Here is a 144,179-nt window from a genome sequence, read left to right as displayed (position 1 = left end):
ATTATTTGTGGTGGGCTAGTTTTGAAAGTGTCTGACAACAAGTCAGGGCTGGGATGGAAAACTTTGAAAAATCGTAGGGGTGAGATTTTCGACTTGCAAATTTCGGGAGTGGACTTGCAAATTCTTGCTAATTATATCTTATAATATTTATCTTAAACAACCTATAATAAATTCTTAAATGATTTACATTGTAATTTAAATTATTTCATTTTAAATTATTTTTTACATTTAATTATTTTAGCATAAGTAAGCTATAGTAAATGCCATAATTATGTAGTATAATATGTTAAAGTATAATTTTGACTTGCAAATTTCGGGAGTGGACTTGCAAATTCTTGCTAATTATAACGAGTGTTTTGACACCAGTTTTGAAAGTTTCTGACAACAAGTCAGGGCTGGGGTGGAAAACTTTGAAAAATCGTAGGGGTAGGAATTTTGACTTGCAAATTTCGGGAGTGGACTTGCAAATTCTTGCTAATTATAACGAGTGTTTTGACACCAGTTTTGAAAGTTTCTGACAACAAGTCAGGGCTGGGGTGGAAAACTTTGAAAAATCGTAGGGGTGAGATTTTCGACTTGCAAATTTCGGGAGTGGACTTGCAAATTCTTGCTAATTATAACGAGTGTTTTGACACCAGTTTTGAAAGTTTCTGACAACAAGTCAGGGCTGGGGTGGAAAACTTTGAAAAATCGTAGGGGTAGGAATTTTGACTTGCAAATTTCGGGAGTGGACTTGCAAATTCTTGCTAATTATAACGAGTGTTTTGACACCAGCTTTGAAAGTTTCTGACAACAAGTCAGGGCTGGGGTGGAAAACTTTGAAAAATCGTAGGGGTGAGATTTTCGACTTGCAAATTTCGGGAGTGGACTTGCAAATTCTTGCTAATTATAACGAGTGTTTTGACACCAGTTTTGAAAGTTTCTGACAACAAGTCAGGGCTGGGGTGGAAAACTTTGAAAAATCGTAGGGGTGAGATTTTCGACTTGCAAATTTCGGGAGTGGACTTGCAAATTCTTGCTAATTATATCTTATAATATTTATCTTAAACAACCTATAATAAATTCTTAAATGATTTACATTGTAATTTAAATTATTTCATTTTAAATTATTTTTTACATTTAATTATTTTAGATTATGGGGTGCCGCTAAACCCTCAAACACCCGTACAATCCAAGCCTTTCAGTCAATATGCCTTCGCCTAGTTGCATTAGCACCCTGGTACTTAACCAACAATAATCTCCACAAAGATCTCAAAATCCAAAATCTTAACCAAATCTCCAAACTATATTACACCAGACTCCACAACAAATTTCAACAACACACAAATCCACTAATCTCTAAACTATCAACCAACTCACTCCCTGGTAACCCGCGCCGTAGACTAAAAAGGCAATGGTGTAGAGATCTTCTTTGAAAAGTGAGCTTAATAAGTGCTGGAGGTCGCTACCAGGTAACACCTCCAAACCTCAAATTAATTACTTATTTACTGTCTTATATTATATAACTATATATATTTTTTTTTTTCTCTCTTCTCTCTCTCTTGTCATTGTTATTCATGTCACAGGGTGTTACCACTGGGTATCTTCCCTAATCTAACTACTCATACCATATTTTACCTTTCATATATCAAACCTACTTATTATACAAAAAGCATGTATAGATTGTAGATTTCTTCAAATAAATAAAAAAAAAAAAAAAAAAAAATTATTTTAGCATAAGTAAGCTATAGTAAATGCCATAATTATGTAGTATAATATGTTAAAGTATAATTTTGACTTGCAAATTTCGGTAGTGGACTTGCAAATTCTTGCTAATTATAACGAGTGTTTTGACACCAGTTTTGAAAGTTTCTGACAACATGTCAGGGCTGGGAAAAATACTTTGAAAAATCGTAGGGGTAGGAATTTTGACTTGCAAATTTCGGGAGTGGACTTGCAAATTCTTGCTAATTATAACGAGTGTTTTGACACCAGTTTTGAAAGTTTCTGACAACATGTCAGGGCTGCGTGAAGTTAGCCCTTCCTCGGTTCCACCCCTTATAACTCCTTTATTTTTGACTTGCAAATTCTGGGATTGGACTTGCAAATTCTTGCTAATTACTTGCAAAATATTGGCACTGTGCAAAACTTTTTTTGAAAAAGTGTAAGGGCCAACTTCACGGACGTGATAAACGTTAATATAATAGCATATTTGATACGTCATCGTACATAGCTTTTGAGGGTCATATTATGTTTTTCGTAGACATTTGAAAAAATATATTATAGAATTAAAACTAAGGTCCTTAAAATAATTCTCCAATTTCGTTTTGACATGCTATTAATTGTGATTAGTACACCAAAGAGTAGTTATAAACCGATTAAATTGATTTAAGGGCAGTGAGATAGGTTTTTTTTTATTTTTTTAGTGATAACTGATTATAGTGTACGAGCATATTTTGTCTACGTTAAATCATTGTTGGTTTATACAATCTTCCAAAAAATTTGAATATATAACCACAGCAAATTAATGTGAAGTGATGTCTCAAGAGGGCTTTTTTGATGTTTCCATTGATTTGATACGAAATTACGACGAGTTATTTTCGACCTAACCATGAGGATCAAATGAGTAGATTTAATTAAAAATGAGTAGGTGTAATAATTACTGTTCCTGATTATTATCTAGGTATCTTTAAATATAAAAATTAATTGCTGTCCGTTGGTCTCACTAAAACTCAAAAACGGATCGACCGATCTGAATATTTTTTTTTTTGTTCTGTTCGTAATATTGTCAAGGCAAGGTTTGTACGAAATAACATTTTTGAAAAGTCTACGGAATAAGTCAAAAAATTTCAAACAAACTGTAATCATATCAGACATTTATTGTACGGTTGCTATTGATTACAATTGAATATAATATTATAGGATACCTGTACCTAGAGAGCCTATAGATAATATTATATAAATATTACTAGCTGATCCCGTGCACTTCGTTTTCCGTTAAATGTACCAACTCTATATGACTCAAACTTTGTTCAATTCGTTATTTAATATTAGGTGTATGGTGTTCAACATTTATGTTAACTTTCCTGTTGCCTGGAATAAAAATTCTGATTCGCAGCAGTTAATTATGAGGTAGGCAGTTTACCTGTGGTAGATCGGGGACCCCGTGTTGTCTGTGCGTAACTTTATAATTTACCTCTAAAGTATCAAAGTTATACCAAGTATGCCACTGAACTTCTCTTAAACGTCTGGACTAATTGTGAATGCCGAGTCTGTCTACCAATATTTCCTGCTCGTCCACGAAGACGTGGCATTGTTTTATGTACGTAACTTATATTTGAGTATAATACGCTTAATAATTACGTAATTGCGATACATATAATATCAAAACACAGCGTACGAAAAAATTAAAACCAATTTATTATTGTAATAGTTTTAAAACCTATGGCCAACCATTTATAAACCATTTATAAATTGCCACCGTAAATCTCTAAATCCCCGTTTGAGCACATTGCCTGGTTGGACCTAGGGGGATGATTTTTGAATCTAAACAATCCGGGGCGTCACCCAAACGCATCCATAAAAATTCGTTCAAATCGGTCCGACCATTTAGGAAGAGTTCAATCACAACACATCTATAGTAGAATTATATATATAAAGATATACAAAGGCTCTCTACCTGTACCTATATTCAGGGCTTGAAACTGATTGAAATAATTTCAGTTTCAGTTTCGATTTTGTATACCGGTTTTTAATTTTTTTGATTTCGGTTTCAATTTTTCAATAAGGTCAGGTGGGGTAAGAGCCTAACGGGGCTAGTGCCTAATTCGGTTATAAAAAATATAATAATTCAATTTTAAAGTTTATTTCATGAAAACTACAGAGTTTAGAAATAATCGAATGTTGTGTTATGTTGGCTACACTGTAAAATATCAAACACAGCAGTAATCACTATCCGAAGAGGTAATCAGTTATTTACTCGTATTTTTTTTAATCGACGATAATTCAGCGGACCTGTTAGTCCATCAAAACTGCTCAGAATTATTTAAAATTAGGTAAGTAAATGTTATTTTATGTTTGTAACATTATTTCATATACAAATTATCCTAATCATTTGATACAAATGAGTATTAGCCGATTATGCACTTCCCACGTACAAAACTTCACATGGGGAATGTGCGACATGATTTATGGGGAAAATGCGACATGCATTGTCGCACTTGACCCATTCATATTTATTTTGAATTCAATGTGGTTTTTTTAATTATTTAGGTTTTAAATGAATAAATGGTTCGAAACTACGTACGAAAAAGTGACAGAGGAGCTACTTATTCAAAAGAAAATTTATTGTATGCGGTCGAGCAGATAAAGAGTGGATTAATCACAGTAAATGCTGCATCTGAAAAATATTTTTATTTGTTTTATATTATTTAATAAACTAACTCAAAAGTCTGAGTATTGTTAAGAGATCTATGTTTTATTTTTTATTTTTTGTTAAATACTTAAAAAGATTTTATAAAAATTGTTTGTGACTAAAATATGTATGTTTTAAAATACCTATACAGGTTTTAAGTATGTTATTAGTTAACAATTACACTTTTAATACATGTTATTATAACAATCAACACTAAAAAAAAACTAATGGTCTGTCAAATTTTGATAAATTAAAATAATTAAATTCTTTGAACGGAATTTTTTTACAGATTTTCATTAGTTTATGGCACTTGCCCCGGCTAAGGAATAGCTAGTATACAACTGTATAAAAATTACTGATTTTGCTCTTACCCCGGTAGCAGGGAAAGTGCAACATTTTTTTTTTTCATTCAATAATTATTTTTCAACCAAAAAAATTATCAAAACACTTTTTTGAATACAAATTTGAATTCCTGATACGTTTATTAATATATAAAAAAAAAACAATGTTCCTAAAAAGAATACGGTAAGATATATGTTCCATTAAACTGAGATTTTGCAAAATGGCGTTGCTGTTACCCCACCTGACCTTACCGGTATTAGGAAATTTCGGTTTTGGTTTTGATTTTGTGTACCAGTTTTGAAATTTTACGATTTTAGTTTCAACTTAGCAATACTGGTATTAAGAAATTTTGGTTTCAGTTTTGGTTTTGAATACCTGTTTCTAAATTTTTCGGTTTGAACTTAGCAATACCGATATTAAGAAATGTCGGTTTCAATTTCGGTTTTGTATACCAGTTTCCAATTTTCTTTTATGAATATTGAAATGGTTATCAACATTTTAATCATAATCTTATTTTTATTTTGAAAATTAATTATGTGTATTAATGGAATTTTCGTATTTAAAAACACGTCAATAAAATAAAAAATACCGGTTTCCAATTTTTTACGGTTTCAATTTTGAATTTAATACCGGTATCCAATTTTTTTCGTTTTTGGTTTTAAATTATAATACCGGTATCCAATTTTTTCCGGTTTTGGTTTTGACTTTAGTACCGGTATCCAATTTTTTTCGGTTTCGTTTTTGATTACGGTTTCGATTTTAAAACGGTTTATACCGGTTTCTGAAAATGGTTTTGAAAACGGTTTTAAGCCCTGCCTATATTATATTCGGTCAAATCTATATACCTTAGTAAAAAATGGTATTCCTAAGACTAATTTTTCAACCGTTATTCCGGGAACCTACACATGTACAATTTCATAAGCAACGTGTTAGTAAAACATTCGTGATTGCGTACGCACTTCGCGAAGTCAAGTATATGAAAATATACTGCTCCCATAACCACAAGCGCGTCTCACGGGCAACGCCGGAGGACGGGATGGCTATAATATAATATAATCGAACGTGTCCTGACTGACTCACTGATGTGGAGATCCTAAATAATGATTAGCTTGAGGCTTGCAATTTTCACGGTACCTTCGTACCACCACGTAAGTGTGCACTATTATTGATAGCATCTTCTAAAATTCGCAATTTAAAGTGGCGCTTGCACAAGTATTTTGAGATTCAAGATGATCGATGAACATTTTAAAGTTTTAAACATCATACACCGAATATTAAATAAACAAATTGAACAAAGTTTGAATTATTTTATCATTTGCAACGAAGTTAGTGGCGTAATTTGATCATGTTTGTGGGGCCCCCAAATCCCCCCCCCAAATTCAAAATTTACCCCTTGCCGCCCACAAAAAAAATTTTGGTTTTTATCATAAAAACCTCTCAGTTCAACCATTATGATCTGTAATCTGTATAATGTAAGTAGGTATCTGGTACATGTATAAATGAATGCTTACATTAAAATAAATAATTACATACTATATTTTAATAAAGTTTTAAAATGTACTTTATCGAGTAGATTCATGAAATAATCTGCGTGGACGTAAGATACTTAAAATTGCAAACTTCAAAATGTTGATACCTTGGAACTAAGTCTGGCTGACAAATTCTGATTGCACCATTGTGCTTAAAACGTTGAAATATACCTTAAGTTCCCGAAAAAAATTCCCGAAAATCGAGTTAAACTGCATAATTATCAATATATTTGTGCAATATTATTTTAGTTGCAGCTACCATTGGGATTTGAATTTTTATTTGTTTTTTCTATAAAATATACTACATCAGTAGTACAATAGTACGTATAAATAATAATACTTATATAATTAAAAAGAAGGTATTTAAATATAATTCACCAGTTCAAAAAAAAAGTCATGGGGGGAGATACGACACCCAAATCCCCTTCCCGTAATTACGCCACTGAATGAAGACTATGGGTTCAGCTAGTCTATATATTATATAAAAGACAAAACATTTTTGTACTTACCTACCTTGTCCTTTATGCATTCCTAAACCGTTTATTTGATTGCGATGGAATTTTGTACAGAGATAGATTAGACCTTGAAGAAGAAGATAAACTACATTTTGTTGCGAATAAGGTAAATAAGAGGTCCAAACCGGGGAGGTTTTCAAACAAAGATTTTGAGATTATCATAATTATTTTTATTTTATTTTTATTTATAAAGTTGAAATTGATTTTAATAATAATTAACATTATTATTATTAATGCGAAAATCCTGTGTATTTGTATTTTAGTACAGTGTACATTCCTATATGATAATATTATACAGCTCGCATAATCACAAACGATTCTCACGGACAGTGCCGGTCAGGATGGCTATACATTAAAATATAATATCATTTACACTTAAAAAGATATTGCACAGCGAGTTACACCCAAAAGAAGTTGAACAATCACAAAATCCTAGCAAAGCATTTCCGTGTCAACTAGTGTAATTAATTAAATCATTTTTATAACATTTTCTACTTCTTTCTTATTTTTCCAAAATTAAATCGTATGTAAGTACTACAAAATAATATTACAGTCTAGACTCGATAGCTCGAATCTCAAGGAGAATAAAAATAAATTAGATTTATTTATTTTTAAAGTTATTGCCAAACACAATTTAATATCACTTCCACGTGAAAGAAAAAAATTCAATTTATCGAGGTTTAGCGAGTTATTGAGTTTCGATTTATCAAGACTCAGTTGTATAATAATTATAATGCGTTTTTATCATACAATTTTGATTGCACGGCGATATAGATAGGCAAAATAGGTGCACCCGAGTCATGGATATGTTTTTCCAGTATCTCATCTCAATGAATAGTGTTAATATTATTATGTTCGTTACTGTTTAATGAATTTCACATATCAAAGTATTAAAATATAAATAACACTAAATCAGTCTTACCTCATAATAAAGCGTTTATAACAATATATGTTTTTGGATGTAACAACTTTTAACGGATTAATTCAATTAATTATAGAAAATCGTAATTATGTGTTAAAAATGAATAATAATTATTAATTATAAATAAGACCTGCATCACTTTAAGGTTAGTATTATTGTACCAACTCGATAATGTAATCGTGTTTTCATTAACTTGTCAAATTCTACATGATTCCCGATAATAACACAGTTGTACACGAAAAGTCAGACACAGTTCTTTAAATATGACTTCTCGTTAACAATTTCTAAATTGATTAAAAAAAAATAAGCTTGTGATAATTATAGATTTTTACTGAAATGTTAAGTGCTTGTGGGATGAGTAGTCTATTTGTTTCTTAGTGTAATATTAGGAAACGGTGATGTACGCATGACGAGTGTGTGAAACACTTTAATATAATAATGAAAATGACCAGTGATCGATAGTTAATGAGCATAAAATCTCATATATAAACATCAGCATCAAACTATCATGCTTTAAAAACTTCTTATTATGCGGTCAAAACTAATTGAAAAACTCCTTGGAAAAAAAAATTTTAAAATACTTGAAAATAATTCAAAAAATTGAGAATCTAAGATTCAAAAGATAAAATTAACTGATAAAAATTATTTTGAGTACAAAATTATTTTTGGGTGGCTACTGGGAAGTAAAAATAGAGTACAAAATTCTGACAGTTATTTTTTTTTTTGCTTCTTTTGTTAGGTTAGGTTTTGTTCCGGGTTCCATGTTAACATTGGTCTTTACTTAAGTATAAAGAAGATGATTTTGTTCCCTTACATGCTTACTATGAATTTACTTGATACGTGTAGGTACAAAGCAGCTGATTATCACAAACAATATATTCTTGGATTTACTCTAAGATGACATACGTAAGACGTTGTTCAATTTGTAACCATTACGCGAACGATAATAATGGGGCATAATATTGGCATATTTCAACGTGTTAATCACATACGCTATTATTCCTTTTTGATTAATTATTCACCTACTGACGACATGTAAACACACTTTACGTCAGTTGTGACTGGTATGCAACCTTATTTGACTCACGAAATCCCCCATAATGTATATATTTTATTTTTATGAAGGGTCTCCTATCAACACAATATAATTATATGCTGAGTGATTCACATACCATGTGACTTCATATTTTCATTTAATAATGGATATAGTTTTTGGAATTTATAACTAATATACTTAAAGACCAAATTCTTTTGGTCTTTTCAATTTTTTTTGTACTACTTAGGAAGTGTGCTGCGCTGGTAGCAACATCTTTTTTTCAAATGAAAACCCCATTATTCAACTGTAAACTATTTAGTGGATATTTTCTTTTAAATGTTGATGTACCTAATTTTAAGTGTGAACGAGTGAACAAACACGGCTAATCTCACTATGCCATATGCTATACTTTTTCATTTTGTGTTAAAAATATAATGGCAACCCCCTATTACAACTTCGAGACCCACAGGTTGGGCAGCACTGACTTACTCTATGGGGTAAACGGGCGGCGTACCTATCTATATTATATACATTTATGCTATCGTCATTGTAATAATACACTCACATTCTCAATCGATATGGTATGTGGTCATATATACGGTACGCACCTACGTGTGCACCCGCCGGACTTACCGGATTAGATCTCCGGAACGATACCTTACCGCCACCGTATACCGGATCCCATATTTCCCTCCTGATCGGTGTTGGTATGTTCGTGATAATAATAATATGTCGATGGCTCACAAGTCACACGATATTATTCACAAATATAATATAATATGAGCCTTTTTATAGGAACGTTAACGAGTAAAGTGACATTGTTTTTGGAACATAAATAGCCGATTTTCCTATACTACATATTATTATTAGTTTACAACGATTTGCATATAATATATTAATGTGAATTGCATTGATAAGAATAAATGGAAACGTATAGGCAGGTACTTCGTTTGATGGACTTGGAAATCATATTCATTTATTTTTTGTAAAATTTACTCATAATTATATTATAATATAAATTGTATATAATACTCGTATATGTGCCACTAATCATCGATGTAATATAGGTCATACATGTGCATTGTTCCGATGGTTTACCATACGGTTTTATCGTACACTGATATCGAATATAAATAATAAACTATTACACTCATAAAATAATATAATTGTCGAAGTAGACATAATAATATGATAATTTGCATAACACGGTTAGAAAGTAATGAGTACAAAAACACGGGACTATATTTTCAAAAGTGAGTAATTCAATGGAAATATTAATTAACTCGAGAAGTTCAATCAACGTTCAAAACTCGTCAGACATAATTAAATAATTTGTTTTATTTTTCCAACCTAGTCAAACATAGTGGTTCAAATGTTATAAATACCTAATAATTAGTAAACTTGTTAATCGTTTATTTCACTTAATGCACACTCCAGTTTATGGGCAATTGCATATTAATATACAAATATGCAATATATAAATATAATATTATGTTTGTATCCAATTGATTATTAAAACAATAAAATTAGTTTTTAATTTTTTTATTATATTTAATATATTATGGTGTCCAGACACGTAGTCACAGAAATTGAACGAACAATATTGATTGTTTGGAAAATTAAGCACACCGACTTTTTTTTGTGATTACCTTATAATAAAGCAATTTATTAAAAATGTTATTGATATTTACTATTTATTATCGCGATAACCTCTCTGTATCTTTAACTATCTATCATTTTTACACATTTGACGTAAGATGCTCATTAGTTCAGAACACACTAACATTTTTGAAAATATTCTTTTACATACATTAATGTCTTTACAAAACAACATTTACTGAATACAATGATAATTTTAACTTCTTTTCATCATCTCTATAGTTTTTATATTACATTACTCTTTTAAATGTCAACATATATTTTAATTATAATTCAATTGTATTCTTAAGCAGAATATTATTTGGAGTATCTACAAAAATCAAATTTCAGACTAGTAATTTATTAGATATACCTTAGTATTAAACTTCAAAAGTTTAAATGAACGGAGTATTGGACCAACATTTTCCGGAGTCCCTCTGTAGCACTCCACTCATATAAACTTTAAATACCTACTTATAAATCATAAATTACTCGTCCTAAATTATTCGATTTTTGTACATAAAAATAGTTTAAAAAATAATGTTTCTGTACAATAAGGAATTAAAAATATATGTTCTCTTCAAACAACTTCTTATTAACACAGAAAAAATTATTTCAAAAATTAATTCGAAAAAATATAAAAATATTTTAGGAGAAATTTGTTTTTTGTGACTTGAAATTTCATAAAAAGTATATTTACAAAAACGTTTATAATTTTTGAAATAACAAGCGTATTATGTTAAATGGATCATCCGGTATACATTTTATATGTCTGCACACAGTGAATAATAATAACATTATAGACCAAACGAAAAAGTTTGATAATTTATAATATATGCCCTGCCTGGACGTAAAAATCATGTTTACCATTTCTGTATCCGTCTGTGTTTTTCTTCTGATGTTGTGCTACCGCTGATGAGTAAATTAATTATTTTATTTTTATTAAGATGTCCGATTTTTTTATTACGAAAAAAGAACGTAATATTATGTTCTTAATTGGAGATTATTTTTTATGTAAATGGGATATAATATAATAGTAGGTACCTTCATTTAACTGTATTAATAAATACATTATTTTCAATTATTTAAGAATGTTTGAATCTATTATTTAAAATTATATTATACGTCGTGAATTGTGACGAGTATTTCAATAAGTAACATGTTGGTAAATTAAGACTTTGTTTATGTAATTTCTTTCTAATCTAATTTTAATTGTTTTAAGTTAAATCGTCCTAGTGCCCAATTGTACAAGTAATTTATTTTCCCGACGTCTGTGCATTTAATTGTCCATGAATTCCATTTTCCGCGAGAAATGGTCGGTGATTTTTTGTATATTGGTAAAGATCTTACGTAGTGGAGCCACATTTTGTGGAGTACCCCTGTACCACTAAGTTCATCTAAACTTTAAATACTTATACCTCATAAGACATAAACTATACTCGTCCAAAGTTCGATTTTTAAATATATCAAAGTACCTAGCTTTATCATAATCGTAAGGTGTCCAGTAATATCTATTAGTCTACTGTAAACTACCATCCTTAAGTGGTGTGAATTGGTAATAATATATTTCTTACAGTTTATTTACTGTAAATATATTGTTGTAATTATTAATAATTATAATATATACAAGATGGGAATCATTATCACCCCCGTTGTTTCGTAATTAATTCATGTTTATTTAAAATCTGATTTTCAAAATTTTCAAAAATATTCTCACGAAGACAATATTTTCAAATTCTTGAGATTGTTTTTTACTTGGTACTTTGGAAATAGCTATTCAGGTCGGTATTGAAGATTATTCAAAACTCCGAATAGTTCATTGTTAGGCTACCTACTATAAGGATAGACATTCTCTGTTTTGAATTTTGATTAATTTTTTGGCCACTTTTGGTGATGGCAAAAATGTATAAACTAAAAAAAACATTTCGGAAATCCCGGATTCTATTAAAAGTCCATCTTGTAGAATTTAATAATGTCTTTTTTTATTAAACATCATAGGTAATAATTACGTCAATATACTATATTTTTTGGAGGGTGGGGGTGAGTAATAAACTATCTTTTTTTATTTATCTATACTCCCTAAAATCCAGCCAGCTGATTCAACTAAAAATACTAAATAAGATTAATTTTATGAACTGCTAAACCTCTTCAGAATAAAGGTGATTATAATTATTTTTCAAATTAACTGGAAACGTTAGATGTTATTACAATGTCATTAGTCAAGTAATTTATATTAGAAAATAACAAACTTTGACTATCTTACTAAAATCATACATACATAATAATTAACAATTGATCGACTTATTTCAAGTGTTCAGAATATTATTAATTATAATTCAGTTAGCTGAAGCATATCAAATTAATAATCGTTTCCAGACGGGTTGCAATATTCTACTTGTTTTTTACTATTTTCATAGTCTTACTGAAAATTTACCGGTAATTGCTCAATAAAAGTACATAGGCGAACTTTGACCGACTTATGCTCTGTGTGTGTGTGTGCTACTTTTATGCAACAAAAAAAATAATGCGGTTACGTTACAAAGTACCATAAAACCAATATATAATAAATGTAAATTGCTTCTACCAATAGCAAGAATATTAAATAAAACATTTTGTTAAAATCACATTAAAATTGAATATTGATATAACTGAAAAAAAAAACTTTTGAGAGATCTTTTTTTTTAAATGGTTACAATATACATATATTATGCAAGAGGCACTAGATAAACAATTTGTGTCATTGGGTAAAACTAATGTACTTACCAATCTAATTTTTACTCATGATTGGCCAACTTAATTTTTTATGTATAAATTAAATAATAATATGTGCCTACGTGTATTTGTTTTATTTACATTGTATTTATGTAATTCATCATTACGACTACCTGTCATTAATAAATATTTACGATTTAATGGAGTTTTTACTTTTTCATCCACCCAAAATAAACAAATGTATTCATAGGTAATTCTTACTAGGAATAAATATAGTAGACACCACTGAATAAATTCGTGTGAGGGCTATGCAATCAGCATAGTATTGATTCAGTATGTAATCGGTTGAATATTAAGATATTAAAATAATATAATTTAGTTTCGTATGTATAAGGGAAAATAATTTAATTAGAGTGTTGCAAGTCAATATTTAATTACATTAAAATTATATTAAAAGCTTGAAATAAAGACTTGTTAGGATTAAAATACGTATACAACATCAGACGCGCATATCATTAGCAAATTAGATAGAAGTTTGTTTTAAAAGATTATTTGGTGTAAGCAGTTCTTTTTGTAGCTTATAAAATATAATACGCAAGTTTTTTTTAAAAAAATATGAAACGAGATTGAGTGGTAGTTTAAGGAATAAAGTAGTCATTAAATTTACATCTAGTACGTACTATGTTTTGACCAACTGTTATTTACTTTTTAACATTTTTATTTATTTTTCATATTTATAAAAAAATTATAGTGCTTTGTTATAGAAGGGTTTACTTAAGTGGTATGACCTTTGTAAAGAATACGTCTTCATTATGATGATAACATCTTGTGTCAGGTTTTTTCAAATTCTTTACAGATGTTCGTTGAATGTATCATTAATTAGGATTAAAATTTAAAATTATTGTGCATAGTTATTATGATACCGTATAAGTACTATTTTAGTTTTGTAGTATGGTTATAAGTACGTCATACAACTCGCAAATCGTTATACAATAATAATTTAGAGGTTAAGATTGAGAATTATATACTGTAGATCAGCAATTTTCAACATATGGTACGCATACCACTATTTCCTAATAAAATACAATTCCATGAGTGTAAAATAACGTATACATTTTTGAAAAGTAAAGAAAAATGTTATTTGATCAAGTAGTACATGAAAATGTTCAAACTGTGTAGGTGTTACGCAAATATAAAAAGCTTGAGAACCGTTGCTGTAGAGTGTTGATAAACTATTGTATATTATATATTATAATCCTATAGATTGTAAGAAATTAAAAACAAATATCTTACGTTTTTAGTATATCTTTTTTTTATTAATTAGTTAAAATGAATCATATTTTATGTCCCTTAGAATACCTTGTAAAACCTAAAATACACCCATGGTGTAGTAAAGAATATTCTAGTAATATTAAATCACAGCCGATAATAATGGTAACTGGGAAATGTGAATACTATAAAATATCAAAAGTTTGCTTTTAGCATAGTCAATAGTCGAATGTATCTAACGCAATAATTGTAAAATAATAGTTTTTTTCTTTTTTTAATTTTTTTTTTTACATTCACTGTAGCGTACTTCCGTAAGTTCATCATATAAAACTGCTCATTGGCTCAGAGCAGGCTTAATAATATTATAGGTATAGTTTATCAGTTAAATGATTGATTTACGGAATTTTGTGCCTTTTTATTTTTTTAGAGTTCTTTAGGAATACACACTTTACACTTTATATTTTATATTACACGTATTTCAATTTTTTTTTAAATTTAAATCAATGTTGCAATTATTATAATTATACAAAATACACATGCACAACTTATTTTTTGTATACTTCAAACAACTTCAAACTTTTGAGTTAATATCTTTCTTGCAGTTCTATACTGGTAGCTGTATTGATTATTATTTTCAAAATAGTATACGACATTAATATAATATTGTAAAGTTTATACGATTCATATTTACTATCATATTCTAAAAAATATGTGCTTCATACTAAACTAAAATACCAAAACAAATTGTTTTAAAGATCATCAGAAACATGATATAATTATAAAACTGTCACTTATATTATGTTTATAATATTCGGTGAGTTCCATTTCTATACCTCATATTATTATCTTGCTCAGTTATACTATAACTTTATAGTTTTACTTATGGATAATCAGTGTTTGGAATAATTCGACTATTTCGTGTTATGGGCGTAAATGTACAAATTTTATTCTATATTTGGCGACCAAGTAACACATTACTGTTGGTACTTTTTGATGATATTGTAAAACGTTTCGGTAATCCATTGAGTTACTACGACGGTAGTCACAAAGTATTAATAAATTCCTAATTTCAATTGAAAGATGTGCCGAATTCGTCCAAAATTTCCACTTGGTCCACTTGCTTATATCATCGTGTTTGTCAACATAAACACCCATGACCTGTCAACTATTACTACAGCAGTAGTCATAATATAATTTTCTGTTCATCTTAAAACACACATGCGACTATGTAAATATTTAAACACTAAATCAAAATTAATGATTAAAATATCGCAAAACATAAATGGTATCGTTTACGTTTAGTCTACGAACTATATGGGGTGGCTATAATATGCTAATTGCTGCAATTATTAAAAGTGCAACAATAATATTTTATTGATTTTTGTTTTGAGTTTATGTTGACCAAAATAAATGCCCCATACATTTCAAGGACTGTGTGTTTACAATTATATGATAATAATTATCCATAATCATATTTAAAAAACATTAAAAAAGTTATAGGTGCGGACGAACACGGCGAAACCTCGGCTACTCGATAGGTATGATATATTATATGATAATATATCCCTAGTAGCATTTTGTAATGATAATATTATAATATTTTTACAACAATGTTATACTAATATTATAATCACGAATCATATTAGTATAATGTTATAATAATATTTTTAAACAAAAAATTGCAGTCAAAGCTTGATTATTTTACTACCAGTTAGTGTTAGAATTTATTCTAACCCCACTCAGAATATATTTATTTGTTCAGTTTTTTAACAAAACATTTAGTACATCTCAGTAATAAGTACCTATCCTTTAATCATTATTGTTTTAATAAAAGCTCAATCGATCGATAACGTACAATTATGAAATAATATTAAGAAGAAACATATTATTACCAATAAACTGTGCTATCACTCAGATATTTTGTAGTATTATAAATTGTCCACAGGGATTTCGCAATGCTTTAGTGACAGTATTATGAACAAGACGATAAGTACCTACTACTCACAGTATAAGTATAATTAATCATAATTATATTTGATTTAATTTATTATGATTGATATTGGTTTTTATATATTATTTAATATTGGTATTTTTTATAACAATAAATTATGTTTCACTATGCTTAACCAGGATTGATTACATGAATGGAATAATGAAGCGTTCATAATTTACAGCAATTAAAATATATCCAAGAAAAGTTAAGATTTTTGTAATTTTTTATTTTTTAAACGTATAATATTAATGTCATAAATCAAGTACGTACCAACCTAGTAGGTATACTTACCTATATGGCTGAATACATAGAATGTAAAAACAGAAATATATTTAAATCCAACAGATAATGAATAGTAAACCTCAATCCCAAGTATAATTTATTACAATTACAGCAAAACCTCCTTATAACGGAATCGCTCGGTACCAACAGATTTTTCCGTTCTAAGGAGACTAAAATACACGGAATATTATAGATTATACAGAACTGTTGTTATTTTCTGTTGTAAGGCGATTTCCGCCTTATAGGGGGTCCGTTATAAGGAGGTTTTTCTGTAAACTGGCTGGTTTTAAATAGTGATTGCAGGCTTTGATAACATATTATTTTAGTGTCGTAAACGTTCCCGATCTGGACCTCTCCAGGGTATTGAGTATTTATATAAGTGATGCTTTTTTATTTGGTATTAATGTAAATTTAAAAAATAATATCTAATTAAAAATCACCATATAACGGTACAAGAAAAGAAGTGTATACTATGAGGGGGTGATGGGTTTCAGGAATATTTAGTTTGAAAAACTGGTAAACATATTATATACTTATTATCATTAAATTATTAAATTAGGAAAATACCTAAATTATATTATAAAACACTCAATTTCTGCAGAAGACGCATTACAATTTTGATACAAATACATTTCACGCGTTTCAAGTGCAGCACGGCTCGGAGACGTCCTACTCGATATAATTGTATGCATAATATTATCCCTCTCAATCCCACTCTCTCCAAGATAGCTCCATAATATATAACATGCATACATATGTATGCATGTTTATACGTGCGTCATACATCGTATACACAGTAATAATCATAATAATAATAATATTATATTGTAATTTATAGAATTAATATATTTCACACAACCTGATTACGATCGCAGCAGACTTACGCGTAAACATCCGAAACCCGTGGCGTCTTGGAAAGAGGTTTAGAGCGGTCGGAAGTCGTGTTGCCGCCGAAAGATAACACACAATAATAATAATATATTATGCAATATAATAACAACATTCGTGGATTCGTGGAAGAGCAGGATAATATGTGCAGGAGGAAAGTGAAAACGGGTAAAGTGGTTGGCGCCAATAATATCTAAGGTAGGTTAGACCTAAATTTCATAAAATTGATATAGCTGACACTGAGTCTGACGCACGGCCGAGACCGGAAAACGACTGTCTGCGAAATCCTATACGCTTTTATGCGAGCCACGTGTCAGCGCCGTCCGTCCGTCACTCACTGCTACCGCGGTAACAACCATGACTACCACGCCCGCCAATTCTGTCGGCAGATAAACCAATTGCGCGTCACGTCGACACGTCCGTCGTACACCGAATCAATAATGATAATAATTAATATTATTACATTTTTCAATTATTTTTTATCGCATAATTTTGCATGTCTTTAGAGTGTTAGTGCCATTTTAGATTCTGAGCGGAGCGATGAATGTATTGATTTTACAGTGATGTGTCTTTTTTATTTTTTTTTATTTTGTGTCTGTCATCACGGTTGGGGGCAGACAAACTGCTTCGATTTTCTTCAACAGTATCTTGTTCGATGAGTAAGTGAATCTAGTTGGAACATTCGGGAGGTCAAATAAAATTTTCAAAATATTTTGATTTGTTTTGAACTGTTTAGGAACATTTTAAGTTTCCAATTTTATTAGTTTATTTTTCCATGGATGTCAATTAAACTTTATTTGTTGGGTAACAAAGCTTGAACATTCAATACAAGGCTCCTACTATATCGTTACAATGATATTTGAAAATTTTTTAAAATTCTGAGTCACAGTTTTTTCTAATAATAAGCATTTAAATAATTATTTATTTCCTTAGTCCTTAGTTTTTATTTATAAACATTTAAAGTTCAAATATTGACAAAATACGGAAAAATCATGAAAATTAGCAAATTATTTTGAGTTGAGAATTCATAAAAATTTTTCTTTTTAAATCTAAAGTTTGAAAATATAATACAAGATTATTCATAAGTTTCTCTACTTTAATCAAAAAAAAAAAATGCCTACAAGCAAATCAAACCAAATTTTTATGAGCGTTTGAAGTTCATTTTTTTACAATATTGTATTCTCACTTGATTTCTCATACAGCGATTTTGTTATTTTGTTGTAATTTAAAAACAAATAACTGTAGATACACGAAAATTTCACTGAATGTTTACATTTTCATTATATACACCATACAATTTTGAATATATTTTGACTCTTTTTGAGCTGTTTACGGGCATTGTCAGTTTTCAATTTTTTTAGTTTTTTTTTCCTATAAATAACAATACAATTTTATTTGTTGGGTAAAAAGCATGAAAATGTAATGCAAGGGTCCTGGTATATTGTTACAATAGCAGTTGAAAAATATTAAAATACATAGGCCCAATTTTTTTTTATAATTATTTGAAGTTCAAATTTTGGCATAAATTATCAAATTTAAAATTTAATAATTATTTTGTAGCTAAAAATGTATGAAATGTTCAACTTAAGGATTGAAAATTTAAAACAAGGTTCCGAGTAAATAGGTTAGTATATAAATTACTTTATTCACAATAATATCAAAAATATACTTAGTAATATCATAGGCTGACTGACTGTTTTCGCTCTGAATCGTTTTTCTTATACAATGAAATATCATTGAATTAAAATTTAACACCATCCATTACAGTGACCCACTTGTAACCTACTGTACAGCAGAGCGACATCCACTTACCCACTTATTTTTATGGTTTAGTGATATTTTATTATCATATAAATTATAATTTATTTTTTAAAACTTCTTTCCGACATCACACACACAAACATAAGCAAACAGAGTGAATTTCTGATCACGCTTATCCATCCCATTTTTAAAAATTTTAACTTAAACTTATATGGGAAATGCAGTTATTTGTGTTTTAAGATGATTTATATTTATAAGAAACTAATATTCTCTACTAAAATCAATATCTTGTGTTTACAACTTTTCAGTGTGTGACAAGTAAATTATAACATTAGTGTGAGTGTTTGTATATAATTTGTAAGTCTTATTAATCCGTAAGCGAGGGCATATACTTATATTATGTGTGTTCACTATTAAGTATTTTCAAACCATTTGATCTTATATAAAACTATGTTTCGACCGAAAAAACTGAAAGAACTTAGTCAGTTGGGCTTGTCAGATTTTAATTTTGTAAATCGTTTAGTTCACTAATAAGCTTGTTCCATTTTTATCAAAGGAAAATTAAATTATAAAAGCACTTTGGATACAACATATTGTTTGCTATATGTAGTTATATTTTATAATCAATCCAATTTTCAAAATGATTATCCTTCCAAACTAATTCCAGTAGTTTTGTCAGGCATTTACAATACCACTTTTTGTTGAATGACTTCTAAACACAGTGATACAAACTTTCATATTTTGTACGAGAATCTTCCTATTTTACTGCGAATATAAAAAAGCAAATTATTTCATTTTGCTTGAGTTTAATATTTGTATAATATTTAAAAAAAAAACTGTAATTTCGAAAATACGTTCGTTCCATACCATTAAAAATTCTGAATAACATGGTTTGAATAATTGCATAATTTTAGCATAAAAACAGGGGGAGCACGGCTAGAAAACGTACCCTGAATATAGCGACCGGTACAACACGCACATATAATAATATAATATTATATGGTATAATAAAATGTGTACCTAGTATTACTATACAACAACTGTGCAGGTATGTACCACCACCGGATACCAACCCCACTAGCGATGTCTATGTATAGTATACTCGCGAAGTTTATCAATTATTATTGTATTATTACTCGAGCCGGCCCCTCTCTGACGCATAACTTAAAATCCGGCCCAACATGAATATCGGAATAATATCATAACGATGATAATAATAATAATAATAATAATAATAATAGTATATTATAATGGCACACTGCAGTGCATATTTTAATATGCATTATAATATTATGGCACACACGTATACGACACTGCGTGCAGTAATAGGCTGCACAAATGCATCTGCTGTCACGTGTATTCGCGTGTATGATAATAATAATATATAACTGCACAACATAATAATAATAATATTCACGTGGGCATATGTGGGGCGATGAGACAGGTCCGTCCGTCTGTCTGTCTGTCTGCATTTTAACGTCTGATGCCTGCAGCACGTCCCGTTCGTACGTCATTAATGTCGTTCGAGTCGTATTTTATGCGAATAAAATATAAAACGGTAATGCGCGGCGTGCAAATGAACACGAGTCCTGTGGCGCGTGTCTGGAGGACAACAACAACAGCTGCTGGGGGGGGGGGGGGGGGGGAAACCATACGTGCTCGTGTGTCTTCCTCCGAGTTTTCTCGATTTTCCCGAGCCACGGCTGCAGCCGTATTATACACAATATGGGTGATTTTACGATCCTTCCTAAGCAATATCCCGCCGGAGATCACACCGAAAATGTCCATGCGTGGGCTACACGAAATCAGTAACGATCGATCGTGTGTGCGAAATCGATTAAATATCAATATGATAAAATATTATAATATTATAAGGGAAAATAATTCAAACGTTTTGTTCCGATTGCGGCTGTAAGACATACGCAGTATTTGATTTTAGAGCAAGCCCTGAAATCTGGAAATGAAGATCGGTTGGGATACAAATATGTATACAACACCAGAAACGCATATTATTAGCAAATTAGATAAATTTGTTAAAAAAACTTTTTTATACTTTTATTATGTAAGCTTAATAACATCCACGTGTACCTTTTTTTATATAGGGTGAAACAGGTCGGTCTGTCTGTCTATCTGTATTATAACGTCGGCGTCAATAATCATAATAATAATAATTTATTCGATATCAAAACATTTATTAATACAAATATATATATATTTTTTTATTGAACCTAACCCGGATACTAAGGCCATTGCGGCTGTTGTAGAGGGTTATGAATTATGGTAGGTAAGGTATTGTTACGGTAGATAAGCAAACACGTGCCTGTGTGGCAAGGTTTTTACTACTACGATCCCGGGTGGTCACCCATCTGAGAACTAGTAGTGGCGGGCGTTACTTACTCTCAGTCATATTGCGCTGCACGCCAATCCACTAAATAAATTAATAAATTCTTGTAAATATAATTTATTATATACATATATACACGTTAATTATTCTATAGTGTCGTTCGTGTCGTATTTTATGCTAATAAATAAAACAATATGCGTAATACGATATGCGTAAAATGAACACGAATCCTCCTGTGGCACGTGTCTGGAAGATAACTACAACAGCTTGAAAAAAAACCATACGTGCGCATAATATTGTATTTTCCTGAGTTTTCCGAATTTCCGCAGCTATGACTGCAGGCTGTAGCCCATTACATAATAATATAACCATTACTAAAAATATAACAGAAATCCACTGAATATGATCATTCGGAGGCTATGGAATCAATAATATTACGTCCGTGTATAATGCCTATTATAATTGATTGAATGTAATATAATATACATTTTGATTTTGACATTTGAGGTGAACATTTTGGTTTATAAAATTTGTTTGCTATTGGTTATAATATGAGAAATAATAAGAAGAAATTGATAATTATTATTCGGATAATAATAATGATATTAAAAATCAATATCATAATAATATGTTTATGACTTATCAGTAATAAATCGGTGGCCAGAAAATTATAAAACTAATGTAAATGAAGGTTTTAGTGTACAATTGGTAAGTTTTATCTCTAACAGGAAGAATGAACTGTTTGTTTTTGTCAATACTTTCAAGCTATTTGAACCGATATAAAAGTATGTTTCCAGTCGAAAATAGATGGTGCGACAAGTGATAGTGTACGACAATATTATTGATAGGATAGGATAGGATACGCTTTTGTTTTATGTTAATTTGTTTTAATATTATAAAAAAAAGTTTTGATTTACAAATAAACTTAACCATTAGGTAAGTCAATTAATGAATATAAAAAAAATTACAACTCTTTTAGTACTTCAAAATATAGTATTTAGATTTTCACAAATAAACTAAAACACAATTAAGTAATCGATAGTTCAAATAATAATAAAAAAATCTAATTTAATAAGTGCATAATAATATCACAATTAAATTTCCAGATGAATATTATGTGCACTCTCTCGTATTTAATTTCCATTAAGATTCGATTTTTATTTATATTGTATAATGTCATATTTATGTAAAGGCAGTCAATTAAAATTATAAACAATAAATTAATTAAAATTTATAATTTAATAAATATAAAATAAAATAATTTTGAATATATTACCATCGGTTCCTATTAATTTTTATTGTCGTACACAATTAATAATTATCGACCAATTCATTTACCACTTCCTATTATACAGCTATCAATTTACAACATTGTTTGATGGTTTACTACAGTGCATAGATCCAACCTAGACCAGGAATGACCAATAAATATTTTTGGAGATCCATATAAGGAATTCATGGAGTTTTTGGAGGGCCGTCAAAATAATTTGCATTAATTGTTTATCCGAAAGGAAAATCAGTTTTGACGAAGGCCTTGTTTAGTTCATCACAAAAAAAGTTTGAAAACAAATTTCTTGTCTATTTTTCTTGCTGGTCGCATGATGCCCGAGTCGAGCCGCTATTTGGTTAACGTGGTAGTAGTAAGGTGACAGTTTTTAAAATTTGATTTTTAATGTAATTTTCTTAACATAATTAATTTTTGAGAATGTACGGTTAGTATGTTAGTTAAATGTACGTTATTTATTAAGGAATAAAACTACTGTGAATATGAACAAAAATTTAAATATACAGGTACCTACGTGATAATAAAACATTTTTATCAATTATAAATAGTTCTGACGTATTGTCTTGTGTTAACACTAGGTACAATGTAATTTGTAATGACTATTAACTAGGTACTCATAAATAAAGTTAGCGTACAATTGTGTAAATAACACAAACAATAAATAACAAAAAATGGAAAAATACATACATTTAGGAAAACGTATTCAAACGTAACTCAAAACGTACTCAAAATGTATATTGACGTAAAATTACAAACTGTTTAATAATTGATAAAAATGCACATTTAATTGCCGAGATAAATTGATTTCTGTTTTGGATTTCCTATATTTTGTTTAAAATAATAATATTAAAATGGGTAAATGGTATTACAAGTACAGTTTTAAATATAATTATGTTGGTCAAAAACACTAGGTATATAATATTAAGGGGGATATTTGATAAGAAATCAAAATGAGAAATTATAAAATTTTCATAATTTCAATTTTTTGAAAATTTAATGAAAATTTACATCACTAGGTAACCTATAATACTAGTATACTATACTTATGAGGTAACCATACTTGAAAGATAAAATGTGACATTTATTTGTACCCCCTGTAGAGAAAGCTTGTGGTTACGTAACAACTCCTAATAAAATTTGTGCAACCTCTGCCACCCTAGGCTATACCTATAGTTTCAAATGGTTTTTCGTCAATATCCTTTTTACCAATTTTTATCAATGTTGTATTTATTTAAATTTAAAAACAGCATACACCACCCTAACTATAAAAATCCATAGGTAATACTTATTAATTGTTATTATATTTTCCAACGTTTCGCTAAGCGTTATTCGGGCCAATGTGTAACAAACATTTAATTTTATGAAGAGGAAGTAATTCGAAGTTTTATTAGCTCTATATAATTCGCTAAATGTTCTTGTAAATAGTAAATCATTAGTAAAATATATGATGGTCGTTATTTTTGTTGTTATTGGGTGTGTAGATAATCTTCACGTTTTTAGTTAACATTTTTACCATTAATAATTAATAAATTCTCGATTAATTTAAATTTTTAAATATTAAGAAATTACAAAATGTCTTCATATAACATAAGTATTATATTATATTTTAGTAATTTAAAAAAACTACTTAAATGATACCGACATTTGTAAAGCTGTTGTTAAAATAATGCAATATAGTTGGTAAAATATAAATTCTTATAAAACGTTTTATTATGATAATGTATTTAAATCAGGGCTTGCATTTGAAAAAAAAATTCCGTTTTACGTTATTTACAATTAAAACGTTACACAATTTTTTCGTTTATCGTTATTCAGAATTAAAACGTTACACAATTTTTTCGTTTATCGTTATTCAGAATTAAAACGTTACACAATTTTTGCGTTTATTGTTATTCAGAATTAAAACGTTATCCAAGTTTTGAATTTATCATTATTAAGAATAAAAACGTTATTTTACCCAACATTTTCCAACAATCCAGTAAATAATTTACTACTTAATTTTTTCCAACATCGTTACCAGAAAATTATAATTTATTATTTTATTAATATTCAATATTGGTATAAATGGTATTCTATATACCAAACACCTAGGTATTTTATATAATTACGTTGGTACCTATACTATACCAATTATTATTTAATATTTTAATTTAATAAATTACCTAGGAATTATATAAAATCACTACACATTATATTACCTATAATAGCAAAAATAAAACCATTAATTATTATTGTTTTAAATGTATTATACATTTATACCTAATTGATCATCAATCATTATTATTTATTTATAGTTTTATAAGTGTTAGAATTATATAGTCATTTTTACAACATTTCATATTATGTAAATATCATTTAAAATTAGACAGTAATTTATGTTTTACACATTTGCACTGATTAGTTTGACATATACCTGAAATGTACATGAAATACATTACTTGAAATGTATTTATACCTTGCTACAATTGCCTAATAAATTATAGAAATATTGAGTATAGACTATAATATTATAGTATTCCTATTACTATATACACAAATAATGGAATAAATACTAACACCAATATGTAAGTAAATAGTAATGTATTCAAGTATATATATGATACTACCCATGATAGCGTTTTTGTTTTAATATTTAGCTAGGTAATATAAATAAAACTATAAGACTACAGAGTAGACAAAGTACAGAGTGAATAGTGAATACAAAATAAGCCTATACTCTATACTTCTACAGCGCAATTATCGGGGCATTATTAATCATTATTAATAATAATAATAATTATTATTATTATTATTATACTAGGTATTAGCTATTGACAATTCAGTTTAAAAGTTATCAATAACTCCAAAAAAATGCGGGTAGGTAATGTCCCAGATACGGAATATAATATAATCAATTCTTAGATTTTTTTCTAAGACAAAAATAAATAGCATGAAATAAAATATATTTCTACGAAACCAATATACCTTAAATACCTTTAAATAAATGGATTTTAAATTTTCAAATAATTTTGTTTTGCGTTATTTTTCGTAATGATATTCTATAAATTACGTTTTGCGATATTTTTTGTTTAATGATATATTATATATATTGTTAATCGTTATGTTTCGTTTTGCGGTATTTAATTATTTTTGATTATCGTTTTCCGTTATAATTACGTTTACAAATTTCAATCGTTATTTGTCAAATATAACGTTATAATCATAACGTTATTATAACGTTTGCAAGCCCTGATTTAAATATTACCAAACACATCGTATGTCCCAAGTAAAAAACAAAAATGTTTAATTTTTTTTTTGTTTATAAAAATTAATATTTCAATTCATAATTCGGTACACTTTGGAACGGAAAAAAATCTAAACTAGAATTGGAAATATTATATCCGGTATTAAGAATATCGATACCTTAATCATTTTTGGCAAATAGAATTACGCAATATAGTAAACACGGCTCGATTTGATCCGCTAAACTTGTAAGAAAACAAGCAAATTCTGCAAAAATAGTGAAATATCAAGATAAACATAATATTATAAGTAAGTAATATAAACACAGCTTATTATATTATATACGAATACATAATTGTATCTTTACATAACTTATTTTCAAATAAATATAGTGATGTGTGAGGTGTTGGATATTTACATAATAATTAACAGACTAAATAGCTATTTATTAAATTGTTACTCTGTGCAAAAGGTGTATAATATCAATTCAGCCGTTTACTGTTTACCTATCGACTACTACTAAATACATAATATCAATTCTGCCAAGCTTTTAATACCAATATTATAATATATTCAGGATAAATATTCAATATTTAAAATAATAAACTTTAAAATGTTGGTGGTTGGTTCGTCACAAAGTTTAAAAAATTTAAACCGCTAAATTATAATGGACTTGATTTTGTTTTATCGATACTTTTTATTTTTATATTCTTTATACATCCAAAGTTATGTTTAGTTTTTTTTTTTATATGAATAAAAGTTATTAATTTTAGCTTTGAGAAACTGTATTTTGGTATTATATTATCAAAGTATAGGTACTTAAAAAATTCATAAATATATACAATTAATCATCTGTTTTACATTAAATAATTTTCATAATACAGTGAAACATCCATATTATTATTACGAACTACGCAGTCTCATGGCGACACAAATTAATTTGTATTACCTATGAACAATTTCGTTAAATAGAATTTAATAATTGTGTTTCTAATTTGGTTTGGTTGTCAAAAATATTTCTTATAAACTTTAAACAGAACATTTTGTTGAGTGGAAGGTTCACTGTATTTAGGTAATTATACATTTTATATTGTGACATTGATAAGTAATATAAAAATAATAATTGAACAATAATTGTTTCAAAAATTGTGTTGTACAGTAATTAATTAATAAAAATATCCTAAAAACATAAATATTATTTATTGTGACAATCAATAGAAATATTGATATAAAATATCAAGGGGAGGGGGGCAGTTAATGATATTTTTATGTCGTTTAAGTAATGTTTAATCAATAGAAAAAATACAAAACTTTTAAATTAATGGTTAATTTTTTAAAAGTGATTTTTTTTGCTTGTTAATGTCGAGAGTTAAATAGAAAGTAAGTAAGAAACCAAGTAATGATATAGAATCATTTAAGGATAGTATGCGAGGAGATAACTCAGGATGATGAGGTTTTGTTGGACAGAGCATGACTATTTGTAAGACTGTAACAGCCACAACAGGTGGACGATTTTTATCTTCTTGTTCTTGTAAATCCAAAACGTCAACCACTTGATCACATCATTGTGAACATATTTTTTTTTAAATCATAGCCATATCTCTTAACTTTGTACAAATAAATAATAATTTATATTATAATATTATATATCAGGTTATTAATGTTAACAAATTTTTATTTTTATTTCTTATAGCAATATGAACGTAACTTAAATATTTAATAAATGTAATCTAGGAAAAATGTAACCAATACATTTTTTTTTATAATTATTTTATTATAAAATCATCATAGACTTTAGAATTCAAAATAATATTTAAACAAAAAAATAAGAGCTAACACAATGTGAATACAATGAATGTTAACCACTCCGTCAAAAGGTAATAACAACAATCTATATTTTATAGTAAAACTTTATTTTCACGAAATGAGTGATTAACTAAGTGGATGTGATACAATAATATATACATCGTGTTAGCAATGTAGCAGTTAGTTTATTCAATTAAAAATAAATTGTTCTATGATTCAATGTATCATATACTCATATATCACCATAGAACAATATAACACAGTAAAATTACAAATACCTTAGCATTTGAAATCGGACGATCCATTTCGACTAACCTTATAATTGTAGATTATCAGCCAGTAATCACGTTATCTGTATAATACTATAATATATTATCTAAAAAAGGATCTTGGCCTGACTGTATGTCTGGAATTATTAGAGTCAAAAAGTACTGGATATCAATAAATTCCTTAAGACTTGGAGGGAGTGTATAACTCATTTGTCAACCCTTATTATAGGTAGCTATACCTGCAGCATTTATGAATGTATGTTTTTTTTAGCTCACGAAATAAGGATAATTTTTTTTTGTTTATTTATAGAGCTACCATTGGTTATAGTCTACAGATAATAATAATAATAATAATTTTGGCACGGACAACACCGGTAGTGACAGCCATAAAATACAGCTATAGAAGTAAATACGAGTAGTTGGTATGCATAATACAATATATTTTATTACGAAGTCTGACCGTGTTTGACATTATTATGTAAATACTTTGATATTTTTTTCAGCAAGATCCGATAAGATGAGTGTGACGATGGCTGTGACTGTATAGTGTACCTATACGGACATAAAAAACTTAGCTCTCTTCTCGGAAACTGGGTGAAAAGTACGTGTAACGTGTCTTCGCTCAAAGTGAAAATTTGAAAATTATCGAGGGACGCACACAGGAGAAAATGCAAGTGCCAGCGGAATAGCAAAAACAAATGTCTTCGATGGGTGGTTTATTCACAACATCCGTCGTTGTATTAATGTGTAACCGAACTGCAATCTATCATACTACAATTTATTATAATAAACAAACAACTAAAAACCACGGTAACCTCATAACTATATAACACCCGTAAATAGTATTTTGACATGATGAAGACAGATAGAGGCCACCATCAAAATTTGGTCGATATGACAACCCCGTCAGTGACGATACCATCAGTCGTATTTTTTTTATAGACAATAGAATTTATTTTAAATCTATCATCACTATAATATAGTTAATTAACATAATAGTTATAGATTATCATATAGAGCTCAATGGCAGTACTTATCACACTATAAACAGTACCACGGTTTATACCAATGGTAATTATAATTGTATAGTTGTTTATTGCCACTACAGGTACCAAACATGGTGGTATATAGTTTTTGGTTGCGAAGCGAATACTTTTTTAATGTGTAGTAGCAATATAAATGTATTAGTTACTCGAAAATAAGCTTTAGCTCATCAACTGTATACTATTTTCAATTCTGAATAAAAAAAAAATTAATTTTACCCTCACGCCTCCCCCCCCCGCTTTCCCACTCATGAAAAATTTAGATATTAACGAATTATTTCAAATTTATATTTATAGATAACAACTAAATTACCATATTTATAACTAATGATAATATAGGGGGAATATTGGTCAACCGTATAAGGAAATTGCAGTGAGCCCTTGAATCATTTTAATATGTATTCATAATACCTATTTATTAGTTGCGATGATCACAAATTGCGGTCGTTTTTATTTATATAATATAATAATATTATAATTTTAAAGACGTATATTATACATTTATACACTGTTTTTTTCAATCCTAGCTCATACACAGCTGCAGAATTATTTATTATTTATTTTTAACACTTACCACTTGGCACTTACTTATCAGTTGTCACTATCAGTAAGTCAATTGGTTAACAGTAAACTTTTATTTTGTTGACATTGTTTTATACCTACTAATTTATCTTAATTGATACTCCGTACTTACTTATTTGTCATAAACACGGAAATAGTTATCCAAGTTTGCCACACATTTTTTGTTTTAAATTAACTTAACTTATTAATTCAATTTAAGTTGATAGTATTTGTTAACGTGATTGATATGTTCAAAATGTCTATTGATTTAAATTTTAACTTGGCTGATTGAATAAAAAATAGTTAACTTGATTCAAATGAGTTAAAAAGTCACATTAACATACCCAGCTTTGATAATTGTGTGTAAGCAAAATGTCTGTATTTATTTATTTATTATTATTATTATTATTATTAAATTCTTAGCGTTTATTATTATTTTAAATGTTAACAGTACAGGTGGTCAGAATGTCAGATTAAACACTTGTATCACGTGTACCAGGAGCCATTTTTTTCCAGACGTTTCAAAAAACGTCACTAGCCTGTCAAGCGCATGATTACGACTGACATGATAGGTTGATAATCGACAGTCTAGCCAGATTAATAGTAATATAATAGACTTAAATTAGGGACGATGTGTGAACTTTACTATACCAATTGAAATATTTTACTATACCTATGCTACCTGTTTTCGATGAATATAATATAAACAAATAAGTGAACAACATTTTTTTTTCAACGTTCACGACGAATAAACATATATTGTTCTTTAAGACATTATCTAATAATGCCATTGATTATTTATGGTTCTGACTTGTATAGTGCATTATGCACTTTAAAATTATTAGCTTAAAATAACCTTTGCTTATTAAGTTGTAAAATATGTTTGGAGGCCCACCGCACACTTCACCCATTGTGACATATAAGTTGCCGTAGAACCCTCGTTAAATAATTTTTATTACATAAAACATTTTTAGGTATTTGACAATATTATGGCCTTTAATTTGTCGTATGATCACCCGTATCGTGTGTACACGCATTAAACCTATGACCGCGTCTTACCCTCGTACGCTCAAAGATGATGACTCACCAAAGACAATTGGGTCGGCGTTGTTAGCTATTATATGAGGTACGATGGTATACGCTATTATTTAACGTCCGTCCCTTCTAAATAAAGAATGACTGTCGTCAAAGACAATTGAAACAACGCTGTTCCTCATATAGAACGTAAGAACGTCAAATGATTACAAATAAAGCTCGAACCGATGTTTTCGGTCAGAATCACTTTTACTGGTATAGGTATACGTATAAAAATACAATCATAGAACAAAACACTTACAGTCGTCGCTTCGCTCACCTACAACCATCGCACCTACGCTCTTTCCGAGTTTCACGACAACAGCGCATGGACCCCCCCCCCCCCCCATTAGATTTCTGGGCTCGCAACTAGTATATTCTAAAATTACTATAACAGTACAATAAAAACAATAATTTTGAAAAATATTGAAATATATAAAATATTAAATTCCTATGACATTCAAATTTGTAAAATGAACATTTGATTAAATGCATTGTTTAAATTGTTTGTCCGTATTCTAAGTGTATAGACGTAGTCTCATTGTCTCCTATGACGCCACGCCAATGCAGTATGTTATAATTTAAAAATTGCCGAATATCTACTACAGCTGTATACGACAAATTATAGATACCTACTTAAAATTTCAAATTAAAAAAAAATGTGTAAACAGTTATACAAAGCATGCGCGTAGCCAGGATTTTTTTAGAGTGAGGGGTGTTTTAATTTTATATTACTTATAATACCGATTATGAAACAGAACTATATATTATGTATGACTAAATATTATTTTAGACATCTGAAGCATATCAATAATTTTATAATATAATATTATTTGCATCAAAAGGTCTGACCTCGTGGGTAAGGGTGTTACAACACCCAAAACACCCCTAGGCTATGCCACTGATATACAAATACATCATCAAATACGGATAATTTGGGGAGCGCATCCTTGCAGGTGAATTGTGTGTATAGTATAGTTTTAGCACGTCAGTGGTTTCTCGACGATTCAGAATTTTGGTATATAGCGCGTGAAGGGAATATTCGATTACCATTTACCGCAGTGCTAATTTGTCTATATTATATTTTGAAATCGAATTACCTCTTCAAAGTGCGTAACACAGTTGTGGCGTATATGATATTCGGTGTCGTCGTCTCGTATAATACGCCACATAATGATAATAATTATGCCGTCAACGTATCCGCAATTAAACTCTATTGGTTGCTGTCACGGCCTATATATAATAATTATGACGTGATAGTTCCTCACCGGTGTCATACCGGCAATTAAATTTGCACGCGTGTCTGCCTCGTCACGTAAGTCATCTTGTTTTCTTTGAAATTCCATTACTATATCATAATAATATTATTATACTACTGCCAGTATGCTAATAATATGGTCATCGCTGGGCGGTTCCAGTGGCGCCGAAAACGTACTTCAAGTAGTTCAATTGAACTACCTTAATAATGGGTGGGTGGGTGGGTGGGTATAGGGTAAAATAATAAAGCATACTTCTTAGTATTTCTGCTGCAACACAGATATGTCATTAAATTATTTATACATAATTAGTTGAGCCAGTTTCACAGTCGTTTGAAGAATGGGTGGGTGGTTCAATCGAACTATTTGAACTGCCAGTCATTCGGCTTTGCTGCCGAAATAACGCGTCGTATATATACGCCATGGTTTCGAGTTTCGATGCGTTGAAATCGCCAGTAAACTATACTTCAGTAATACAATAACAATGTGTTATTGGAGTATCCTTATCTTATTATTAAAGGTACTATGGCCCGAATCCTATATATCAATAGGATGGCTTTCATAAGAATTTTTATTGCAAGTAGGTGCGTTATATAAAAGTTAAAAAATGTATAATATAGGAAAAAACTGTTGCCTATGAAGATAAAAGACAATGATTTTTTATTTACAACAATTCTTCAAAATATAATTACTATGTCCCTATATTAGCGTGTACCTACGTAATAATAATATATTCATAACGTCTCGAATGTTACCAAAAATCCTCGGTGGCTCGTGTTGTTGCACCTCTATATGATATTATGATACACTCGTATCACGACAATAATGACGTATACGGCCACCTAGTACAGTGGTACCTATTATTATTAAAATCATAATTATTATAATATTATGCGTATACCTCTGTCGCAATCGGAATAGAATATCATCATTGTTATTAGATTTGTAATCAGGTTGCGTTTGTCTTGAAGACGACACGTGACCAGACCGAAACGTGGTAAGGTGCGTGCGCAGTGCAGAGGGACAACGCACTTGCCTGTCTTGAAGCGCGGGTCTTACACGCGCCGACGTCATTGCGCCGTGTGCGCGCACATCACTATAGTAACTGTGCCGGGCGGGTGTGTGTTTACACGGACCAAGAAGACACACACGAACCCACCTACACACACACACACACACACCCACATACCCACACACACACACACACACACACACCCGCACACGTGTATATATATATATTACGGTTCCGAGTCATTTGACCGTTGCGTAGGGTGCGCGGATGGATGAAAGTACGACCGTGGTATATATCGGTCGGTGTAATCGAGTTATTCGGGGAGAAGGGACTTTTCCGGGTTTCCGCCGAAGAGGGACCCCCGGAGAAGACGATATATTAATAAACGTGTGTTGTGTACAGGTGTGTGCGTGCGTGCGCGTGTGTGTGCGTGTGTGGGTGTGTGGGTGTGTGTATATATATATTATAAACTATACACTCGCCCGTGGGGAGCGCGCGAAGACGATTTTCGATCCCCGCCCGATCGCGAGAAAATGTATGGGGGTGTATACGCGTGTGCAATACTGAAACGTCTGAAACCCACCCCTGTCGCCTAATATACTATATTATTGTAGTGTACGTAGGAATACGAGTTATGTATTATACACGTGGTAAGTTATATGATAGGCGGCAGTGCTTGAAAATGTTAAAATAACTACGTTTTTACACGTCATGACAATAGTATACAATAACGACCGAAGAATTCAAACGTAGTTAAAAAGGAAACCAATAACCCGAAAAAATGGTACAACCACCAAAAATAAAACACGTTAAAAAGGGGAAAGTGCGTAACATTTGGCTCTGCTGTGTAAATTCTTCAAAGGAGATAAACACAACTTGACGGATAAATTATTATTTAAAAATCTCCATATATCATAGATGGCCTTATAAGTACTTCTAATTGTTTTACCATAGAAGTTAAATAAAAACAGTTCTTCGTACGGAGTGTGCATTTCTAAAAATAAGGGAAAGTAGGTAACTGCAGCTCTGCTGTATCCGTCGAGTGTACACCAACGATAAATCATTGCACGCGAAAAAAGATTTTGAGCAAAGACTTATAATATTTTATTTTGCTAAGTATATTATCTTATATTGCTATTAAAGTAACACGGTAAGTTGAATTAAGTTGAATTTTTTACCAAAAACATCGCACTTAAAAATGTAATTGTGTGTAGGTACTCGTATATAATAATAAAATATACGTTAAAAGTTTCAAGTTTCTACCCATAAAATAATATTTTTATATTACAACAAAACAACTAAAATCGTTATTCATCGTTTAAATATCTATAATTTTGTTGAAACTTGAACTTAAAATGTGTATAAAAAAAAGAGAGTATATATATGTGAACCATGTATAAAATAATTAATGCGTCTAGAAAAAATTTTTGTTAAAAAAAATATATAAAAAATGTTCAATGTTTATAAAAAGTTCAAAAAGTGGTGGAATAGTTACGTATTAACTCTAGATTATAACATCAACAATTATTTGTTTTTGAATCACAACGGAAAAATAAAATTGTTTGTTGAGAAATCGTTATTTTATAAGTGAGTATCCAATTTCGTCAAATTTTGAACTTTTGCAATCTTCTATGAAAAATTATTGTAGTATTATGATCAACTTAATTTTAAAATTCCAGTAACAACAACTAATAAGATATCAAGTTTTGAATTTTTAAATGGCATATTATATGAATATTTAGAATATTAAATAAAAAGTTTTCCTAATATTATATTTTAACTACAAAACAATTTATACATTTTCATTATTTAACTTATTTTATCAAAATTCCAACTTAAAACAATTATAAATAATTTCGTGAAATATATTATTTTTTGATATTTTTTAATTGGTTTATGAACATCTTACGAGGAACTTTGTATTACTTTTTGAAGGTTTTTGACCAAGCATAAATATCAAATATCTGTAATTCAAAATATTTTGAAAATGTTATCATGTAGGCATATAAAATGTTTTGAAAACTTCTGTGATTATTAATTTTTGAGTACGGCCAAAAAAACTAAATCAATTTGGTCAAAAACCGGTTTTGCGTAAAAATTCGAGTTTTTCCTTAATTTTTTTATTTTTCCAGTTATTTTGATAAGTATACCAACCTAGTAAAAATTTTTGATTTTTGACAACCCAAACTACCAATTAAATCAAATTTGGTACCACAAACCACCATCGTCAACATAGAAATTTAAGTATTTTTACTAAATTTTACTACCCCAACCAGTGATGACAAAGAAAAAAAAATAACACATCATTGTAAAATCAATACATTCATAGCTCTGCTCAGAATCTAAAAGAAAGAAATATAAAATGTGTCCCTGGAGGAAGTGACCGGCCGGTGTCATATAATAGTTAGGCTAAAGTTATGAAAAAAACCCCTGTGGTCTAAGTCATTTGTTTTTTTATTGCTTGCCTAATTACTTTTATTACTTTCAAAAATACTAATTTTTGAAAATGGTTTTTTTTACTTTTTAATTAAATAAAAATAATTTCTGATTTAATTGTGTATTTTAGTTGATAGAAAACTAAATAGTTTTGAAGTTCATAAAAAATACGCTTAAAAGTTGAAAAGTTTTGAAGATTTATCATCAATTAATGTGCGATACGTTCAGTTTTGTTTGAAAAACGTAAAATTGACCGTAACTAAAAAAATAAAATGTTTAGACCCACCTCCCTCTTTCAAAGAACTTTTTTTCATAACTTAAGGTATATTATTATATGACTCCAGGTGGTCACTGTACCCTCCCTGGACATATTGTTTATACACATAAAGATAATCATTCAACAGAAAATGTTATCGCCAATCAGGAATCTTATATTAAAATGCATCGTAAAAATTAAATGCTTTTTTCCATAATATTTTATATTGGTTTCGTGTAAATATTTTTTAACGCGATTGGTTTTTATCTACTCAAACAACCTAATCAGTAAACCCGTATCCAATCCATTACTATATTGGGTATTATATTTTTAAAATTTTGAATATTTTCAGAAATGTTATTCATAATCGCTTTTATCAAATCCTGACGTCCGTATCTTCACATCGACACTTAACTATTGCGATATATAATTTTGTTTTTAGGTTTTGGTGATTGTATTGGCCATTACTCACTAACAGAGCATACTATGTTAAGTTAAAAAATGGTTTAATTCCAATCAATAATGATCAATGCAAATGTAAGTTGTGCAACGTTTTAGTTTTATAAACGTAGTAAAAAACCAAAATGGATTCAAAATTACAAAACCAGCTGATTTTATATGCTTTACAAAAAAAATAGGTACTTGGATGTAGTTTTCTAATTACTGTGTCAAAGTAATTCGCATTTGAAATCATTAATCTAATAATACTTATTTTCAAAATATTTTTGTTTTATATAGTATTTACTTTTTTTTTAAATTCGATCACATAACAAAAAAATTATAGAAATAAATTATTACCATTGTTACATATAATTTTAAATTTATAGGAGAGGCCATTTTCAGAAGTTTAAACAAGGATAGTGGTAGGTGCAGCGCGGACCTGTAGGTACAAATAGTTAAAAGTAGCTAGTAGGTACCTATATACTAATGCTATAGGAATTCCAGGGATAATCACTATTTGAAGAGATATTATACACTACATATGTTTTTTTCCCACGATTAAGGATATTTTTTTTTTTTAGGAAAAAATATAGCTACAAGTAATTATTGTTATACCAAATGATGTGGCTTACCAACAATTATCCACACAATACGTGTATGAAAAAAACTCACTCAAAATACTGTAAAGTATTTGTAAGTAGGTGCCTGCCTATTTAGTATCTACGATTACTTTTTACTACTAATATCTTAGTGCCTGTACTCTACTCGAATTCTTTTTTTTTACTTATTATTTAAATGCATATTATTATAGTTATACTTTCCATAGTAAGGTTACGTCTGATTGTGCCTGTATTTATCAACACTTTCCTCATACACAGTAAATATATTAAACAGTGAAGTGCATTTCATTTTTAGAGATTTACCACGTTAGATAGTCAAGAATGTTATCTTGGATATTGTACCAACATAAAGACAATTCATATTTAATACAAAAATAATCGATATATTATAATCATCAATTTATTATTTTTGCAATCTCGTTTACGTATATTTCAGTATCTGTAGAACGCATGCGCAGTATAATAAAATGGCAAGACAGGAGGCGCCCAAAAATAAAATTTAGCTCACTCCGGTTAAAATATCGACCATAATCCATAATATTTTCGATGCGAGCTTAATATTTACAGTGCTGTAATAAACTGAAAACTAAACGCGTGGTTTTCTCTAAAAATGGTACATTTTCCGATTTCTCCGCATTATACCATTTTCTCCCATATCAAAATCATATTAAGTGTATTGTGTCCTACTGAAATCTCCAATTTACATACCAAATATTATATTATAATATAATTATATTATGTGTGTACCTACCTACCTACCTACCTGCAGAGTTTACGGAATGCTCGTCCAGGTGCCGTAGAATTGAATATTTCCAACATTGTGGGTGTTGTTGAATGTAAACGACTGCAGTGATAGCATGCAAATTCGTGGCCCTTGATTTGAAATCAGACGAGTGGGGAAATACGATAACTATAATTATACCACAGAAAGAAAATCGTTACGGGTATACGGACATAATTTTATAAACAATGTGTTTTTCGACGAAATCTTGTCCAATTGAGTAGATAGGTTAGTAGGTGGTAGGTAAGTTTCTCGAATGAAAACATTATTTACCGTTGGTCTCCATCAGGAGCAGTATGATAAATGTATAAATTCTATTACCTGTTACTAAAATGACTTTCGAGAGCCAAACTGAAGGGAATCACCACAAAGCCCGACCACCTTCAGTCACCGTTTTCCTGTCTGTATTGTATCTATTATAGTGGAATAATATTTTTACGTATTTGTTTTATGTTAACATTTAAAAAAAAAATAAGGTTAAACAAAATACCAATAATCAATACTTTTAAGTGGCGTGCTTTGATTTTTCCAAAGGCGTAGTGGATATTCAATTTTTCAGTTTATTTTATGGCAATAATTAAAAAATAATAATATTATGTACTGAATGGTATGCGTGTTTGATTATTTTAGAAAGGAAGTCTAACTTATAAAATTACAACATTATAATTATAGGTACATTAATAATAATAAAAACGTGTATCCAGATCAATATTTTATATAATGTATATAATATAGGTAGTAAAAATTAATTCTCATTAATCACCCGATTTCAAATAAATATGTTGATGAATGTTAACAAACAAAATTAATTGATATTTAGGAACTTTTAATATTTGATTTAAAACAATAAACAGTCAAATAACTAAAATGTTAAGAATTCAATTCACTTTTAATTGTATTTAAAATAATATGGTAGGTACAGTAAATGACAAAAGTTCCAAAGCAACAATAACATGGTGTATAGTGTATACGAATACAATTGATAATGTCAATAGACAATAACGTCGGTCACTTTTTAATTTCAAAACAATATTTTGCTTTGTGGTTGCTTTGTTTATCCATTTGTGGTTAAACGAGACACGGATTAAAAGATTACAACAACCATGGACTATCATATGTAATCCATAAGTATTAACTGCAACAATAAATAAATCATTCATGACGAAGATGTTGGAATTTTTGTTTAATATGTGTTAGTTAACACGATTTTAAATTAACAATTATTCATGCTAACGACTAAAACAAATTGTAATAAAAAACACCTCATATCGTAGTACCTCCGCTTGGAGGCCTCTGCAGACTGTTTAATCTGTCTTTTTATTTTTATTTTATTTAGCTTATATTTACCATAATTTGTTCTTATTGTTTTTTTTTTGTAACAGATTGAATAAAAAGAAACTTTTAAACCAAAAAAAAAACTCATGTTGTTATGACACCGCTCCCCCACAACTATCATGAACACACCACTTATATTTTTATGTTCAAACGTCTTAATAATATTATTACCGAATATTGTATTATGTACAATATCACGTTTGTGTTTGGTCTTCTGTAGCTAATCATTGGATAAGAACTGTCAGATGTGTAGTACCTTACAATTTATACTACCAATAATGTGGTATAACATGAGAGGAACGATACGATATAATTTTAATGTCCGAAGTATATGATTACAAACAAGTCGTATCAAAAAACCTAAAAAAAAGGGGGGGAAATGTTTGGTAGTGTAATCACGTCCCATATTGTCATCTCCCGTATCATCATACATATATTACGGTATAGAATATTTTCCATTATTACCTGTTTTTATTATTATTATTATTTATTACTAGACTTGTCAACTGTCTTCTTGTTCTTTTTTTTATAAACATACACACGCTCTTGTATTATGAGCCCCGAGGCAATTATCTGGACCTGAACTGAACCATATCTATAATGACGAAACATCGCTAGAAGTAATCTTAAAAATAAAAGTAACACCACGATCGGGGATGACTTTCGGCCATTCCCTCGAGCGTAGATGCTCTGCGATCGTGTAGTAAATGTGCTTTGCTCCACAGGGTGTCCAAAGTTTAATCCAATATTTGAAGTCTAAAACTAATGTCATGACATGTTTTCTTATTATACTTACGTCAGTAAATAATATATATGTATATTATTTACTAGCCAATATATTTAGTTTGATGCAGATTCATTTCGATTTGCTTCTAAAGTTCTAAACTAAAAAGGTGAAGGCATAGGGTATAGCTTTACCTAAAAAATAACAATTATTGTAGTACAATAATATGCTCCTTGAAATTCAAATAGAAAAAAAAAAAAAACAATTATTCATTTGATATATTGCATAGTTAAGGTGCATCAAAATGTATTCAAATGTATACAATATTTTAATTATTTTTGTCATCAAATATGAAATAAAGGGTTGTTTTAAAAAAAAATTAAATGGATGGAATAAATTGATATTTTTGAAAACACATAATTTAATACGTAAGTGATGCGATGATACATACACGTGGCCCTTAAGGATGACAGAGGCAAGAAAACTTATAGATTTCGAAAGAAAAATTGAAGGAAGATATTTTGGACCAGTAAAGGATGAAGAGACGGTGGTGAGGGGAGCGTGAAAAGTAACGAATTGGAAAAACTATTCACATGCAATACACAATAAAGAGCCAAAGATTACAGTGAGCTGGACATGCAGTATGGACATGCTGAACCAACTTCCAAACATGATTATGGAAGAGGACCCAGTAGGAAAAAGGACGATATTGGGATTTGGGAGACTATACGTTTAAGATGGGAAGGTATACATTTGAAAAGACCTAATAGAGAACCAGACTGGAAAATACGAGCAGCTGATGGGGAAAATTTGAGGATTGAACGGGATACGGAACACGAGACGGGTTGTGTGTTAAAAGAAATGTACTTATAGTATTATGTAACAAAAATAACCACAGTATGGGACGCAAACAATTTAACCCGTTACAAGGAGTTGCCCTGTTTTAACATAATATTATTATGTAATATAATTATCAGGATGTTTGATTACGGCTGCAGGACAGTCGACGGTAAACGTGGTGAGCACACAATAAAATATAATATAATATGTTTCATGCCCAATTTAAAGCACATACAAACATTATGTGACATCACATTAATAATAACGTCATACACGTGCGGGTGTGTGTATAGTTCGCTTTACACCGTCCACCGTCGCCGTTCGTTTTCGGGGCGGGCACCTGCCGCAAACAGTACGCACAAGGTACCTAATAATAATTATAATGTGAGCTACACTCGACCGTAGGGGTGGTTTTTTCTTCGGTTCGTTCCCGAAGTCCCATCGCCGTCGAAACGTTTACGTGTTCAATATTGCCAGCACAATAATATTCGTATAGAATATATACCCATGTCGACGGTATACCGTATATACCGGGTATATACCCGTGTAAATATTTCCTAATATGTATTTAAATTCCCGTCGATTGTTTTCTCGGGCAATACCTATTTTCCTGTGTGATATTATATTTTCCTATGTAATTAGTTTCTTGATTACGAATTCTAGTGTATCATTTTCCCAAATATTATTTTCCTGATTTATATTTTCACTGATTTGGAATTCCTAAGAATAATTTTCCTCAAAAATATACTTTTCCGAAATGTAAGTTTACCTTAATTTTACCCTGAGAAACAAAATATCTTTCGACACCCCCTATATTTTTTTCAAAAATGTATTGGGCCCCCACACGAACATGTTCAGTGGGGCCATTATCTTCTTGCAGAATAAATAAAATATTATGAAATAGACGCGGTGGAGAAGCTGAATTGAAAAATAAAAATAATTTAAAAGACCATTGAAAAACGAATAATACAACATAATATGATAATATTATATTTGAATATCAAATAATGTTGTTTATTCAGAAATCGCATAATAGGGACAAAAAATAATTTAATATGAAATTATATTATGGTGCAAATACTGGTTCAACGCCGGTTTGAGTTTCTTAGTGAAATTAGTTAGCGAATTTCTAGAAAATCTCGCCCCGTAAACACACCACTATATATTGTTATATTATTTTTTTTTAATACCGTTTTTTGGAACGACCATCGATGATTGCAATACCTATATAATGAATAATTATGCATATCATATAAAATATGTGAAATTAATGGGCAATAAACCACATAAAATTTGGTCTGTCGTCGGTGAGGCGTTATAGGTACGCACGTTTTATTATTGCGTGCACACACACACAAAACACGATAATAATATAATATAATTATAAATTATAATAGCAATAATAGCAATAATATAACACTGCATCGGTGTCTCGGCGATTTTCTTCTCCATTTCAATGTTTTATTGTTGTACGCTCGTCTCGTGAAACACAATACAAAATAAACAACACTGCGGTAATACGTAACATATTATTATAATAATAATATTATAGAACATACAACAACGAAAGCCTACGAATGCTCAGCCAGCATAGTACAATATTGTAGTGTGTGTATGTGTGTGTATGTGTGTGTGTGTGTGTGTGTGGATATTATTTGTAATCGGCATTAGCTACATTACAATATTATTAATTATAAATATAATAAAATTACATAATATTTTATAATATTGTGTGTATGACGTGATGAAGATTACAAAAGAACAATAGTGTCTGTTTTGCGTTTCATTATTATGCTGATAAAATAATGATAATGATATTGATAAAAATAATAATAATAATAATAATAGTAATAACAATAACGATGATGATAGTGATAATATTGGCTATATTATTATATTTTTGGTCATTGTATAATATTGATGCGGGAAACGAACAAAAAAAAAACAACAACAACAACATCTAGAGAACGAAAAAAAAAAAAAATTAAATCAAATGCACTATATTTACTAACAAAATAAAATAATATTATATTATACCGAAATAAAAGCCAATCGCTTTCGACTCGAGCCTTATACAATAATATTATAAGACGCCGTCGTCGAGTTGTTCGACCTCACATCGTGTCACTACGTGTATATAATAATATAATAATAATAAATCGATTTATTGGGAAATAACGCCGTACAACAAACGTGGTGTTATATGTGTATATATATATGTATATAATATATATGTATATAAATATTAAGTATATACGTGTATAATATATATATATATATATATATATATGTATTGTAATTTATAGTTTATAACATTGCCAAAAGTGATTGAAACGAATAAATAAACGCATCGAAACGTTTTCCGGACGAGACGTCCGGTGCCGCTTCGAAGCCGTCTCGTCCCGAAACGGTCGTTATAAAAATAATAATTAATGTTGACGCGCAATAACAATAATTATTGATTTGTCACCGCCGCGAATTAACACAACATAATATTATTATCATGATTGAAAAAATATAATAAATGTATATTTTGTATTTCTATTTTCGTATAATATGGCTGCGGGAAGTGTCCAAGCCGTCCACCGCCGGCGCCGCGTCTAGGATGTCAAAAGTTTGAAAAACATCAGCGCCAACGATATGTTGACGATCAATATCACCAACACCAACTGTTGCCTCGTGAACCAATCCTGTAACGAAACGAAACGCAAGTTTAATGTAAAATATTATTGTATCGTCGTCGTAATAATAATAATAATAATTATTATTATTATGCCGCCGCCGCCGCAAAGGTACGCACACGCACACACCCGAGCACGCACGCACAATAAAGCTCGAAAAGGACCTTTGAGGTGGGCGAGACGTTCCCCTGGGGCAAACGCTGACATTTTCATATTTTTTTGTATTTTTTTTTTTTTTTGTATTTTGAACCCCGTAATATTACGATGGTGCAGAGTTCGCCCCAGCCGCGATGCAATATACGCAATTTGTTTTGAATAATAATATCACGATGACGAATACTTTATCATAAATCATAATGATATTATAATATGATAGGCCGACGTCCGAAAGCTAGTTAACTTATTAGCCTTTATATGTTAACACAGCGCAACTCGTTCGAGACTCATTCGACATTTTTTCACTAGAAAATCGATGACTCAATAATTATTGTGCACCGTCGTCGTCAACCCGAAGATGGACTACGACAAAGCCGTGTAGGTACCTACTTGCACCGTGTGTCCACGAAAACAGGGTTCACTGTGTAATTCAACTACCCATATTACTCAGTACCTAAACATATTTTTGAATTCGGTTTGCGGGACGAGAATAGTCATTTAGAGTCTAAATTTTAGACTATTGGATCACTGGATCATCAATCTCTCGCGGAGAGAATTCTAAAATAAGTATAGAGCAGTTTGTAATGTCGGTAATGAGTGTACCCAGGTTTTACTGACACGCTATATATAATATTATATATATTTTAAAATTTTCACCTATGGTAAATTAATCATCGGCTTGCATTTGAAAAACAAATTCCCTATTATATTATTTCGAATTAACACGTTATTCAGAAATAAAACGTTATCCAAGTCTTGCGTTTATCGTTATTTAAAATAATGCAAACACTTTTTTTTATTATTATTATTAGTTAACCCGCGGCAACTTAGGCCTTTGGGTGGTTTTTTAAAATGTGTGGGAGGGAACAGTAGGTGTAAACACGTGTGTGTAGTTTTGGCAGATTTTCAAGTGGGCACCCGTAGGTATCTGCCATGCCCGGGTGGGCACTTGTTCTCCGGACACCGTGACTTGCCCGAAGAAATATGCCGCCCGTGGACCGAGGTTGGAACCAGCGCCGGTGTGCGTCACAACCGCCGTCTTAGTGCGCTCGGCCACTCCGTCTCCCTGTTAATACTTATTAAATTTAAAAATAATAACTAATGCGGGTAGGTAATAGCACGGTTACGGAATGTAATATAATCAATTTTTAGATTGTTTGCATGAAATAAATGTTTCTACGAAACCAAAGGACCTTTTAAATAAAAAGATTTTAAAATATTTTGTTTTGCTTTATTTTTTTGTTTAATGATATTCTACAAATTACGTTCTGCGTTATGTTTTGTTTAATGATATTTTATAATATATTTTGTTAAACGTTATGTTTTGTTTTGCGGTTTAATTATTTTTGATTATCGCTTTCTGTTACAATCATTACGTTTACAAATCTCAATCGTTTTTTGACAAATATAACTCCGACTATAACGTTTGCAAGTACTGCCAGTCGCATATGGCTGTACAATTTGTCGAATATTCGATAACAATATAGGTATCAAGTATAACTTAAAACTAACATAATCGTTCGAGTAAATTACAAATCATTTTGGACTTTTAAATAAGTACTATTTAAAAAAAAAAAATATAGGTACAGTTTCACAACAAGTCGGTGACCGCGTAGTCTGTCGAATCGTTAGTCATAGGCCGTTAAATAGTGAGGAAACTCAGGTAACGTATAACATCTCTGTGAGCAAACGAATTTACTTTTTAAGGGTTTTCGTCACAGCAGGTACCTAGCTAAATTAATGTTTTATGCACAATCGAGTTGTGACATTCTGCGCAAACGAGTTGCAGCCGCATTTGTGCGGAGGGGTTGTGTTACGGGTGGGGTGAGGGGGGGGGGGAGATCAGCTGGGTATTTGCTTCTTTTTTTTTAATGTAATATTTCTGATTAACGCAGGCGGAACTTATCACTGTGAATACAATTAGCATCTGCTAAGTTTCATCATTGCTTGTATTGCCTATTCGTTGCACGTTTCTGTGTATTATTGGATTGAAAAGTTTCCTAATATAATATTATATATTGGACGAGTGAACAAAGGATGACCAGACCCGGTATTACTACATACGTAAAGTAACTACATTGTAATACAAAAATAAATATTTATTTACACGGGCAATCATAGATATATTTGTCAAAACAAGATCCGTGTGTTGTTAATTTGAATATTACATTTGACATTATTATGTTTTACAGTTTCGGATAAATATAATATATTATATCTATATAATATATAGATATATCATTTAATTTGGCCAAGCCGTGCCTTAAAGATATCTTTGAGACCAATATATTACTAGAGCTTACACAGGTAAGAAGTTGATTATATTTATAATCCAGAAACAATATTTTAATCAATATATACCTAACAGTAACAATTCATTAAATACACTAAATACACTTCAGTATTATGACATTTTTATATCATTCGATATTAATTAATAATTATATAATATTATAGTACCTAGGTGTTAGTTATTCTACAAAAGCTTTTACTAACTATATTATACATTTTAAACGATTAAACTACATTTATATATATATATATAATATATATTATTTTTAGATACCTGGAGATAGTTGAGAGATAATGTTATCATATTTCATTCAATTTGAAACATTCAAAAGATATTTTTATAATGTTTGTATATACAAATAAATTTAATGTAATTATGTACATAATTATTATAATTGAACTAATTGTATTCTTTAGAGGCCATATGAAACGATTCTGTATACTGTTTCTCGTGTTCAAAACAGATCAATTGAGGGTGTTCACAGAAGTACCTCGCACAGAAACCATTTATTGTTTTGAAAAGAAACCAACAAGGAACAAATTATGATTGTGGGGAAGAAACCAATTACAACCATGTAATAATAATAATAATATGTGCTATATATATATATTATATTTTTATGTATATAGTATACATGCAATACATACAATAATTATTTTTTAATTTCACATTCATGATAATATATCATTCCCATATTTTATAAAATTTGAATAGGCGCATGTATTAACAATAGTAAAATGTTCCATATTAATTATAAAGTTTAAATTATGTATAAAAGACAAAGCTATATGAGTCTTATTATAATAATATTCATGATTTATAAATGTATAACAGCTGTAAAATGTATCGATGAGTATAACGTCATGTTAGTGTGATTTTAATTATTGTACTCAATGGTGCTGATGTAGTATAGTATTATGAAGATAATATTGTATACGTCATGTTAAAAACTTTTAATCATAAGAATGGAGTTGGCTGATTATACTGCATAGTTGAATATATGACGCTGAAGAAACATTATTATTTATTAGGTATATTATGAATATTATTAATAATAATAAATTAATAACATAGGTGTGTATAAGGAATATTTTATACAGCTTAGAGTTTTTGGTGGTCGAATAATTTGGCCATGTGTTGGGGTTGTGGCCGATTTTTTCAACATGCACTATTTGGTCACAGTCGCAAAATTTATTGTGACACGTTTAAGCAGTGTTATATTTTGTTGTATTTTACCAGGAGCGCATCCAATTTAAATATCATTTATATTTTGAAAAAAAAAAATAAGAAAAATAGTTATTTAAAAAATTTGGACAAATCAAAACATTTCCACGATGCACCACCATTTCACAGCACATTTAATTCAATAGACCTGATGTCGGCTACATCCAACAGATGCACTGTTAAGATGTCTCCGCGTCGTCTATTTCCGACAGACCTACCGTGAAAATATCGGTTTTTTGGCTCTGGCTGACAGTCACAGCGAAAATGTTAAAAATATAATTTATAATTTATATTCTTATAAATATTGAAAAAAAGGTCATAGCCACCTCCCCAATAGATCCCCCCCTCTCATCCACATCACTCATATTATCTACACCGTTTGACCGCCACTGACAGCTTAACAAATCAATGTAGCGTATCCAATACGTCCGATACGCTATATTCAGTGGAGCCCTGACACCGTGAAAACATTGAGAAGTCGGAATATATCTCGTTTCCTTTTGAAAGGGTTATAAGGAAAATACCTCTCTAAAATATTCTGTGATTCAAGTATAGAAGAACAATGATGGTTTCTTATTGTGGCCTCTATAAACTACCTAATGCGGTACAACGGATTGTTGACGGAAAACAGTAGTAGATACATACTAAATATTATCGACGAAGAGAGATTCACTTAAAGAAAAATTACAAATTATTTCAAATTGTCATCAACATATTATATTTTAGTTTATTTAATTTGTATATTTTATATTGATTTTTATATTATTTATATATTTACCTTTTTTACATCGTATTAGTTTATTAATAATAATTATACACACTAATAATAAATACCGATCATCACATATTTAAGTCGATTTTTTTTCGAAATCCTCAAAAACCTTAGTAAGGTTAATTCCATTTAATTTGAACTTTGATACATCGACGTTCCACTGCGTAGTACTTTTTAAATTTAACATTAAATAATATACAAATGAACAGATCCAAATAAAATTCTGATGGCGTTACACGGACATTGGAAAATCGGCATACTGTCTACTTCATTCAATATATCGGTTCAATGGCACTCGTCACGGTTGTATACACTAATACAGTCGAGTCGCGATAACTATCGAAGTTGAAGGGAGATAAAAAACCGCTTTGAGATATTATGTTTTATTCGAGATACCAAAACCGAATTTAACCTAACTTAACCTCAAGGGGAATAAATAAAAAATCAAGTTGTCAAGTTTTTCGAGTTACCGTTGTTTGAGTTTTCACGACTCGACCGTATTTAGGTAGGTGCTATTTATATTGTGGCAGTAATTTTTTGATCTCTGGGAGCTGTTTTAATATTATTGAGTTAAGTACCTCGAAATCGGTACGATCTTGTGTTAACAATATTATTATTGTTGGCGACGTCGATGGGAAGCCGCCTGTATATAATAGCGATGAGGTGTATGCAATCACGCCCCCCTCCCCCTGCCCTTTGGTCATTGCGGGTTATATCGAGTCGATAGGGCGTCGGCGGTTTTTTAAGATATAACACGCTTAAAGTACCTACCTACATCTATTATAATAATATTGCTACCTATGCTGTTCCGGCATTTTGTGATACGTTTTGTGGGGCGTTTTGTGAGGCATTTTTTTTGTTTTTGTTGTTCTGTCGGCGGACGCGTTTCACGACAACCGAAAAACAGGTACCTATAATACCATGGCAATACATATACGTAGTGGCAGCACCTACGTAGTATACCGATATACCGTAGAATAAACTCTCCTCAGAAATGTAATGATATAGAAGTCGAGATTACATTTATGTGTAGACACGAAACGTGGAAAATTACGTTATCGTAAACATTTGACGATATCAAAATACGAACCAGTGTTGGAAATTCAATACAATAAACAAAACGTATTCGTCAATACATCGAGACGTGATATTTACTGTAAAGATTTGTAGTTTTCCCCTTCGGTCTCACGTCGGTCCCGTGTTTGGGCTGGTACAATACCTTATATATATATATATATTATACACAGTATATATAGCGCACCTACTTTCCACCGCATACGAAAAATGTATAAGCTATTGGCGCTGTAGTGGGGGTGGGGAGGGGGTCCAAAGTCGTCCAATTATCTTCTTCGTTTTATTTTTTCTATACATTTTGATGATGGATGGGGCTATTGGTTTTGCAATACGTGTCTTTCTGTTTGTTTTATTATTTACCAAAAGTCACTTTACGTCGGGCAGTAAAAAAAAAAAAAAAAAGTAGGTACCCACTCGTGCAGGCATTTCACGTGCCGCGTGGTATATCAATCGAACGGCAAACAAACTTCGGAAATGTAGCTTTCAAGGTTACCGAGTGAGTAGTTATCGAAAAACAGATATGTATAATAACGATGTATGCATAAGTCTTGAAGTTTGTTTAACAATAATGTCGCGGTAGTACGAGCACATATTATTATATTACGTCGAGTAAGAATTGCTCATGACGTCGGCAGCGCCGTTTACCTTATAATATTACTATCAAATTTATACCGACAATGAATAATTTTTAATACGGCAAAATTTAAAAAAAAAATAATAATAATAAACAGCCAAACGCCTATGAAGATATCGCGCAAAAAATTTGATGTGCGAACCGTATAAAATAAAGACAAAATTATCAAAGAAAACAAAATATCTAAGCCGTTTGCAGCTATCTACACTGTGATGAGTTTACCGAAGCGTCATCAAATATTTATTCATCACTGATTAGCGCTTTATCCGATCCGCATTAAACAAACAAAAACGGCAAATTGTAAATTTGCAATGCATATATAATAATATATATACAATAAATGCACTCTGCGTTTACTGTTGCAACGTAGGTATTACAAGCATACTGCAGCACAAGGACGAGACTGCACAAGAACAATAAAACACTTATATTTTATTTTTTAATTATTGTACATTTGCATCTGTCAAGTACGTCTATGAGGTTGTTCAATTTAATTGGTCGGGCTCGTACTGTTCTAACACCAACAGTTCAATATTGTTCTTTTATTTTAGAAGTATGTGCTATTAACAGGTTGAGCACCATGAATCCCAGTTTTAGTTCTAGATTTACATGTTATTATAACTGCCGACAATAATTTCAAAATTTTGTTTTCTATGACATTAATAAATAACAAAAACAATAGCATTAGTTCTAGGTTTTCGATACTAATATTAAAATGAATTGCACAACCTTAAGATAACGAATTAAACGACTAAAAACCAGTAGTATTGTAATAATGAGAGCCAAAAATAAATGTAAGACCCAAGTATGGTACTCATGGAAAAATGCCCACATGTAACGCAATCTGTTTTAATGTATAATAATAATTGTCAAATATGGATTCTTTTTGTATTATATTACAACGAAATATGAAAAATATGCAAAGTCCAACTCTGTACTTAAATTTTAATTTAACCATTTCACATAAAAAATGTATAATATTCCACCTAGAATATAAATTTACAGTTCCGAAACCTAATGGTAACCAATCTATTTTGACTGCTCCTTACGAGAGTGTTTTTCTAATAACTACCTATCTAATAATTTTATACATTTATGTTTGAATGTAGAGTTAGTTGTTTGGAGAAAGAAATGAAAATGAAAAAAAAAATCAACCCAGAAACTGCAGCTGCTGAAGGCGCATTTCAACGTTGTACAGAACTTTTGACGAATATAAAAAATAATACCCTATAAATATGTGCCTACCTTTAATGTCTGCCGTGCCCGAGTGTACATTTTCTACCCTAAATCTGGTTACACACGAAGCGATTCGAACGCGCGCGTACGTGATTTTCAAATCGCGGCAAATATAAAAACGCGTACGCGTACGCTTACACACGAGCGTTTAAATCGCGTCCCCACTAATTTCTCATACCCAATTTATTGAAGCCAAACTTAACAAAAATCAAAATATTAGGTTATACAAATTGGAGCGAATCATTTGTTCCGAAAACGTGGTTGAGGAACACTTACAAAATGTTACCATACATTTAAAGTGAATTTAAAGTTATTTAAAAGTGAATAGTGTACTTAATTTTTTCATTTAATCATGGAGTTAAACGCGTTGAAGCCGTGGCCGTAACTTACGCTTTATATAAACGCCATCAAAAAGCAAAAAAGCGGAAAAGCTACAATAGGCGCTATTGGGTGCATCCGATTAACCTGAAAAGGCCTTAAGAAGGACAATTTCAAGTAAATTTTATGTTATTGAGAGCTCATCCAGAAGAATTTACTAAATACTACAGGATGTCTATTACAACATTCGACAAATTAGTAAGAGAAAAAATAAACATTCAATTATAAAGTTATACACAATACACATACAAGTTGAATGTTAAAAATATTATATTTTATCTTTGTACTTCACTTTTTATATAATTCATAACTATGTAGATTTCACTTGTTAGGCCTTATCTCACAAGACAAGTTACTAATATGCGTAGTCCAATATCAGAAGAAGAACGATTAACCATAACTTTAAGGTAAGTAAATAGTACAATGACACGGTGCAATAATAACATTAATATTTACTACGATTGACAGTTAAAAATATTTTATAAAATGTATAATATACAATGTAATCAACTATTTTACTAAAATTTAAAATTCGAGATATAGTGTTTAAAGTCTTAATTGGATTTATGTCATTACTTTTTTTTATGTATTTACGTATTTAGATATTTAGCAACTGGAACGCATTTCTCATCTCTGCATTTTGAATTTCTGGCGGGAGTGTCTACTTTAGCTATGATTGTGCGGGAAACTAGTGAAGTTTTATGGGAAGTATTACAACCTAAGGAAATGGCAGAACCGACAACAGACGACTGGAAAGATGACTAAAACCACAATGAAAAGCTACTAATTAGTAATTACAATGAACGAGAAAAGGTTGAATGTTTGGCTAAGATAATTAAAGTTGATTTGGAGTTTGACAATGTAGAAAATATAATATTTATAGCTCTTATAAACAAATCTCAAAGAACAGTGAAAGTTTTAGTTATCACAGTGCTCACAACAGTTTACAAATCTATACCTACAAATAAATAAAACAAGTGTCTAGCTATTTCTATATGTCCGGATTAATCTTAGAACAGCCGAACCGATTTTAACGGGATTATCATCACGGACAGGTAGAGGACTTTTAAAGGAATGATAATAAAAAGTTATTAATAGTTTATTGTTTTTTCTCAGTAAGAAGTGGTTTTATATCAAGTACAAAAGTCAATATTTTCAATCTAAAGTATACAAGTTACCAGTAGTATGTTAAGACTACGTTTATCACACATTTAATTTTAATGATATTTTGTATTACCTCCACTCCAGGCATCCATTTTCACAAAACCTTTATTTTCTATACCTACAGTTAATATTAATTAATATGATTCGTGGTGATATTATTATTATTTACTCCACGTTGGAACGTTTTCCCAACAATTTCTGATACATTTTTGAGTATCAGTTAGTGAATAGCTTCCCGGTGTTGTAGTATACAAATCGCCCTGTCCACGGTGTTTTCATTTTTATTTTATGCGTTCAGGTACATCCAGGACTGCGTTGCATGGAGATTTTGCGTACACATAAAATAATAATAGTGATGATAAAAATAATAATAATGTGATAGTGGTATGGCGACCGTGGCTTGATTACACGTCTTGAACTCGGTTATACTCGGCGGCACTACAGCCCATTATTTTAACGACTTAATTTTTTCGCTTTCCGCCCAAAATCTCGTTTCGCGCCCTCGTCCAGCCCTCTCTTTCACCACACCCCATTCCCATAACAACCCCCCCCCCCCCCCCAAACGTCCACCATTGTCCACCAGCTGTGTGCTTGACGTCACTCGTATTAAACGAGTATGTGTGAGAGTGAGAGATATATATATATAAATATAGATAGATAAATGGAGAGAGAGAGAGAGAGAGAGAGATAGAGAGATATAAATATAGATAGATAGGTGGAGAGAGAGAGAGGTAGAGAGAGAGAGAGGGAGAGGGAGGGAGAGAGAAAGAGAGAGAGAAGGGAGAGAGGCTGCTTCTGGGTAGACATTAAATTATTAAGCACGTATATAGTGTGAATTAATGCAGAAAAAAGAAATTTTTACGGAATGCTGCGCACCGAGTCACCGTCGGTCGTGGGGTGGCCTTTATCCGACCGATATTATATTATAATATTAAATATAAAAATAGTAATAATAATATCACGCACCACCGCAGACGCAAGAGGCCATTAGTCATGTGGGTGGAGTGAGGGAGACCACTTAGGCACTCACCAAATTTTTGTCTCGATAAAAAATGACGTGACTCTAGCATTGTGTAAGGTGTAAGACAGGCGTCGTTATTATAATAATCGTACATTCGGCTTAAGGTGCCCGCGAATGAATAATAATGCAGCCGAAATCATTGTGGCCACAGTTATAATAATAATATTATGATTTATGATTGACTATCGACATTGCGTACGGGTAAACCGATTTATTATGATCTGACGACGAATTATTATAAGAATATCATCAGTACGGCAAAGGCAAAGCTCTAACAAGTAACGAAATATGCGTACACATAATATTATGCTTCAAATTCCTTTATAACAATTTTTGTAAAATACTATTAAAATACGTGCGTCCGTAAAATTGAGTCATGAGTTAAGATATAACACATATGTCCACTGTGGAGGTTAAAATTAATTTGAATCCAAGAAGAATAACTATTATGACCACTGCATTGACTATATAATAATATCATTATTAGGTGTTATCAAATAAATTGTAATAACCGAAAGCGACAGTAATAGTCACTATTAAGAAAACGTACATAGCATTTTTAATTGTCTTGTAAATCTTTTGAAATTCGTGACAAATACGCCTAGGTACATGCAATAAAAAAAATTTAAGCAATGACAAAATATATGATTTACATGGGAAAAAACCAAAATTACACATCTACCTTTGTCTCAAAATAAAACTTTTGTTTTCTTCAAGTTATGCGGCTGTGTAAAAGACAAATATACGAATTTTACTAGTTCTCTGCTATAATCTCCAGCCATGGTCAGAAAACAATATTTGGGCCGTGTCTAATATTTGTACATTTATTATAATATTGAGATACCTAGTTGTTATGGTTTTTCGGAAGATCGTTAGTTGGTATTATCGGCGGGGATCGGTCTTTATAAGCGTTTTCAGCGGTTTGCCCAATGGTTCGATAATGATATGATAGGTAGGTTCACTCGTGCAATATTATTATAATAATATTCGTGTCCAGACGATTTTGTCAGGTCGTTATCGGAGCCCTGTACACGACCTTTGTTCGGCAAACGGTGCGATTAAATATTTAAGTGTTACAATAGTGCTGCAGTAGCATACGCACAGACGAGCTCCGAATCGTGTCAAACGTCAATGTCCCGGAATATTCAATATCTCGAAATTACAATACAAATTCCCTCACCCAATCACGACTATCCCCGACGTAAAACCAATGTCACGATACCCATTATAATGGTTTATAGACGTCAAAAACCTATTATTATAACGTAAAAATATTAATTATTATTTAAAAATGTGTATTTATGTGAAATGCAATAAAAATATAATTGATAGGATAATGAAACACGCAAGTGAGGCTCTGATGATCAGATAAGATGTTTGCAAACAGTTGCAGTGATGAAGTTATCAATGGCATTACTACCGGTTACCAATGACCATGCTAACATTATAGTACTGTGATAACTCGTCTAAGCTTCTTAAAATCCAATCATAATAAAATGTAGCTGGTACCCAGTCCATTATTATTTCATTATACATGGATGCAACCCCTCGGGAATTTTACAAACCAACAACCAGCTGTGTCTCTTACGCTGCACTCTATAGGTAGGTATCATTTTTATGAATTTACAACAACTATACGTAGGTATATAGTGGAAAACACGATGAATCGTGCAGTGCAATCCACATTGCATTTGGAAAACATTTTGAACAATTTATTAAAACGCCTCGAAAACCCTAATGTTTTCAGATAAAAGTTTACCTTTTTATTACTAATTTGAAATCAAATATTTAAAATAAAATAATAATTTTTCTCTGTCAAAAAAAAAAAATGCTTAATGTTTTTATTACCGAAAAATTTTATTCAGTTATGTACTACATCGCAGCGCCGCGCGCCGGACCGTTTGTAATATAATATTATAATGTGCCTGCGTTGAACAATGATTATTTTAAAACCATTTAAGATTTTAATTGCATGATAAAATTAGAAAAAAGAAAACATAACAATAAGTCTTTAAAAGTTGTTCGTATTTTTAAGCAAACACGGATGAATTATTTTTACGTATAATCACGTTTCGTTGTAAGCAAAGTTTATGGAAATAATTATTTATGTGTTTCACAGTCTCCATCACGATTTTATCAAAATCAGATCGAGGATTACTTGACTGGTAGAAGTTCTTGCTACCCTGAGTGCTCGCTTAGCTCCGAATTGTATGAAAGTTAATTTCAGAATTATAGCAGCTTAAGCCTTAAAGTTGTGTATTGAAAAGCATTTTGTATATTATTAATTCTATGATCGATGGCTATAAAATAAATGAAATTAATTATCTAAAAACCCAGTTTCGTATATTTAGCTAAAAAAAGTGACAAGAAAAATATCCGAAATCCCTATTTAGGCAAAGGATGGTAGTGCATCGCAGGTGGAAAATAAAAATAAAAATTCTTAGGAATTTGGGTTTGGCTGCAAAAAAAAAATAATCAAACATTTATTTGAAACACGCTAACGTTTTACAAGATTTTTTTCGAAAACCGTTGCAAGGAAATTCGTAAAAAACTATATTTTTAAATTACAAACTGTAACGTCCGATTTTCAACACAATAAACGTCGTAGAAAATAGATATATACGACATATTATACGTCGGAGCGCTCTGCCTATCGACCCTCTCAACCGGACCCTAAGATATGAGAGCGTTTCCAAAAAAAAAAAATAAATACTTAAGTACGCACCAAAACGAAACCTGTCGAATTGTGGAGGCTTCGGCGTAATATAATACCACATAATATTAACGGTTTCAAGAGCGGATTTGGAAATTTGAAATGGAGGGGCTCGACTTTTTTCACAATTAATACAATATTATAATATTTCAGTTAATTGTAACTGATTATAGATAAGATATTATGATACGAATTAAAGTTACAATTTTATTTATAATACCTAATTTAATTTAGGGAATTCAAGACGTATGAACTACTATTTTATGTATACTGTACCTACATATAAATAAATATATAATATATAATTTTACCAAAGGGAAGAAGCTATAGCCCCCCTCTTTGATCAACTTTAGTGCACGGACCTTTCAACATGTTATTGTATTGTTAAAATTATTATGACGTGTGTTATATAATAATTATTATCGATGCCTAGATACGACGCTGTTACACGTATTCGAAGGTATGGCGGTGTGTACACTGTACGCAACAAATATTAATAATAACGATAATACGCGATAGCCGATAGTGTGTCTAGAAGTGGGTGGGTTGGTAGTGAGGGGTAATATTGGCGATGGGTGATGGATGAGTGGGTATCGCGCGTGCGATTAAACGATTAAAGATAAATTTAATTAAATATTTTAATGATTCGGCGGCCACGTCTGTTCTTCCGAGTGTTGGCCACAATAAACATTACAACAACGGATATAGCGTGTAATGGTCGCATTAAAATAAAACGTTATCATCGTAGTATTGCAACGCTGCAGCGGCGATCGTCACTGTAATATTATATAATACGCGTATGCCCGGCAGGAGTCGGAGGTTAAGGTCTGTGGGTGGGCGAGTGGGTCGTGTGGGCGAGGGTGTATATGTATAGTCACCGAACTTTATAGACAATCCGTGTGTGCAATGCCCGTCGGGTCCGGCAGTCTTTGTCGATTAACAGCTGCAGTTTGGTGCGGTTTATCGAAATCCCCACGAACCGGAGGCACTGCGCTTCATTATTTTCATATTATTACAGCGCATGCGTTGTCTCGGTATAATATTATTATAACGATAAAATACTGCACCGTAGAGAGTAGAGTGTAGACCAAAGTCCAGTTTCCGGTCGAGGCAGATTATACATTTAATATAATATTATATGTTTAAAACAGTTATATATAGGTATAACAGAGTTGTAAACGGTGAAGTCCGTTTGTTCAGACGAGTTTTGAAGAATTCGTGATCTTCATCAACTACAGATGCAACTATGATATAAACTATATTATGCACATTATACCATAATGGTATTTTGGATCCTCTTGTTTTATTTTATTTAATAGGAAATCCTCGGTTGAGTGTTATTTCTGAAAATATTCACCAGCTTCAAAGAGATCCAAACAAACGACTATCGACTGGTGCCTCGACATAGCCATTGCGACTCTCCAGTCCCACCAGTTTATGTAAAAATCGTATTCCCAAAGAATTATGTAAATTACCACAGAAATACTGATAAGTAGGTAATTACCAAACATAAATCAATCAAAAATCAAACATAAATACTTGTACACATTATTACTTATATAAGAAAAAACGTGGGCAAGTTAATGAAAATAATAAACTGGAGATCAGTTAAGTGAAGTGAACACTGGAGGTTAATAATTAGCTTAAAGTAGAATGTGGTCATGTGGATACAATATTAATATATTATTGACTTAACTCGGTTTAAAAAAGTTAATCTACTTATTTAATTGTAAGGTGGATCTAAATAGGCAATGTATACAATTTCTACATTTCCCAAATTTTAGGGAAATTACGAAATTTCCCACATAAACGTCTTTAGCCGTGAAATATGCATTTAAGTTAAGATAATATAACTATATTATCTGGCTAGGATCTCAGTCCGCCTTTGACTATTATAGGTAATATAGAATGCAGGCACGAAGATGCGTTTAAACATCTCTGAGGTAATGTCCGGTTTATCGTTTTCGAAATAGCTGATGACACGTACCGACGAGAATTTTCGTAAACTTTAAGAAAAACAATGCAAGACCACTTAAGTGATTTAAACTATTTGCCGGTAACACGTCACATGCGTGTGCATTCACCACGCAAGTATACCACCACCACATAATAATATGTATAATAATATATAATATAATATAATTATATATGAACAGCAGAATCAGAGTGCACGTACAATATCGGTTACTGGTGGATTTAAGGTGGGAGGGGGGTGTTTCCCCCATGGTCCAGTTAATTTAACTAGCCTATAGTTGTGACGTAAAACTTACGAGTAACAACATTCAAAAATAAATAAATGTATTTTATAAACGAATCTATGGGTTTTTTTATTTAGGTTTCTGAACCATATTCGTTTTGATACCAACGTAATAAATAACTATACTTTATACTTTGTACTTATACAAGTCAACCGAAAGCGTGTAACATATTATTTTATACAGCCAATTAGACCGACGTGACATGGCAATCATTAATATTATAAAATTCTTTTATACTAATCAGCAGTAGTCACCAATAATAAAAGTGTATTTTTTTTTATAAATAAGTATTGAATATTTTTTTTTTTTACTTTTTGCCTCTCCTCCTCACAACCACATACACAATCTTGGACCCACCACTGGCGACGGTCCTCAGTTCATTATTGTACATGTATAATAACACTTCTTTGTAATAATATACTCACTCACTCACTCATATTATATTATATTGGTGTGTATGTGTCCCCGTTTTGTCGGCTCAACGTGTAATATGGAACAGTAAATATTCCATTAAACTTGGTGGCAATCAGTGTCAAAATCCCCCACGAGGATTTATCGCGTTTTCTTTCCCCTATCCTCGTGCCCCTCCCCTCGAACATCCACGGCGAGTTTGACAAATGGCGGACGGGCGGCGGGATCGCACAACAAACTTTCCACTCGGATTTGTGTACAAACTTTACTCCGGTCGACCACTATACAATATACGCTGCGAGATGACGGCCGTCTCACGTATTACATATTATATATTATTACAATATTAAATGCGCAGTATATATTGCTATAATATAATATAAAATGTGTGTTGTGCTACATTATTATTATTATTATTACTGTTCGGTAAGTATTATAGTGTTATGTTGTTGTATAATACTCGTAAGTAAATTACTTTTGATAACGCGCGCTACGTGTCAGACTCGTGGCGCACGATGATGTGCAGAGGTGGTTGAGTAAGTGAAAAAAGAAAAATAATGATAACTCGAGTCGGTGATGTAAATTCGGTGTTGACTCAATTTTGGGGGGTTAGTACTCAATAAATAATATTATGCATTTAACTCTAGATGTTTAAAAGTCAATGTGGAGTTTTCAAATTAAGTCAACTTAGAACTAAAGGAGCAGCGATCAGTAAAAGTTCTCACAGTTGACTTACAAGTTAATATTAGCTAGACAGTAAATATTGCATGTAATACTCAAATATTTGATATATGAGATTTGTTTTTGGCAAACATTAACTCAATCTACCGTTTCACTATGATCGAAAAATGAATTACTAATAGCAATTAGCAATATTAGTATTTTTATTTATTATTATAAAAGCATGCTTAAAGGTGATAGGTAGGTCATAGGTATCTAATATTGTAAGGTCAAAATTCTAATAAATTCTATTAAAATTAAAAAATAAATAAAATATAAGCAGGTATACCATAAAATAATAAATATAATTGGTTTAAAGACTTTTCCCATTCGGGATTGTTTTTAGTTTTTCGTATACAATGATTAGTTATTAAATTCAAATTTATTGCACCAATTGCAGTGACCTACTCATCGATGACGTGCATTCAACTGCACCTACTAATATAGCAAAGCGGCTTCTTCGGTTTCTTACCCTTAATTTTCACCTGGGTTACACATTTGTCTTCTTTAATTTGATCGAAATAATTATTAACCCTTTTGCCAAACTAAACATTCATACTAATACTGAATTCAAACTGTTGTGGTTAGCTGGCAATTACGTGTTTGAATAAAACATTCATTGATTTATTTTTGATTAAAACCATTGTACAGAGGATAAATTATATTATAAATTAAATTATAACAATATAATGGTATTATGGTACGGTCGCGGCATGGTTTAGCAAAAAAAAAAAAAAACAAAATATTTTTATTATTTAATAAAATAATATTTACCATACGCTCTTCGCAATATTAAACGAATAAGAAGATGGGTACCTAATTTGATCACGCGTACAATAAAAAACTAATATAAGGAGGAGACCATAATATCAAGTGATAGAACCCAACACGTTTCGTTTTTTCTCTGATTGCATTTTATTATTACATCATATTACTTTAGTTCAGTTCTCTCAGCCCTCTGCGATATTTTCTTTTTAGATTATGGACAGGATTTATAGGTTGTGTATTTTGATGAAATGTGTGATATTACCTAGTTTATTGAAATCGTAAGAGTTTTGTAGTATAAAAAAAAATATTAAATTAAATTAAGTTTTAATCTTATTCGCAGTTATAACTTATACTGATAAATATAATATTATGTCGGTTATATAATATATTGGTTTTTAACTTAAAGTACCAATTATTTTTTTTTAATTAACCGGAAACGGCTAAGTTATGGGATCGTTACATAAACTATAGTTAAATCATTAAATTAATTTGAAAATTAACTGACTAAAAGTTAAAAGTTTTAAAAACGATATCCCTGGGCATCTATATTATATATATATTATGTTATTTCGACATCACCAATAAAGTGCGGGTAATATCCGATAATGCGATACGGCTTGATGATATTAATAATATTATAATGTTTGCACATCACGGTTACGATGATTAAATCTATGGTGGAATTTTAACGGCACCCACACGTGGTGTATATATATATATTATACCTATAATATTGCGTAGTAGGTATACATATACTCATATATTATAATAGGGCTGGTTATTTGTGGCGACCCTACGGCGGCGGCGGCGTCGACGGTCGCAGTTAATTTTTACTGATTGTAAATTTCCACTCGACATCCATAATAATAATAATAATAATAATAATAATAATAAAACATAACGGACAATGACGGTGTATACAGTGTAATCCAATTAAATGGGATTCGTTCGTCGTGATATAAAATGTATATTATATGTATTATGTCCACGTGGCGGCGGCGCCAGACGAGGGAAAAGGAAAATCGTCTGCGACGAAAAAAAAATAACATTATCAAATATTGTTTTGGACCAGCGCCAAGTGACGATCCTTCGCGTCAAGTCTCAAAACTTTTGATTTTTTTTTAAATTCACGCACCATAGTATACTGTATTAAATGGTACGATTGCGTGTATATATGTTTGCCTCGATGACGTATTTGCGTCCTCAGAATTTTTTTTAGATTTTTTTCTTTACCGAGAACGGTGTTCTATTTTGCTCACAGTTCGGACAAAATCACAAATCACGCATTGACGAAAGAATAAACCCTACAGAGAATCCACAGGCGGAAAAATCAAAATGTTAAGTATATATTATGTCGAGAACGTACCCTGCCGAGAATTGCACTGAATGCTCGGTCAAGTCCTAATACTTTTGATTTTTTTAGTACACAATAAACACATCATACTGTATTAAATGATATTTTGTGTATATTTTATTGTATAATATATTATGTTTGCATAAATTACGTATTCACTCCGTTTTTTAAATGAAAAATAGTGTATGGAAAGAAAAAAACCTTTACAAGGTAGTTCCCGGGAATTCTCCCGAATGTTCGAAATCATAAAAATTCCTTAATGTCGTATCTAAATTATTAGACATTGAATTTTCAATAAAAATATTAATATAAAGTTAATAAACTATTATAAGTGCAAAACAAAATACGTTGTCTTCATATTTCTATGGTTTAATCTCTGCATGTATATATTATATATAATAATAATTAAATAACACTGTGAGATACAAATAATAGGAAAACTCTGATTTATCATGAATGTGGAAACTAGTAAATTCGATATTTCAATGAGAAATATTGTATTTAAGACGAGCGACGAGACAAATTTGTAGTTAACTATTGATACCTGTTAAATTATAAAACCCACTTGGCACTTATGGCTTATCACAGCGGTTTTAGTGGTTATAGTAAAATACTAACAGTTTTAGGTATCCTGCGGCCATATACAGCGTGCTATTTAATAAAATTTAAATGGTACGTAAAAGTGTAAGATACCAACCAGGTTAAACAATAATAGTTAAGTTATATAGCATTGAAACGATTCACATTTCCTTCATTTACCGATTAGTATTAACTTCGGCATGGATCTCGTGTTCTTTATATAATACAAAAAAATGTTATTTTAATTCTAATGAAAACTATTTAAGTACCTAATGATAAATCAAAAATAACTTAAGAAAATATTGAACATATCATTTTATTTTGTATTCCTAAAATATTCCCGTTAACAAAAGACCAACAATTTACGAGTAAAACATAGAGAATTTTTTTGTACATTTATAAAATTATAATTTATATAAGTAAATATATGAAATTAATGCGTGATGAAAAAAAATGTAATTTTCTTCTTTTCGTGTACCTAGGTATTGTAAATTGTAACTAATAATCATTATAGTCACAACTTACAATATAATATGCTTGACATAATAATACTCATTTGATCATCGCTAAATATTATGGTAATAATAAAGTAGGTACCTACGCTACCTGCAGCATGAGAATTCGTAGGAACTGTTTCTCGAACGAATAGTCCAAAGTCTGAGCGCATACCTATATTATATTATAATACTTCTCGTGTGGTTTTCTACAATTTTTTTTCTTCACCAAACTAATTAGTTATTCGTCGGCGGACGGATGATGTTTAAACTTTGAAGCTTCATTATATAGGTATGTACCTAGGTACGAGTTTACGTAGCACTGAGATGTAATTTCGACGTGTCGTGGTTTGCAGAATCCCGCATTAAAAACAGGTATTTCCGAATTGGTTCCTGTACGCAAAAAACTTATTTCCGAATACTAATCCCGGGGATTATTCGAACGGCGTGTACCTATATCTGAATTTGTTCCCCTCCGGATTCTTCGAGAATAATAATATAGCACGATGAGTCGTTATAGTCCAGGCCTCGGGGCTTGCAACTTTATAAGTACACCATTAGAAAAGTCGGTGTCGGATATCTATTTAAATTCCGAAAACTGTTAACGCATAAATGGGCGTAATAATACTGTTGTACGGTAATTTTTTAGTAGCAAAATATATTTCGTTTTCCTTTCTGTACACTGCAGGCTGCGGTGATACACAATGCGCAAGATGGAAAAATGAGGAATTAATTTTGCGTTGTCTAACTTGAATGTAAATTCAACATTAAAATAAATACGTAATAAATATTTTCCGAATGAAAAAAAACAATAGTTTTTCATAACTCGTGCAAAATTAACGCATCTCAGCCCTTTATCGTTCCGAAATTTCATTATTTTAATTGTTGTTGCATAATTCGTTTTGAGTTTTTTTTTTTTTATGCATATTTCACTGGTTTTTAAGCGAGTGCACAAAGTTCTGAAACCTGATGATTACTCTTTCATGAGTAGAATGTATAATACTTATCAAGTTTAGCCATTCAAGATTAACTATATTTTTTAAATTATGACCTCCAGTTTTTCTTGAGAATATCCACCCCAATTGTGTGAAAAAAAAGTTAAATATATAATTAGAATATTGTCTTAATGTTTAAAATGTCGCTTTTCTTAAAAAGTTAGTCACCTTTTTACATTCCCTGCTATAATAAATTATACAATCTAATATTTAAGTGTAAGAAAATAAGAATCATGGTATCCACATTATGCGCATTAGACTAAAATATGCACTATTATACCATATATACGATTAAATGGGACCGAAGTAGGTCCATGGTCCCAGTGGCTATTATACGTGTAAATAGTTTATAATGAGCTCAACTTGTCAAGTTATAAACTGATATGTTATATTATAATAATAATAATATTTCAATTGATTCATAGTATTAATAATATATTTTTTATAGGGTAAATAATTAACGTACAGGGAAAAACATAAGCCCTTTAATATAATAATGCTCATAGTTTGTAACGACATGACGTCATGTGGAAATGTAATAATGACTAAAATTTGAAAATGACTCACAACAATCGTGGCCACAACATTATGAACTATTTAAATCAAGACTAGATTTATAACTACATGCTAAGATAAATATGTTTTTCAATTAGAATTAAAATATTATTATTATAATCCAAATCGAGGCCGGCTATAGTACAAAATAATAAGAATATAGTAAAGGATTACCTAAAAAGTTTTTTTTATAGAGATTTTACTGATTTTGGTAACTATTTTTCAACGTTTATCGAATATCTTTATGTTTTGCTCATAAATACCAAAACCGACCTTGTTCGTTTTTTTATTCAATTTATATTACAAAGGAGCCACATACATGAAACTTTCATTCAACTAGCAAAAAAAAAAAAAAATAAAAATAAAAACCCGTTAACAGGCCAAATAAAAAACAATAGTTTGCTCGCGCCACTCCAAGTATAAAATAAAACTTTATTTTACAAATACGGGATTTGTATTATTGCTTGAAGTACTGTCTCACCATTTATTTTGGTCGGAAAACGTACAACGCATTATAGATATAATATAAACGAGTATAAATAAAGTTTTCACAGTCATCAGTATACATTTGATTAAGAATATTATGTATATACTACGTGACTACGTGAGATTATATATCATCATGGTATACGCGCAATACATAACACTATGTATCAAGTATCTGTGGATTTTCCACATACGACACACAACCCACCGCCCTCGCAAACATGGCGGATGGACATCAAAAATAATGTTTATATTATGTATTGCGTTTTGGGCACACCATTTGTAGAGCAGCGTTGTAAGTCAAAGCGAGTAAGCCTGGAAACTCAGCATGATAATATACAATATTCGTAATGGTCACTCACATATTATTATTAAATACGATATGAATGACACCGACCTCTGTGGTAGCATACTCACTAATATTTCGTTGATGCGTAAAATGTCATAATACTATTATGCCTTATTATGTACAACGCGAGTAAGTATACCTATACGGATATACCTAATATATATTGTATGGAACCGAGAAATACTGTGGTAAAGTAAATAAATCTCTGTTATAAATCACCATGCACGTGAAGATTGCTTGTAAGAAAAAAAACGGATGGCCCATATTTGAGTCTGTAAAGACATACACATAATATGTAGGTACCTATGTAATAGTCCATATCAAAAATCTGTCAGATTGTCATTGGAACATATATTTCAAAAAAAAATGTTAACGCCCGCGTACGCACATATTGTTTATAAAGACAATTTGAATACAACCCCATGATTATGTACAAAATAGTGAAATGTTGAGAACCTCTGTAGCACTTTAGTACTGACATTGGTACCTACAGTAATGGAGTGACGGAAATTAGATAATCGTGATATTATGTGCGATAATAATACTTGGTCTTCAACAGTATCTTGTTCAATGGGATAGTGAATATAGTTGGTGCATTCAAAATTTGAAATTCTCAATAGTTTTCAAAAGCACAGGGAAGAACAAAACAAAGAACAAAACCGTTTTGGACAAAATCTATTTGGGTTTTTGGCGTAACTGTAGATACATGAAATATTCACTAAATGTTTATAGTTATTAGCATTTTCTATAAATGTCAATAACATTTTATTTGTTGGGTAAAAAAGAGTGACAATTTAATACAAGGCTCCTGATAATATATATTGTTACAAAAGTAGTTAAAAAATATTAAAAATACATTTGCACAATGTTTTTTTATAAGCATTTAAAGTTTGATTTTTGACAACATTTATCAAATTTAAAAACGATTTTGTTGTTACAAATTTATAAAGTGTTCAACTTTTATAGCTAAGGTTTAAAAAGTTAAAACAAGGTTTCACGTAAGTAAGTTATTCTGTAACCAAAAAATCTTAAAAATATAAGACTCAGTTTTTTTTTATTGTTATTTTATGTTCAATTTTGGACCAAATTACATATTAAATAACCAAGAATAACGGTTTTAGTTATTTTGTCGTAATTTTATAATATTAAAACAACTTACCGGCTACCGTATAATAGTAGTTATAACAATATAAATATAATATAAAATATCCACATTGACAAACCGTCTCCTCTCAGAATCGTTCATCGTATACAATGAATAATGATATTAAATCATTGAATTCAAATTTAATACCATACATTATAAAGTGACCCACTTTTAACCTACTGTACAGCAGAGTGACATCCACTTTTTTCAGATTTTTTTTTAATTTGATATCGTACAGTGTTTTTATTGTGATTTATGAATTAGTGACCAGTGTAAATTTTAATTAACCAAAATTAGTCATGTTTTAAAATACCTTTAATATACCTTGTTTTACTTTATTTTACTGTTTATTGATGTGTAAAGAGTTCATTTTATAAATATAGGGGTGATAAGGTCGGATGGAACACTTTCTAAAAAATGAATATGTTCAACTTTAATCCTATTGATTTTTTAAATAATAAAACAACCATTAGTTGGAAATTCTGCAGATCAATTTATATTATTATTATACCATACGTCTTGTTTTATGGAGGACTGTCTTTTATTTTACCCTTGTATCCTGTTGTCCTGATGCTTTTTTTTTTTATGTCGATTCCGATTATTGCGTATTAATTTTCAATAATATGTAGGTATATAATATCAATTAAAATATATATTATGCATATTTATTTTTTGGATTTGAATTTGTTGACAAAAAAATATTATGTTATTGATGATGACAGCGATACCGATTATATTCATGAAAAATAATAACCATGAAAATCGATATCGGTGAAAATACATGTATATATGGCATACATTAAACTGGTATAGGTATGTATTATATTATATTTATTAAACAAGATGTTCAAAAAAATTGGAAACGGTTTAATTACTATTTGCACATTTTTATACCTACATAATATAGCAATTAGAGATAATAACAGAATGAAAATTTGTTAGGTAAAACATTTAATCACCTCATCAATTATATCATAATATCGTTTATCGTTTATCGGTTTAAGCTTTTTGAACACCCTGTATAACATAAATGTTCATGTATACCTAACAGCTATGTTATATTATTATTAGAAGATAAAAAAAAAACTTGTAAATATTAATTTAAAAGTATTATGGACATTATTTTAGTCCTTTTTTTATTTGTATATGAATGGTCACCCTACCTTATACCAACACAGTCACTGGACACTCCTAACTTAGCATAATCGTTGTTCATTGTTAACAGCTGTTAGACCGAATGGACCTTTTCGGGCTTTTAGTTTTTGTTAGAAATACAAAAAAACCTCGGACCTCATTTCTATTGTATAAAAATGTATGCGTTTCGAGTGTATCTCGTCATTTAGTATGTAACTATAATATATGTGTTAAATTTGAGTTCAATGATAAATACAAAGGTTGTTTTCATCATTTATTTTTTAAATAAGACGATTCATTGTAGAAGAGACTGGTGAGACCTATTTCTTACGATAGTGTACATTATTTTATTTAGCTAATATTGCAATTTACAAAATATCAACACTATAAATAAAATCATCGCCCTAATGGTCTTATTACACGCTTCAATAGTCCAGCCGTTGATGGGGTCTGTCAAGTCTGGTCGTCAGCATCTTCTAAAAAAATTATCAAAATCCAAACCCTCCAAAAAAAAAGTTATTATACGGGTAATACTTAAAGCCCCACAGTTCACGAGAAATAGGCAAATCCACAATGATACGGGGATACCCCTTCTACAAGACTAAATTAAAAATTTAAAACCCATTTCAAAAACTTTCATGTGGACATAAAAACGTCCGAATAAGCCAAGGTATACAACATAGGGAACGAAATTAAGAATATATTATAGACGCTTATAAGACCTCAGCTACCATTACGAATTTTCGTCATGTTGACGAAGTTTGTCAATATTTTAATTTTAAACGCTTAAAGAAAATAACATTTATTAACTATTCCATGAACATTTATGATGGGGAATCTTGTATTACATTTTCGAGCTTTTTGACCGAAGAACAAACATTTGATGAACATAAATCAAAAAATAAAAACCATTTAAATATATTTTGAAAATTATTTTATGTCATGATAACGCTAATATAAATAGTTGATTAAAATCTTAAGTCTGTATTTCTTTCTTTTAATTATAAAAAAAAAATCCCAATCGATTTTATTGAAAACGGTCGTTGCGTATATATTTTCATTTCGCCGCTATATTTGGTTAGTAATTCCCAATTACTAGTACTGAGATTTTTCTTATTTTCGACCACCCAAAGTACCAAAATATAGATCTTCTTCTATTGTCTACCAGAAAGCACCTTAAATATAGAAGATTAATGAATCCTGAAGATTTTTTTGCCGTTTTAGTGATGACACAATTTGATGACACGCCAGACAAAATATAAAACAAAAAAACTAAATCCGCTCTGACTAGAAAATATATATTCTTACAATCTTAAATTAAAGAGGAGGGACTTCTTCGTACCTCATATACAGTAATAATAGACTGCAAATTTTTGGATGTATTTTGTGGATTCATTTTTGTGTATTATGTTAATTTAAAAAAAAGTCCCGAGCCATATTTCTGCACCCTAAAATACGGATGAAGGCACTCACCGTCGTAACTAAAAAAATATTCAAAATATACACTTCGACCTCTTAGAAAATACCATTTATAACTTTTATATTATACGATTTTGATGTTTATAATGTGTTGTTTGTTCAAACTAACATTTTTGAGCCTACACGAATTATTATGGGGCCTTAAATATATTTGTAAATATTAGCATTGGGTACATATTGTACAATATATTATACTCAATGATATTAGTAACGCACGGATTACACACCCTGATATAAAATAAATGTTTGATTTATATTTTATGTTGATACAAATGACAAAGTATAATTAAATAATAAGTATGACATTATATTTTAATATTATAATTATATCGTCAGAGAGATAGTAGAGCATATTTTTTTTTAGATATTTCGATAGTTTTATTTCAGACATTCCATATATTTTTATACACATTTACGCTCCTGTCGCTAATCATGTTTGTCGTTCATCTATCTAACACTGTCTTATTGTTATTATTATTATTTTTACTTTTGTGATTTGGATCTGATATGAACATTTTCGTCCTTAGGGCTCCCCTTGAATCCTAAGAAAATTAATAATAAGGCGCAGTGTGTGTTGACATAGTGATGTCGAGCAGTCGATACTAAATCGTCGATACGCACGTAGAACCGTAGAAAAAAACTGAGAAAAACTGCCCCTTAAAAAAAAAACTTCGCAAGTACCTACCTATCCGTCCTGGAAAAATATAAAAATCTTTCCATTTTAATTCACCTGTGAGTGGACCACCATATGTGTCGAGCCCTGGGGCCTCTTCACTTTTAGAGTACCTACATAACACGGACTTGAGCATGACGATTATATTATTATCGACCGACGGGCGGCGTGGCTGCTGCGAGATTGAATGCTCTTATGGATGCACTAATAATATTATATTTTTAGTTAATTATTATATAACATCGATTATAGTAAACTTGCCGACGTAAGTACAAAATATAACAATGCTACGGGCCCGAGGTCGGACTTTGAGGCCGGTGGATATTATAATAATATACTAAGTGATCTATTTGACGTGGGAAATTATTTAAAAAACAACATTTACTACTGTTAACGTTTTTGATGATATATTTTTTTACACGATCTTAAGGGGTTAATATTTTTTATCGTTATCATTTTTTTTTTTACCATTTTATATAACTACAACGTACATTTTTAATTCTTCCTTTCAAAGCAAATATTTTGTTCATTACCTAGGTACCTACCTTGAAGGGCACATACAAATAATATAGACATTTTGGACGAGAATCTAGTTTAAAAAGCTTATCTATAATTTAAATACCTATATTAACTAATATCAACTACTTGTCCGAAATTTAATTTTTATGTATCGAAATACTCCGAATAATATTCTGCTGCCGAGTATGAAATCAAAAGATATAATAATATTATATTTATGTTGTCAAGAGTAAAAAACTTAAAAATGATAACGATAAAAAATAGTATAAATAAGAACCATTGTAGTTCTGTAACGACTTAAAATTATGTAACAGAATTGTTTTCAAGAAATGTTAATGTTTTCTGAAAATATTATAATTAGTGCTTCCTACGTCAAATGGATCTACCCACGCAGGCGCATATTCATAGGCGTTAATAGCGGAGGGCTTTAGGGGCTAAGCGCCCCCCCTCCAAAAAAAAAAATGTCCATTCCCCAAACATTTCCTACATTTTGTTTTAAGCTTATTCAATATTATCAAAGTAAGGCTTTAGCCCCCCCCCCCCAAATTCCATACGCTATTTGCGCCTATGCGTATATCATATTATAGTCTCGCCGACACCCGCGAGGTGTGTCCTCCACCGCCACCGCTGGAGATGTGCACCGACCACGTGCAGCGACGATCCTAGTGAAATATTATTATAACACCTAATTTTCGGATGCACACACGAAAGCGTAGGTATTATAATATTGATAATATTATGATAGTCTTATCGGAATCGCATAAAATGTACACAGCGCAGCGTACAAACCGTAGAGTAGTACTACAGACTCTATGGTACAAACACGACCGCCAATGATAAGACGCGTTATCGCGTCGCGCGTAATGTAAACAAATAAAATCGGCCGACCGTGTAATAATAATAGTCGTAATAATTTTAACGCAAAGGACATATTATTATACAGATGACGACGGTCGACTTTGGGACATATTATAATAATAACAATAATAACGATGATGATAATAATAATAATAATAATTATTATTATTATAATACGCCTGCACGCGGCGGCCTATGCGTTTCTTTATTATCGCTCGCCGTGAACTTTTTACCCGTTCCGCTCCGACCTTTACGCGCCCGCCCCACGCCGCTCTTAATTGTATCGCAACCGTAACGTTATATTATCATTATTATTACTATTATTTCAGTCCTCGGGGACACGACACGATTTTCCCGTCGGACTCGTGGGTGGGTGGGTCGTGGGTGGAGACCACCCCCGGTCGGATACGTAAGCAGGTAATTCGATCTCGACCTAAACCCCGTGTGCTGCCACCGTATATACCACGCAGCGCACACGCGGTTTTCCCGCAATCCGAGTGTGGTGGAGGCACAACTACGACGACGACGATGATAATAATAATAATAATAATAATAATAATAGTAATATTACGATTATGCGTAGGTATAATATAGGAGGTGTATACCGTAGGTACCTACGGTTCTTATGTAACCGATAAATCACATTATCATTCGTTTATATTATTATTATATTATGATTATGATATCCAGCGACAGGCGCCGGAGTCGTAGTCGGTTCAGGTGGAGTGCGCGGGGGAGGGTTGAACGGCACAATATTACTATACAAACTCCTATAAATTAAAACAAGTCTAAACTGTGCACCACGCACGGCAGACGGCACTCGTACGATATAATAATAATAATTTCATGTCGATCTGTGTACCGACCGCAATATTATTGTACATATTATAGGTATACGGTGAAAGTTCCATATTATTAAGAAATCTAGTGCCAAACAAAAGATCGTACTATAGGAAAATTCGCTAAATAGAATATCGAATAAATTTGGTTCTAATTCGGTTTGGTCATCAAAAGTATTTTAGTTGAATAGAAAATGTCGTTAAATGGAAGTTTCACTGAATATCTGAATATGAGCGACGGACATAATATATTATTATCGTCATAGTTGTTGTATTTCTCAGACATAGTTATAGACTAGTTTTGTATTTCTCAATAGGCAGAGTGAGCACCTGCCGAGGCAGAACAATAAATTAAGGGGCTGAAAGTTGTGTAATGGTTTTTAAAATATTTCATTCATACAAAAAAAAATTAGATTGGTAATTTATTTTTTATATTTACAAAAAATAATACTTTTTTTAACCTCCTAAATGTTGTATAAACAGGTACACCTATTTTGTATCCATTTTAAATTATAATTTATATAGTCATAATACGTAAAAATAATCCACAAGTCATATAATATGTGCATTGTATGGAAATCAGTTTTATCGATAATGATAAATTTAAAGATAGATTTTGTGGGTCACCACACCGGATGTCATCCGTTATTATAAAAAAGTTGTACTTAATGTTTTACTTAATTTTCCAATGATTTTAATTTTTTTTTTTTTAATGATGGCTTGAAAAAAATATCTTTTTTGTAAAATGTGATGGACATTCATTAAAATGACGTATTCAATTTAGGCTAATGAAATAACAAATAACTAAGAAAAAAAAAAGTTCGAAAATTCTAATGGTTTTAGATACTATTATTATAATATATTTTAATATTTCGAATAAGTTGGAGAGGATGTTATAACTTGTTTACTTAAAGTAAGGGCGGATAATCTTTAGTGTCTATAACCGTAAAAAACCTTGATCCCCCTCTGGACATAATGCGTATTATTATTTAAGAGGACGCGTTGGTCTTTCCGAGTTTTTAAGTGTGAAAACACACATATTATACCGAAAACTAATTAATTATTTTAGACTTATCGGTTTTTTTTTTTTTTAGTTACAGATTACAGTAAGTTTTTTTTTAATCATGTGTTCTATTTTTAATGAAGCTTTGTATTATTTTTTGAGTTAAGCAACTAACATAACTAATCAAATAAGCGCCCGTAGTTGACCAAAACACAAAATAAGCCATTTAGGAGGTACCTAACTTTTGTTTAGAATTCATTATGGTCATCGGGTTACAACTTATAAAATTACAATGACAAATGCCATTACATTAATAATTAAATGGCCTAAAAAAAGTTAAATTTACAAAATATTAAAATTGGAGTGATCGAACAGTTGTTCATTCTACCGTGGTTGAGTGGTTCAAAGTTCAAACCGTATACATGAAATACGGTGCTATAATCAATCGCCGTTGAATAGGCCACACTCGTATCACACATGGATACCTCAAGGCTGATGAAAATCTATGTATGCTACCAACTCTATATGCTCAGCTCTCAGTATGTTCATTACCGTAAATATATATAGATTTTTTAAATATGCTGACCATTTATACCGGATTATAAACATTATATTTACTTCTAGAACTTCATCGATAAATCCTAGCACCTCCAACGAAAGGACTCAATAATTAATAATCATTTTTTTAAATGAAACTCATATTCCCAAAATACTTAAATAAAATAATGAATAATGTTTAGGTGTATAAATATAATAAAATTGTATCGGTTGAGTACCTAGTCGTTAATGCCTAAACTAAGTTCAAAAATGAATATATTATACCTAGGTATATAAAAAACCTCTATACGACCATATCATTTTTTTAAAGTAATTTATGTTGGTAATTATATACACTTAAAATAATTTTAATATTATTTTTTTTCCATATAAAATTATTGACTTGTGATAAGTGAACATATTTTTGGACTCATAAAAAACGTTTAATTTCTTATTATGATTATTACAAAAAATGAATAATAACATTAAAAAATATACGACATCCCATTAGTCATTAATCATACACAATATAATATAAATTAATAGTTGGGCTATATGATCGGGAACATCGATAGATTTTCGTCACTTTTCACAAATCCATTTTGGTATCTAATAGAAAAATATTTACCACTACGTAACCACATTAAGCGCATACATATTATCATGACATGTCCTGACTTGTTATATTCGACAGAAATAAAACGCATTACGATATCATAAATAATAATAATACATAATATTATATGCCCAAAAATTGAATTTTTTTCATGTATAACCCAGTGGCCTGCGCATATATTTTATCACCCATGTATGTCTAGTGACATATTGTAATTTGCAAGTATATATAACTATTTACACTATCATAAATTTGTTTATAATAATAATTATAACTAAGAAATTAAAAATGTTTAATTATTCCGAAAAACGACCATTTAAATAGTATATAAGCACAATTTTTAAAAATATTACAGCATTGTCAATAACTGTATATTGAAATTTGTAAGTATGTTTTTTAATCATTATTATTATTTTATAATTATTTATATTAAATGTTAGCAAAATATAGAATAAATATTACAAGGATACCTATAACATAATAACACGTGGTTTTATAATATAACAAAAATATACTTTATAGACGTTATAAAACATATTATCCAAACCACAGAACTGGTCACCCTAATTGCAGTTTTGGTATGAGGCCGAGCTGCTGCAGGGACCGTTTTAATACCTACTCGACCCACGTAATGAAGAGAAAAAGTTGAACATTCTAAATTTACAAGTAATAGGTCCCCAGCGTCGTTTGTCTCCGCGTGTAAGACCATACTCCAGAGCGACTTTCCTCCTTGTCGGTTCATTACTAAAGGTGGTTAAAGTACCGCCATAAATATCTTGTGACAAAGTGTCCCGGAATCATAGGCGTGGTCGTGTTGGAGAGCTGAGAGCATCTCAATTCCTCCTCCACCTCCACCACCATTATTATTGACCGTCGTCAGGAGTCGCTTTCAGAAATTTTTGATTTCGATACGTCCAGGCAAGATTCAATTATTGTTTTCGTGATGAGTTTTTTATAATAAGTCGCGGTGTTTTCTTTTTTTGTTTATTTTGTGTAATATAACTTTTTGGGTGGGTGATCTACTCCCTAGAGATGGGTAGAAAGTTAGAGTAGGTATATACAGTTTAAAGTAACTTCCACCACCACCATCACCGCTGACCGTTGTCAGCAGTATCTTTGAGAAAATTCATTTTTGATACGTAGGCGTAAAATATGTTTGTTTTCTTTTTGTCTAGGCAAGATTCAACTTTTGTTTTCATATTGTGTTTATGATCAGTGATTTTTTTATAATAAATTGCGGTGTTTCTTTTTAGTTTATTTCGTGTATTACTTACCACTTTTTGGGTGGGATATCTGCTCCAAAAGGCTAGGTGGAAAGTTAAAGTATCTAAAGTTTAAAGTAGCCTAATCCAATACATGGTGTAAACCTAGTAGAGATATATGTTACTTTTTCAAAAAGCTTAATAATTCTCCAGACAATTGCGAAAAACCTTAAAAAAAGTTTATTGAAAATGTACCGAAAACATGCATTGTTATTGTGACTTAAGGTCGAAGTGGTATTATTAGGACTAATTAAGTCAAAATTAGTGCCTTTAAACGTTTCTAATATACATCCACTTAAGTATATATTTAAATGTTAAATATTTTTAGTAAAACAATCATTTTTTTATAGCCTATAAGTTAAATATTTTTGAACGATCATAGTTTTAAGTCTATAATATGTTCTTTCCAAGTTTCTAACAGCTTTAAACGCTTTTAATATAATCGTAGTCGGTAATGTTTGGTCTACGCGATGAATTGTATAAATTTGTTTAGTATTGGTGAAATGTTATATGATATTTTGAGACACATTAATAGCTATGAGGGTGAAAGTGAGGAACAAACAGGAATGCCCTACACGACCCTTTGACCTATGCAAATGCGACTGGAATTTCAGCACCCCTTTCTAACATAATAATCTGTTATATTAACAAAACTCCATTGGTTATTGACGTTCATAAACAACAATAATTCTAATGCTTATAATCTTCACCGATTATCTATGCAGATAATCTTGAGTTTTTTTTTCCAAAACTTTGGGCTTTATTTATATAACATTTGAAAAACTCGTTATTTTCTCGTTATGGGGTGATCTATTTAACATGGGACACTGATTATTTCAAAAAACACTACAATTTTTGAAAATACTTATTTCACATTATGTAAAGTCGTTCCAAACAACATTTTTGTAAAAAAAATTATATTTTTACTGTATTTATAGGTATTGCTATAATTTTTTTTTTAAATTTTACTCTTTTGTAAGCCAATATTTATTTTTAATTTCATTATATGGAGTAGAATATTATTTTCAGTATCTAAATATATAAAAATTAAATTTTGGACAAGTTGTATATTAGTTGATAAGTTTTTAAGGTTTTAGATGAGCGGAGAAGTGAACCGACATTGTGTGTGATATTACTGTATTCCACTCTGCTCATCTAAACTTTAAAGACTTATGAAGTTATGAATCATAAATGAATCGATTTGATTTTTTATAAATAGAAATAAGTTTGAAATAAGACAACTCATGTTGTCATTAAAAAAGTATAAATAATTTAAAAATGATAGCGATAAAAATTTCTTAGAAAAACGTTGTTTTAAACGCCGTTAAATTATGTACAAAAAAGTATTTTCAAAATCATTAATAGTTATTTAAATAATAAGTGACTTTCGTTAAATTGATCACCCAGAATAGTAAATTTGTTTCAAGTGCTACTCAAATATTATAATTGCGATAAAGAATTGTCCGTGGTCCATCTAAAACATTATTATTTCATTCGTAATAAACTATATAATTCGAATATATTGATGGTTACGAATGCATTAATAATTGTTGTGTACATTTATACATATTTTATGTAGGTACTATGTCAAGCAACTGTGTGTGCGAGTAAATCCAAATGTTTACGATTCTGCCAACGGCTGATTGAAGATATATCGTTTTTAAAAAATATTGTTCATTTCAATTTTTTTTCGGAAACAACAGCAGAACAATATCGAACATTATTGCCATAGAGGACATCCGGGTTACGACATTGGGATTTCAAGTCAACATTGATTACACCAATACTTTGGAACAATCAAACGATTTTGGCTTTATGTGAATAAAACATTAAAGACGCCCTACGCCCTTACAGTAATGGTGGTTGAGTGCGATTCGAATCGAAATGTGTTCGTTATTGAAAATGTATTAAAATAATATGTTACTTATAATACAATAGAACTACCTACACTAATAGAGCTTAAGTGCGATGCGCATCGAAACGAGTTCGTCAATAATTAAGTCGCATATAGGTATATGGAATTAAGTTAAGCCAACAGTAAGTTGTTGTACTGCTAAACTTTGTAACTGGAACTCGCCTACAGCAATCTGCCCCCCATGACTTGTGTGTAAGGTGCGTTATTGTATTATTGTGGTGGCACGTACCTTCATGTGCGGACTGACTAGGTAGAGCAGTGGGTTGGCTCGGAGCCGTTCATTTTCTTCTTCCACCCTGCGCATTTCCTCCCTCCTGGCCGAACTCAACACGGACACCTCTTCCCGGGTGATCGAAGCCGGAGCGTTCAGCGGCACTTGGACGTCCGGCAGACTCTTTTTGCGCTGCAGTGCCATCTGGACCGGAACCTCCTGCGCAACAAAACGATAATATTGATTTTCAGAATGTGATTATATCATGAGACGCGTGTAAGACAGTATTATTATAACAAAATTATATTATAATTATTATTTTTTTCGTTTATTAACCCGCGAAAACTTAGGCCATTGGGTGGTTTTTATTAACTGTGGGGGAGGGTAATGGAGGTTGTAAACACGTGTGTTTTATTTTTTGGCACAACTTGCAAGTGGGCACCCGTAGGTATCTGTGATGCCCGGGTGGGGGATGGCGGCCTCTCTCTCCAGGTTCGAACCGGTGACGGTGCGCGTCGTAACCGGTGCCCTAGTCTGCTCGGCCACTCCGTCCCCCTTATTATTATTATTATAATAATGAGACGCGACAAAATATGCATGGTTTCGAGATCACACCGATATGTCCTTGATAGACATAATATTGTATAATATTAAGTTATGTTGTTGTATCACCAAATAAAAATTCATTTTCATCAAACCAATATAGGTATGAAAGGCCCATGCAACTATCAGATAACTCCATACTTTTGATAAAACCTTTTAACAAGCTTTTTATTCAGAAATATTATAAAGAAAAAAAAATTATAAACAAGTGGATGCAACCACCGCATACTACTTCTGTATACAGTAGCCTTATCACGTGTACAAATGTAGTTGTCTGTTATTTAATAATTGAGTAGGTAGGTACAACAAACAGATCACTCATCATGTTATGTCAGTTAATTTTGTTCCATGAGTATAAAACAATAATATTCTAAATGTTATTACATCAGATTGTTCATAATTAGTTCTTGCATAAAGTTTGAACTTTTAAACTTTGAAATAACATTACATTGTGTGGGTGAAATCGAAAATGCCTAAATACTTTAACGAATAAGTACCTACTCATGAACTGTATACAATTATTATGAATAAAATACTTTTACTGTATATTCGATTTTAATTTCGAATCAAATTATGACTAACGAAGATATTTATACAAATATAACAATATTATGATTTATGATATTGGATTTTCTTTACTATTCTGCAAAATGTTGAAAAAATGAGTTCTTTGATTTCTTCATTTTTCACTATATGAAATTTTAAATAACCATATTATTTCATCACCTTTTTCACTTTTTATGAGAAATTGGCAATTGACTAATTACTATTAGTTTTTTTTTTTCTCAAAAATATTAGATAACAACAAAAATAACATAATTAATCTCTATAACTTTATTATGATCTTAAGTAAATTTTGATGGACAAAAAATACGCTAAAGACATATCCATGTATAAGTAATTAGCCACACTTCTAAATAAATACGCAATACCTATGTGAGACAAAGAAAATCAAATAACTGAGAAAATAGTTGCGTGGCATACATAGGTACCTACTGTTATATTTTCTAGGATAATATGTAACGTACTACATTTGTCCTAAGTTTTCGACAGTATTTTAAAGTTAATTAGTAGATATTATATTTTTAATTCAAATTTATGGACATTTATAATGCTTTTTACTGCTTTTCGCTAGCGACTAGAGCTACCAATTTAATTTGAATATCAATTATAATCTATTATTATTATCTTTTAAAATTCGACTCGTACAGACTTGAAGAATTTCCTGCGCAAAATGTTTATTTATGGGATTGAATTGTAATAAAATATATTAATTTTTGATCGAATAACAATAATAAAATGTGATTACGTAGAGCTATAAAAGTTATGTTTTGAAATTTAAAAAGAAAAAAAAGAAATAGTCCAACGTCCCACCATAATTATATAATAAAATGTAAATTTCAATTAAAAAAAAAAAAAAAAAGAAAACACGTTGAAAACTTTGTGAGAACAGTATATGATATAATCTCGCTTTGTTCATCTCGTCACAACCCAGTTTCGTGTAATTATTTTAAATCTGAAAGAAATCTCGAAAGCCTATTCCGTGCACACCTCGGTACTTACAAAGTGGGTAGGATTTTGTTAGTAACAAGTTTACTGTAAATGTCACTGTTTTGAAAAATGATCTTTCTAAAGTAGGTAAGTACTGGCTGCATTCAGTTTCCTGTATCCCGAGATAGGGTGGGCGATGAAAGTTTTCCAACAATTTTACTGTCTCGTAAAGTGTTTTCCGAAGAAAGCTAAAATAAAACACGGCATTATAAAAACCAATAATACACTCGCTGTGCGCCGAGTTCGAAATCAATCGCTAAATTTAAATGTGTGTACTCAGAATACTATAAATATAAAACTTAAGTATTGAAATGTATTCTAACAAATAAATCTTACGGTAAGACTCTGAACAGGGCGGGATGCAATCCAATCGCTTCGGTGTATTTTTAATCGCAACGCATATATAATAAATTGCACATATTTCAACTTTGACGCCTCACATGCGCCACAACTCGTCGTAAATAAATCTCAATTTAGAAATAAACTAGACGCGCATAATTAATGAAATATATTTTCGTGATTGAATTGTATATTAATCATACCGTTCCAACACCTAATCTGATGTTTATCCAAAGCCGAGAACATAATAATATTATGTATTGTTCCTATGTGGAATAATAACATTTACCATTTAGCTACTCGTATATAATAATAATATGCACTGCATGCAGACTTCTACAATATTGCAATTTAAAAACATACAGAGTGGTCCATTCAACGCAAGACCAGTCACTTTTTCAGAAAAAAATACGTTTTTAAAAATAATTTTTTTTAGTCTTTTGCGTGGTAACACTCTGAGCGGATTGTTCATCTAAACTTTAAATATCCACCTCATAAACTACTCGTCCAAAATTAGATTTGTGTGCATTTGAAGCGCTTTGGAATAAAGGATTTAAAAAGTATGTAATCATTAAAAAAAAAAAAACTATAACGATCAAAAATAGTAAATAATATATTTTTTTAGTGAATTTATTATATTGATTTTAACGACTTATAATTATCTAAAAAAAATATTTCAAAAACTTTGATTGTTTTTGTAATAACGAATGCCAATTACGTTAAATGAATCACTCGATAGTTATATTAGAGATATGTGATGGTGGTAATAATATGATACTGAAAGATATAACAAAATGATTATCTACTGGGTAATGGTCTCATTAATAAAAATAAACTAATAATAATCATCTTTGCGAGACACACACTCACCCTCTCCGTGTACAGCCCTCCTGTAAACTGCTATACCTAACACTGACGCAGTACACCTTAGACCTTATTATCGTAATATTGTATTATTGTTATGGAGCAATATGGCAAAATCAATACACAAACACAAACACATAGACGTATGAGTCATGCACACAATAGTTCACAGATATCGAAGCTCGGCCAGCCGAAATAAGTAGTTTCACTGTCGAGTGTTTCTATTTATAACGTGAACACGTCGAACAGCAGACGAGACGTCTCAGCAATAATTGGGAAAGCGTTTGAGATCGATAAATCTCGTGCCCGAGTCCGTCTAAGAACTACTACTGCTCTATGGGCGAGTTTGTTTTTATTTTTCTCGCTCCTTAAAAATGTTTTATCGTCGCACCGTTCGGAGGCCTCCCCCGGCCGACATGTACGCTGCGAACGAGCGACTTTGAAAGTTTTCACATTTATAACGGAAACTATTAGTATCGCTGCAAACTCCGACCAACTTATTGTCTATGAATAACTATTTTAAAAATACGTTTTACTCGACTGTAGCGACACGCATCTATTTATAACACTGCAGCCCGGTCCCAGCATGGATCGGCTCATGATTAATTCATTTGTCAGAACGGCGCTCGAATTCGATCGAGTTTTAGACTTTATTGAAGCACGGTCGTCAAGAAAACGTACGATAGTAAGCACACGATCGTCAATAAACTAAAATGAACATCAAATATGAAAATAAGACGATTACTGACATTTATCGCGACTCCCACGCAGTACAATATTGCCCTTTGCTTCGAGCAAAGTTAGGACTTTAACAGGTATCCACACGATAATATTATAATAGTATAGTAGACAATGGTGCTGCGAATCATTACAGTAAAATGTCAAAGATGAGAGTGTCGTCAATCAGTAATAATCACTCTTTTTAGAGACTCTACTAATCGATAACCATCAAAAGGTTATTGTACAAAAATAAAAATAAATTATAAATCACGGTAGGTACCTATGTGATTGTAATATTAAAATAGTTTAAAAATTAATTATATTTTCATTGAATGAAGATTTATTAGCTCTGTTTAGTGTTTGAAGTATGAAATATTTCATTATGAAACTATATGATGAAATATTTCACAAAAAAGTGAAACATTGAATTTTTTTTTATTACAAATATTAATGATGGTTATTTTGTTATTTACCAATTATGAATTATATATAGTCCAAGAGTACTTGGTATAATTATTGATATTAATGGAACATGAGTGCTGTGGTTGACATATATAGTATATAATATATATGTATAATATTAAATATTGTAATATAAATATTGTATATTTGAACTTTTAAACATTTTTTAACCATTTTTTAAACATTTTTGTACAAGTTTTTGCCAAAATATAAATGTAGAATATCATTTTATGTGTAAGCCCAAAGGTTAGGTACATATTATAATTTTCTTTTTTTCTTTATATTATTATAGCTCAACATTTAGGCATTAGAGAGAAAAACATAAGTGAACAAAAGGTTTAGTATAAATATTCCATACAATTATGAAGGTGATTTATGACAATTATATGTAAATATAAAACTTATTTTAAAAAACAAAATTTATTAAAATATTGAAATATTTCACAATTTTAAATTTCATGACACTTTCAAACACTAGCTCTATTACCAACTATTGTAGAATCCAAACTACCCAGACACAAGTTATATTATAGAAATCCAGTGCTTAAATTTGGATAACAAGGTGGAGGGGAGACTCCTTCTTTTAAAAAAAATATTTATGCGTTCCTCTTCTAAATATATTATCCTAATCAATAAGACAGTTTTAGTGTTTTTACTGCAAGATAGGTTTGTTAGTGCACAAAAAACCGTATAAAAATCTTAAGCTAATGAGACATTCCTAGGTACAATAAAACTTGTATCGTGATGAAAATATTAAACGGAAAACACAACAAGTCCGGACTTGTTACTTTTGTTTAAAACAATTCAGTCAATCATTCGAGTTTTTATATTAAATAAACAATTTTTTATTTGATATATCCATCAAAACCTTGTATGTTCATGGTAAAAATATATTATGATTGTCATTTTTAACAAGTTCCATTTAAGAGGATGTCAGCGCACTGATTGTATTCTCTATCTGGGCCACGCGCAACTTAAACAAAACGCATTTACACAGAATCGTTTATTTTTTATGTTTTTGAATAATCTTAGAGTAAAATCATCTATTAAAATAATGATGGAGAATAATACCTTTGAGGGTGTGGCATATCGATTTGTCTCTAAATATTGTTTCAAAACAATTTAAACATAATTTAAATTTAGAATTTTTTTTTTTTTAGTTTAGTAATTCGAATACAAAGTCAAATAATGTTAAAATATAAAACCAATATATCTTACTCTCAAGAATATTATCCTTTTTAATTGGTGATTTTACTCTAAGATTACTAAAAAAAACACAAACATAACGATTTTAGGTGAAAGCGTTTTATCTATGTTGCATTGTTGCAAGTGGGTCTGAGAGAGAAAAAAAATATTGCGCTGAAATCCTCTTAAATTTAAAAGAGACATTATAAAAAAAACATTTTACGACCTAAAAGTATACGCAGTCATTATAATTCTAATCTACAGAATATTTTATAAATAAATCAGTTGTAACACCGAATAACAAAAAACTACAGCACAAATTATTTGGTTTATTATAATTTAAAATCTTAAAACTGTTCTTCCGTAAAATTTATTGCTTGTAACAAACAATTTGTATCTCCTTAGCCATCTATTTAATATAATATTTTGATAAAATTGTGAGTATATTCATAGGTAATTCTACGACGTGTGAAATTATTATATTTCGAATGCGCGATGTTATTTTCCACCCATCACCCATCAAAACCGTTTTGTTTCATCTTTGTTTAGGTATAGCTGGTTTGTAATGGTTGGAAAAGTTTTTAATTTTATGACAAACTTGAACGAGAAAATCATTTTTTTTCTCGTTTTTTTAAGCGTATTTTCTCGTATTTTGTTTTAAAATAACTTTTTAAATTATCTTTTTTATCAGCGTAAAATCAACGTTGGCATACCAATTTTATTATTTTTTGATTCAAGTCCCTCTTTATACTCTATTTACGTTGACCATTTATTAACTTTTCGATTGATATAGTTTGGCGTACATGAGATGCCTTGCAATAAAAAAACGTTAAATAAAATTGTACCTCAACAAGCACAATATAATATGAGGCTATGTGTGTTATTTTTCCGTTCACATATACGTTAGCGATCGAAAAATATATTACATTTTTTTTTTCATTAATCACTATTATTCACCCGAACGGAAAAAAAATGTGTTACATTTAATGCGCATTATACCATATAGCGGAGATTGGTCAACTACACAAATTTTAATCTTTTTATCTGTCAACTGCAGTGCTTTCATAATAATTCTCAGGTATTACGTCATAATATAGTCATAATAATAAATTTGTCAATTTTTTTGTTTTCAAAACAGTCTGCGCCAACATAATATCTCGTTAAATTTGTCCATTCGGTTCTGATCCGAATATTATAATGTTTAACGGAATTAGTTTGTTTTATTTACGCGTTTATTATACGACCACTGCAGCGGGGACAGTTGAGTCAGAGAGATTATATCATCGAGACGGTCGCATAGATTACTATTTTAGCAGAACGGTTTAGTGTGCTCAAAAAATATATTTGGATTTTTTTGCCAACATTTCTTCAATCATCGTTTTAGGATCTACACACTTAAAATGTGTGTTATTATAGTATACTATGTGGAAACGCTTCCAAACTATAACAGCGCCAACGGCTATAATATTGCTATATATATTATTATTATCGCAGCTTTACAGCATGGTTACAACCATAATATTCATATATAACGCACATTATGCTATGCACATACCCGCAATCGTATCGAGAAATGTTAAAAAAGAGAGGGAGCCAGTGGTGGATCCAAGGATTAATTTTTGGGGGATGGGGGGCAAAGGTACAAAAAGTACAAAAATTGGCTAAACATAGTGTAAAACAAAGGGAAAATACGGAAATTGGGGGGGGGGGGAATACCTCCTTTGCCCCCCCCCCCTCCCTCCCGGATCCATTACTGGAGAGAGCTATGGAATTTCTCGACACAATACTTGCATTTCCAGTCATATTCTCATAAATACAATACTTGTAGGTTCAAAATGAAGACGCGATAACTCATAATCATAATATAAAATATTACCTCCTGCCCCTCTAGTTCCTATCTCTCCCGTACCACTGCACTATAACATGTTATAAATTGGATTTACAGACCACGAGAATACATCATGATTTCTCATTGTTTCAATCACAAAATGTCCGTTGATTTTGAATGACAGTGTATTTTACGGTGTACACGGTATACCTGGATTTGAATTATATCTTTTTTTTTGTCATTTAAAAACAGTCGATAATATTCGTATTCAATGCATTTGTAAGAATTTAAGACTAAACCACACTAAATGTATATTTTATTAAATTTAATGTTCTTCAAAAATAAATAGAGTGTATGACTCATAGAATGGTGGTTTTGCACACAATTTTTAAAAACAAAATTGTCCATTATTTTTTTGTACCATTTTATCACTAAGAAACTCGTTCCGTTGTTATAACTGTTAAGTTTATGAATATGTTTGTAGTCCGATCTGGACAAAAATGATTACACTGATTTTAGTAATAAGTAACATTTTACTAAATGCATGACGTACACATAAGTAATAATATAATGTAGCGCCTACAGTATGCTAAACATCGGCCTTATATACAAGTTACCTATTGACCTATTGTTATTGTAACATTTATGGCGTGATTTGAAATTTGGGAATAACAACGATATTGCACAATATGACGTTATTTTTTATACAAATTAAATATTATATTCAACGATAACTATAGGATAATAATTATTGTTTGCGTTACTTATAGGAAGCTTGCAGGTACACCACCACCGCATGCGTCGCGACTGGTTCGTTCAAAACGCCTTGGCTGTATACTTTTCTAAAAGCGATATAATATGTACACACGACCAGTATAAAATTCCGAAAAGTGTAAAGTTTGCACCGTTCTCCGACGACGCTTGGGTGTTAAACTCCCGACTGCTCAGCGCGGGTTTCCGCCAAAGTTTCTCGGACAGATGATAAAGTACTTTGTTGTAATATTTGCGATCAAACTGTATCCTGCAACTAAGCGATTTCGAGTGACAGACCTCCGCCGCCGTCCCTCCCCCGCCCCCATCCGTCCCGCCGTTATCGCCGCTCCGGGGCCGAGAACAAAACGCGGGGGAAATAAAAACACGCGTGAGCAAAACCAACAAAACTTTTATCGAACCCCGTCATTTTCCAAACAATAGACTTTATACACTCGTCGCAATAATAGCGCGGCTGCAGCCTCCGCCTTTTTCCGACACAAACTTTTCATACACATACAGACATAGAGTATATGCGCGCTATACATAACTTATAATATAGACGCGACCTAACCGGCAGATATTATCCACAATGGATTTCACCGAGTAATGAGTATAATATAATATATATTATATATAGGATGATCGATTAACAAGCATAGGTACCAGAGTAGGTATTTTCGACGTTTGCGTGTTGGAAAGGCCATATACAGAGTGATTCACCTGCAAGCGTTCGTCCATCTGTTCTTTTGACAATTCATTTCTTCAAATTCTGATTTTTGGAATTTTTAACTGTAGGTATACCTGTTTAAGTCTCTAGCTACTTAAAGACTATAATTTCAGAATCTTGAAATTTTTTACGGCACCTACTTAAGAAGTACAGGTACAAACTTTTGTTTTTTTTTTTTAAATGAGAACTCCTCCTCCCCCTTTTTACTGTAAATTATCTAGTGAATAATATGAATAATATATGTTGAAAAAATTCGATATACATAATTCAAAATTAAAACGAGTAGTTTCTCGCTTTTATAAGATATAATTTAATCCGTATTTACGAAAATAATATATTTACTATAAGTACTTCAAGTTTGTTGACCTCCTGAAGTTATGTTTGAATTAAAATTCAAAACAACTTCCCGCTAAAAATTCTAAACATAAATAATAATAATCCTGGATACGCGACTGGTATTATAGCCACATAAAATTATTGGAACAATGCGTACCTATTTATCATGTGTATTGTTATATCTTGTTCACCGCGGGTACCGTGGTACTGTTACAGTTCGGAAGGCGTTTCATAATAATACGGTCTGGATACCTAGGTACAAAAGTATATACCGTGATGGGGTGACCAGAAGTCTTGTCACGCGTATCGATTGTTATTGTTATGGCCACTAAATTTTGTTCACACGTGCCAAGAGTTTCCTACATGACGTGTGGACACTGCAGGACTCACGCTCACGTCTCGTCATTCGATCACAAACTCATTCGAAATTGCGGTCACTCCTGTAGTCCTGTGTGATGATTATTGTACGTGTACGGTTTATCGAAAGTAAATAACGCGAAGAAATAGATTGGCAGAAGGGAACTGAAATAATTGCTTATGGAATCTCTGCGTTTCAGGTTTAGGATTTTTAATTTGTCGCCAAAGGTTTTTCCGAGAGAGTAAAACACGATTATTATTCAAAAAATTGGTCACTTGCATCACTAGCATAACATAATTTATTGTATTATGTTTACAGGTTTGTAATATATTATGATGTACGGACACAGATTGTACAATATAATAAAATATATTATATGTATATAATATTTTTAAATAGAATTTGTTTTAAATGAACCAATAGTTTTGAGATAAACGTCTAGTGGGTAAGGGAAACACGGAGACGAATATACTATTTATATACCTATGAAAAATATGTACAAGTAATTACTAATAAGTATGTATAATTATGGTCACTGGTTTTTAAGATGATATTATTTTAGGAAGAACAAAAATTGTTGGTAAACAGAGCTCAATATTTGAGAATATAACGTAAAAAATTAGGAATAATTTTATATTATGATGTCTTTATGTTTAGACTTCAATTTTTTTTAAATTTTTTTTTCTTATTCGACGTTTTGCCAAATCACTAAAATATTATTAGATATTTAGAAATTTGCAGTATAAGAGCATAACATAATATTATTATGTCTACAGATTGGTAATAATATATATTATGATATACGGATAGTTGGAAACAGATAGTTTATTTAAAAGTATAATATATTAAATTTGATAATTTAAATTAGTATTTGTTTTTAAACTTACCAATAATAGTTTTCGGGATAAGTAGGCACGGAAAAACGGAAATTAACGAATTATAAAACATGTATAATATTAATCAGTATATATTATAATGAGCACTCATATTTAAAATTATATCTTATAATAACAATAATTTTCGGTAAACAGATCTCGATATTTGAGTGAATATCATCGTGAAGAAGTGGCCTGGCAAAGGTGCACGGAAATAATTGCAAATGAGACCATCGCGTTTTAGGCTTCGTTTTAGTCTGCAGATTTGCAATATATTCCGGTTAAATGTTCACACCGATTGTACAATACAATTTAATGTATTATTTTACATTAGTATAATTATTGTTACTACATTTACCGATAGTTTTCGAGATAAACGGCAATGTTAGGTTATATTATAAGGAGAAAACGGAAATGAATATAATATTAAATATGTATAAGAAATAAAACGGGCTATGCATAACGAGCACCCGTTTCTAGGATAATATTTCTATACTGAGAATAATTGTTGGTAAACAGAGCTCAGATATGATTTAGTAACAATACTGCTTTCGAATTTCATCACGCCAACTGCACCAGTCTAAATTATACCAAACTACTAGCTGTTTACTATATTATAGTTTACTTTGATTATGATTTAGCTCAAATCCGTTCGGACGTGATATCAAATACCGATCACTAGGTAAAGCTAGTTAATTTAATATTTGTACTCGTCGTAAAGCGACTTCAATCATAATTTTATTCGGGATTTTACTAAAAAGAAAACTTTGAGTACACCCTAGCCCCTAGGTAGCACAAATTGTGCACCTAAGTAAAAACTGATTAATATATAACTGCAGAACACCAATATAACTTACTAAAATAACTTATTTAAAAATTAAACGATAATCTGCATTACCTATCGCTTTATTATATAAACCTGCTTTTACGTGTAATTATACTGATCGATTCGTATAACTGTGTTTTTTTAACCTTTATTGTATTGTATTGAGTTGTGAATAATTAATATTATATAATTATTATTATTTAATTTCTGATATTTTTAAAATTTGTTTTAACTTTGGCTAATATTGAAAGGTCTTATAAGATTATAAATCCAATTATTAAATAAAACCGATATTTGACATACAATGAATACGAATAGTATTTGAATAAATATTTATTTTTTATTCGAATTTATATTTTTAATTATTTTTTTTTGCCATTTATTCGAACTTATTTCCATCAAATCATTCAATACAATTATTGACTGCCATTGTTAGCGTTTCGGGCGTGCGCTTCGTTGGTCCACCTCAAATGAAATACTATGAACAGCGTCGTTGTAATTAAAATAATAAGTATAATAGAGAAGACTAGTCAACAGCAGGACCGTAGACACGGGGGGGGGGGGGTTCAACCCCTCCCCCACCCATACAACATGGAAAGTATATAAATTTATTTCAAATATTTAAAACTACTAATATATTTTATATATTTTTTTAAAAATTTTTATCAATAATAGTAATAGATGTTTGTGTTGTTATCCGTTATAAGTAAGGTATTTTGTGTATCGTCTAATGGTCGCACTGATAAATCACCATTACCATAACTGTTTTGTTACTGTGATAATTGATAATACTGCAATTTAAGATAACATATTAAGTGTTAGCAGTTAAAAGTTAAAACGCGTGTTAATTCTTTTAACTCGGTTGAAGAAGTGAAAAAACAAAATGGAAAATTTAATGAATCTTAATGAAAAAACAAAAAAGCGTGTCATAACAAATTATTTTACTAAAGTTACCGACGTTAGAGGTGCTAGCAGTGAAATTGTTACTCAACCTGTTTCTGAGTTATCAAGTGTTCAAAACACCGATCGAAATCAAGTAACTTATTGTTGGTTAAATTAATTAAATATTGTAGTTATTTTGAATTTAACACATTTACCATTTTTTGGAGGATGTGTTGATACGCCAGTCACCAACAATGTGCATGTTGCCTAATAATTTTGCTTTTTCAAACGTTATTGAACCTCGAAATAATGATGCTGCATTATTTGAAAATTGTAGTTTGACTGATGAGAAAAAACACTTAGTAATTATAAATAGTATTATTTTTATTTTTATTGATTTTAATTTTATTTCTATATTAATAGATTCTTGTGAAACCGTGGATTCCTCCTAACACGTATGCATTTCCAATAATAGAGCAAAATAAAAAAAGTAAACTAAAATTTCAGTATAAATGGCCTACTACTTATAACTGGTTGGTTTATTCTGAGTTGCAAGAACGAGCTTTTTGCAAGTTTTCTTGGTATTTGCAACAACTGGTAGTATTGGACAACAAAAATTAGGAGCTCTTACTCTAACAGCTTTTACAAATTGGAAAAAAGCTAAAGAAGTTAGTGAAAAATCATTAAATTAATTAATTTTATTTTGAACATACATCATTTTGAAATGTTATAGGCGTTTAATGACCATTCAAATTATGACTATCATAAACTGTCTGTTGCAAAAGCAGAGGAGTTTTTGAACATCTATAGTAACAAAAAAACCATCAATAATTAAAGCCTTAGATGACGACTGGTTAGATAGTTGAAAATAGTAATGTATAATATTGTATTACCTAAGTTTATTAATTTTGGCTTTTCATAAATATTTAATATTTAGAGTAAAAATAATAAAACAAAATAGAGAAAGACTGATTCCAATAATAGAATGCATTTTACTTTGTGGATACCAAGAAATTCCTTTAAGAGGAGGTAATAATTTTGGTCCAATTAATTTTAAAAGTAAGTAACCTATCAAAATAAAATTATAATTACTGTGTAGCGTGTTACTTTATTTTTATTTTTTAGCTTCAACTCATAATGAAGGTAATTTTCGGGCAATTTCAAAATATAAGACAAAATATATTGATTTATTAAAGTCACACGTTGAGTCAGATACAAGAAATAAGTATTTAAGTCCTCAAATTCAAAATGAGATAATTAACATTTGTGAAGATATTTTAACGAAAAAACTGGTTGATAAAGTTATTGCTTTTCGGTGATGGCTGATGAGACCACAGATGTGTCGGTATCAGAACAATTGACAATATGTGTAAGCTATTTAAGTGGTACTGGTTCTAATATTGAAATAAATGAGGATTTTTTAAAATTTTATGAAATCAGTAGCTTAACTGGAAATGATTTGGCATCAGCAATTCTCAATGGTAAGTTCTAACTATATATTATATGAATAGTTCTATATTTATAATTTAAATAAATAAATAAAATAATATAGTATGATTTAACTTTTAGGGCTAAATTCATGTGGGGTAGATTGTGATTTTTTATTTGGCCAAGGGTATGATGGTGCAGCAAATATGGCTGGTCGTTTTAAAGGAGCTCAAACAATTATACGCTCTCAGCATCCTAAAGCCTTGTACGTGCATTGTGCTGCACACTCGCTCAACTTAGCAGTTTCATCTACATGTAATATTCCATCGATTAGGAATCGGAATTGTTGAAAAATATTATTGTTTTTTTTAATTTTCCCAAACGAAGTCACGAACTTTTAGAAGTTATCAATAATGGTGATTGGTAACCTAATGTAAAATCTTTAAAACGTTTAAGTATGACAAGGTGGGTATGATATGACGCCATCAATGATTTTATTGAGTTATTCCCTTGTGTTATTACTACACTAAATAACATATCAGATTGGAATGATGGTAGTGATACAAGTACTGATGTAAACATGTTATTAAAGGCAATTGATTCGGAATTTCTTGTGGCTCTTCAAGTTATAAAAGTATTAATTTTTATCCTTATAATTATATTAGTTTGAATTTTATTTTTGTTGAATAGGTTATATTTTCATTTGGTTTACCACTATATAAACAGCTGCAAAAAAAAACATAGATTTGAGAGAAATGATCAGTTTGGCCAATATCAGTATCAAGGTTCTTGACAAATTAAGGGAAAATGTAGATCATGAATTTAAAAAAATGTTCAAAGAAGCTCAAGTAATGAATGCCTTATATTCAATTTTAATGTTAATTTTTTTTAACTATAGTAATATTTTTAAATAGAGATTGGCTGAGATGTTAGACTTTGAAATATCAGTCAAACGGTTAATAAACCGACAAAAACATCGTTCTAACTATTTAATATAAAGTGATGATCCTGAAGATTATTATCGTGTTTCTATATGCGTTCCTTTCATCGAATCTTTTATACATCAATTAAATGAAAGATTCTTAGCTCACCAAAATATTTTCAAAGGTATAAGTATCTAAAACTATATCAATGATTAACTTCTTATATATTTTAATTCTATACAATCAAAACAATATTTAAGGTTTTCAGTGTTTGTTTGATGACATTAATTCGGATAATACAGATTTTGAGACTCTGGTTTCTTTTTATCTACCACAAATTGATTTGACTAGGGCAATCTGTGAGCTACAAATTTGGAAACAAAAGGGCAAGTGTGGAGCAGCTGGTAGTGATGAAGTGATTAAATCAAATGCATTAGATGCTATTAAGCATTGTGATCCTATAATATTTCCAAATATATTTATACTGTTAAAAATGTTGTGCACACTGCCAGTCTCTACTGCCACGCCAGAAAGAACTTTTTCCAGTTTAAAAAGAGTAAAGACCTATCTCAGAAATAGCATGAAAGAAGTATATTATAATTATATATATTTATTTTCATTTCATTAATTAAACACTACTCTTAAACAGGATCGTTTAAATCGATTAGTGCTTTTGAGCTACTATCGACATATTGAAATAACACCGGAAGAAGTACTGGACGAACTATCAAAAAAAAAGAGAAAAATAGATCTAATATTATAAAGACACTATCAAAATAAAGATATAAAAATATAAATAATGTGTTATTTTTTCTTAATTTACTATAACATGATGTTATTATAATAATCCCCCCCTCCCATATAAAATTCCTGTCTATGGCACTGGTCAACAGTCATGATTGTATCCTCCAAAAGACCAAAATTCTTAGAGTTTCCTACTTTATCGTCAATAATTAGTTAGATAGATTAATTAAGAACATAGAATTTAATACTTAATTATAATTTTTGATTAGGTAGTCTTTTAAAATTTAAAATGTATATAAATAGCTCAAAACTAGTCAAAATATTTTTTTAAATGAATCTTTTATGTATAGAAAATGTTAAAATTAATATTTGATGACAATATTTAGTATATATTATTATTATTTATCAGTAGATCAGTAGAAATACCTCTGGTACCAACACTAAATTAGTATTGTTTTTAAACGTTTGGCTTGGAATAAGTATTCAACATTTCTCAAAAATTGTTTTAGTTTTCTGTCGTGTGTGAAAAAGCTTTTAATTAACACATAATATACCTAGGATGTACTCAAGTACGCAACGTTTTTACTAAAAACCCGAAAAAAATTATGATAACCGAGCAAAAATGGTAAATCCCATACCATGAATTATCGAAACATAGCTTTTACCTAGTGATTGGCTGCAACTGATGGTAAAATATACACGAATATCGAAATGTGACACATAATAATATATTTTTTTCAAAACACTATCGTGAATAATTGTATAGCCAATAATTATGCAAAAACGGTCGATTTTGCGTAGAAACCACGTCATCCACTTTTGCTACACAATGAGGTGTCCGGGTCGTTTATCTGATACGAAATGACGACTCAAAATTATTCTTTAAAGCTACCCTTTGATTTAGGGTGTGGTGGCTTTTGAGCGGCAGACCTTGCAGCGTGTGTGACGGGTAAACGAGACTCGAACCCTCCTATTGAAATCAAGTGATTTGAGATTTCTATCGGCTTTGTATTTTTATTCTTTTTAGTTTTTATGAAAATAAAAAAATAACCGATTTTTTGACATCGAAATCCTCGACCCTGCGCGTAATTATTATTGATCTTATTCGCATCCCTTCGTCATCGAAAATGTCCCGCGGTCGACACGCCGCATCCCTCGCCGACACGTGTCAAAGAAATGTCTGACACGTAAAATATAATAATATAATGTTTTATTATTTTTATTGAATCAGAGTTTACTTTCCTAGTGGAGCAACTATGGCTGGGGAGATTAAGGTTGTATGTTATATTATATATATATATTTCTTGCCAGAAAACAACCTTTGAGAATTAATACATCAAAGGAGAAAATTAGAAAATTGAACGTCATGTGGTCGTCCCCATACATAGGATGTACTTTTGAACCCAAATATTATTCGAATGTCTGTAGATCAGACGATTGCAAAAAACAAATTGGCTGTAAGTAAAAAACTAAACACCAGTTCTCATTCAATTCTCGACCGTTATTTGTGTGGTTAATACTAAAGTGACACAAAATTGGTTTATCGTAAATACAATAATTTTTCACATTATTTTGTGGCATTTATACAAATATAAATTTTATATTTTACTATTCATATATATTATTTGTCAATAATATATTTTTTAAATCCTCATAAGACACTTAAAATTCAACTATTTGTATGTGCTTTTAAAATAGTGTATAATATACTTAACTATATTTATAAGCTGAACATATCCACTCTAAATGTTTACACTATAAAGCTTACAGGGAATAAGTATCAACATTTATATTAGTATATTAAGTATTATATTTCTATATAATTGTAATATTAATGTTTTAAAGATTCAATAAATAAATAAATAAATCACACAACATAACATATAATTTGTCTTTATATGTTACTTAATACTATTTTTTTTCTTCTTTTTTTTCTCTCAAACTAAGTTGAAAACAAATGTATACATCTCAGCAATTTAATGGTTTTACAATGATGTTTATTTCTTTTTCTTTTAGATTCTGAGGGAAGCGATTAATGTATTGATTTTACAATGATGTGTGTTTTTTTTTATTTTTTTTGAATTTTTTTATTTTTGTGTCTGTTATCACTTTTTAGGACAGTAAAAGTGCTTAGATTTTCTTCAACAGTAACTTTAGTTGGTACTTTGGAGGGTCAAAAGTTAAAATTTTCCAGTAAATTTCAAAAGCGACGTGAAAATCAAAAGAAAAATTAAGGAAAAACGGGAATTTTTACGTAAAATCTGAGTTCGAGAAAATCGATTTTGGTTTTTGGTGTAACTCTAAAACAAATGACCGTAGGGACATGAAATTTTGACTGAATATTTATATTAGCATTTTCTATACACGATAATTTTGACTCTTTTTGAGCTGTTTACGGACATTGTCAGTTTTCATTTTTTTTAGTTTTTTTTTCTATAAATATCAATAAAATTTTATCTATTGAGTAAAAAAGCTTGAAAATTTAATAGAAGGCTCCTAGGTTATTGTTTCAAAGGCAGATGAAAAAAATTAAAAATCCTTAGTCACAGTTTTTATTTATAAGCATTTAAAGTTCAAATTTTGACAAAATACGGAAAAATCACGAAAATTAGCAAATTATTTTGAGTTGAGAATTCATAAAAAATTTTCTTTTTAAATCTAAGATTTGAAAATGTAATTTAAGATTACTCATAAGTTTGTCCACCTTTATCAAAAAAAAAATGTCTACAAGAAGCTTAAATTAAATTTTTATGAGCGTCTGAATTTATATTTTTACAACATTTGATATTCACTTGATTTCTCATGTAACAATTTCTTATTTTATTGTAATTGAAAAACGAATGACTGTAGATACTTGAAAATTTCACTGAATGTTTATATTAGCATTTTCTATACACCATAAAATGTTGAAAATATTTTGACTCTTTTTGAGCTGTTTACGGACATTGTCAGTTTTCAATTTTTTTAGTTTTTTTTTCTATAAATATCAATAAATTTTTATTTGTTGGGTAAAAAAGCGTGAAAATTTAATTTTAGACTCCTGATATATCGTTTTAAAAGCAGTTGAAAAATATTAAAAATACATATGCACAATTTTTTTTTATAAGCATTTAAAGTTCAAATTTTGACAACATTTATCAAATTTATAATTTATTAATTATTTTGTGGTTAAAAATTTATAAAATGTTTAACTTTTATGGCTAGGGATTGAAAATTTAAAACAAGGCTCCACGTTAATAGGTTATATATAAATTACTTTATTCACAATAATATCATCAAATATACTTGGTAATATCTTGTTAAAGGAGAAAACGATTTCACGATTTTATAATATTAAATAATTACGGATGACGTTTTCTACCAGAAATATTGCTTCAAATGAAAAATGACAGGAGATATTTTTTGTTATATTTTGGATTTTGTCCCTTACAATTTAAAGTTCGGAAAACTTTAGCCATTTTTTAGCTATTTATAGACATTTTAATTTTAGGAGTTTTTTTGTTGTAATTCGGTTAAAAACATTCGTGAAAACTTGAAATTTAGGGTGTTTACTTATATTCGTCTTACCTAGACATAGTAAAATTGTCAAGACATTTGAGCGACTTATGAACTTTTTCTTTTCTTTTATATTTTTTTTCATTTTTATGATATTTCCTAATTATAAATTATAATTATAATTATATAAATTACCTATTTATATAAACTGTTCTTAAAACGCTTTGCTTATCACCATAGAAACGAATAAAATTAAATAAAAAAGATTCCCTCGTCCGCTCAGAATCGTTTTTTATCGATTGTAATCATTGCATTCGAATCGAATACAGTAAAATTACACTATCCTGTCCGAGGCCCGAAGGGACGATGGACAAACATCCACCACCAAAATGCGCTGACCTACTTTTTTCACATCACAAATAATAAGCTGATTCTCGATGACCCCTATGATGTACGGCTTACCCCCCTACGGCTTATTAATAAAAATGTATTTTTCTTGAACCTAAGTGTGTATGCTGTACATAAAGTATACGGGTTCTTTTGTTAACTGTCACTATTTCCAAAAATACTATACAGAATAATTATAGAAAACTTCCAAAAAGTACAAGTGCAAGACTATCGTATGGCTATACAGTCGAACTTATATTAACTTATATGATTAAAACAAAAATTGAGTAGGCTATACCAGTATAGGGAAGAAACAGAAACCTTACAAATTAAATTAAAAGACAGTTTCAGTATATTTACCCTTTAGAGTTCTCCAATCAAAGAAAGTACACGCGTTATGTCTATACACTCGAAGCCACAAACATAGAAATAATAATAGAAACTACTTGTCAAGTGCGTTTATTTACCAATAAAAATCCTATCTGAGCAATCAGAAAAATAATAAATATTCAGAAAATAGAAATCTGATTAGGATTACTGAAATTAAGTTACTAGATTTGCATCACACGGATCTCGGGGGAATAAACAAAATCACTGTCCAAAACCGTAAACAAAAAAAAAACATAAACATGTATGGGTACAGAAAAGTCCTATAGTTATTATAATCAAACCAAAGTGTGGTAAAAATTGATGATAAGATAATAATAGAAGTCACCCGAAAAAATGAAAGGAAAAGATGCAAAATCTACAAGGGCAGCTGCACCACCGGATCAGACGCGCGATCCCAACACTTTTATAACAATATTATTATCTGATAATAATGAAAAAAGGACATAGGTAACGTGGGATAATAATACGTAGAAAATAGATACCTTTGACCATGATCGTCTGAGCTGAAGGCTATCGAATGGTACGAAAACAAAATGCAATTTTTTGTAAATAATTTTTTATGCTACGCCAGAATTTAGACTCTATTATATCTATAAATTAAAGTGACGTCCGTGCCTCTGACCGCGAGTAAGGTTTAACTCTGACTGACATTGTATTATAAAAATAATTTATAAAAAAATAAAAATTTAAATTTTTAACAGAGTAATAATATTAATCAGTTGTTGTCAAATCCTTTATTAAAGGCAATGCATACAATATTTTATTATAAATTCGTGCATAATATTATTATATTATTATCGTCGGATTATTCGAAGCAATACGACGCAACGCATATTATAGTATAATAATACGTCACACAATAATATAATGATAATAATAATAATAATAATAATAATAATAGTGTATATAGATAACGACATAACGTATTTTATAGTGCGAGAGCAATGACAAGTTTAGTACTGGAGCATAATATTATTTACGCACACGACTCGACTTCCGAACTGCGCGGAGAAATTATTATTATTATTTTTTATGTCGCCACGAAGCCCTATTTTTATGTCCTTTGGATATCGCGTATTATTATTATTATTATTCTATATAATTCATATTATTATACACAATACGTATATAGTATATTATGTATATTTATATACGACGAGTATGTACAAATAAATACGATAATGTATTTTTATTGGTCACGGGCGACCGACGACGATCCCTATTCGCGGTGATGGTTTTTTTTATTCGTACGATGAATATTATTAATAATATATTATTACATTATTGCATTATCGTGAACGCGACTCGAAGGATATTCATAATAATAATTCGTAATCCTAAACAAAATAATTTAATGGATAAATTTAAAAAGTACTCCGTTTTTGAGAATTTAAGCTAGACAAGGCTGATGTGGGTTCGGACGTTATAATGCTAAGAAATGTTTAGTTTAGAATCATAAACTTCTATACGTTCATTAATTAATGATGTAGACTTTATTTATAAGTAAATTTCTAGGGTATTAATTTGCCGAGAGTTCTTAAAAAAAAAATAATAATTTGAAAGTAGCTGGTACCTGCAGACTTTTACTTTAATCATCCCCTCTTTAGTTCGTAATTGTTCTAGTAACTACTAATTGTCTTTAGTCCAGAGTATTGACTTTTAAACCATTGTAATAGTATTATATCAAATTTTGATTTTCGTTTCCACTCACTAGCCAAATCAAAAAAAAGTAAAATTAATGTTTCTTAAAAATATTATTTTAAATGTTCTCTTTTGTATTGTATTAGTTTTAAGTATGTGATTCATGTTTAATATTACTTTTACTTATTACACCCTTTTAGGGTGTTACATTTAAATAAATAAATACAAAAATAATTCCAACTATAATATCTTCCTATCATAAAAATATACGACCGTTTCGACGGAGTGCATTTCGTGGATTTTCGTGTCGTTCCTTATATGATTCGCACTGTCGTTATGAATAATACAAATATCATTGCTTGCATAAATAAACATTTAAAATAAAAACACCCAGTGCGCATTTGAACCCCACGACCTTTCCAGATAATCGCGTAAAGGGAAGGGCGACCATATATCATACTATTCTATAGAAACGCGTATAATACGCCTTACACACAAGTCTCCGGGGACTAAATCCGTTTCTATGATTAGGTTTCACTGCTCGGAGCTTATTATGCTTGTCTATTTTGATATCGTCAGTTGATTAGTTTGACAAAGAGTGAGAAATTTCTCAAAAAAAAAAAATGGGAGTTTAAGGTCGACAAATGTGTGTAAGTAATTACAGGCTAGGTTGTGAATGGAAAAAGGAGAACAACTCAATAAACCTTTGAGTAGGATTAAAACAGTATGATGTGCAGTAGGTACATCTTTAAATATATTTCGTTAACTGTTACGGAAATTGTCCATAATATTCAGCTGATGTTTTTAACAGATGATTGCATATTATATACTTCGAACAAAACGTCTGCAGTCATTAGGCATCGTCATTGTTCTTACATTGTCACGAGAACTCCAGCAATATTATGATTAGAGCCGAGGAATTTTACTTTTTTTAATATTTGTCTAAAAAGATCGCAGAACAGAGTTAACGGCGTTTAAATATATTATATGTTTCTTAACACAGGGAGGTTAAAAATTAAAAATTTTACGTTGCAAATTGTTGCATAGTATTTTGTCATTATTACGCATAAAATAATGCATATTTGAGTTCAATAAAAAATTAAGAGCATTGTAGGTGCATGCAAGTTAAAAGAATTTGATATTAGATCTAATGATATAACATAGTATAGAAATATTATTTTCCAAATTTGTACCAATAATATTAATACTATCGATTATTAAATTTAATATCTGGCCGATATGACGCGAGTAAGAAGTGAATGTTCAGTTATCCGTAATAATTGATCGCGTAGAAGAAAATTAGGAAGACAATAGCAATTAATTTTTCAAGTTTTTATTAATTAATTAAAATATCATTTTTTTTTCATTTATATATATTATAATTTATGTACCCTATTTTATATAGGTATTAATTTTTTTTTTACAGCATATTTTTAATTGCATATCTGGAGTGACAAAAGAACGGGTGCACAAAATATGTCAAAAAACAATATGACGAGGACTCGACGCCGCCGTTTCAGTATAATATGCGATTCGTTTGCGGCCTCGCCATTGGTCTACAGAATAGTATAATAATATATTATTATATACACGAGCGTGGTTGTGGTTATAGGAAATCAGACGTGCTAGAACGTCGTAAGTGAGTGGAACTATTGATCAGGCACGCACCACTTGACCGGGCGCGGTGGGGTCGCGGTGTCACGTAGTTAAATTGGTTAGCAATCATTATCACGGCCCCGATATACCATAATAATGGTATCAACCGCGTCAGAAACGACGATACCTATTCCTGGCCGACGTTCTGTCGTCCGCCGAATCGCACGAGGATACCGCGACGACCATTGATCAAACCGCGCGCGCGGCTCGAATCCAAATATTTTATGGTCCGTCTGACAGGCGTATATTATTATACGAAGAACGTGCGTCGATTTACGACTGTCGAGATCGTTTAGGGCAACCGAAAAAATAATGATATTCCCAAGCAGAGGGGGGTCGGTTCTATGTTATATTCCTTCGCGGCGTAGTGCCGAGTAGGGTGATGCCACCGACTTTATCTGCAAACCCCGAGACAAGTTGTTGCTACAGCCACGAGTCCAAATCGATTAGCTGATTGGATTAAACTGCGGGACGTAACATGACGTATACAAACATAATCGACGTGTTATTTTTCAAATTAACTAGAAAAAGTTAAGTCGATAAGTTTAATACCCACAGTCAACTATTTACCGCGACCACGATTGATCGAGCTGCGCGCGCTCAAATCGAAATATATAATGGTCAGTCTGACAGGCGTATATTATGCGAAAAACGTGCGTCGATTTACGACTGTCGAGATCGTTTTTGACAACTAAAAAAATAATAATATCCCTGAGCGGGAGGGGTAGTTGGTTCTATATAATAATATATTATATACCTTCGGAGCGTAGTGCCGAGAAGGATTATGTCGACTTTATCGCCAAATCCAAAAAATACGTTGTGGCAACAGTCACGAGTCCAAATCGATTAGTTGATTGGTTTTAACTACACAACATGATAGGTATGTGTATAAAAATTATTTTAACTCGACGTGTTATTTTTCAAACTAACTGGAACAAAGTTAAGCAATGACTAACGACGGTGGATACTTTACCGGTTGAGTTGTACTATAGTTTAATTCAATTAACTTTTTACCTCGACGACGATTGATCAAACCGCGAGCGATCGAATCGAAATATATAATTGCCCGTTTGACGGGCGTATAATATACGAAAAAACGAAAGCTGATTTACGACTGCCGATACCGTTTAAGGCGACTAAAAAAATAATAATATTCCGAAACGGCGAGGTGAGACCACTGCTGATGGGGTTGGTTCTATAATGTGTATTATTATTAATTCGCAGTGCAGTGTCGGTTATAGTAGGGTAGTGGTATCGACTTTATCGGGCAAACCGAAGACAAGTAACTATTGTAGCAATAATCACGAGTCCAAATCGATTTGTTGATTGGTTTTAAGTTGTATACAACGTTTGTATAAAAATTATTCTTAACTCGACGTCTTGTTTTTCAAATTAACTGGACAAAGTTAAGTTGTGACGAAGGATACGTTACTAGTAAAGTCATCAAGTCAATTGGGAAATGAACTCCCTACTTAAGTAATTTTTATTGTTCACCTTTGTTAATCACAATAATAAAAATAATAAAACAGTATGATAAACGGTGACAACACAGAAAATGTGTCAAAACAATAATTTATATCACTTGTGCGTAAAAAAGGAAAATAACCTACTTCCTTTTTAATATGGAATATGGAATTTTGTCTTATTTTCAATAAATAAAAATAAAAATAAAAATATGGCAGATATAAAGTAAGTACAAAAAATATAAAACAATACGTCTCATGTCATATTTTCGCGTAAATTTTTAGTTTGACACGTATTTATCATATGTGATAAATTATAGGTACAGTCAATAGTCATATTGTGTTATTTAAGCAGCACATTAAAATTAGTACTTCATTCGTTGTATTATAAAGACACAAAAACACCCTTCAAAGTATGGAATGAACACACCAAATATGATGTTACTTCAGCTCCAATAGCCATTATTCAATCATCACAGTAAAAAAAAAATTGCCTCATACTTATAAACATGACAAAACGAGCGATTGAAAATTCGTCTGAATTGCATACCTAATATAACTTAGACTATTATTTTACAGTGACCATATTAGTATGTGGAAACGGCGTGTGCATAAAAATATGTTCTCAAAAATAAGTTTTGATAAACCATTACTGATAATCGAAACATTTATGTACCATAAATCAAAAAGTTATAATTGTATGATTTTTGTGATTTGGATTTGAAAATTCTAAATTATATATTCCTTTCTGATGATTTATCTCGAACACTATATATAGTATTATCTTCCAACAGAATAATGAAATTTCTAAATCGCACTAAGTATAATTGTATAATTATATTTTTATTTTTCTGAATCTGATTTTTTTAAATTTAAGAAGTAACGTATAAAACGATTGTGATTATTATTTTATCAACTTGTAATAGTTTATTGCATTTTTTTATTTTATTTGTTCATTAAAATGAATATAAAATCAGTTCTTTGAGATAAAATGTCGTAACATTTGTTCACGATCAAAGTTTGTAAAAATAAGTGTGATCAATGTCCAAGATGTATATTGAGATAATAAATATAAATATTATCAAAAGTCATTATAAAAGACAAAACAAATTTAACATTTTTAGTGAGTAGGGGGGGAGAATGAATTACCACCTGTGTGTTCTACTGGAAACTGTATTATATTATAATCACAATGTTTTTATCGCGAACTGGATTAGATTTTATACAACGTACTAAACAGTAATTTGAGGTGGGTCGATTTTCTACCGAAAATAGGATATCGTTTTCCTCCACAAAAAAAAGTTAGATTCCATTTTACTCTAAATAATCTTTTGAACTAAAATCATTTCCATTTTCCTCCAGATATTAAAATATTTTGTCGATATTTAGACGTGATGTAGTGTTGTGTACCGTATTAGAAAGGGAGAGTAACAGTCTAGGATAACATATTTTATTTCATTCATTTTTATTGATATTAGTTCAATGGTAAATTAAATTTTTTTTCGGATAAAATATATAATATGACTTAAAAATATTGAAGTATTCTTAACTCCTCGTTGGAGGTAAATGGCTACAGCCGTAATATTTTTTTACAATTTACCTACCTACCTATCACATATCATATGACGTATAGATGTGTACAACTGTTGCGGGCTATATGTTTCAGATTTCGTATTTATACCTATCACGAGAATGGTAGTATTTTTCTCGGGTGTGTATATTATGCCTTCTCACTACCGCCGTTAATTGATTTTTCGTGTAAATGAAATTCGTTTCATCATTTTGCGATAGCCGACCAAACACGAGAGTGCGGCTCGATGAACGATGAACGCACTCTACCAATTGCCGAAACTCATATACACACCACTCACACACCCACCCCCCCGAACACCCACACACACACACACCCCACACGATATTGTAACCACATATCATAGACGTATACGTTTAACATGATAATTATATATGCAAGCGTCGGGTAATGGACGTAAATTATTTGATTTTCGGCCCTGCGAAACAGCACGCGCAAACAATACGCTTATAATATTATAATATCATGCTGCAATAATATTATATATTATTGTATACGGTTGCGAAGATCAAAGTATTTCACGCGTTCAGTACTCATATGGTATTATTTTTATTATACGTTCCGTATGTGATACAGGGATTTAGTATTTCTAAGAATAAAAAATAAGTGCAGGAGGGGGGGGGGGGGGGGTTGAGATAAAAAATAGTCATTGTTTTGGTATAAGTTACATACCATAAACAAAATGTAAAATAGTTTTTACTTTTTAGTAGATACTGCCGTAGAGACTAAATTATTGCATTTCTTTTCATATGAATTGACTAATAAACAAGAAATATATTACACTGCTATTGAAGTACTGCATGCAAAGAAGGCATCTGCAGCCTTGACCAACACTTAAAAGTTTAATCCATCCACCCCAATCACTCAGTGCACACGTCATATAGTTTGCAATAGGTAGATATGCGTTTTTTTTCCATTTAATTTGGTAAAAAGTATTAATAATTATCTAACGACTATTCGCACATGTGCCTACGCTTGTTGTGAAAAAAAATATTTATTTACTAACTGCGTATCACTAATTTCACGTGAAAACAAAAGGTTAGGGCACAAAGTTGACTATGATAATTGTATTGTTTTTATTGTTACGATGTTAAGTCATGGTCATGTATATTATGTACACCCATCACCCTTGTACTGCCATTGGGTCAAAACAGATAGTGTGGAATTATTTATGTATCCGACAGTGTTATTAGCTACAAAAGAGTCGAAGAAAAATCTTGAAAATATATACCACAGGATATTGTTGATGTATTGTTACATTTGAAAAGAAAATAGAAACGCGCACAATTTATAATATAAAGTAAGTATATTATTATTATTATTACCGCTATAAACACAATAGCGAAAACATTTTTTTTTAGCATTAAATAATAAAAACAATCTAGTAAAATTTCCAAGTCACAAACGTCTACACGTGATACTTCAAACATCGTCTCACGGATTCTACGGAAATGTTTTTCACTTTAAACGTCACCTCGCGGATACGGTCCGATAACATTTTTAGCGTCCGTTGCAAATTTAATATGTATTAGGTTACACTCGCGGACTTTATGAAACATTTAAATTTTAAGCCTAAAAGTAAAATACTAATATGTGTGCGTGTTTAAAGCGGTTATGTTCGTCCAGGGATGGTCTCGGGTGGCCTTCAATTACGACGAACAAAACGTTTTATGCGCCACTGATTAAAATTCGACGACACTCGTCGTCAGCGAATACTGGGAATTTTATTCCCAAACGAGGAATGTATTAGTTTTGCAACGAAGTCGTTTCTTTATTTTATACAGGGTGTGGTAGGTTATAGTCCTCTCGTTTTCGGTAGGAAATCGGTTGTAAATAGTTCATTGAATAAGTCATTACAGTTTAGTAATGATGGCGCAAAAAGAAAAAAATAATATAAATCAGGTTTTTCGATTTTGCATTTGTTGGAGTTTTCAAAAAGTCTCAGAGCTATGGATCTATATATATGTGCTTGAAACACGCTCGACGATTGTTCACAATGATTAAATTCAAATAGGATTAAAGTTTTACCACATTTGGAGTTCTCTGGGTATTTTCAATAATTTGAAATATTGAAATTTTTCCCTTTGTTCTTTCATAAAATACAGCATTATGGATTAAGCAACTAACAAACAATGTTATGTATAATATATTTATTGAGATTACAATTATAACGAAGGGGTTTGGGGTTGAATACCTTACCAAAGGCCTTAAACGTATCTCATGTAAAAAATGTGGAGCCTTCTATAATTATAGGACAGTAGACAATAACGGCTTTACCGATCCTATCCACCCTTAGTATACACGAGTAAAACGAACACAACTACAGGCAGTGGTCTGGTGGTCAAAATGTGCTAAAAATAAGTGGAGGTATGCCCTACCTATATTTGTGTACTTCTCATATATAACACACGAATAGTGGAGGTAGATGGAGGTATACACCTTTACTTTTTTCATAATACTATTGTATATAAAGTTTTTGTTTTTTAGTTTGGTATTTTATTTTTTTAACCCCTTTCTCATGCACATAAAAATATTTACTTGCATATAATTGTAGCATTTTTGTACATACAATTTATAATTATTTATAAATAGTAAATACTAACAGTAGCTAGGTATTACCTGTATTGTTTTTTAGTATGCGGTTAGCTGGTTTATTCGTGTGGCGTCATTCAAACAAGAAAAATATTCTTGTTTTATGTTTAAAAAATAATAATATAATTCGATGATCGTTAATTAAATAATAATTATAAGGGGTACTATTTTGAACAAAATAAATGGAGGAATGAAAAATGTAAATTATAAAAGTATAGGGATTCCCCCCCCCCCTTCAAATATCATTTCACAGTGACCACGACTGCCTACCGAACTTTTCAGCGATGGCAACCACTCGTTTTATACCCTACAACGTATCATTATAGGTTTCGTCAATACTGAACCTTGTAACTGATTTCGAACACTGATTTGGCCAAGACAAGTGTACAAATCAAATCGTAATGTTCGTCATCATCGACAAAAAAATGATTCGTTAAGGTTTTCACCAGGTCGTTTTGATGACGCGTTTTCAAAACTTTTATTCCCCTGAAATCTTATAATAATCCATAGAACTTAGCACGCGTAAACATATAAATTTAAGAACCAAAAGTGTTATTTACAATAAAACTACACCAGAATAATAATATACCTATAGTAAGTATATATAATATTTTAGAGATCAAAAAAATAACGCAGTGCCAAAATACAAAAATAAGTTCCCATAGGTGAATCTAAATTCAGAATTCTGGATCACATCCACTAAGTTACAGTCCCAATAAAAAATTCAAACACTGATAAAATAAATATTTTTATAAAAACAACATCCCATAAAACCTTTGGAACTGTAAGAAAAAAAAGTTAGTGGTATATCCGTTTAAGAGCTAAGCCTCCATTTACTTCCCCATAATGGTCACCAATGCCAGTTAAAAGTATCAACTGGATGGTAACATTAAAAAAAAAGTCTGAAAGGCGCCGAGTTGTTGTGTGTCTCCGTCACATTGTACCTGCAACCCTTGGTACACATAGTCACGTTTGATCTTATATAATAAATAGAGGTTTTAAAATATGAAGAGTGACGTCAAATTTAATCAATTTGCGTATTTGTACATAGTTTAATCAAAATGTGTTTTCAGAAAATGATTCAACGTTGTCAACACACAATATGTTTTAAAAGTCGAGTGATACGTCAAATTAGTGGAATTTTGATTGACTGATCGATGTGCTACATACAAACTTTTGAAAAGATTTTCAACCCACATTAATAATTTTATTGTTGACGATCCGTGACAGAACTTTTTATTCACTTATTCGGCACAAGCCAAACTCCCATACTCGGAGGGTGTATAACATATCTGAAGTGTCGGTATTGTTGGAGGTAAAACGATAAGCATTAATATTCACGATTTCCGAATTCACAAGTTCCTGTAGTTCTGATGATGGGATGATGAAAAATAATTGGAACGGATGATAATAATATAAGTCTATATAGGTAAAATCGACGTGGCGATGTGAGAGGGTATTCGTGGATACGCAAGCGGAGGCAACCGTTTATCATTATAATCCCGACACTTTCATCGTTTCAACATTTATGCGTGCCGCCACCGGAAAGAGCACTTAAGTAATCCTCTTAACATATTAATATTATCATTGAAAGTCGGTATGTACGGCGAGGGAAGAGGACGCCCCATGATTGCAATGTCTGACCACCCTTTTGGCAATGTGTTAGACAGAAGTTATTATAATATCGTGGTCTGAATATTGGAAAACCCTTCTGCGAAGGCCTTTACTGATGTAGCAAGGAATCAACCTCCGTCTATAGAATTTTTCCCACACTCTATAATATGATTTGTAACATCGCGCTGAAAAAATATCTTTTAATTTTTTCTTCTTTCAATCAATCATGCAATGATACAATGAGCACAGCACTCGATCAAATCGTGGTTATGTGCATACCTAGTATGTAAGTGGGCTCATAAACTAAAAGGGTTTATCTCAAAATATAAAATTGTTTTCATGAGAGCAATACTTAAAACTTCAAACTGTAATATTATTATTTTCTTTATCAATAACTTCCAATGATAGTTCGATTTAAATATTAACAATGTGTTTTCATTTTGGTGAAAAATATATTATTCTCACTTTGAACTGTTCTAAATTAAATATATCTTTCATAGCAAACAAAATTTGGTTAAACGATAGAGAATGTCGTAATGTTAAGACCAAAATAATATCATGGTTCTATTATATTTTATAGAATTATTTATTTTGTTGATGAATAAACAATAATTAACAATATTGTATGTCTTTCTGTCTTATGACCATTATATGGTTGATTCAATGAATATGAAATAGTACTTTTTGGTTCTAATGTACATATTATAACATATTTATTTTGAAAGTGTAGTCGAGAACCCAAAGGTTAGATTTATTTTATCACTTTTATAAAAAATAAATTTGTTTGACGTGTTGATTTAGAACATTTTAGTTCTCAATAACTCAATAAATAATGTACCTAAATGGTTGTTTCTGAGCATTAATTATAAAGCATACCTAAACTTTTGTACCTGTCAAAAAAAGTGGATTTTATAAAAATCTATAACCTTTATTTGGTTCTGAACCCACGAATTTTGTACAAATTATCGATCATTCCACGTGTCACACAGGCGTAGTTTTTTATGGAGTAAAAAAGTCAAAATATTATGTTCTTATTTTGCCAAAATATGTATTAAAAAACGTCAAATATTTAACAAACAATATTTATTCAACATTAATTTTTAAATTTGAATCATGAAAATGAAAAAAAAAAACTAGAAGCAACTATAGTCACAAGAGTTATAGACTGTATAGCAAATATGATAATATCAAAAATCGTTAACCTATTTATCTTATTTATTCGTTCTCTATTACAATTTACGAAAGATTGGACATAATATTTCCCGCAGAATAATGATTATTTTCAATGTATTGTCAGTGATAGGTAAAGTAAATGTAAAAAAAAAAATACAAAATATTTAACGAAATATGTACGTACTCATACGTATAATATTTAAGAAAATGCGTTTACTTCAAAATATGCGAAAAAAAATGTAATAATAAATACATTTTACTCCATTTATTACTGTCCTGCAGTAGGTATCCACCTCGAAATGGTTTTGAGATGGTTTTAAATCCAGGTTATTCAAAGTTGATGCAAAACATAATATAGACTACAAATCTATATTAAATCATATTTCCTTTAAATTAAAAGTCATCCACAATTATTTATTTATTTTTAATACTTAATTGGTTGTTATATTGACTGCCGTTAATAACGTGCCATTGTTAGAAGGTCCTATTCGTCTGTCAGTTTTTACTAGGTATTAGTTGTGGGGATTACATACATAAGTATTGATGGATCGGTTACAGTTATTAAATTTCAATTATTTTTAATATTGTAGGTACTATAAAATATTGTTATTACACGATTTATTATTATTGATTCAAATACATTAAAATAAGATAGTTGTTAAAACATTATTTACAAGATACAATTATTAGATTATATTTTTGTATTATAACTATAGTATGTATTACTATGTAATATAATAGTTATATTGCATAATAATTTCACTTAATAATAAAATTGTATTTTATACGATATAAAAACCGAGAACTCATGCATACTCTAAGTATTATTGTTGTTATCACATTAATCACTATAGTTTTGAATTGAAAGATTTTATATGTACGATATATTTTAGAATAATTTATGTTGTTTTGACAAATTTAATACTCGTGTAGCTTACATTTCATCCCGTATTGTGAAATAAATAAACAAATACCTACACATCTCGAACTTTTTGTAAAAAACAAAGATAAAGGCTCACCGGCAATTGTTGAACGGTTAGGTTAATAAAAATTAAACACAAGAATTTATATTAAAAGTGGACCCATGTTTAATGGATGTTGCATAGTAATGAAATAATATAAAAAATTAATTTAAATATGTTAATGCACATATTATTGCATAATATAATGTGATTTTAGTAATATTCATCATAAAAATGAAAGGTAATAAACATTACATTTTCATCAGGACCTCTCATATTATATATTTTTTAATTTAACTTATTGTGCCAACATAGGTTAATACCTACTTAAGTTTTTTTACATTGTTGCAATCACGATATTACAAAATGTAATGTTACATGGGTATATAATAATGTACAATACAGTTATAACTTACGCTTTATGATACATTACCTATATTAGATACCTAATAAAAGATAATAAAACATACCTATATCTTGTTTATAAGTAAAGCATGTACAATGTTTGGTTGGTTTTAGTAGTATTCTAAGAAAATATCTTCAGGTAAGTATGGTTTTAGTTTCGGTTTGGAGTTTCGTCTCACATTTAATTTTCTAAATTACATTTTTTTTAACGTCTGTAGGTACTAAAAATATGCTTTTTAAAAAAAGCACACGGGACACATTTCAAAATGTTGTAATTTTTTTATTTTAAACATAATACAATGTGTTATAGCTCTATTTTAGCTACAGTTAGTTGGTCTAAAATATATGGCCAAACGTGATCCAGCTAGGTTCCTAGTTGTCGGGGACTACGTCTTATTGATTTATGATTTTAATAAAAATTAATAAGTGAGAAATTGAGTTTTCTAATAATTTAATCGTGTGTTTAAAAAAATACGATTTTTGTATGTTAATAGAATATATGAATATAATTTGATCCTTAAATAGTATTTGGCTAAGGGGATTATATACCGTGATTTTCTGTTTTTGTCTAACACCTCGCGACAAATGATTTTAGACGGGTTCTTTGTCAAACATACCAATTGATCCAATGAAGTGATTAGAATTCTAAAAACCAATTTGAATTTGTCGTCAAGTCTACCTGAAATCCACTTCCCCTCATATTTTATATTTTGATTTTAAGTTTAACTTCTCCAAAAATTGAAATACGAACATTTTTAAATACTCATTTTTAACATGACATTTTTGGGAATTGGAGGATAATATCAAAAATGTGGAAAAGTAAAGTTAGTTAGTAAAGTAAAGTTAGTAAAGTTAGTAAGTTTGAATTCAAATCTGTTTTCAGAATTGTTATCGCTTCATTAGATCAATTGGTATGTTTGGCTAAAAACACGTCTAGAATACTATGTCGCGAGTGCGTTAAAACAGAAAATCACGGTACCGAATCCTCTTAATTAATAAACAAACAAACGAGATAAAAAGCTAAGCATGTGACACTTTTCCGCGAATGTATGAATTATTATGAGTGAGTATCGAACAATATCCATACAGTAGCTATACAATAAACTCGAGTGCTCATTTATTTATTTTACTATAATATGTTATTTGATTGCAGTGTATCTAAATCTATGAAGAAAATAAATATGTATGGACAATTTATGGTAGGGATGGTTTTAGTTTTTTAATTTTGGTTCAAGTCCGTGCTACCGTAGGTCAGACAACGCGGTCAATTGAAGGCTTGAAATCCAAATTACATTTTTGATTTTAATTTCCATTTTGCGAAGAAAATTATATTAGTTATGTTGTATATACACGGAAAAAACAAACAGTTGTTTGTACTATAAAAATAGTAGGATTGACTGTACATTATGATAATTGCTATAGGGATAGCTATAAGATTAATCAGATTTACTAAAATATTACAGTCAAGTTACTATAGTTATTTGAACTGAATTATGCTACTTTAACTATATTTTTTAGTTAATTCAAACATTAAAAACTGCATTAACTATAAAATATAGTAAACCTAACCATAACTAATATAACTATATTTATATAGTAATACTAAGTAAATCATTTTAGATATTTTACCTATTAAATAGTTATATTTACTATAATTTATTTAACTATAATATTATAATATTTTTTTTTCTGTGTAAGTTGTTGTAAACTAGTATCATATTAGCTTTGCCAGTTATAAGTAAAAAATAATATATTTATTTTTTATACCGTTGCACAATATCAATTTAATTGGTTTCTGATTTTTTATACTTGGATTTAAAAAAAAAAAATATTTTCTTTTTTATCTAAAACATCACTTTTACATTTTTACGATTTTAATTTTGATTTTTAAGTACGAGCCATACGTGCAGGATCGTCGTTAGCGCGTTCAATATGCGTCGTTACGCGCAGCTGTGGTACTGGCACAGGCCCAAGAAAATGATATATATTAGTTATTTTAATTATGACTTATGAGTTATGACCTAAACCTACTGATTTACAATATTATAGACCTGTTGACTATTGTTGAATTTTAAATTGTCTTTTCATAGTTATTTTTTAACTTAAAATCGATTTGTTTATTGTTCAAAACAAAATATAAAACGATTACCTATAGGCTATAATATTATATATTAGACCGGAGGGCTAGTTATTATATAAATTATTAATGATTTCAATTTTTTTCAACTTCAATATAACTCTTGTATATTGTTAAAAAAATGTTTATATTACTTTCAATGTTTTAGAAGATTTTTAGCGATTTCCGTCGATATTTAAAATCTTAAAATTTTGATTCAAATCCTGGGTCAATTTATTGAATGCATTCTGCGCGCCCAATTTCGTGATACTCTTACGGCCATCGTATACACATCGTACTTGAGCCCTTATTCTAAATTCCAAGCTAGATTCGCACAATAAATGTTGACTAGCTATTTTGATAATAATAAAATAGAAAATGACAACCAAATATTTTATCATGAAAACTGTAAAGACCCATAAATCTTAGTATAGATTTCTCAACGGTATGATACTAATATACTATTAGGCATTTAATAATTAATTTAAATAATAATATATTATTCAAACTTGCTTTAAATAATATAAAATTACCAAATGTTATTGAAGACGAGTTTATTAATCTCTATTTATAATTCGAAATAATTCATATTTCGCGACGTTTAATTATAGGTATTATTAAAATATACTATCCGAGTTTTTCTCCAACGTCATAACTTCAACGTCCGAATATTATATATAATTTGTTCATAATTGTCGGTTATTTTTAAAATTTAAATTAACTTTATTTTAGTTGTTTTCATGCATAGCACAGTAATATACACTGAAATAAAAATAATAAAACCCTTTTTTATACAATAGAGCTAATAATGTATATCAATATATATTATACAGAAAAAGCATACAGAATAAATATTATCGTGCACTCTTTAGCACAGTGAAATAATTAATATAAAAATAGCTTATTTTTCATTCAATATGTTTACAACGCAATACTAGTTGGAATGACACTTTTTTTAAATACATTTAGTCTGATCGTAACATCGTATATTATAATATTACAATATTAACGGTTTTACCGTACCTCCATAATTTATTATGCGTGCATAATATTGGCGACAGAAGCAGTAGCAATCCTTTTTTTTCAAAAAATTCGTTGTATAATAATTTACATGAATTATAAATTATAATAATATACAGCACGTAAACTTCTAAAATCAAAACATTTAAAGTTTAAATATTTAATAATTTTGATTTTTTTTTTTTTAATAATTTATTAAGTTTTAAATTTTGCATGAATCCCAAATATCTCTTGCCACACTTTCATTAGCCAATTTGAAAATTTAATTTTTGAAAATTGTTGATTGTGAAAACATTTAAGTCAGGTAGTTTATTTTTACATTTTTTGAAAATATCAATGTTGTTTTGGAGTAAATTACTTCAAAACACAATAACTTTCTTTTTAATATTATTTTTTTGGAATTCTCAGACATATGGAAATCTTAAATCATTTATAATCCATATCTGCATTTTCATGAAATAGTTTTCATACGTTTAACCTTTAACTAGTATCAATTTTTCATTTTCATTTGTCAAGTCTTTCCATTACATTCCATACAGTGCACCATGTATAAGTATAACTATAATTGTTTGTATTTTAAAACTCAGTCACTTATAGTTTTATAGAATATACTGACTGATCTGATTTACGTTTAACCAAAAGCTCTGCAGTACCTATAACGTACATGAACGTCTCGTAACAAAAACGGATCAGTGGTTTTACTGTTTTGGGACAGCCACGTGGACCTGGGTCCGAGTGTAATATCATATTATTAATTTTATAATGAAATGATTGTAATAATATTATTACATCGTAAAAACGGTATTCAGCCAAAGTTGTCTGAATACAGAGACCAAGGTTTTATGAATTTATGAAACACCCCACACAGTATACAAATATTGCCCAACTATGGTAAAAATATTTTCATGAAAATAATATAATATAGTTGTCAAAATATACTAAAAAGTTTCGTAAATCATTATGAAATATTTTAGTTATATTCATTGGCAAAGAAGTTCATATTTTTGAAAACATTTTCAAAAAAACATTTTTACAGAAACTTTATAAAAATATTAAGTCAACATTTTTATGCAATCATAATATAGTAAGTACAATATTTTGTTTTAATGAGAAGAAAATATTCATAAAATATTATTAGTCAAATATTTATTATTCAAGCACTTAAAAATATTTACAAAATCTTATTATTTCCTAAGTGCTGTGTGGAACAAATAATCAAACGTGACAACAAACCACTGCGAACAATGAAAAACAAGATTGGACACGACCAATACGAACGATTTCTAGAAAATACATGATATTATAGTTTGTACCAGTGGTCTCAAACTCGGAATACCCAAAGGGCCTTATATTTATATACGTCAAAGGTTCGAGGGAAAAACGTCTTTTGTTTTTTACTCATCTTCATTACCTATTCTAAATTAAAATAAACAAAATAAATGAAGACAGCATATTTCATTTCTACTATCGATTTCGGTTATTATTTTATAACTGTTTTTAATAATAGGTACAAAGTATTACAAAGTATATTATTCATTTCTTGTTTAGTAAATTTTTTTTTATTTTTAAAATTGACGAAGAAATAAAATATTTCTTGCGTGCCACACGTTTGGGACCAGTGGTTTACACCGTTTTGGGACAACCACGTGAGCCGGGGGTGAACGTGTAATATCATATTAATTATGAAAGCGATTATAATAATATTATTACATCGGAAAAACGGTTTTTGGCCAAAGTTGCACGACCTAGCCTTTCTGAATTGATGGAATAGAAATAATCAAACGTGACGACAAACCACGGCGAACGGTTAAACACGATCAATATACAAGATTTCCCGAAAATACATAATTTATACGGTTTCGAAACAACCACATCACGGACCGGGGTGCGTGTAATATCGTATTAATTATGAAAGCGATTATAATAATATTATTACACTGTAAAAACGGTTTTCAGCCAAAGTTGTTCGACCAAGTTTTTCTAAATTGATGAAACACAAAATTGTTTGCTAATTAGTTTTTTCGGCGGAAATTACATAATGTTATAATGTAGAAATAGCTATTTCAAACTTTACACTGCAACAGCAGAATCCTAGCGCAATTTAACATATTATTATTATTATTATCAAGTGATTAATAATATTCATAGAAATATAGTCATTTGGTGGTTGTAGTCAAGTCACGATAATTTAATATAATCATAATATTACACGCTAAAAGCGCGTCGATAACAAAACAGACATGGTGTAAGTGATCCGTAATCTGCATTTGTTCTTATTATCGTTATAACTAGGGAACGGATTTGAATGCAAATTGCATTTTTTTCTGAATGTCCGAAAACATTGGTTTCCAAGCAAAAAGTTCATTTCATACGTCAAAGAATTAAAAAATGTAACTTTTATTTTGCATTAATAGAGCTTTTTTTGAAATTTTTAGTGCATTTTGTGGGTTTTAAGTCATTTTTTTCAACATTTTTTCCACATTCATTCTAAAAAAAACTAAAATACCTAAATATGTATTATGTTACGAAATTACGAAATTATTGTTGACACGTGTATAATACAATGCTATGAAACAAAAGGTAAAAGTAAAACGAATATACCTATCTAAATGGTATACCTATTAAATTATTATTTTTTAGGGTAAAAAGAAGATGGACAGAAGATAATTGAAAATTAATTAATTAAGGTTGTATTGTATTTAAATATTTTTTATTAGATTTTTCATAATAATGTGTTTTTTTATAAGTTTTAAATTTAAAATTTTGTTTTTATTGAATATAAAACCCATTTTTAAAGTTTTTTAGGGCATTTTTCTGGTTTTTTAGAGCATTTAAATCCGTTCCCTACTTATAACATATTATTATCTAACCGTTAATATCGTTGCAACTCACAACTATGTTATTCTATGACAGTGGACCTTATTTTAATTTACCGCGATTTTTAGCGCCATTATTGTTGGGGCTAAATATCTTATAATTTTTAATCAATAGTATAATATGAAGATAATATCATCATTATTATCAAGTGATTAATAAATATTCAAAGAAATCTAGTGTTAAACAATAGTCACTATGGCATATAATAATATGATCATAATACGCCAAAAGCGTTTTTACACGTTTCGTTTGTTTAAACGAATTCGGCAATGATGATAATATTATTAATATATCATTATATTAATATACAATATTATTATAAGGAATGACGAATTTCGGAAGAGTTTATCCGGTATTGGTGTTGTTATAATTGTACTCGAGAGCAATTAAAACTATATCGAGATCTTCGCAGAGACTCGCACAAAGTGAGCGACGCCTACAATAAAATTGTGAACAAAAAATATTACTGTAGGGTATTCAAGTGTCGAGTCTTCGAAAACAATACATGTACAACAAACGTTTAAAATAATCACAAAAACGACCCATCTCTTACTTGAATATTATAATAATATTATTATATTATTGTATTTCGCGCTGCTGTGGAAATTTTTCCAGAATAAGACGTCTTAAAATATATTTCTGAAATCATTATCCCATTACATATCACGGTCGACTTCGATGCTGTACTTACAATAACAATCATTGTTTGCGATTCGCCAGACATAAATCTCTCGAGTCTTGCCCGATTCATGTATTTTGGGTACGTAACATAACATAATACGATTTACATAATAATATACCTATTGTTTAAATTTGGGCGGTGCAGCCGTATATATTATAATAATATACTTACATGACGAACTACGCCACTGCAGGTCACCCCGACTTATAGAAATATATACAAAACTGTTCTTTTTCGATCGGTAGCGACCTTTGCCAACGCCCATTCGGCCCCCCTCCCCCCACACGAAGCGATATATCCACCAACTACAATATTAGTAAGTAAGTAGTTGGTAAATGTGTATCATATATAAAATTATTAAATAGAAAATAATAATTATACATTTAATTGGTATGCATTATATATTATTTATTTAATATAATGTACTTTTGAATAGTTTGTTTATTTTGACGTTGGGAAATTAATGTAAACCCCCTCCCTCCACCTAAATACGCCTTTGGGTATATTATAGACATATTATAATAATTGACCTACTCTACCGGATACAATATTGTTTACAAACAAATTTCATAATACTAAGTGACTCGCACTAAGTAGGTACCTAGTCTTAATGCCATCAAAAATACGGAAAATTCAACTCGCCTCACTAAGCGTATCCGAGAAAAAGCTTGAAGAGCTATTGGAAAAGGAAAACATATTATTCGTTTCATATAGATTCCTGGGCATATATTATTATATATGACGACGAACGGCACTGCTCACCCCGACTGATGAAAGTACATAAAACTATTCTTTTTCGATAGGCAGTCCCCCTCCCCCCATCGGAGACACCATAAAGTCCTCCGGCATAATACACCCATCAAACACAATAGTAAGTAGTATTAGTATCATATACAATTTAGATATAGTTATAAAAAATAATGATACATTTAACTATAGATAGGTGCATTACAAAAATCGACGTTTTCTGGCGTTAATAAAATTATATTACATATTATAGATGTCGGTATATAAACTATGGACATATAATAATATATATTGACCTAATCTGTCGGATAAAATATTGTTTTACAAACAAATGTCATAGTATAATAAGTGACTCGCACTAAGTAGCCCTAATGCCACACAAAATACGGATAATCTAACCGACGACCCCAAGCTTATCCGAGAAGAAAATCGTAGAGCTTTTGAGAAAGGGAATATTTCATATGGATTCCCGGGCATATATATAAGCATACCAGGAATGAAAAAGCAGACCAAGAAGCACTTGAAGCAACCACTTCAACGTCGTTTTTTTTTATAAATATGACTACATCATACACAGACTTAATGAACGAAATATATAATTAACAAATAGCACTGGCGTACGAAAATAAACAGGATTTAAAAAACAATATTAATTTATGGCAAAACTCTGGACTCAGCAGAGAAGAAAAAACTGTGACTGACCGACTTCAAATAGGTCACCTAACACGCAGTTATATTTGGATGACCAAAGAAGAACTCCAACATATTATTATGTGCATGGGTGAAAATAGGAGGGTGATTTAAGGGCTAAGTCTCCCTCAAAAATGTCCTAAATGTGGTTTTAAGCTTATTCAATATTATCGTAGTAGGCCTTTAATTAGCCCCCCCCCCTTCCCCGAAAAAAAAATATAAAACGCTATTTACACCTATGCAGATTATATGTGGTAGATGTAGCGTGTTCTTCTGACTATTCATAGAATGTAAAAAATTCAAAATACATATACTGGTATCAATTCCACATCTCCAAACAATTTAAAATAATTTAGTCAATCCTTACTTAATTAAATATGAAAACATGTTAAATCTATAAATGTGCTTTTAATAAAATATTATAATGGCCAAGTTGCCGATGTATCAATAAAAAAAATAAGAAAATATATTACCTATAAGGATAAATTAGAAAAAATATAATATAAAAGATTCCACTAAATGTACCACTCTATTCTCTCCACTCTACAAATACTTTTATGTACAACCCAAAAAACTTAACTATAGTTATTACTTATTATGCTCCGATGAATAGAATTTTATTGAATAGTAATTCCATTAAAAACTTTGATTTTTTTTTGATACACCCAGCGATTTAAAAAATGTTCTAAGCAATCACTTATAATATTTTACTTATTGTATTATATTAAAAGATTTATTATATTAATAAAATTGAATTATTCGTTTAACACTTATGTTCGAATGTATTTCAATTTAATATGTATTTAATTGAGATTATTATCTAAAATTTTTACTTTATGTTATCTGTATTTAATCTAATTATATCTGTACTGTTTGGCATTTGCTCTAAATAGCGTTATTATTTATTGTACATTAAATATTGGTTCGGTACCTAATTCACTTTTTTAGACTATGACGTTTTTTAACGATTTCCATGTCGTGTCTGCTACCTTGTTTTTTCTTGGAATATCGACTGTCCATATATATATAAAAAAAAATAAAAGTAATGTATTTAAAAAATGAGTCGGGACGATTCACGCCTTTGCGTGGAACGACCAGTTAAACCACAACACCCCGTAATTACGAGTACATTATTCATCACTGCATTTAACTAATCGTAATTCATTTTTCCCTAGGACATCGGATTTGGTTTTATTAGATTTACAAGGGTCCGGATGTAAATAAGTCAATCAGTATTGATTGCTTAACCCTTTTAAAATGCAGTGATTTATTGTAAAAATAGTATTTAAAAAAAAAAACACTCAACCGAAACGCGATGACCTTTATAATATAATATTGATGTATTAACCCAATGGAAATTCACTGCGGGAAATGACTAATTTAAAAGGATAACCTCAACAATTTTGTTAAACTGCAATGCCAGACTAAAAAAAAAACAACGATAGTTGTAAGTAAGTAGGAAGTAATTGTTTAAAACTTTAGACTGCTTAACGCGGCATTCGTGATTAATATTATTACCTATTCGTTAGGTAAGTAACATATTTTTATAACATATTATATTAAATGCAAAAATCTAAATAAATTAATTGCCGACATTAGAAATAAATAAATACAGCGTGTAGGTAACCTCTGAATAATGGACACTCGCTGAAATGTTATCGACTATTCAGAGGGTTCCGTTAGTAGAAGGTTTGTATAGTTTTTTCACAAACAAACATCCACTATTTGGAGGTGTCCGCTGTTTAGAGGTGCCTGTTAAGGGATGTTTCTCTGTATATATATATATACACCGCAGTGAAACGGTCGGGAAATCGTATTTTTTCAAAAACAATGTTATTGGCGAACCGACTGATTAATTTATTCGAAACCAACAAAATGTAGCTCCATTGTTTAGAGGGTTGAGTTTGTAATTTGTTCCCAAATAAACATCCACTATTCGGAGATGTCCGCTGTTTAGAGGTGCCTGTTAAGGGAGGCTTCACTGTACCGCAGTGGAAACAGTCGGAAAATAGTATTTTTCAATAACAATACGTTACCGATTGATTTAACTCATTCGAAAGTTCGAAACCTACAAAATGTAGGACACCGTCTTGACGCCGCCGGTACACGCGTATAATATATTAATTCGTTTTGTATGGAGTCTGCAAAGAGCAACATTCGGAAGTCGAAAGTTTTAAGTTTTTCCACAGTTCTCCATTGTGTTGCGTATACATTTATTTAGCGATTAGATTTTTATCGAGTCGCCGCGAGAGATTATTATACTCCGTCGTTAAGTCCATTAGCAGCGTGAACATTATAATACTATGAGTTTATTTTTTTGACTTCGATACGTCCCGAGAAAATAGCACTGAATCGCGAGACGGATGTGATATTACGATAATAGGTAATAATATTATTATGCTTAAAACATGTAACAGCTGGTTACAATATTATGTTCTCCTCGGGGCGACGCGTCTATAATAATACTATTATTTTATCATATTTTTTTTCTGCGTCATTCCGCAATATTGTTTACGTGATGTTTAGGTTTTTTTTTATGAAAATATCTCATTGCGCTCGTCATCGGCGGAAAGTTGTATTATTTTTTTGTTGATAAACGTGTCCGTTCAGTAGTTGTGATTCGTCGCGATAGTTTTTGGAGGAAATAAAAACGGTTTAAAGCAGTGCATTATTTTATCTTGCCAGTAAAATACTAACGACTCATACGTATCTATTATCTGTTGAGTGAACGTCATCATCGTGTGGTTTAGTGGTTACAACAAAAATAACAGACAGCACATTACGACGATATTATTATATTATTATTCTTTAATAGAAAAAAAGATAATGGCAGTTGTATATTATATTGTTGTTTCATTATATGCACGCATATATTATTTTAACGGTCAATCTAATAATAAATTACAAATATAATAATATAATATCACATGCGATGTTGTCATGTGATATCGCCGCATGTCCGTCTATCGGCGAGATTTGTTTTGAATTTTTCTCTTCGGGAGCTGTAATATATTTCGAAATTGTACGCGAGTATAATAATAATAAATTTCATCTCTGCTTCAGATTTCACCGAGGTCCCTCGGTTACAAGACGTCTAGATTGGGCACCGGACGGGGAAGAAGAGAAGTGACAAGTGGGGGGAGGAAAGGGACAGACAATAAACGCAATTGATAAAAATATAATTCAGCGTATTATGCACCGTCGTGCACAACATAAAGAGTGAAACGATGCAAACAGAATTATTTTGTTTACACACAATAGTAATAATATATACTAATACAGTAGACACTAATATAGAGCAGACATTCTTCTCAGCAGACATGCGATTTTCCCGTAAATCACATAATAACAGCCGACACAATACAATAATAATATATACATTGCCAAATCCCTCGTATCAAGACGTGATCATTATATTGTAAGCACTAAATAATAAAATAAATATTATTTTTCAAAATTGAACTCAATCACAATAATTTAAATAGTCGTTTTTTGGATGAGTATTATTTATGATATAAAATATATTTATACGATATGAATATTGTTCGTTATTTTCAGTAGAAAACGTGGTAAGAAAATAATATGACCTGATCGCATGTAATTTTACCACAATTTGTCAGCTACTCCATTCACTTTAATAGCTATTCAATGCGGGGAAGTGTTGGGGCGATTAACTGAACTTAAGTTAGAAGTTACAGTAACGAAATTAGTTTTTAAGAAATTGTATTAAATTTAATTGTAATTAGTAATTTATACGTAATTTAAGCTAAAATTATTTACAAATTTTAATTAATAACAAAATTATTCTTCAGTTTATTTTTTTAATATACCTACATTAAGAACCAATTGATAGAAAGTATTTGTAAATATATCATATTATAAGTTAGAGTTCCTGACGGTAAAATGTTTTTTATAGCAAACAAATTATATTCGTCAAAAAAGTTGTATTTTTAATAAATTTAAAAATAAAATATAGGTAACGTGTCAAATAAAATATTATATCGTCTAATTTGGTTCTTAAATAAGGATTTTATATAATTTCAAATGTTTATCGTAATTAATTAATAAATATATTGACGATATACTTTTAAGCACCAGTGATATTTTTGAAAGTAAAAAGTAATTTGAATTGTAATGAATTTACTTTTTTTAACTCACGAGTATAATTTAACTTGATTAAATAGAAAAAAGGTGTGGGTCACTGTAATGGATGGTGTAAAATTTGATTTCAAAGATATTACTATTATACTTATATCATTGTATACGAAAAACGATCCTGAATGAAGTCGGCCAATCAGCCTATGATATCACTAAGTATATTTGATGATATTATTGTGAATAAATTAATTAATTTACCAAATTTACGTGGAACCGTGTTTTACATTCTCAATCCTTACCTATAAAATTTGAACATTTTATAAATTTTTAACTACAAAATCGTTTTTAAATTTAAAATTTGATAAATGTTCACAAAAATTGAACTTTAAATGCTTATAAAAAATTTACGACTATGTATTTTTAATATATTTCAACTATCATTGTAACAATGTAATATTATTAGGAGTCATGCATTACATTTTCAAGCATTTTCACCCAATAAATAAAATTTGCTATACAAATTGGAAACTGAAAATATCAATTAACAGCTCAAAACAAATCAAAATATTTTAAATAGAAAATGCTAATAAATATAATTCAGTGAAAATGTCATGTATATATATAGTCATTTGTTTTAGAGTCAGGTACACCAAAATTAAAATCGATTTTGTCGAAAACTGTTTTTACGTAAAAATACGTAGATTCACTTTCCTATGGAACAAGATAATGGAGTTAAGAAACGAAGCATTATTTCGAATACTTATCATGTACACAGACACAAAATATAAAAATAAAAAAACACAGATTATTGTAAAATCAATACATTTATAATCGCTCCGAATCTAAAAAGTAACTAATAGGTACAATTTAACTAAAATTTCGAAAGGTAATTCGTAACCTAATTCAATTACCAAAATATAGTAAACACCCAACACTTCAGCCAACCCCCCCCCCCCACCCCCCACTCCAAAAAAAAAAGGGAAAAAGAGAGTCGGGCTATTTTTGTTCACTAAAATAATATATTTAATATTATTTAATATTATCATCACATTATTGTATAATGAGTAACTTCATACCGAGACCATAGAATATCCAACACCTAATATACGGTAGATCGCGGGCAGTGAACGATTATTATTTTGGCCAACAGCTGAAATGGCTAGTGGCTGCAGTCTTGTCATTGAGCGCAAACGATTTTCGGGTACTTCGTTTCAGTGCAGCAGCAGAACAATGTGTAGTACCGGTACCTAGGTATAATATTATAATATTCAAATATTGTAAGCTGTCTCGCTGTTGTATGATAAGTACACGAGACAAAACGAGAGACGCGAATAACGGTCACGGAGAATAATAATGTACATACATACCTATATAGTGTAGTACAATAATATTATAATATCTTTGTTATATATAATAATATAGGCCCCGGGGAGGACGTTTGAGAGGCAATCACCTCCGAGTTATTATTGTTTGTTGTTGTAAGACTCTAATCCCATTTACAGAGTGGTTGTTTATTTATTTTTTTGTTCGTCGTCAGTATACCTAGTATAATAATCGGCGGATAACCGAGTCGGCTTTGGACAAACTTCGACCTGACAATCGCCATGTGTTTATAACAACGACAATACGGCATTGAATCGGCCCAATTATACAATATGTATATACAGGTAAAATATATACATAGGGTTGATATTCACAGAGATCGCGAAATAATAATAATAATTGCACTCATATACGCGTCTTTCAATTGAATGGGAGTTGTAGGCATACTGCGCAGTACAATAATAAGAGCACCTGCTATTAATAATAATAATAATAATAAGGAGAATATTATCGCGAAGAAGTCTGTAGGTATAATATAATAACATCATGATTCATAATATATTAAGGTAGATAGGTACGTTTATAATATTATTTTAATGTCTACCGCTAGCGGGCACTTGAGCGAAATCCGGGGGGAGGGGGGCGCTTCCATTGCCGGCTCCAGTCGTCTCGAAAATATTTCAGAAACAAACGAAAATAATTACACCTTTGTAAAAACTAATTAGGACTTACCAAGATTATTATTGCAGAAGCTAGAGGAATGCGCGATGAAAGAAAATCGAACGCATTTCAATGGATATTGTAAACGTTAATAATTTATTGTATCTAAATCTGTCAATTAAATTATGTTTACCTTCGCATTGACACCGGTCAGCATTTCATGCTATATACATTACATAATTCATTACGTGCTATAGCATTGACTGGCAATATTATTACGTATTTATGTAGTATAGCATCAATAATAAACGGCAAGATAAATCCCGCTGGCCTATAAAACTTTATTATTTAGTTTTTTTTGGCAAAAATATATGTTTTGGTCATAAAATATATAGCGATGCTAATCCGACTGGTGCGGGGACATCTTCAAAGTCCTTGTTACATTTATGATATATGTCGGACTCGACTCAATCCACCCCAACCCACCTCCTCTCCACCGACAAATAAAATAAGAAATAAGAATTGAAACGCTATTTTACGCCAATAATGCTGCAGTCGGCGTCTGATCGTACCACGACTATTGTCCGTCCGGATACAAATTTATTCCACATGCGTACGGCACTTAAAAACCAAGTGTACAAAATATAGATTTTCCAATAATAATAATAATAATATCAAATATTAATATTCAGCCGTTGGATTACACAATAATTATTATAATATTGTATTATTGCGTACGGCTTTTTAATAATAAACGAAAAACATTGAAACAACGACGACGATAATCACTTCGAGGCTGTCGGGGTTGGTTAATGAATATTAATAATAAACACCCTCTCTGGAATATTAGGACGAAATTCGCACGATGAACGAAAATTCCGTGATCATGACACTGAGACAACCGCGGTGAAGCGCGCTTAACCGAAATCCGACTAAACAATATGAAATTTAAATGCAATTACATTATTTGATATGGTTGATTGGCACGACGTGCTTATCGTGTAATTTATTTCTCACGAAATATTAATGTTTGTTTAGAAATCGACTTCCAGATAGATACTGCGGACGTCTGTTGGTTTGAGGCTTAACTACTGCTCCTTCATTGGAAAACTAACAGTTAAAACCAGGGTTTGCAAAATTTATAATAACGTTATATTCGATAAAAAAAAAACGATTGAAATTTGTAAACGTAATTATAACGGAAAGCGATGGTCAAAAATAATTAAATACCACAAAACAAAACATAACGATTGACAAAATATATTTTACCTATATCATTAAACAAAACGTAATTTATAGAATATCACTGAACGAAAAATAACGCAAAACGAAATATTTTAAAATGTATTTACTTAAAAGGTCTATTGGTTTCGCAGAAATATTTATTTCGTGCAAACAATCTAAGAATCTAAGAATTGATTATATTATATTTCGTATCCGGGCAATAAATTACTTACCCGCATTAATTATTATTTTTTAAAATTAATAGGTATTAACACTGTTTTAAATAACGATAAACGCAAAGATTGTGTAACGTTATAATTGTAAATAAAATAAAACAGAATTTTTTTTTTAAATGCAAACCCTGGTTTAAACATTTTCATTTTTAAAGCCAAAGACTCGTTTTGAATTAAAGTAAATTTAAGTCCTAATACAGATATTGTGTTTGTGGATATAACCATTAATGACTTTGACATCAGAGTTATACATATATATATCACTTAAGGATAGAGTATACCACAAACAAAAAAAAAACAAACAGACACATAGTCACCCCTCTATGAAATCGTATAGGACTCCGTGTTAATATAACATTTGTTTAGGACCTCATTCTATGTACGCCTCAAAATCCCACCTATGTGTAATGAAACTGTTTACAACAAGGTTCAATATTAAATATATTATTATTATACACTTGATAGTTGATTATGTCCTGGTGTTCAGAAATTGTGGTCGGGCACCACGCAGTGAGTGGGTATAATACGATTCGGAGAAAGTTAAAGCTCAAAACGGTGCCGCGTTGGCAATATTGCTGAAAATGTACGAATCTCCCGAAAAATAGACACCATTGATACGAAAACAAAATGTCTACTATTGAAAATAATATTGTACAACAAGTTATTGTTGAATATTTGAATATATTATTTTAAATTTTTAGATTGCTTATTGTCTAGGTAATATATTACAATATTCATTATAAATAACGACATGATTAGCATTATTCGCTTCACATATAAAAACAGTGTTAAATCAAAATAAACTTGTTCATTGTGCAGAAGTAATAATTGAAAATATTACGATACATATTTTATGATCCTATTAAGTTTTAATGGTGTATTATATAAATGTTATGTAGGACGTTAAGTATAAGTATAGTATCGGTAAGTAGAATAGTGCGTTTTAAGCACTTAATACATATCATTGATTTTATCCTACGAGAATAATATATAGGCTACATATAATGTGGAAACGTAAGACTAGCAGTTATTGAAAACTTAAGTTAACATACAATATAGTATTGAGGTTTTTATCGATGGATATTTTTCTGACAATAGAGTTAAAAAAAATAGATCGTCGCTTTTACTGCGGTCCACTGTTAATTCGAATAGTAATTGGGTGCGGTGGTTAAAGTTAAATATCAAATTGACGAGTGCTTGGCACCACTACTGAAAAGTCAATGTTGTTAATATATTTAATTTGAGTCTTAAGTGTAATAATACAATATTGGTAATGGGTCTGGAAAAATCGCCAGGCTTACAGAGCATATTCGTTTTTGTAAATTGGCAATTGAAAGCTAGCCTAAACAGGGTTTTCAAGAGATATTCGGTAAGGAGGTAACAGAGGTCCCGCTAATGAAAGAGCAACTTTAAAAGTTTTTCTGCGTTTGAAAGTTTGTACAAATCGTGATCATTCGTATGAAATGATATATAATCGGATGAAAACGTCGAAATGAACGCGTAAAACTGTCTACGTACCTACCTACCTACACTGCGGAAGACGACCCAAAAGTTCTAAAAACCGGCCAAGGTCCTGCGTGACGTCAGTGAAATATATTATTACATCGTCCAGAGACGTCCGCGACACGACATCGGCGTGATGACAATTTTTCGGCGGCACAATGACGGCTGTCATTGTTTTTAATATAATATTATATCGTTGAGAATAATTTTAAAAAAAAATCCCATATAAAGATACCTCTATTGGCGGCGTATCGATCCAACTCTCGCTGGCCCTCCGGGCCATGAGCGCGGGGCTAAACAGCAAATTTTCGTCCTCTTCGTCATCGTCGGCCGAAAAAAACCAAGACATGATAATGATCAACGACGAACTACTAAATATACTATGCGCGATGTCTCGCTGACGAATATCTACTGCCGCGACGTAATATTATGTGATCATATAATGACGTGACGTAGTACTTCTGAGGTGGCGGTTTTGTAGAAAATATAATATTAATAAAATTTGTATTATTATCGCGTGGGCAGAGCTGCTGTATAGGTTACCCGCGGGTATCTCGTTCGGGGGAGTCAAAAAGAAATTCAGCACCGCCACAACCACCGCCCCCGATTGGAATTCGACGCATCCAAAACACTCGAAGCTCGCAACCCGAGCCGCACACGAATGGAACTCGACGAACTGTGTGACGTATTAAAATATTATCGTGACGTATATAGTTTTGATAAACAATGTTATAAATTGTCGTCCGTTCGCGGTTTTCGTATTTCGCCAATTTCTCTCTCCCTATTCTCGCCACTACACCGGATTGGGTTTTCGTCGTCCCGATCGTACGCAATCCACTGCAGAACAATAATATTACAGCACAGCGCCCGCGACGACTGACGACCGCGTGCGAGACGTGTACGACTGAGGGAACTCCGTCGCCCGACGGACGTAATATTTTAATATCACATATCGCAATAATACGTATTTTTTATTCGAATATTATCCGCGGCTTGGCAGACTCGCCGCTGCGCTGTGCCGTCCTTACACCTGGACGATATCCAAATTTATATTTAGCAGAGTGCCCGGCGGCCCACGCGCGTTCGCCGAGCAAAATCCGTTCATCTATAAGGACAGTTTTGAGGGTTCCCTCTCCCGCGGAGTCGTCGTCGGGTGTGCGGTCCGCGAGGCGCCGAACGATTTTCGACGGTCTCGTAGCAAGACGCCTGCTGCGAGGACGAGGGGGGGGGGGGGGTGGTGGGAAGGGGGTGGAAGAACGGACCGCGACGAGAAAACATTATCCGATATTGCGCAATGTACCTACACGGTTTGCCGGGAAAATTACGATTTAAGTCATCCACAACAGCTGTTCGTGTATATCTTCACAATAAAAGAAATATTATCGTATGCGATTGAGCTCAACCGCATTATAGTTTTCTGAAATAATTAATGACATTATTCGTGTGACTTGTATAAACCGTAGGTATACCTTTGGAATAATATAAACCAATAGACATTACTACTTTATAGACTTTGACTGAAAATTCGTCTCGGTGGTTTACTCGGATTCGAAATATATACGAAACGCATATCGTAAAAAATATACAAATAATCTAGTATCAATCGATTAAGGCAGGACTTGGATTTTAAAAACAAACACTATCATGCTTTAATGTTTGACGTTTATAGTTTACTCCTGAGTTTGTGTTATAAACTTATAATATAATATGGAAAGTGTAATTTTTTTCCAAAGTTCAAATGATGTTTGAAAGCGAGTTCCAAACTTTCAAAAATTGTATAATTAGTTTCAATATTATTTAGAAATAATAAATAACTTTGTGATGAGATGGGGGTGGAAGAACCGACCGTGATCAGAAAATATTATCCAATATTGCGCAATGTACACGGTTTGACAGAAAAATTTCGATTTTTCCTACGTCATCCACACACAGCTGTTTATGTATCTTCACAGGAATTGTCGTACATCGTATGCAATCATATTTTACTGCAATAGTTTTCCATAATAATTAATAAAAATAATATTCACATAACTTGTACAAATCGTACCTACGAATAATAAAAACGTATACGTTTATAAGATACTCAGATCCAAAATCTGTGTCAGGGGTTTACTAGGTTTACAATTAATGAAAATAATATAAATATTGTACAAAAATATATAAATTTCCAAGAAACAATAGATTTACAATTTAATGCAAGACTTGGGTTTTAAAAATAATATTATGAACAAAATTATTACCATTACTATACATTTCTCCTGAAAATTGCGACTTTTCGCTATATCTACGTACCTATACCTATACGTACACTGTTTGTGTATTTTCACAAGAAATGAAACTATTGCATGCAATAAAGTTTAACCTCAATAGCTTTCCATAAGCGGGGCATACAAGCGGGGCATTTGTCCAGGACCTCGCGCTCAAAATGTCCATAGAAAAATATTTTATATGGAAATCTGGTAGTAAAACAAAAGAACAATATTATATTATATTAAATATGTAAGCACCAACGTCGACATAAGGTATGGCAAATCCGGATTCCCAGAAAGTCTATCGCAGTATTAAATTTAATTAGTCATTACCCGATATCGCGAGCGGCTGTCGAATTGTAATTCGTCATCACATCTAACTATATATTATATAATTATTCAACGTACCTATTTTAAATAGTCGTTTAGAATTTTTAAAATCATTTAGAATGAGTAGTAGCTTTGAGTCCTCAAAAATTAAGCTAATGAAATAGCAGATGTCATGAATATTGATAAGACATTTAAAAAGAAGCGTTTTAGAAGGACCAAAAAAACAATTTGATTATGAGAATTCTGATGAAGTAAATGATGATCCAGGAAACAATTTCCGAACATTTTATTTTAATGTAATTGCCTATGGAGCTTTACTGTTATTTAGTGAACGATTTAATCAATTTCAAATTTATAGTAACAACTCAGGTTTTTTAAACAATATTGGTGAACTTCAAAAGATAACTATAATGACGACCTTATGAAGAATTGTTTAGATCTGCAAAATGATTGAAGTGACGGAGATTTATATGATACAGTTGCTTCTGAATTGTACGAAAAGTTACTAGTTAATCGTCATACAATGAAAGAATATTCTACACCTATAGAAGCACTAGGTTTTTTAAAAACAATGTCTGGTGCTTTTACAGCTTTTCCTAATATAGTAATTTCACCCCGAATTTTGCTAACCATACCAATCACCTCAGCGTCAGCAGAAAGGAAACCAAAACTCAAAATAATCAAAAATTACATAAGAAACACAATGTTTCAAAAACGATTGACTGAATTGGTTACGATTGCAATAGAAAGACGTCATAGAGTTGTTTGCGTCCAACAAATCAAGGAAAAATTTTAAATATTCAATATTAATTTTGTTTTTGTATTGTTTAAATGTATTAAATTATATTAAATTTAATAGATACAATTACAGAACCTTTGTACCTTTGTATACCTTAGTTACTAAGGTTAGGTTAGGTTAGTAAATTTGTAAGTTATTTGTATGTTTGTAAGTCGACAAATGTAATACGTTTTAAAGTAATCATTAAAAAGTTAAAAAATTATATTTACTAATGTATTTTTATTTCAATAATTACAATAAGACCCATAGGTGTAACTAGGGTCAACATTTTGTGAGGTCTTAAGCCTTTATTAATATAAATTTGTTTTATTTGGGACCCACATTTTTGATGATTTTTTGCCTTTAATTACACCTATGTCCTATACGCTATATAGGTGACTATGGTTATTGGTTAAATAAGTTTTGCCCAGGGCCTCGCAAAAGGTAGCGCTGGCCCTGATTGTGACATAGTGATAAATGCATTCACGTAAAACCGTTTATTTTTATGACTTTTGAGAAATTGTAAAAGGTAGACTAGAAAACTATGTAAACTATCCTAGGTAAGCTCGTCTATTAAAAAAATTGTAGAAGATAACATTTTTGAGGGAGGCATATTGGTTTTATATTTTATTATTATTTTACTTCATATTATTTAATTTTAAAAATTTTTAAAAAAATATTGTAAATTTAAATGGATATTAAATTGTAAACTATACGGAAAAATAGTACGTTAACATCTTTGATTTCAAAAATAATATTATGAACTAAAATATTGACATACTTTAATGTTGGCCGTTGTTTAAAATTAAAACGTCACTTTGCTTTTGCGTTTGATGTTATAAGCATATTAAATAACATTAACAAGATGTATGGAATGTGTTATTTTCTTTCCCAAAGTTCAAAATATGTCTGAAAGTGAGTTCCAAACTTTCAAAATTATATAATTAGTAACTTTATTATTAAGAAAGAATGAAGAATTTTGTTAGTTTGTTTTCCCTATATTTTTTTTTTTTTTATTAAATTTATAATATTTTTATTAAAAAGTAGGTCAGCGCATTTCGGTGGTGGATGTTTGTCCATCGTCCCTTCGGGCCTCGGACAGGATAGTGTAATTTTACTGTATTCGATTTGAATGCAATGATTGCATTCGATAAAAAACGATTCTGAGCGGACGAGGGAATCTTTTTTATTTAATTTTATTCGTTTCTATGGTGATAAGCAAAGCGTTTTAAGAACGGTTTATATAAATAGGTAATTTATATAATTATAATTATAATTTATAATTAGGAAATATCATAAAAATGAAAAAAAATATAAAAGAAAAGAAAAAGTTCATAAGTCGCTCAAATGTCTTGAAAATTTTACCATGTCTAGGTAAGACAAATATAAGACGTAATCAACCCAAATTTCAAGTTTTTACGAATGTTTTTAACCAAATTACAACAAAAAAACTCCTAAAATTAAAATGTCTATAAATAGCTAAAAAATGGCTAAAGTTTTCCGAACTTTAAACCGTAAGGAACAAAATCTAAAATACAACAAAAAATATCTCCTGTCATTTTTCATTTGAAGCAATATTCCTGGTAGAAAACGTCGTCCGTAATTATTTAATATTATAAAATTGTGAAATCGTTTTCTCCTTTAACCGCTTTTATTTCGAGTAGCGTTTCGAAAATCGAAAAATGACCTTTCTAAAGTACCAGCTCAAGAACATTATTTTTCAGAAAAGATGCTATACTCCATACTTTTGAGCAAGTTTAGAGGGAGAAAAAGTGTTTACAGAATAAAAAAGAAAAAGAAATAAACATCATTGTAAAACCATTAAATTGCTGAGATGTATACATTTGTTTTCAACTTAGTTTGAGAGAAAAAAAATAGTATTAAGTAAAATATAAAGACATATTATATGTTATGTTGTGTGATTTATTTATTTATTTATTGAATCTTTAAAACATTAATATTACAATTATATAGAAATATACTTAATATACTAATATAAATGTTGATACTTATTCCCTGTAAGCTATATAGTCTAAACATTTAGTGGATGTGTTCAGCTTATAAATATAGTTAAGTTTATTATATACTATTTTAAAAGCACACACAAATAGTTGAATTTTAAGTGTCATATGAGGATTTAAAAAATATATTATTGACAAATAATATATATGAATAGTAAAATATAAAATTTATATTTGTATAAATGCCACAAAATAATGTGAACTATTATTGTATTTACGATAAACCAATTTTGTGTCACTTTTGTATTAACTACACAAATAACGGTCGAGAATTGAATGTCGAGAACTGGTGTTTAGTTTTTTACTTACAGCCAATTTGTTTTTTGCAATCGCCTGATCTACAGACATTCGAATAATATTTGGGTTCAAAAGTACAACCTATGTATGGGGACGATCACAATATGACGTTCAATTTTCTAATTATTTAAATATTTTCTGACTCGTGTCGTTAAAATTCAGCCAATCACGGGTTTGGATCCAAAAGCTTCTATTATGTGTAAACTTGAAATTTTTCAGAAAAGCCAATTTAAATGTGTTTAAATATTTTTCTGCTTATAATTTTATTATTTGATTTGGACGTATAAGTTATCAAAACTTTTTAAACTAAATCACAATTTCTATTATTTCGACAGTTAATTGAGAAGAAATTTTGGTAATCAAAAAATAATAAAATATTTACATAGAACCTTTTGGATCCAAACCCGCGCAATGTTGGCACGCGTTACACATGTTTACCACTTTTGACTTATACCTATATTATTCCGTTTAATGTTATTTTTTATAGGTAAGTAATAAGTATTGTTACACCATTTTAAATTTTACCATTCCTTCAATTTTAATTAGAAAATATTATATAGTCATTGCTTTCCTTCAATTGTATTCTATTTTAAAATACAAAGTATTCATGTAAAAGTTCATCTCCGAACCTATATAATCGTCGTATTCATATTGGCTGAATGCATAATTCCCGCAAATGATCAAAAATATAGCTCCAAATAATATATATTTTGTCTATTTTAAGTTAAGTCTTGTTTCATGACATTCCTATTTTTTCTTTCGTTTTTCGTTTTAATTACGTTTAAAATGTTAATTTTTTTTTTTTTTCATTTGAAAGTATAACGTTGATCAAAACCTGACTTATACTATCGTTCAACATGACGTGTGGGCTTATAATAAGTAACAACATAAATTTACTGTTTCCAACTACGCTATATTATTTTGTAATATTATAGTAATCCGATTATAATGACGATAACGGAATATTGATTTTTAATCCTGCAAAATACGCTTTGAAAGTAGCACAATTTGTTGATATAATAATATTATATATAGCTATAAATATAATATAGAGAATGGATTTTTATTATAAGCTTTGTTTTGTTATTTTAAGTACAAACTTTTAAAAAAAATAAATCCCATTTTATAACACGATGGTAAAACCGATAAGTTAAGGGTACCTATACCTATATAATAATAATATTACGTAGGTACTCAAATTGCTCTATAATCATATTATTGAGTGATTATAAAAAAAAATATATTTTTTATTGGTTATAAATAAAAATATTTTGCATATTATTATATATTTTATAATTACTATGATTAAAAAAAATTTAAATTATAATCATTTAATTAATTGTAATTTATAATAATAAAAAATAAAAAATTCCCATTATAAATATAATCCTAATGAGAAGGACCTGCTTGTATACTTATTATTAATATTGGCTTTTCAATGGGCATCTTCGATACACACACAGTTATACAACAACAAATATTACTTTGCTCGATCAACTTCCTCGTTTATCTTATCCGATGACCCCCTGCAGACGAGATTGTAGGTAATCCAACAATGGTCGTGGTTACTGGTTATCCCTTGATCGTTTGAGCATCCCCAAGTTTGAGATATCACCCACTTTGAACACATTAAATTAGCGTGTTACAGTCGAAACTTGTGGATATAATCCAATCAAAATTAGTTTATCATTGAACCGCATAATTTATATACAAATACCTATAATTGAATGAAATTGATTTTTCGTAAAAGTTGTTGGTAAAATCTAATACAAGGTGTAAAAAATAATGATTTGACCAATTAAATAACTTTTGTTCTCATCAATATTTTTTTATATACATAATTTATAGACGATCGTGCTTTAAGTATACATTTTTTTTAAAATTTTTTGTAACAAGTGCAGTGAATGTAGTTTTTAAAATTATGTAAAATTATGTTTTTGGTAAAAATATAAAATAGCCAATTTGTAATTCTAATTCTTAGAACAATATTTGTGTGGTAGTCAAGTATTTTATTTTTTTTTAAATATCAATATTATTTTGGAATAAATTGTGTAATAAATAATGTATTTGAAACTTTTTTTTTAAATATTCTTTTGGGTATTTTCAGACACAAGTATATTTTATTATTGTATTATGTATATTAGTTTTATAAATTTTTTTCACACGTTTAACTATTTTAATTTTAATTATTGATTTATTTCTGTTACATCTTGTATGTTTTATTATAACAAACAAAGTTTGGTAAATAATAATATTAATTGTTTGACGAGTTTCGTAGTAGGATGGTTTAATGTTAAGATGCATTATTCTATAGACATCATAATAATTATATCATTGGCGTAGGCATTAAACATTTTTTTTTTTTAAACACTTCCTTTAAGAGCACGGTAATTTTTATATCAAAGGGTGTGCCAAGTGTTAACTTTGCAATGTGTTTTGCGATAGAGTAAAAATCAATCTTTGAGTGTCATTTATATAATATTTATATCTACATCCCTCAATTGCAGTAATGGATTTTAGAGTGGGCCGTCACATTGGTTATCACCTGCACTTCCCCCCCCCCTCGGATACTGAAGTACCATTTTCCGCGGTTTACACCAGCTGCACTGATTAAACATTTCGTGTTTTATTGAATTATTAACTCAAGTGGGTACCTATTTGTTTGTTTTGTGTGTATATTATACAGAGGTAATAGCTACACAACAGTAGTGCATAGACCATAGACGGAGAGAGAAAGAGAGAGAGAAAGAGAGAGAGAGAGGGAGAGAGAGAGAGAGATGACTTCATGAAACAATAAATGTTATTATGAGGTTAACGCTTTTTCTAATGTGCGAAATAACCATCTATGGTTTAAGAATTGAAGAAGGAAAGTTTGGATTTTAAAACAGAAAGAAACAATAATAATATGACGTGGTAAAGGCATATAATTGTTGTTGTTGTCGTAATACTCGTACCTAAAGCACGAGTTCGTCGGGACTAAACAAAAAAACCCGTTTCAAGTGAATAGGTATTTAACACTCCGAAAGTCAGTCACTACAATATTATATACCGTCACTCGTTCCTCGTTGTTTGATATTAGATATGACAGTAGCTGTAATGTCGGGGAAACCTTCGGTTTAGAAATTATAAAATGCCCCTATTTTTTGTATGTTCGAGATGATGTTGCTCCGATATTATTATGTGCGCACAAAAGCTCGTGATACTATTACGAACAAGACCCACGACTTGGGCTCCATACTGCCGCCGGTAGCTCGCGCTGTAGACTACGATATAGTACTATAAGGTTTAGTAATAAAATATTTATTGCCATAATTTCGATTTCGACGGCCGATAAAATAAGTCGCAAGGAACGCATAAAAACGTCGCACGCCCGTCGGGGCGCCGCCGCCGGATCGAAACATACAAAAAGTTATAAAATTTGAAGACGTATTTTAGAAATAAAACAACGCTTATGGGTGGGTTTTACGATACACGATATTATTATATACAAACATTAAACATACGAATGCGGTAGTGTCTCCGCAGTCGTCGTCGTATTTAGTACGATTTAACATCTATGTACCACGTGACCGACGAAAACTATAAGCAAAGCCTTACAATATATAGGTACAGATAATAATACGACAAGTGACTAGGCATCATGGACAATTTTTTAAGTCCATTTTACAAGCGCTGGATTTCGTGTCTTAACGTGATTCAAAAAGATTTATTTACCTTTGTTTATCTGCTATAAATCATAATCGTTTGGTAAGGTTTAAGTACGTATACTATAACGCGCACTGTTTTCAAAAGCTGATTATTAATGTTCTTATGTTTCTCGAAACATCCTCAAAAGCAAATAAATACAACATGCTCTGTTGGTAGACTGTTACACTAATAAAAATTCAGAGTTTGGCATTGAATAATAATAACAATTGAAATATTATTACCAAATAATCGGAAAAAAATTATAAAATTTAGAATATTATAATAATATTGCACTTCTAGCCTTGTCATCTTTTTTACAAATCACATTTTATGAACATATAATGCCTAATATTATTGCGATACCAGTGGTGCAACCAAGTGGGTAAACATCCTCGTGAGTTGAATAAATGTAAATAATTCGATCAGTTTGAATTTTCTTTTCTTGAATATTTTATGATTTATAATTTATAATAGGTACCAAGTTACTGAGCACACAAAATGTAATCAATGAAATATTAAAATTCCTAAAAATGTCTATATATAAGTACAGAAAAAACACCGAAGTGACATTTCAAGACTATTACGAAATAAATTAGTTTATTCCATTTGTTGATTCTATTTCATCGCATTTAAACGATCGTTTCATAATTAATGACAAACAAATAATAGTTGGTTTTCAATATTGCAAGTAATGATCAGTCAAATGGTCCTTCATACTCTTGTCGATTATTACAAAAATTATGCTGAAAGCTTTGACAAAGTTGTGAGTTGAGGTTGATTTATGGAATTGAATTTTAAATTAAATTAATACTGAACTCTGTACCGCATTGGGCGCATTAAATAGATGTAGTCAAGATTTTTTTCCAAATTATCTATAATTTATAGCACATTTTAGTTGTACTTCCAGTTATATATCTTGTGAAGTGGAAAGATAATTTTCATCATCAAATTGGATTAAAATGCAAGACATAGTGATAAAAATTCAGAAAACCGATTAAATGGGTTAGCTCTTCTTGATATGCTTATAAATGTGCTGGTTACAATAGTTAATAAGGTTATAGACTTTGGAAAAACGGTGGTTGGATTTTTCACTGTAGGTATTATAATAGAATAAGGCAAATGTAAAAATGTTATAAATATTATAAAGAATCTTCATTCAATGTTTTGAACCACAATAATAATATATGACGTATATTGTATTATATTTTAATCACTATTACAATTTTTTTTTTTTTTTTTGTAATAGTTATGGCTCTTAAATATCGGATTTTAAAATATTTATCACGTATTATAATATTATATTTTGAAATGTAGTGTGCCTAAAAATGTATTGTGCAACGATAGAGTGCGTCATCTTTGGACGTTCCCTTTAGACAAATCCTGGTCGCGCTACTGTACACATATGCTACATAATATACGATGATATTATTATCTATATAATATTCACTTTCAAGTTCCAATTTTACTATTGGTAATATGCTGCGTATGTCAGTCACGCAAACGTATTTGTACTGCAGCCGTAGCGTACAAATGGGCCGGGAGGGAGTGCTCAAATCTACCCCTTGGTATTTTTTCGCTACAAGTATTGATATATTAAAATCATTAATATTTAAAAATGTTTAGTATTTATATTATTTACAATAATTTATCTTCATAATATCTATATTCAAATAAAAAAACATTGAAGATAAACAAATTGCACTAAATTACCGCCACCACTGTAATGTTGTAGTTATGATTATATCTCGGATATTCGAAATTATTGTATTCCATAATATTAGTACTATGAATAACGCATTTTAGCGTAGAGATTACTGACTGGTGATTAGGTTCAAACGCAAACATTAGCCGACTGGTCGACAATTATTGACGTACCTATATAATATGATATGTATCTGTATCATATCGATGTAGTTTTCTTCAATTATCAAGCTATTGGATTTGGACAGCTACATTATGTTTTGATGTTCGAATTCCGGATATACTAATTAAAACAATTGTACTGTTAAAGTGTTAATTTTTCTAAAATACTCAAAATGATTAAAAATCAAAAAAAAATTATTCACACAATTTTACTTGTTGAAAATACCCGAGCACGTCACGGTACAGCTGTAGACGGTAATAACACATTGTTATTTATATAATAATAATTGTGAAATAAATTGTTGTTGAACGACCGCGACGCATAGTTTTGTAGATAATATTATACAACACGTGTTTTTGTTGGAGCTAGGTTTTTTTTTCGACTCAAAAGTCAAATTCCCCTGGCAAATTATCCGTCTCGCGACCGACAAGTTTGTTTACTCGATTTATATTATTTTAACGTACGAACCGTTGGCTGAGCGAACTCGAAAATATACGCTTCAAGCCAGTTATCTTTGGCCCGTAGCCACGTGGGTGAGCGATTGCGCGTGCGTGAGCGCATGTATTATTGTCTATGCACCGCTTTGGCTGCAGGGGACTGCGCAACGGCTGTTATTTTCGCGAACAAACTTTTACCCAAGATAAACGAAGATCCAAAACGACGACAATGGGCACATTTAATGTAAATGTATATATATATATATATAAACGTATATAATATAATGTAAAAAACGATAAAGGAAACGACTGAGAGCCGTTCCGGGTGCATTATGATAATATAATATACGATATAAAGTTACCGAAAATATTATAATATTTACTAACAATATGTTCTGAGGGGCTTGACACCGAAATGACCAATTTTTTTGGTTTCTGGTTTTTCATTTTCTCAGTATTAATTTTGATTTTAAATACTGGTTTTCACACATTTCGGTTTTCAAAATCGGTTTTCACTTCGATTTTGATTTAGAAAATCGGTTTTAATTTTTTTTACTATCATTTGGGATTTAAATACCACTTTTATATTTTTCGTAATCGATATTGATTTAGATTTGGATATCGGTTTTTATCGGTATTCAATACCGGTTTCGAAACCGGAAAAGCCCTTTTATATAGCCAAGTATCAGAAGGCATACCTTAAATTCAAAGCTTGGCTGACAATTATTTCAACTTGGACACCGACGGACATGACTTAAGTGTAGCTTGCAAGACTTTTAATTGGTTGACACGACCAATGATTAATGGTCGAGTCGCGCATTTATAACACTATAACAACATGACTTTACGACCATTATTGATGGAGAGAAACTGCAGCTCCCCAAAATAATACTACAAAGTTGTTTTCTGGAATCTTGAGATATTTGACAAATCATGTCGATCGAAATGCGACGATCCATACCGGACTCAATGGTCACACACATGATGGTGTGGGTGATCGGGGACATGAATAGGTACGGAGGTGGTGTTTCATGAGGGCAGCGTATGAATAAGTCCCTGAAAAGTTAATGCAGTGGTCAGATCGTTCCAAGGACGATCGAATTTTCGGAGCAATGGACTTTGGCACAGACGGCGAGCCAATAGGGAGGGGGTGAGTGGACGGCCGGATATCGATAAATTATATCTCGGAAGAAAGAAGAATATTTTACCTAACGACACACGAGGCACCTAGCGACATTGTTGTTTATTATATATGACAAATGACAATATGATATTGTAATAAGTATTTTACCATGAAAATATGTCGTCACTAAAGAGAGAGAGATGGATAGAGAAATATAGACAGATAAATACAGAGGGAGAGGGAGATAGACAGATAGACAGGAGAGTGGCCCAAGCTCTTAGGGTGATCAGATCTTCGTTTAATCGTGTGAATATTGCGTCCTTCCCTTCTTCCGGTATACGTACTATATTATACGCACTGAATTATAGTATTATATAATAATGATACGTTGACGTATCTGTTATTTGTAATTACACATTTGCGCACAGTATAACCTAATATATTATACACAGCTGAAATTCCAGCGTTTCTCGTGGTATTGTGATAATTTATAATTACAATTAGTTAATTGATGTGTTGGTGTTTTGGGCGTTTGAATAATAAAAACATAAATTTATTGGACGGAGATTCTCAAATATTTCGAAAACGTTTACCACGAAAAGCAATGTTTGCAGTATTCAGCTGTATAATAATATACCAGGTAAACTTACTATACGTTTATACCCGGTAAAACTAACAAACCACAACGTATAATACATTATTGTAAGGCACGTGTATACACCAAGTTCCGAGCGACGTGCATTTATAATATAATCATATAATACAGGGACGGACTTAAGGGGGTGGATGGGTCTGGGCCCCCGAGGCCCAAAAGCTGTGCCAATATAATATGCTAAATGTAGTCATGAAATATTACTTGTGTATAACTTAAACTAATACTTTTTAACTTTTTAACATTTACACTTATCGTGCTAATATAAAATTCCTTTACATCAACAATTAACAACAGTTTCTTTTTATAAATACCTATGTGTATTAAATATTGGTTGAAGCATGTTTCTTTTTCAAATATTAATAAACTAACAATCCTTCAAAACTAAAACCTAGCTCAGCCTGCACTGATTATTATTTATACACGGGGTTTTCCTCGGATATCCGCCAACTCGAATCGGTCACGTCTTATCTTAAATCCACCGAGAGCCACCCTGTACATAATAATAATATAATATCTGCGTGTACGCGATCATCTCGTTTAGCCGCCTCAGCGTGCCACCGTGCGTATACCGACGAAGTTCTTTTCCGTCGGCGTTTCGGCTGGAGGGGCACACATCGTATAATACATTTTGTACTCCAGTCGTGGTTATTATTATTATTATTATTATATACTGCGAGAGAACGGGACGATACAATGTCTCCCGATGTGTATACTTACTTATATCAATGTCTTTGTGCCGTGACGGGGTGGAGAACGAGACAGAGGGTAACGCACCCGCCGCCGGCCAACCCTCTGCGCGTGTGTGTACGACAAATCTATTACCCGCTGTATTTTATGTGTTTCGGTTTTACGTTCGTTCGGGAGGGGTGAGCGCGGGTGCGTTCCGGCGGCAGGGGGTGGGGTGGCAGAGTGGCATAAAGTCCCGGGGATTATTTTAACGAGGGTTTTACGGGCATCAGTCGACCCAAAAACTAGCCAGATTTGTATCCAGCAAGACACCCAGCAGACAAGCGGTGCGGCGCGTAAACCACCGCCGCCGCCACCACTACCGCACCCGACTTGGTTGTTTACTGCACTCTGCGATTGTATATAATAAATTTACAACGATCGAACGGTAATATATACACACACACACACACATACACACACACACACACGTAATCAGCGTGTACACGCGCATCGTAATATAGCATGTTCATTTAAGAATTCTGAGCGTGTCCGCGAAGAACGCCTCTCACGCCCAATAGAAATAATACGTACACCCGTACACTCATCGTACACATGATATTATTGTATTCAATATACTACGTGGACGCGGCGTTTATTTTCGTCGCACGCTTTTCAAAGTGACACCACCCTCGTAGAGGCGTATTTAGGGATATTTAAAGTGATGGGGGCTGTGGCTCTATTTCACACTGGATACTTTATTGATGTTAAAAACTATTTTCAATTGTCTCAGAACGAATTACAGTGAGACAATTCATTAGTACACAATCTTCATAATATATTGTCTATCTTGGATTCGTTATAGCTTTGCATATTTTATTTCTCTTTATGGTCTAAAATATATCTTTGGAAACATAATATTATTAGCTTATTTTTATAATGTTATATTTTTATAATCATAATATTATAACCAAAACATAAACAACGAAATAAAAAATAATTTTACAGTACAAATTAAATAAATTATCATGAACAGGATTCAAATTTTCTGAAAATAGGAGATTGTGATGGGGTTGTTTAAGCCCGGTCGACCTACCCTATCTATAAATACCTCATTGTGCGTCCCCGTGCTCCGATTTGTCCATGTTTATTAATCGTCTGCGGGGACACGTTCAAGAATTTGAACATTTCACATTGACGTCACGAGTTGTGGGCACCGATGATCCTGTGGCAATCCGACAGTTTCCCGAAAATATCGAATTAATATCATCCGACTAGTTTAAAACGGCCACCGCAGTCCACGGCCAACTATATTGTATGCAATATACGCGCTACGGATTTTCCTTTTCCACCGATTTCTGAGTATTTATTATGAAACGCACCACACAGTAGTATTAGAATATTATCCCAGTTTTATTTATTTATGTACCTAATGGATATCAAATACCCATTATTACAGTACTGTTTAGTTATATTATATATGTGAGTATGAGTGGTGGTCAAACAGAGGTTAATGATGGGATAGTTCTCCCCACGATATTTTTTTATTTTTATAATAATATAAATTATGAATTATATTTTGAATAATCAAATAGTGCACGTTAAAAAATCATCCACAGGCATGACAAAATTATTTGACCACCACTGACACGTATGTTGTAAATAATTGTCGCTGCAGTGGCAGTGTTCTACCTAAGTCATATTATTATACAGTATATTCTGATAGGCGCTTGACTAAAATACTTTTAAAAATTAAGTAGGTATTTACAACATATATTAGAAAATTAAAAAATACCTATTTAAAGATACGTCTTCGTGTTTGCATAGTGATCCCATAGTATTACAAATGTCTTTGATACATAAATTATAAAATGTAAAGTTTGCTAGTTTAAATTCATTAAATTATATCTGTGTAACATACGAAAAAATACAACTAATATACAAACAACGTTCGATTTAGTTCTATTGTTGTTTGCTTATCAGTGATAGAAGACGGCGATCATTGAATAATTAAAAATATTGGTAGATTAAAAAAATTGTATTTTCTAAGGAATAAATACTTTTAAAAAATATTCCCAAAATTGTACATAGTATAAACATTATTCATACTTTTTAGTTAAAATCGTAAAAGTTCTGTATCACTGCATAATATTATAGTGCAGATAGACAGTAACCAAGGGCTAAGAGTAAAAACCTATACCCAATTAGCATACAACGCGTTGTGCCATTTGTAAATTTGTATTCTATAAAACAGTATAAACGCAAGTTGGCTGGGCATTGACGATTTCACATAGATGATATTCTTCTGGAAAAAAAAAACCATAGCACGCTACTCAATATTTTTCTCCTACAATGAAAATCTATGAATCATAAATATGGTTTTGTTAATAAGTAAACATAACAAAGAAAACATCTATTTTGCAAAATTGGTAAGAAAAATAAAATATCTGTGCCCCAAAACATATTTATGTTAAAATATTTTACCAAAAGTCTCTGATCAAAAATAAACGTCGAAATAGCGATCAATATAAGATATATATTTAATTTGAACTGAAAATGGAATAAAGGACGCTAAAGAGTACCAACGGTTTGCGATTATACAGTCGGTGAAACCTCAAAGGAGAGTACCTAGTCCATAAAATATTTGCTTAATTTTAATTACGTAGTATACTCCGATTGAAGTGACTCTGCGGTGTCTATGTAGATGGTAGGTTCCTACCTATAACAGACAACGACCATTATTCCGACCGTCGCTGTTCGGCAGATTGCATTATTTTAATAATTTAGATTTCGGATGATGGACACGCGTTTAACAAAACAATCTGTCTCTAGCAGTCAGGAAAAATCAAAACGATTGTTCATTCACAACATGACATATTGACAGATCAGAGTCGACAGCCCTAAAGAGGGGTTCACACTACATCGTGTCGTGTAAAGTCCTGTTTTTATGATCATGCGCCTTCATGACGTTCGTTTTCTATGGTCATACCAAAATGCAATACCAAAAATACCAAAATTCTTATCCTTTTTAAT

The 144,179-nt window shown here is 30.6% G+C and overlaps 1 protein-coding gene across 1 annotated transcript; it reads right to left on the bottom strand.

Annotated features, from left to right (window-relative positions):
* Nucleotides 1–42,451: 42,451 nt before the first annotated feature.
* LOC132937503 (uncharacterized) lies at nt 42,452–127,973 on the bottom strand. Its single transcript, XM_061004324.1, has 3 exons — nt 127,275–127,973; nt 77,112–77,312; nt 42,452–43,275 (listed from the first exon to the last, which is right to left on the bottom strand). Exons 1-3 carry the CDS (start codon nt 127,386–127,388, stop codon nt 43,186–43,188), a joined length of 405 nt encoding a protein of 134 aa, XP_060860307.1. The 5' UTR covers nt 127,389–127,973; the 3' UTR covers nt 42,452–43,185.
* Nucleotides 127,974–144,179: the final 16,206 nt, after the last annotated feature.

The sequence above is a fragment of the Metopolophium dirhodum genome, chromosome 1 (genome assembly GCF_019925205.1).
Source record: "Metopolophium dirhodum isolate CAU chromosome 1, ASM1992520v1, whole genome shotgun sequence".
In the NCBI taxonomy this organism is placed as follows: Eukaryota; Metazoa; Arthropoda; class Insecta; order Hemiptera; family Aphididae; genus Metopolophium; species Metopolophium dirhodum.
This window is presented reverse-complemented; position numbering and strand designations above follow the sequence as displayed.

Excerpts from the sequence above, each read along its gene's own strand:
- LOC132937503 (XM_061004324.1), bottom strand. The coding sequence starts at position 127,388 with ATGTCTTGGTTTTTTTCGGCCGACGATGACGAAGAGGACGAAAATTTG. Across the intron at positions 77,313-127,274 it reads TCGATACGCCGCCAATAGAG|GAGGTTCCGGTCCAGATGGC; the intron begins GTATCTTTATAT and ends TTTGTTGCGCAG. Across the intron at positions 43,276-77,111 it reads TAGTCAGTCCGCACATGAAG|GATTGGTTCACGAGGCAACA; the intron begins GTACGTGCCACC and ends GTTTCGTTACAG.